This window comes from Streptopelia decaocto (assembly GCF_964273445.1).
Source record: "Streptopelia decaocto genome assembly, chromosome: 4".
NCBI lineage: Eukaryota > Metazoa > Chordata > Aves > Columbiformes > Columbidae > Streptopelia > Streptopelia decaocto.
Genome location: NC_138658.1, coordinates 54,428,985 through 54,551,437, shown reverse-complemented (window position 1 = coordinate 54,551,437; position 122,453 = coordinate 54,428,985). Strand labels below are relative to the sequence as shown.

The 122,453-nt window shown below is 40.3% G+C and overlaps 1 protein-coding gene across 8 annotated transcripts; it reads left to right on the top strand.

The window, feature by feature from the left end:
* Nucleotides 1–7,752: 7,752 nt before the first annotated feature.
* On the top strand, nt 7,753–116,261 carry TBC1D1 (TBC1 domain family member 1). 8 transcript variants are annotated; one of them, XM_082051918.1, is made up of 22 exons: nt 7,753–8,085; nt 15,550–16,058; nt 58,684–59,217; nt 62,288–62,377; nt 66,085–66,189; nt 66,790–66,922; nt 68,341–68,432; nt 70,427–70,537; nt 73,020–73,148; nt 74,069–74,155; nt 76,873–77,162; nt 78,884–79,012; nt 81,012–81,131; nt 82,313–82,452; nt 93,475–93,660; nt 97,474–97,635; nt 100,524–100,682; nt 103,960–104,204; nt 104,656–104,815; nt 108,665–108,834; nt 111,645–111,815; nt 115,260–116,261. In XM_082051918.1, exons 2-22 carry the CDS (start codon nt 15,642–15,644, stop codon nt 115,452–115,454), a joined length of 3,825 nt encoding a protein of 1,274 aa, XP_081908044.1. In that variant the 5' UTR covers nt 7,753–8,085; nt 15,550–15,641; the 3' UTR covers nt 115,455–116,261. The 8 variants fall into 8 exon arrangements, with proteins under 8 accessions (XP_081908044.1, XP_081908043.1, XP_081908045.1 ...); XM_082051917.1 differs by lacking the exon at nt 7,753–8,085 and adding an exon at nt 8,228–8,425; XM_082051919.1 differs by lacking the exon at nt 7,753–8,085 and adding an exon at nt 8,229–8,425 and having other exon boundaries at nt 76,873–77,123.
* Nucleotides 116,262–122,453: the final 6,192 nt, after the last annotated feature.

Here is a 122,453-nt window from a genome sequence, read left to right as displayed (position 1 = left end):
CCACCCAGCAGCAGCACCTTTGCCAGAAGATACAGCAGTAGGGGACGTGCCATGCTGGGGTGCGCATCATCTTCCAGCCTGCTAAAGACAAAAGCTTCTTAAAAGAAAAACACTGAAGCAAGAGCTGTGGTATACATACAATAAGTGTAAAATGCTCCCCCAGAAGGTAAGTAGGCAGAGAACAAGTAGTGCTTCAAACCTGTGGCACGTGGGGTGGACTGTGCAGCCTCCGCCCATGGTCCTGGTTGTATTTGACCTTAAGGGCAGTGTGGATGGATGGTCTGCAGCTGGCTGGGCCAGCTGGGTACTCAGCTGCTGAGATCCCCAGGTGTGTCGGGTCCCAAGCTGGAGAGCACAGACAGAGAAACAGTTCTGCAGGAGACAGGCTGAGGCAGAGTCTTCAGTTTGGATGCTGATGAGCTGTACCCAGGGCAGGGGAAGCTTTATGGCTCTGTACAAGCCTGCAGCCCTGGATCTGGATTTTGTTAATGTTCCCTCTCTCTAGGAAAGTCATCTGTGTTCTGCCTTGGCCAGAATCTGTCAAGGTGCTTCACTCCTCAGGAATGCTAAGGAGAACCGGATGGCCAGGTCTGTCCCTCAGGTTCCTGTGACAGGCTGGGTTTCTGCTGAGCTGTTGCTGCTATTTGTGGATCATCTACATGCATTACTTACTACTTCTGTCCTGCCTGGAGATCTCCTAGTTAGATCATCTCTCCTAGCACTACCAGGGACTGCCTGCTCCTGAGGTGGTAGTGGCAGCCTGGCTGGTTCTGCTGACATGCTGATGGTAGGACCATGGTGATGTTGCTGCTGCTATTGTCAATGTCTGCACCGTTCTCCTATTTTAGACCTTTAGAGGGAACTTCCTCATCCCTCTCTCATCTTCTACCTAACTGATCCCCTAAACTAGTTACCTCTACCAGCTACAGTGAGACTGATTTATTGTCATCAGGCTCAGAACCCCTTTTTTTAGGTTACACAGAAGATCTTAGGGAACAGGTGAATAAGGCAAGACAGAAGGGCCTTTACAGCCATCCCACAAAGGCCTACAAGGGCTTGCATGCCGTACACTGAGTGGATGCACTTGGAGAACTCTGCAAGTGTCTTAGAAGTCTGGCAGTGAGACCAGCAATGAGTGGATGTATACGGAGACATCCTTAAGATGGCTTTAGAGCATCCTCAGAAACAGTACAGGTATGGTCAAGATGATGACCCAATCTGTATCATCGTGTCTTCCCAGGAACAAGGAATTTACTTACTCCATCCCCTGCTCTGTTCCAAACAGGAGTTCATAACTTTGGCTGGGGCGAACAAAAAAAAAGCCCCCACAGTGTTTTATCAAGCTGATAGAACAATTATGACAAGCTAGAGAATTACAAGATGAAACTTGTTGCTAGAGTCTTTGCTAACCTTGTCTTGCATCAGAGGAAGAGGATCTAGAACTGAAATAAAGAACTGAAACAAAGGTAGTTCGAGTATACCAAAGAGAGCTTAGTATTGCCAGTTAGACCAGCTGTAAAGAAGCTTAACACCCATTCCAACTCCTCCATCAAAGTGTTGTGTAAGATAGCAAAGCTAATTTAGAGATGATTAGTTCCAGGATAGACATTTAATTTGTGAATAGCTGGCCTTCAACCGGGAGCAGAGGCACTAATATTTAATCCAGAAATGGAAATTGCCATGACTAGAATAAAGAATGCTTGCAACCGCGACTGAACTCAAGTGTAATGGAATCACTGGCTACACCTAGAGAACACATCCCTAAGTTACCCAAACCATGTCAAATAAGCTTGTTTTTTATAACTTCCAATGAAAGTTGTAAACAATTGATCCTATAGCAAATCAAGCCTATGGGGCCAGGGGGGAAATGCCTCTAGACTGAGAAGAAATTAGCATAGTACTAAGAACTCTGCCAAAAAACCCCAAAACACAGGCATGCTGTAAGAGTAGACTGATGGACTTCACTTGAAGATTATTAGTTTGTTTACTAGTCACAAATCCACCTCTGAATTTTTTTTCAGTAAGCTTTGTGAAGCAGTTTGGATGGAAGTAAATACATTTAATCTTCCTTACAGGCTGTGAACTTAGACCACAGCATATTATGAAAAACAGAAATATTGTACTTGAGTTGGAGAAGGATTTATTTGAGACTTTTGTTATATGACAACACTTCACACAAGGATAACTGGAATTCACTACAAAGGAATATTTAATATATAAGCAATTATTTTCATATTTTACAATTATGTGCTTAAATCTGTAACTAATTCACCTAAAAAGTTTCTGTAAATGAAGTTTCCTGCTCGCCATTGCTTTTCAAAGTTCTGGTGTCTGTGGGTTTCATTTTGACACAACAACAATAAGCAAACCTTATATTCTTGTTTAACAGTCACTGTGTATAGCAGCATTAAAAGGAAATTAACCTTTGTTAAGCAACACCATAAGTCCTTGCAAGATTGGGGACTTTTAGGCTTCTGTGGCTGAAGGCACCTGGATGCCATACATAAATCTAAAAATTAATTATAAATAAAAATAATCACAACAAAACTGCCCATAAGTACAAAAGTACAAATCAAAGGCCTGGATGAAAAGACTGAATGCACCCTCAGCAAGTTTGCTGATGATATGAAACTGTGAAAAATGGCTGACACACCAGAAGGCTGCGCTGCCATTCAGCGAGACCTGGACAGGCTGGAGGACTGGGCAGAGAAGAGCCTGATGAAGTTCAACAAGGGCAGGTGTAGGGTCCTGCACCTGGGGAGGGATAACCCCAGACAGCAGTACAGGTTAGGGGTTGACCTGCTGGAAAGCACCACTGCAAAGAAGGACTTGGGAGTTCTGGTTGACAACAGGTTGACCATGAGTCAACAATGTGCCTTTGTGGCCAAGAAGGCCAACGGTATCCTGGGGTGCATTAAGAAGAGTGTGACCAGCAGGTCTAGGGAGGTTATCCTCTCCCTCTACTCTGCCCTGGTGAGGCCGCATCTGGAGTACTGTGTCCAGTTCCGGGCTCTCCAGTTTAAGAAGGATAAGGAATTACTGGAGGGAGTCCAGTGGAAGGCTACAAAGATGATGAGGTGTCTGGATCATCTTTGTGAGGAAAGACTGAGAGAGCTGGGTCTGTTCAGCCTGGAGAAGAGAAAGCTGAGAGTGAATCTTATCAATGTTTATAAATATCTCAATGGTGGGTGTCAAGAAGGTGGGACCAGACTCCTTTAAGTGGTGCCCAATGATAGGATGAGAGGCAACGGGCACAGCCTGAAGCACAGGAGGTTCCATCTGAATATGAAGAGAAACTTCTTCACACTGAGGGTGACAGAGCACTGGAACAGGCTGCCCAGGGAGGTTGTGGAGTCTCCTTCTCTGGAGACATTCAAGACCCACCTGGACGCATTCCTGTGCAATCTGGTCTGGGTTTAGCAGGTTTAGCAGGTGGGTTGCACTAGGTGACCTCCAGAGGTCCGTTCTAACCCCAACCATTCTGTGATTCTGTATATTAAACTAAGCTGAGTTGCTTTCCTTCACAGTATTTCTTTGCACTATATAAGCACACAAATTCATCAAGGGTAGTATTTCTGCTGAACTTCCAAGTGGAAGCCAACATTTCTCTTTTGTATAGCAATTGCCAAGTAACTGAAATGAGGTCATGCACCATCAGAACACCATGCATAACAGGATAAGCCTATTAAACTGGCCAATCATATCCTAACGCCCACCTAAATAAAATGTAACATAAATGAAGGCATAGCAACAGCAGCTTCCAAACAAGAGGAAAAGCTTAAAATACTCACACAATCACTGCTAAGTAATTTTCAAATGTATTTATGGGAATGAAGGGGAGGGAGGATTAATCATGACATCTCAAATGCACAAAAACACAGAGACGGCAGCAGGCAGGATCTGTAACAGTAGCTCAACTCTTTCTTGATTCTTCACTCACAATCAGTGATAACAGAAAGCCTCTTGTCTATGAAGATAATTACTAATGTCACTGGCGTGCATTCCTACAGCATTTGAAGTAGGCAAACATGCTATAATAACAGTTATTGAAATTTTGTTTATGAAATGTCTGGAACTATATATAAATAGCATCTGGAGATACAGTGTCATTGGATAAGAATGTAGTACTCCATCCAGAGCTCACTTAAGTCAAAGGACTGCGAAACAATTAGTATCATGCCCTTAATAAGGTACTAGACAGATTTACATGAAACACATCACAAAGACTGTTTTATATAATAGTACTAGAAATTCATCATTATGGGTAATCCAGAAAAAAAAAAGCAGAGAGGCTTATAATGCAACTGAAGCACAATGTAAGTACCCATACTCACATTCATAATCCAAAATGTTACTGCTCAACTGCTGCCCAACTATGGAGCAACTTGAACTCCGAAAGCATCTTGGGGGGGAACTTAAAACTTCCCGTTTGCCTCATGTTACTTCAACGGGTGAATCCACAGTCACGGCAGCCACAAGTTCGTCACTTGCCCATGGCTAGGAACATTCACCCTAAATTTCTACTGGTGGGATCAAGTGAGTAGATGCTTCTCCTCCTCAGCCTGCAAGAGAGGCTTCATTGCCTCCATGTTCTCAAAGTGTGCTTCATACAAGCCTGTATATTCAGGTTCTGTACAAAAGGCAGTGGTGGGATTTTCTTTGCATTTTTTAAAGTGTGACTGGACATATGAGATAAAGGTTAAACTGCTGTTGTTTTATAGATCATGTTTGCAGGATACAGAAAGCCCAGGATGATTTTCCTCCTCAGTCTGAAGAAGTTAATTTGATAGTAGTATGTTTTAGCTAATAGGCTGCTGTAAAGAAAAACTAGCCTGTGAAAGAAAAAAGAACAGAGGTTTACTGTTTCAGAAAACTGAACATTATTAAGAAGTCTGGTGCTCAGGGCTTTCACCTGAATACAGGAGTTCCAGCCCCTGGAAATCAGGAAAGTGTTTACATTTTAGGGACTGAAACATATGACGCTTGTTCTGGTTTTCTTCTTGTTTTCACAAATGAAACTTTTTTTTTTTTTAATTATTTTTTTTCACCTACATAAGTGACAGTTTCATCAGGAAGCAGAGAGAAGGAACGCTGTCCAATGCAGCCTTGGAGGCTGATGATTGGGAAACCTTCCTGGGAGGCAGGCTGACAAACTCTTCTTCCTGCATCCTGGATAAGCAGACATAAAAGACAGAGCAACCTTTTGTTCTTCAAATAAAGCACCTAAATACCTATCTTCAGGGAATCGCAGATGTTGAATCATGAGCACAGGAGACCACATCTTGGAGACCAGATAGGTGGTAAAATGAGAAAAAGAAGGTGACTTTACCTGCAGTCCCATCTTATACATATCCAAATGACCTTATGTAGCTCATAAGCTACGTAACACCAAAATGCCCTTCTACTGCAAGGATGGACCATAAAGAACAGTTGGAGCTCTACCGCATGGTACTCTTTGGTCCCATCAGAGTTGTTTTTTTCCCTTGTTATCATCAGTCACACCAAAGTATGTTCATATCTAAATACTCTTTATTTCATCTGATGCAGCTTTAAACTCTTTCTTGTGCACTGTTTCTAAACCCTCTCTGCAAACAATTTGCTGCCCTAGCAGTGTTTCAAGTCTGTATTGGTCACTTACATGCACACTACTGAATGTGGTGGAGTTTGCTCCAGATGCTTACAGTGATCTGTGTGTTTCTCATTAATAATTTGTTGTTCTTATTACTACATTTTAATCTGTTGCTGAGCTGGTGACAGACATCAGACTAATACCTTCTAAAACCATTGACAGATCTTGTATTTTTATTACTTGGATTTTTAGTTAGTTTTAATAAAAAAGGAAAATACTCTAAAATAAAATTATCATAAAATGTTGCAAATATTATAGTAAAATTTCCTTTCTTTCTGAGGAACTCACATATGATATTTTTACTACACCTTATCAATGAGCATCATAGAAACTGGCTGGATTAAACAGATGAGTGACTGTTCCTGAATAGTTTTTCAAGGTGTTTGCCAAATATAAACACTTCAGGTCCCATTAACTGTAAGAAAATATTTTATGTCTACTTAAATGAAAAAACGGGACTTTTTTCAAAATTAGAGCAAATGGAACTATTAAACCAATGTAAATATAGCTCTTATCAAAGGCATTTCACTTTGCTTATAAAATATTGTATCAGAACATGAGTAATTTGAACTGAAACATATGAGCCAGAGATAACAGGAAAAATAATAGAGGGCCCTGTGAATGAGTTCAAGCACAGCCTGCCTTCTTTCCCAGCCATCAAAGAGGAGAAGGAAGAAAGGATATGTATTTGTGATGCTCTAGTATTGACTTCTCTTGTTCAAGGATTTTCCAAGCAGCAATAAGTAGTCTTTTGTGATCTTGATCTGTTTCAGTATCACCTTCTGAATGGCAACAGTAAAGCAGTAAAGTCTTCGGAAGATAATTGGTTGGTAATTTGGGAATGCATAAGACTTGGCTGAAGTGCTGGAGCTGTCTGGGTGGGGACTGCAGTTCGCCATCTTCTAGAACATGATGACCAGGGATATGTGATGCTTGGGCAGCAGGCTTAAAAAGCACAAAAGGACACACTTGTCTCAGATACTGAGGCTGGTGGGTGATAACTGGAATAAGAGAGTTGTCCTTAGCTGTGATGGTTTAGAAACTTAAGACAGGCACGGTTTACAGAGAGGTGGCATCACTATTCCCAAGGAATGTAAAGGGTGTTACTGAAAAACAAGAACTCGTATCTATTCCCATGTCTGAACGAGAAGCAGCAAGCCATGAACTGACTGGGACCAAGGAACTCCTACTTTCATACTTACACGTAGCAAACAAAAGCCATGTAGATACAACCACCACAAACTTTGCAAGTAGGGGATGTAATGTGACTTATTTCTCACAATTGGGCAACATTGTGCTTGCATTTGACAGTTTACTTGACTGGTTCCCTCTCAGCATAGCACACGTGCAGCAGCAGAGCAAACTTCCTTGAGAAAGCTCTGGTTCTACATATGTGCACAGGCTTAAAAGTAAGCAAGTCAGTGGCCTTAGCTGCCAAGAAGACTTGAAGTTAATTGAGTGCAAAAGTGGTTTGCAGAATGGGAATGCAGGGTGCCTTGATAGTCTGGAAAGAGCACTTGCTGAGGAGTATAATTAAGTCTCTGAATCCATTCATTACTTATCCTCTCTGGCAACTGAAAGGCCAACTCATGCCAACTTTTACAGTGATTTTATATATATATATACACATATATATATGCATGTGTAGCATCTGGTGCAGGGAAGCAGAGAGAGGAAGGTGCACAGGTGCGTGGGAGCAGGTGAGCCCGCGGAGGCCGCCCCAGGGCCGGGCCCAGACCGGACCGGGCCTCAGCCCCTCGGGACTGCAGGTGCAGGGCTGGCTCCAGGTCTGCGAGCAAACTCCCCTCTGAAGGCGGTTCCCGCCTCGCCTGCCGGCCTTGCGGTCCGCCCGCGCTCCGCACGGCCCGGCGGCAGCGACGTTTTCCCGCGGGAGATGGGAGGTTGTGACAGACACAACGGCAGCCCCGATGAAACGCTCCCCAAGAGGGACTCAGCAGGCCGGGAGAACGGGCCTCAGCTGCCCGCTGTCGCGACATGGGCGCCCGCCTGTTGCCGGCTGCCCGCCGCCTCAGACAGGCGCCTGTCCCTCTGCGTCCCCGCCGGGCCGGGGACCCGCCGCCTGTTGCTATTCCTGTCCGCGCTGCCGGGCGGGAGGCGGGGGGGCAGCGAACCGCAGCCGTTGGGTGTATGGTCTCGGACTCGGCCTCCCCCGCCTCTTCCCGCCCGGACCGCCGGCAGGTAGGGGCGGGGCGGACCGTCCTGACCCGGCGGGCAGCAACGGGAGCCGGCGAGGAGCTCCCCCGGCCCGGCCGGGGAGCCCGCGCTGCCGGTGCCCTGAGGGGCCTCCCCTCCCCCGGCCCGGCGGCCGTTAGCAGCTCCCTGCACCTCTCCCTCCCCTCAGCGGGAGCTGGGCAGGCGGCGCCTGACAGCCCGCGGCCGCTGCCCGCCAAAGGCGCTTCCTCGCAGCGAGCACATCCTGCGGCAGCCGGGCGGCGGTAAGCGGCGGCCGGTCAGCCCCGACCCCAGCTCCGGGCCTGGCGGGGGGCGGCTGCGGGTGGGGGCCTCCGTTCTCTCGCCGGGGGCCGGCCCGGGGGAGCGGCGCTGGCGGAGCCAAGCTGCGTTTTCGGAGAGGGGAAGGAGGAAGGTCGGGTTTTAGCGTTGAGGAAGTGAAAGAGTCGAGGCGAGAAATGGGGCACCCCGCGGCGGGCGCGGCTGCGGGCTGGCGGGGCTGGTGCGGCGGCTGGGTCCGGACTCTGAGGGGCAGAAACCCCCGGCCGGACGAAAGGAAGCGGCTGTGAGGCGGGTGGCGAGTTCGGCCCGGGCCCCCGCTCCGGGGTAGGTTGGGCTGCTGCCCTCCCATCTCGCGGGCAGGGTCGCGCCGTCGGTCGTAGCGGAGCCCTGGGGAGGCGGCAGCACTTGCTCTGAGGACGATATCTCTGCGGGACGGGGCGGGCGGCAGCGGGGACGGCGGGGCGGTGGTGCCGCGGTTCTCAGCTCGCGGGGTCCGGGGGGGGATGGCTTCTTGTCAGAATAACCAAAAGACACGCTTGAATTTAATCTGCGATTGACCTCATGTGCCACGCTCTGCTTTTAGTTCTTCTCACTCTTGCCTGCACCTTCCTCACCCATCAACGCAAAACCGCTCGGTGTAACTCCCAGGACCTACTGCTTCTTGGAGCAACACAGCGGCTCTTCCCACAGGGGTGAAACGAACCTTTCCTTCAGCAGCACCGTTGAGTTTAACCTCACAATCCCCACACACTAGCCCTGTGTTTTTATGGCCCTTTAAATTCACGTACTAAATTAACAAGGGAACGATCTCTTGAAAGCACGTTCATGAGAGGTATGAAACAAATGTGGTTATTTATAGTGCAGTTTGAAAAAGATTGAGACCTTTGTGTGCTCAGTTGTGTTTGGGAGAGAGGCTGATGTGGCAGATCTGCTGGAGGAACCGTCAGTGGTGCAGATGGTGGGATTTGTGCCTGCCGTTAAGCCCGGTGATTGAATCGTGGGTCAAAATTAATAAAAACATACATCTCCTGAACAGCAAATACCTCTGAGCTGAGGAATATGATTATACTTTTAGCACTTGTAAATGCTGAAATAGAAATTCGCCACAGCTTGTTTTAAAGAAATGCTGAAAGTCATAGGTAATGTGCAAAAGTAGAAATGCTTGCAGGTGAGAAAAGTGACAGGCTGGAAGGAATTCACTGATATATGGATGACTTGACACTTCTTTCACTTTATAATTTGGTTAACTGAAAAGTTGGATGCAAGTTTTTTGGCTGTGGATATGCAATTGAATAAAAAGAAATGGCATTCAGAATGAAATTTACCTAGCGAGCTTTCTTTAGATTTTTTTAGTGCATTGCGGTGGTAGAACAGCCCAATATTTTGTTCAGGTACATAAGAGGCTGACTAAGAAGTATCCAAGCTCTAGCTTCAGTCATCAGCAAACTCATTTCTGTGGACTCTGTTAAGGAAATAGCAACAGGGGTCAAGGGCAGGAACAGTGAGCCATTTTCTTAATTTGATAGTTGATTATAATAAACTTGTATGTTTATAATAAAGAAAATATTACAATTTTCGTGGGATTTTTAAATTAATCATCTATTTTTTATCTTATTTGAGGAGCAATATAAATGCTGGCTGCATTGATAAATATTTCAGGTGTGATCATTACCATAAAACCAAATTGTTTGCTTAGAGTACATGGTGGAACGTTGTTCAGGGCCATATCTGAAACTGCTCAGGGCATTGAAAAGAATCCTTTAAAAGTCAGCATTTAATGCATGTGTATGAAAAAAATGAAAAGAAATTAAAAATTATGTCTGAGGTGAATTGACTTCTGGACTTGCACATACTGTTGCCCACAGCATGCTATTGCTCCAGAAGGTAACAGCAGATAATAAGTAGCTATGAAACAAAAAGAACATCCTTGTAACAGAAGGGCACATTGCCACTTCAAGTTAAATTAGAACTATTTGAAAAATGAGAGCAACCTGTGGTATGATATCTAAACAATCTTATTTAACCATAGAAAACAGACAAAAAATCTTGTTTGAAGTTTTAAGAAAAAAGCAGCTTGCAACTGGCGGCCCTGTGGAAAAGTCTAATGGATACTGTGTTGTGATACCAAAGAGAGTCTTTTCATGCATATTGATGGAAACATAAAAAGACCTCTTGTCAGCAGTGACCATATCGTGACATACCTTACACATATTCTCGTTTGTGTTTTTTTGTATATCCTACTATGTGGATAGAGAAATCTGTCAGCGTGAGTGAAGACAATGTAAATCTCAGTCTGGGATCAGAGAGAGAGGGAGAGGAGTGGTATTTAGTTCTGGCTTGTGTTCCAGAGCTCTGGCTGCAGGCCAGGGCTCCTCATAATCCTTAAGTAGTATGATATTTCTGCTAAAATAATCAGCGCTGAAGTGTAGTCAGTACTAGTGCCTCTGGTTCCATTTGTCACCAGGGTTCAGCACTAATGATGTGCAAGGAAGAGCTGAGCAAATTTGTGCTCTTTAAGATGAGCTGTTTTTCACAAGACCTTGCTACATGGTTGGAAGTTTTCCTTGGTTTCTTGGAGTGCAAAAGGAACACGGACTTAGAAAAAGCTGCTGTCATGTCAGCAGCCTGATGTGGTGTAATTGCACATTTCTCTCTCAGATGAACTGCAGAAGTTGAGGAAGCTGGACTTTTTCTGTTCAGCAACTCATCAGTCAAGCTCCTAGTTTAATCATTGATGTGTAGAAGCTCTGACTGCTTTCTTGCTTGATGTATCTTCTAAACTCACCAGTTTTGCTGTGGGTCCCAGCACCCCAGCTGCTACGAAACCAGGGGTTGAGCTGGAGGAGAGGGAAGGATTACTTAGGTCAAGAGTCTGAAGCTTTTGGCTGCATCTCTTTATTGAATTCAGTCCAGTCCAAAAGAAACAGCAGAAGAAGGATAACTCTTCACCACTGTTGTAGTTTTTGCCTTTTGTGTGTGTTTGTTCCTTTGGTTTAAAACAATCTCTCTCCCTTCTTTAGCTTTTTATTCCTGTATTAGTTTGAGTCCATTCCAAATCTGTCTGGTTTTCTGCCAGTTGCCAACATGTGATTTCCAGTGTCCTGTCCTCCTAGGTTAACACCGTTTTCTGTACACCACAAGGTTTTCCTTCCTAATCTCAAAGCTGACCTGGGCTCATCCAACCCAATGGCACCCAGAGCCTGTACCTTGTCCTCGTGATAAAGTCTTTGCTCTCTTGAGAGAAAGTGAGTTTTGAGGGATGGTGTCCTGCATGATGCCGCTGCTTAGACATGTCCATTCATGCAGGGAGAACCTGGGGCCCAGGATGGCGGAGGTACCGATTTTTGTATCTATTCCCTTCACGCTGTCCTGCCTTCACCCTGAGTTCTCTCTACAGGTGTCCCTTTTAGTTTCTGGTGACATAAAAAGATGAGAATACAACTTGATTTGGGAGAACAAGAGCCTGATATGTGTATTTCATTTAAAACACAGTATCAAATTTGGCTAGAACCCGACTATCTGTGTAGTGTTCCATGCTTTCTAAGCAAGCCTGCTCCCTGCTTGTGAGAAGCAGCTGGGTTGATCACAGTGAAAGTGGAGTTGAAGACAAAGAGCACACATCTGTTCCCATGTGTATCTTTCACATTGGTGAGTCAGTCTGGTGTCTCCTAGTAGAGAAGGTGGGGTTAGATTTATTGGTGTGGTTTGTGTAAATATCATGTGTGCTACAGTTGGCCTGGCTGTTCTTTATGCTGATGGAGCAAGTACAGCTAAATCAAAGTAGGTTAAGCAGTGGCAACTTTAAGATACAGTCTGGAGAATATTATAATTTCTCAGGCAGTAGCAAAGCTGTTAGCTGAGAAGTGCCACTCAGGCTTTTCTCAGCTGAGTGCAAGGGCAGCGGTGATCCTTCAGAAGGTGCTGATGGAGGGGAGAAAGAGGAGCTGTCCCAGTTACGTCCGTGAGCACTGGGAGAGCAACTGGAGCCATTCAGCCTTTGTGCAGAGCAAAGCCTGGCAGTCTTCTGCCAGCCCAGAGTAATGGACTTGAATGCACTCAGAGCTGTCATCAGAAGATCCAAGTTTCGGTGGAAGGAAACAAGTAGGCGGCTTTATTTTTGTACTTTTTCTATTCTATCTTGCATTAAAGGTAAAACAAGCATTTGCTTTGAAGAAGCTGTGAGTAAATCAGACACTTGGGAGAAAGAGGAAGCTCATTTGAGCCTACTGTACTATTAAGGATGGTAAACCAGTACAGCGCCTGCAGAGCCAAGTTTCAGAGGAGATTAACTGAGTGGTGGCAACCAGAAGTGAGTGAAGGTGCCAAAATTCCAGGTGGTGGAGTCAGGGCAGATGGAGACGGGCTCAGAGCACGGACACTCTTTGGTCATAATGTGTGCTTAATTTTATGGCTGAGAATAGGCCTGTTGAGATAAATAGAACTATCTTAAAGTCTAAATTAAGCACGTACACAAATACTTCATGGTCTTGAAGTAAAACCTAGTCCTTGGTGTAGACTTAAAGGACATTAATGCCGGCAGCATGAAATTCGTATAATTTCTGCTGGGATTTGCATGTAGATTAACGTAAGGATGACAGGAGGAGGAAACAAAGAAAGAATGGCTGGAAGATGGACATGCAGCATGCAGAACAGTAACATACTGAATGACATGGGTTAGATAAGGAGACCTGATGTGGCTAAATTTGTGCTCTGAGAAACTGCACTTTTAGCCCCTCTTAATGTTAGGAAAAAAAAAAAAAAGAAGCAGCATTCTGACTTCTAGTTAACTGTTTTCTTTAGAAATAACAAATGCAGACATCGGAGTATTTATGCTGTTGACTTTTCAAGGTGTTTATTTTATTAGAGAAGAATGCCAAGAAGCTTTGCATTTATGTTAAACACATTCCAGTCGTACAGTGTTTGTTGAAGTATGACAGAGTATCAACCTATTGTTGTTATTTTTTTTTTAAATACTGTTCAGTCCTTACAGTTAGCATGCAAAATGTATTATATTGCGGTATTTATTCCTATTTGAGGCTGCAGTGCCTTGTAGGTCAGGGGTAGAAGAGCGTGGTAGATGGCAGTACTCCAAATAAAACTTCTCTTCCTTGAAAAGCTGATTTAAATGAGGATGATGTTGTTGTATTTTTACATGCATTTTATTTAAATAGTTTTTTAAAAAGTGTTCTGAGAAAACACAGTTGAGAAATATGGTTACAAAAAGTATGTGGCTAATAGGTTATCATCTGTGCAGTAGCTCAGTTCTTCTGTTTTCAACTAAGAACAGAGTTTTCATAGGCTTTCTTAACCTGAGACTATTGTGTGTGACACTAAATAATGAGAACACTAAAAGCTAAAAACTAATTTTTATGTGTTTCAGATTACACACCACTATAGTTGTAAATGAATCCCATCTTCCCTTCAGTTGCTGAACTGTTTTTCATTGTTATAGTTAAGGAGAAAGCATTCATAATAACGTGTCAAAGAAGAAGAGACAGTTTGATTCCTGACAGGTGCAAAACTGTAATGCTAATTGTATTTAGCAGTCCGTGTTGATAAGGTGAAAAAATGCTTCCTGAAGCTGCTATCCCATGCAAAGCAATGCATTTATATTAATCTTAAAGATGTTTGTTTTCTTGCTTGTTTGTGAAACAAACAAACACAAAAAAAGTGTTGTAGTATAATTGAAATGACACATACAAGTTCTGGATTTTTATGGCCTTTTTTTTCCCACACCTTCCATGCACAGACACACAGAGAGATTTGTAAAAAGGCTTTTAAAAAAATTGTTCTACACATCTGTAATGCTACTTAGGATGATTTCTTCAAAAAGTGTATTTAAAACTTGCACTATTGTATGCTTTTGCTAAATTGGACATCCTTGGGACTGGTAATGTTGCCACAGAGTTCATTTGTCAAAAGATGCAAAAGTGCCAAAAAAAGTAAATGTGCCCAAACACATGATGCCTGCAGTTCTCTTGTTTTCATGCTTTGCCAGCTACTGCAGAAACATTTTTCCCCACTCAGACATTTGGAGATTGGTTACATTTTCATTACTCGTTTAGTTCAAAATTAATTTCCATCTTGACTTTTTTTTAAGAAGATTTTTTTAATCCTAAAATTTCCTTTGATTTTCAACAAGGTGGAGCACTGTCAGAAACTCGGTTTGAAAATATTTTTACAAGGACAAATAAAGGACAAAGTTTAACGCAAGCTCATGAGAAAAATACTGCTGGTTTTGATCATGTTTGTAGATTAACAGAGACAAGAAATACTGTTGCCACAGTAAATAGCTGCCATGAATTAAATTCTTGTTCAAATATAATTAAAAATGTTTTGTAAGGAGTTCTTGGGACTGCTCATGTTGTTTTAATAGGTCTTTTCTTGGGAAACTCTCAGAAGGCCGAGGATAAACTAGTGTCACGGTATTTAAACATAGGCAATTATAGGCCTGTCAGCTTCTCATCAGCCTCGCACAAAATAATGCAACAGCTGAAAGCAGGTTCCATTAATGAGGAGTTAAGACATGGTGGTACAGCAAATGCCAATCTATGTGTTTTCATAGACTATATTTTGCAAAATGAAATGGATAGATGAATGCAATTATTGGATTTTGTTACTAAAACTACAGATATATAATAACAGTAGTAGTAGTAGAAACTGGGTATAACAGGATTATAACGGGGTTGTATGTAACTTGGTTCCATCTGATATTGTAAGAAATGAAAATAATACAATATCGATGTGGTAAACATTAAGTAGTGCTGTCTGGCTGACAGGCCTTGAAATGCAATCATGAATTGTGAATCATCATCTGTTTTTAGTGGGATGCTGTAAAGATTGTTGCTCATCTCTGCTATCTGCCAGGTTTATCAGGATCTGTCAAGTGCTGTTAACTTCTTCAGATAATAGTGATTTCTGGGTGTTATTTAATGAAAAAGTCTGGTTGGTAACAGCCTATGATCACTTGACAAACTGTACCCAAGGAAACAACTCCATGTTAATAGCCAAATTCAAAATCATCTACCTATGAACACAAAATATGACCTTTTCTTTCTTTTTTTTTTTTTTTCAAAGGCAAAGGTGTCTTAGCATGTGCTGACTTCAACACGTCAGCTGAGTTCTTTCTGTGATAATAGGGTTGAAATAGGCCAGTGTGATCCACATGCGCCTGCCCATGAGACAGACAGAGGCTAGAAAATATGTGCATTTTTGAGTTTAGTTACTGATTAGATAGTTTAGCAAGGGTCATAAAGCAACTTTTAAGTCAAGATGGACTTTTTTGCAAGCAAGGTACTATTATGTTTGTTAGACCTGAAATTGTAAGTCTTGATGTAGGGGTAATGTGCTAGTTATGGCTCTTCTGATGTTAAGCTATGAAGTATTTGTGTTACTGACTGTTTTTAATAGGGTTCCAGCACGTACATAACTATTTCTTTTACTTTCAGAACTCTTCTGTTCCTTAATCAAAGGAACCATCCAGAATTGTCATTCCATGGAACTGAAATATTGGTGAATTAGTTCCTTAAACAACTGTAAAATGGAGCCGATAACATTCAAAGTTAAAAAGTGTCAAACACCTAGTGATTTCTCAGCAAGTTTCAGTCTCCAGCTCATTGGTTCTCTGCCAGTGCATTCCCTAACCACCATGTCCATGCTGCCTTGGATTGTGTCAGAGATCCGGATGCTCAGTACAAAGTCTTCCAAAGAAGAACCTAGCATCAGCCAAATCCGACTGTATATTTCACCAGCGAGTTTGCGATGTGAACCAGACACAGGGAAAATCCAGCAGTGGGATCCTTTGATTTGTTCGAGTTTGTTTGAATACAAGCCACAGCAAGTCCACAAACTGATTCACAACAGCCACGATCCAAGTTACTTTGCTTGTCTGATAAAGGATGGAGCAGCAAAACACCAAAGTATCTGCTATGTATTTAAAGCTGATGATCAGACAAAAGTAAGTAAAAAGAAAAAAAAAAGAAGCAACCCTCAGTATCATACTGCAGAATTTGCTATCTACTATCATGTGTTTTATAGAGTATGATGTCAGTGTGGGAGAGTTGATGCTACTTCTTTTAAGATGGAATTGCCTTTGTGATGTTTGAATCTTTTCGCTACAGTGTAAGATCTTTTAGTTGCATTTACAATTGGAGACTGTATCTTACTAAAACTTAGTGACAAGTGTCACTTTACTTGATGTTAATGGTTCAGTTGAATTTGAACTGCTCAGTTTGTGATGTGCAAGGCGTATAACTCTCCTTCAGGATCAAAGCCTGAATTTAATTGGCTTAAAAAACACTTCAGTTTGGGATATGGGCAGAAATCTTGGCCCTCAAGTTAGTGAGAGTTTTTCTGTTGATGTCACTAGGGCTAGGATTTCACCCTTGAGTCACTGTGAACTTTATCTAATCCTGTGGTCAGACCTCTCAGATTTCTATTTTCCTGAGTTGAGGCCTGTTTGACTGGGAAATAGAGAGAACTCCTTTCTCAGAAGGAGGAGGGGGTAGTGTGGAGCCTCCATATGTTGCATACCTCCAACCACAGGACACGGTGGAAACCTCTTCCCAGCTCTGTAATGCACAGAGGCTGGCTCGTGGTGTTGGAGAATGGGGGACAGGCCACAGCACAGTGCTGCGGCTCTGTGACATGCAGGCTCGCTGCTGCATGGCATGAGGTGGGAATTGGGCTGCATGCATGCACCAGGGCTGAAGTTTGGCTCAATCTGCATTTCCCCGGAGCAAGTTGTGTCCTTGCCGAAAAGGCAGAAGCATTAAAAATAGTCAATCTCGTCTTTTGTTTGCAAGTAATGCAAGACAATAATGCTCGTGAATGAGTAAGGTGAGTAGGATTTGGCACAAAGCTATTGTGATCTACTGGGGGCAAAGTAGTGACATACCCTTCACTACTCTAGATATAATGTTGGAAAACAGAGTCGTGCTACATGCTGCTTGCTTGACTCGTAGGAGATGTCCTGCTGAAGCACCTTGGAGGTATTATATGAATGTACACCGCACATGAGATCTATGTCAACCTGCCCAATAGCAAAACATTGTACAGTTCCAAATCCGTGGTCTCAAGCTTAGAGCTCAAAACATATGGAAACAGCTTTAGTTAAATCCCCTCCCAATAAAAAGGCAGTTCTGATGAATTAGAAGGAGAATACATTGTAAATCATAATGTGTTCAAGTGAGAAATCCTGTAAAGTTAAAATGTAAAAATTTGTATAAGTAAGGGAGCAGAAATAGAGAATAGATGTTTTGAGACTTGGCGTTGAGTAGAAGCTGGTAAATGTATTTTGCTGTCTGCTTGTGCACTTACTTTTCTGGCTTGTGATTTACAGGATTATGGCTAGTATGTAACACTGATCACTTCTAGTACATTTTCTTTTGCAACAAAAGATTGAAGTACTTTTTCCTCATGTTTGATAAAATTCTTAGACATGTTTGAAATTAAAGAAAACAAAGTAGGTCTCTAGTCAAATTTGAAGCTGTGTCTACAGGTTTTTGGAGACAACACCCAGAATTTTTGCATTTGCTACTTGTTTTAGCTGCTTAGCCCCAGATTGATGCAGCTAGCTGTCCTTTCAAAAACTACCTCAAAAGGAAATTGGATTCTTGTCTCTTCACTTGCTTTGATTGCAATGGTTGTTTCTCTTGACTTTTTTGCAAGCTAGGCTCTCAATTAGGAAGTAGACATGAAATCAGCATTTGTGGACCTTTGTTTTAACAAAAGAGTAATGGAAATACCAAGAGTTCTTCTAAAGTGAAGAGCTACCTGTTCTACTGAAATTCAGTGTGATTGCTAATTAATTTACCTTTTAAGTAAGTCCTTTATGCTTTATAGGGTGTTGTTACTCTGCCCTGGATGTTGTCATACAGTGCCTTGTAGCTAATTGGTATTTGTGTATTTATCAAGAGGAGTGAACTATTACCTACTTTACCCAGCTTGAAAGCATAGGAGTGTACTGTACTGTACAAATTGAGGGAGCTGTTTGTTAAAAGCCAGTGAGTTGCAATTAAGAATTACTATGTTGCCATAGCTTATGTTCAACTTCAGAAGAAATTAATTTTAGAATCATAGAGTCATTTAGGTTGGAAAAGACCTTTAAGATCACTGAGTTTATGTGTTTGTAACAACTCTTTACGTAGCAATCTTGGACATCCAAACTTTTGTGATAATTGCACTTTATCTATTTTTATTTGAAAATAAAACCAAACAAACCCAAAACCAAACAAACAAACAAACTGTTACTAATTACAATAATATTGTAAACTTCAAGAGCCACAGTTCTTTATATCTGCATAGATATATCTGTACTAGGGCTATATTTGACAGTTCTCAGATTAGGTCAGGTCTGACTGAGGATTTGAAGTAGAAAGTACTTTGTGGCTTTGCAGTAAGTTCTGAGTATATCCTCACCTTAGGATAAGTAGAATAAAAGAGGGCAGAAGGATGTCTGTGAGAGAAGTAGACTAGGAAGATTAGTATGTTAGGACTAAAGCAGATGAGTAGAAGATTAAACAGTGAAGATCCTTGAAGAGGAGGACAAGAAATTTGGACTTCATGCAGACAGAGAAATAGTACTGGAGGTGTTAGGAAGCGCAGAAACCCAGGAATGGTTAGGCTTGTAGCATCAGCATTACAGATAGACTGTAGTCTGTTAACTGTAGTTGTGCTCCTCCATATACGCAAATTGAGTGAGAACATATACTTGATTAGTGAAGGATTACCTTTGTATTTAATACAAAAGCATTTTGTTAATGAGAGATGATTTTTTTTTTCTGGGTAATGCTTAACTAAAATCTAGAATTGATGGGGGTGTGGGAATGCGTGCCGTGTTTTTCCTGGATACAAATACAGCGCTGGTTTGTTGTTCCTCCATTACCAACATATCCACTTCAGAGAATGAATTAGTAGACAAGCAAATAATACTGAATAATGTCAGGATTCATTGCAAGGAACTCTTTGTTCTGTTTTTCTTTAGAGCTGAAAGAAAAGGCAGTGCCCTGTTGTGGTCTTTGTCTTCACTCTGTAGGATCTTGTATAATTATTTCCATTGCATCATCATGGCAGTACATGGCTCATTTTCCCTGCTGGTCTAGCAGTACGTAGGGAAGGATGAAAGAAGCTTTCCTAGCAACTGCTCCTTGGCACATTACTTGAAAACAAGCACATGCATATAGAGATCATTTCACTCCAGTTAGTACAAAAAGGATGGGTTTACACTGCCTACGGAGAGCGTCTCTTATGGATTAGAGTTCCCTTTGTAAGCAGATCTGTCAGATATGGGATCTGGAGCCTGCCTTCCTTTTTGATGTTTAACCTCAGTAAGTTTCCTCTAGTTATGGATACTGGAGTTTCTCATCCCTTCACCCTCATTCTGTAGAGGTTCTGATGGGGCTTCATGACTGGATAATTTCTGCCAGAAGATGGGGCTGAAGCATTAATGCCTCTTCTTTGCAGGTGCTCAGGATTGGATTCTATTATATTGCCCACAGGGAGTTCATGAAGACAAATGATAAGTGGGGGATTATGCACACTGTGTACCACACTGTTGTTGTTGTTGGAAGCTGAGGAAAAATTCACTCTCCAGAAAATCTATGCTTGCAGGGTAGTACCTTTGTCATAAGAATGCAGCCTTGTTGAGCAGCTTGGCCAAAGTGCTTGGGTATTGTGGGAGTGCAATGGCTTAAATGAATATATACGTGCTACCAGCCTACCTGTCTTCCCAGTGGCATCTGGTCTGACATCTGATTACATTCTACAGCAATGTGATGTTATGGACATCATTGTTGCTGTTGAAAACTATAGATATGGAAAATTATTGGCATTTTTATCCTGCACTTGAAAGGTGGTGTTTGGACCTGTAGGTGACGTGTGCTGCTTCCTTCATGAGCTCATTCTCCACAAACACAGCACCACTCTCCTGTAGGACACCTTGCTTTTGTCCATAATGGCATGCTGTCACGGGCTGTCCCTCTCCAGCAGATACAAAGTAGCCAAAACATTACAAAGGAAGAGTAATTTCTGTTCTTATTCTCAGTTTGGAAAAGTAATTCCACATGCCATTATGTTGATCTTTCTTTTATGTGTCAAATGATTAGTTTTACTTAGGTATGTTTAATCTTATTTGATGGATGTTTTGGCTGGCTAATGGAATACTGGTCACTAGTTGATCTGATAATGCCATGGGCTAGTTTAGATTTAAGGCAGGTTAAGGTTGTACTGTCCTTTATTATGCTTTTATATTTATTGTAAATTAAAGATAACAATTCTAAACTTAATGGTTTCAAAGAAGTCTGAGTCAAAGAGGATATTCAGTATCTCAGCCTTTTCTACCTCCTGTGCTCCATTCAGCAGCAGGCCCATGTTTTCCTTAGTCTTCCTTTTGTCATCTGTATAGGTATAGAAGCTCTTGTTGCCTTTGACATCCTTTGCCAGATATCTTGTAAGGATAAATATTTCTGTGATGTTATTGATGATGGATGCAGAACAGCAGCATGAAGAAATGTAAAAAGTTCGGTTCATATTTTGAAAAGGTTAAGTTTAGTTCTTTTTTTTTTCCCAAGAGTCTGGACAGAAGTTGTCATAACAGCCTGTAATATATACTTGCGTTTACCAGAGCCATTAAAGCTATAATGGCAAAACACTGGATAGAACTGTTCTTTTCTATTTTATAGAGAAATATTGCTCGTGGTTTAAGCAAGATCACAGCTGCACAAGACATGCACAGGTCTGCTTGCTGCTTCTAAATCTTCATTCTGTAGTGTCATACATCAGGGACAGCTTTTGGCCCAGGAACTGGGTTTCTGGTGGTTGCAGGTGTGTGGCCATGAGGGTTGCAGTGCCTGGGTGGTTGTAGTGGACCGGGGCACCTGCTCCAGACCTGAGCCTGCTCGTTGTCTTCGCTTGTGCCAGTTCTCCCACACAGCAGACACAGATAAGCCACATCTCCTTATGCTGATGCACTTTTAAAAATGTAGCATTTGCCCTGTTGTTGAGCTGTTTGGTTACAACAGTGATCTCTCCTTTTGTCAGAGCTCTTTATTTCTTCGGTTGACCAATTGCATTAGCGTTACTATGTTTTTAAATAACCTTCACCTACTTTCATGAGTTACAATAGCTTATGCACTTAAGTAGATCGTGCTGTATTACCTGGAATGCAGTACGCTCTGTTACATGCTGTTTGTGATCTGATTATGTGCTGGAGAAGCTGGTTTCAGATAATCAACACTTAGCTCTCTGTGAGGCTGCACAGAGCTGATGTTGTGAGTGAACTTCACATTATTCATCTATAAAAGGAATGGCAGAGGCCCAGTGAACTCCGAAGCAGTTGTTGTGAGGCTTAGCTTCGTGACTGAGGATTCTTACACAACTTGTTTTCACATTAGACTCTAAGATATGGCCTCACTAAGTATCTCATTTTTAATTGCACCGTTTCCTTTTCTTAAAAGAATTCAGGCAAGATAATTTTAAAGGTGATCTTTTTCTACTGTATTTCACTGCTTGATGAGTCTAAGGAGATTAAAACATGGTTCTTTTGCAAAAGGCATAAAACACTCAAAATGAAGTAACTGGACTTAATTCAGTGCAACTGGGGGCCTTTTTTGGCTGTTACTGCCATCTATTCATATGCACCTTTGTTTGTTTGTTTGTTTGTTTTTATGGAATCTATGTAGTTTCAAACTGCTAGCACTGCTTTTTGGTTTAGGAAGTCTCTCCTGCCTCACTAATGCTAACTGGAGAAATTAATGTAAAAACCAGGAGGAAAAAAAAAAGCCAACAGAACAAATGAAAAATCAAATACATATTTGTGCACATACTTACTCCAGTATATAAAGTAGGTCAAAGTTTAGCTGTGTAAATCTTCCTAGAGTGTCCTGTGTAATGCAGACAGACAGCTGTGTCTTGGACACTCTCGCCATTAATCAGGCTTTATGCTCGTCCTGAGCCCAGTGCATAACTGTGACTACACCAGCTCTGTCTTGGGATCTGTTCAAAGGATTCATGTATGTGAACTCTTCTTTCAGGGGGCTTTAGTGGCCAAGGACCCTGTCCCTAGCAGCATTATCCCAAGTTTTTATGGGGCTCTTGTCAGACCCTAGAGTGACTTTATGACACCCTGACTCAGCTCAGTGCTCCTCTGTTCACCCTCATTTTATAAGAAATACTGCATGATTTTCCTCAACCTCGTGTGTAATTGCCACATGGAGGAACTCATTTGTGCAATTTCAATGCCATGTCCTGAGTCAGAGATAATGTATTACCAAGGAAGATGAAATTAATCACATGGTTTGTAAAAAGAGATGCCTATTCCCATTTTCACATTGGCAGCAACATAAAAAGTTAGATTTTATTGTGATTTCTTCAATCTCCTAAGTCATACAGAAATTTCTGCTACAGGATGACTAAAAAGAACTCTTACAGTGACTTCAACAGTATAGTTTTCTGTATCAGATGACATTGTTAGCATACTTTTCAAGTTCAGTAATATTGAAAGTAGCTATGTGTTGCTTGTGCTGTCATGTGTGCTTTACTTTAGAGCCAGAGTTCATGCCAAGTTTATTTATTGTTCCCTTGCTTTTTCTGTTGGGGATTGTAGCAAAAATGCACAACAGTGGAAATGAGGCTAAAATGTAATTAGCAGATTTGTGATGGCTTCTCATCTGACTACTGCCAATTCCTTTTGTATTACAAGGTCTGATGCTTGTGGCCTGTGCAGTCCAGTACAGGTAACTGGAGCCATAATATCCAAGCGTCCTCCAGAGTTACAGTAGAGTTTCCTTCAGAAACTTGCTTTTCACATAGAGAAGAGCTTCCTTACATATCTGCAGAGAGAAGCTCGTTCTTAACATCTTAACCTAGTCTGAGTCCAGCTTTTGGTGGCCTTGCAGACCCTTGGTTGCTGACTTGCACTTTCCCACCTTTTCCCCTAATCTCGTATTATACCATGGTATCACTCAGTGAGGCAGTTCAGAGCAATTTAAATATTCCAAAGGGAAAAGTGATACAGTTTCAATTCAATTAGCATCCTAACCTGATCAGACAATGGTTTCCTGAGCACCCTTGTGAGAATCAGGGACAAGCAAGGCCACGCTTTCCAGCTGGTTCCCCAGTTTGGTCAGTCTTAAACTGCCGTGGGATTTTAGTTCAAGTGTAATATCTGATGATATACTGAGGTTTAGTAGCTGTCCCATGTTAAAAGAGGCAGTTCTGTTATTCTTTTCTCTTCTGATCCATCCCCTGGTGTACACTCTCAGTGTTTTCCCTTGTGCTGGTGTTGGTGTTTCTCCAGTTCCATGTTGAGCTGCTTTAGGGGAAAAGGTAAAAAAACTGAACTGCATTCTGCTCCAAACTAGCTCAGTGCACCGTGCTAGATCAGCTTAGGTGTTCTGACAGACTCCAAGTTGACACAAATTTGGAAACTAAAGTGAGAATGTGAAGTAATTTGACAGTTTTTTTCCTGGTACTTTGACAAGCAGATGATAGAAGCACCAGAGATGCTGCAAAAGGATTGGGCTGTGCGGCAGGAAACCTGATGTTGTTTCTTCGTATGTGACACTAATCCTGAAAGTACGGCTATGGGGATGGAGGTGCACAGGGAGACTTGCAGGTTTACTTGGCCTCTATGGAGGTAACACAGGGCCACCTAGACACTCAGTGTCACAGACCAAAGTCTGTGTCTGTCCCACTGGCATTGTGTGGGAAGAAATCACTGTATGTGCCCAGTGAGTCCAAGATGGAGTAGCCCTGCTCTGAGAAGACAAAACCAGCATGGGAACAATCTGCGAGCTGATAAATATCTTCTTGTAGTCTTGTGCCTGTGGCTGTTATGTGGATGGGAATGGAAGGCTTTTAGTACATTTCCATGATTTACATCTAATGGTCTTAAAATGACTAGCGAACCTCCCTTGGAGAGGTTGAATGTGTTGTGAAATACGGTCGTGTGGCAATTTTATTTTTGTGGTTTCGACATCATTCTGGCACTAACTTTCGGGTACTCATCCCGTGCCTTATGACCCAGCACGTTATTTCATTTTCTCAGCTGGAATAATTTCTTTCTTCTTTGCTGAGCAATATCCTCACAGAGAAAAAAGTTAACTCTCTGTGACCAACTGCCTAAACTTTGCAAAACTTTGGTGATGCTGCAGTCTTCAAATTTGAGTGAAAAGCTTGAAGATAATTTAGTGTGGAAGATAAATATGAAAATGTAAGAATTTTTTGAATCCACACAGTTCTCAAGGTACAGTGTAGGTCTTCAGTTGAGAGGCTGTGTCATACACTGCCTCAGCACTAAACATGTTATTTCCCCAGCTTCAAAAGGGGTAACAATAACAAAATAAGTAACAGTAAAGTTATTCAGCTCACCTTGCTGTAGCAGCAAAGTCTGCCTTCTGCACAGGTGTTGAATGCAATACACACAAATTGAATGGGTCTCCTCATTGCCTTGCAACCCAGTCAGACATACAGCTTCAAACCAACTCACAGCAGAAAATTATGTGCAAATTAAAAAAAAAAAGAGTTCCACCTCTGGAAAAGTCTAGAGTGAGAAAGAGAATGAATATAGACACCCAGGTTCCGTATACAGAATTGAGAGTTCAGAAAATACTGTTTGGTATATAGCAATGTTGAATATTAAGCTGAATGTATGATACTACAAAGAGGAAAAATTAATGATAAAAGAACTCCAGTGAATTTCCTGCAGTTACCCACTGCTGTGGCTGACTGAAGTTAATTTAAGACTAGAGGATGTGTGGATGAACTCTGCCTTACTGAGCTCCAAACACAAGTCACAAAGTCTAATTTAGATTCAGTAGAGGGTTTTATTTTGCATTTAATTAATAAATGATCTTAAGAAATATAAAATATGCACAGTTGTGATGTTTTAAAATTAGTTTTGTGGGTACATGGAACAGTGCAACAGTGCAACTTAGAGCTAGAACGTATATGTTAGAGGCAAAAACCCCTGCTTTGGCAAACAACAGTTCTGAAAAAAAACAGTCTTACCTAATATAGTGTTAGATTTTGTGGCACACACTACAATAACATATTGAGGACAGTATAATGTCGTTAGTGAAAGCGAACATTCAAAGCGTGTACAATCTGTTTTTAAACATGTGGGAAGATAGCTTTTGTCAAATATATGAATAAACAAAGGCCATATTTGTCGTGTAGGTTGGTACAATCTCTCCAGACAGACTCAAGGGTTGTTCTGGCATGAGTCAGATTGTGCGACTGGGTTCTGTATCAGTGATCTTTCCGCAAGACTAGTAAAAACCAAATCTTTCTGTTTTCTCTGCTTATGAGTTTCTCTTAAAAGCTTGGGCTTTAGCTCACTTGGAGCTGCTACTTAAACATGTACATTCATGTTTAGGCAATTGTATTTTTTTTGGTTTGTTTTTTTTTTTTTCCGGTTCTAAAATGTCCCTAATGGACAAATTCAAGCCATCTACTTAAAATATGAAGATGCCAATTAATAAATTATGGTACTGAGTAAATCACCTTCCTGAAATACCTCCTTATTTTTCCAAGCAATCAGCTTTTCATTTAGAGTTTTGCCTGCATTGGGCTGACATTTGTGCTGTGCCCTCAAGGTCATCAGATCTGGGCTCTTTGGCTGTAGTGGAGCAGAAAACTAAAGCAGGGGAGGCATATATAACTGCTGTATTTACTTTAGCAGCACAATCTCCCATCCTGTTTTATGTCAAAGTGAATAATGGGAACAAATCACCATCATAAAATCAGTGCTTTCCCTTGCCCAGTGTAGACACAGTTGTTCTGTATTTCTGTTTTTTTACCCTCTCTGTGGACATCAAGTTATGGGAAGGGCTGTGGGAAATATTTTCTTAAAGAATGATTTGTATGACTGGACAAATACAGGCTTAAATGGATATGTATGTATGCCCTAAAGGTTGATCATTGAGGATCTGATACAAGGATTGAGTGGATAATGCCAGTTTATACTTGGTTTGTCCTTTGTATGAAACTACTGGTTGACGTGGATTTCTCTTTTCTTTCCCACCCTCCCCCCGCTTTTCCCAGAATGACGGTGACTGAGATCTATTGCTGGTCATAAAACCAGCTTCACTGCTGGTCATTCCTCATGCATTAAGTTTGATCCCTCTGTGTAACTGATTAAATGCTTTTCATCTCCAAGCTTCTTGTTTCAGCCTCTAAAAGAACCCCACTAAACTAGTTTCACACATGCAGAATGTGCTTTAAAATTGTATTCTTAGTAATCATGGTATACTTGTCTTCTTGAGTTGCTTCATTGCTTGTATCCAGGGCTTCTGATCATAACATAACGAACTTTCACAGGAAGAGAGAATAAAAGATGAAGTTTGTAACTCACTTAATCTGAGATTTCTCGAGGCCACATTCAGCACAAAGGTGAAAAAACAGAGCTTGCAGCTAATATCTGGTGTTGTGTTTTATATCTAAATCTGTGGCTAATTGAAATGGAAGTGTTTCTTTCAGAGTCTAAAATAAAATTGTACATAAATCTTACTTCTGGGTCTTGCTGAAAACCTGTATGCACTTTATGTTTAGGCTAGTTCAATTGAAGACAACAGAAATACTTGCAATAACGACGTTGAACACATTTGAACTTGCTTGGTTAGCACCTAGAGTACCTGATATATTTTTCTGTTTGGTTTTATCTTTGGATTTTTTCAAGTGACAGTTATGTTGTTCATATAGGGAAAAAATGGTTTCCAGTTTCGGTAGGCAATTCATTTAGAAATTTTTAATGAAGCAATCACTTAAAAACAGATGAAAAGAAAAATGGTAACTGTAATTCATTAGAGTAATCAGGGTGATTAATGTATTTGATTCAACACCACTATTATGAAAATTGTGTTTCTTTCTTTGATTAAAAATGCATCTGAAAGTGTGGCATATGTCTAGGAAGCAATAATTACTAAAGAAGAGCTTCATTCATCACTTTTGATTCTCTGCTGACTACTAAAACCCTGTTCTAATGTGTGTCTGCAAGTACAAGTAGTGTTGGTCCCTGCAGAGACCTCTGACTGAGCTCAGAGGCATTGATAGAAGGTGTGTTAAGACCTTAGGGCTGCTTTAGTTTGACCTGTAGTCCAGCAGGGATGAGGCACTTCCATTTTCCTGGTTTAAGTGCATATTTCAAAATGGCACAAAAGTGGGTAATGATTTATTGGGAAGAGGCACTCTGATTCCCAGAGCAGGACTGGGGTTTAGGAGAGGAAGCAGCTGCTTCTGCAGAGCTCTGCACAGTATTTCTGCTTCCACAGAGCCCTGTACAGTATTTCTGCCAGTGACATTTTCATCCACAGTCAGGCCCTTAGAAAGTTTCTCTAATTGCAGGAAGTGAACTTCATTGTTCTTAAAGGGATTAGTCGCCAGAGGGCTTGACTCCTTTTTTCCCCCCACTCCGTGCAGAACAGTGTGTAGATTCACCATGGTTTAAGACGAGGTGTTTAAGTGCCACTTAGTGGCTGTCCGAAGCAAATGTAGGATACTGCGGTGGGATACTGTGAGAGTTCTCACCTCTCCTGCTGTTCCCAACCAGCAGGGGAATTCCTCGCCTTATCGTGTTGAAGGCTTAATCTAGGCCTGGTTGAAATCAATCAGAAGACCCTGGGTGGGCTTTCGATAAGACTTTCAGTACCACCATTCCCAATTTACCGGTTTGTTTGTTTGTTTTTTTTACTCTGCATGTAGGTTGCATACTGCACAAGTTTTTCTTTAAAATGAAGTCTTTCTCCCCATACCTCCCCCCCAACTCTGTTTCAGTTTTCATATTTTAATATACTGTCCATATGCCACAAAGGATTGAAAGAGTCAGAAAAGTAGTTCTCAGGAATCTCAAAGAAACAAAACATGGTTTCCTGATTTATAGGTTGATTTGTTATCAAAGTTACACCATGCAAACTGTCAAAGTTACAGAATATGAACTGTCAAGGTATTTGGGATAGATCCTTTCAAGCACCTTGAGACTGCGCACTTGCAATAAGCAATATAAAAACTAGGTATGGGATAAATTTTCCTTACCCGGATGACACTCACTGACCTGACTTTTGCACACACACACAGGGGAACATCAGTCTGTTCTGTTACACAAGTCTTGGTAGCAGTTTGAGACAGCTCAGCTGTACCTGGATTAGTCCTGAGTTAGTCTCAACTGAAGTTCAGTCCTGACTGGATTGTGAGTGAAATCAAAGCATGTGTATGGGGACGGTATTATGGATCTACAACAAGAGAATGCAATACTTTTTTAAAAATTCTTTCTTCTTCTTTTTTTTTTTTTTTTTTTTTTTTTTTAGTTCTTGCTGTTTGGCTGTATATTACAGCTTTTTGCATGTTAGAAACAAGCTGGAAAAATGAATTAAAGCTGGCGTACATTCTACTCATGAATTATGATTGAAACCAAGAGGAGGCTTGAGGATTTATTACATCCTGGGGTAAAAGACCCTGCTCAGCAAATTTCTGAGGTTTACTTATTGATTTGGGTCTTTGTGCCTGTGAACACATTCAAATCTGTGAGCTCAGACTCACAAGTTGCAGTGGTATCTGAACTTACCAGATTGTCTGAGAGAAGAGTTCAGCTGCCCAGCCCATCCATCCAGCTGTCTGCAGGATTCTCCTGGAATGCCAGAATTCCCTGTTGGTGCGGGAATACCCAGGAGGGAGGAAATGACAGAATCGGTGCTTGATTATTTTATTGTAACTTTATTTATTTATCTATTTATTTCAGGAGTGTACCACAAGTCAAGAAATATTTTGGGCTTTATTCCAGAAACTATGCACACATTTCCCAAACTTTACATACTCTGAGTCTGACATGAAATGACACAGCTATCTAGCATTCTCAGTGACAAGACATGGTTAAAGAAACCTGTAGTGAGGGAATGCGTGTGTGGATCCATGGTTGTGGGAGAGCTGACTCGGCGCGAAGGTTTCCATTGTTCTGGCAGCAGAGCGGAAGCGCTGTCAGCACATGTGGCCCAAACATGCAGTGATGTCTTACAGTAACATATCCTGAGCTGTTTGAAGTGACACAGCTTTATCAAAACCAGAAAAAAGACGTAAGGACAAATCCTCTTGCTATATTTTAAAAGTCTCTGTATGGTGTATTATATTTCACAAATGTTTCCAGTGTGTTTTCAGGGGTCAAATGGAATTGGCTGAAATAACTAAATGTGGAATGCTGTTTGTAATTAAACCAGGGGCTACAGACTTGTGAACAGAAAGCTAACTGAATTGTGGGGAAAACGGTTTTTAAGATCAGTAGAGATGGTGTTTGAATCTTGCTTTCACAGACGTTTTATTGCCATTTTCTGGCTTTTGCTGTTACTGAAAGACAGTATGACTTAGCCAAAAATATGTAGAATCACAAGAGCAAAGAATCCACAAGACTGCTAAAGATACACTTGATGGGTTAATAAGCCCTGAGAAGAAGTTAGGAAGGGGAGAGATAAGAAACACTAAGTTAAAAGGGTGTGCAAGGGAACATTGCTGATAAAATTTTCCACTTATAACACAGCTGAGAAGGAACATAATCAACATCACAACATAGCAAAATAAAAATTGAAGGTAATTTAATAGAAAGCCAGATGTGTATGCCCCAGGCAAAATTACCATACATGTAAATCATTATTTTGGTGTGTTCTCAGCAGCATTCTCAGTCCCACACTACACAGGAAATACCTTGGGAAGGGCTGTGCTGCAGCCTGGATCAAATCAAAGGCTGGTGATGAGCAGCGGTGCTGAGCAAGGGCCGGGCGAGCTGCTTGCATGCGCTCCTTCATCACTCCTTCATCGGCTGCGAGGGGCTGCTGGACTTCCCATCAGGCTGCTCTAGTTCTCCCACCGGGGTTTTGTCCAAGAGCACCAGAGCAGGAAGGGTTATGATATGAAGGCAACATTACAGAAGTTAAAATTTCTTCAGCTTGATTGTGGAAAAGAACAAGACAATATGGTATTTGTTTCCTCTTTTTGTTATCTACATATAAGATGCATAAGGATATAGCAGCAACTTGGTCTGTGATTTCAGTGGGGGCACGACTGGATCCTTCTCAGATGAATAGCTTTTACACCCACGTGCTCATCATGTATAATTGCAATACAGCTTCATTACCCGTGGGTAATTTCTGAACCCTACACCTGCTGAGAGGTAAACCTGAACTGATAGTTTTTATTGTTAAGCTCTTTTCAGCAAAACTGAGAATATTATGAGTTGGGAGTGGAATGGTTAACACTTTAAGGTTTTTTTTTATTCGAACTGTTGTGGTTTTTTTCAGTTTAGTGAAATGAATGTTGCTTTAGAGTATCTGAACTACAGTAAAAGTCCAGTAGAATCTGTGTACTGTCTGTGGGGATTGCGGCTGAATTTAGTTATCAGGAATCAATGTACTTTTGGCATGTATCAGTGCTGTTAGAAATTAATTTATTAAGTAAGTCGTAGAGAACTGAGAAGACTGGCTACTTTTCATGGCACTTCATACTGTGGAACTCAATGTAGTTTTGTAGTTTCCTCCCATTGCACACAAAATAATATTCTTAGGGCGGTGGGACTATTTTTGTGCTTATAGTTAATTATGTGAACAAAGAGCTAGGCTATAACTCCATAAAATTATGCATACAAGATTGCTTATTTTATATTATTTATTACTGGGGCATACTAATCGGATGAAGGGAACATGGACATCTTAACTAATGTAAAGTCCCATGTAATGGTAATAGACATTCATAGTATATGTATCTCCCATATCACATGGGGAATCGATGAATTTTATAGTTATGTTCTGATTTTAACCAGTCAAGTGAGAGTTGTCATTTTCTGTTCACAGTCTGGTTTTCCTCAACACTTTCTAGACTTATATATAACTTATCCATTATTGGAAGTAGAAGTGCTTAGTATTTAAATTTTTTAGCCAGTGTGACACAGTGCTTCTCCACCAAGGAAATGAGACATATTTTCAAATGAAGGATCTTTTTTCCCATCTGAGTAACTTAGATCAACCATATAAGTTTCAAGATCAAGGAACATTTTAAGTATAAACTTTAATTAATTGCATTTCAGAAAATGCTCCTTAAACTTTGAGAGTTTTGTTTGTTTTTTTCTGCTGAGACCTTTCAGTGCTAACTGCAAGGAAGCAGTGGGAGGCTGGAGGAAAAGGGTGTAAAGTCCTTCCACGGCCATGCATCTGGTGCCAGTGGACATTAATCCCTATTTGTCACATCCTTCACTTCACATTGTCGGGGGGATTTTTAAAATAAGCAGTCTTACATCATTAATATTTTATGGTTTACCCAGTAGTGTCAGAGTGTGTGTGCAGGTGTGTGTCATCCCTGTGGTGGCTGCTGCTCCCTACCCCAAAGCCACCCGGAGAGCTCAGCTAGATGTCCCTTAGCTTGGTGACACTGAGAAGAGCAAGAAATATTGTCCTGGAGGGAGAAAAATAGGATGTTTCTAACTGTCTCAATGACAGTCAAGACCTAGTTGATGATCTCAAGGGCTTGACCTGTGTCTTTGTCAGTGCACACTGGGAGCATCTCCATTTGTTTTGAGCTCTGTGATCTGCTTCTGCAGTTTGCTCTGCTTGTGCTCCACTCTGCCTGCTCCAATTCCACAGCTGCCAGAAAACCCATCATTGCAAAACAGAATAAATGCGTGGAACCTCTGTATGGCGATTCCCCACTATGTGCTGAGTTTCCCCTGTTGTTCATTTGCCACATTGTCCTTGTAGGTTTTTTGCATCCATCCATCCATTCAGATCGAAGTGACCTCTTCACAAGTCTGCCTGGATTTACCTGCAAATTCAGGCTGTGGTCTTTTGCTCATTTACAGAGATCTGATCAGTTGATCACAACTGGATCAATCAGCAGTGCTCATTAGATCTTGGTTAAACGCAGACATATGACCATGCTAGAGGGGAATTAGTCAGAACCCATGGCAGAGTTCCTGACAGCTTTAAGCTTTTTTTCACCCAGTGTGGGAAGACAAAAAATACTCAATCCAGCATAAAGTTTGCCAATCCAAAGTTTACTCATAAATGTTTTCGAAAGTGTTTGAAGTGGCAGGTTGTTTTTACTCCCGACAAGCGTTTTGCATCAGGTGGCCTTAATGTTTATGAATGAGCACCGAGACCCTAAAGCTAGATTGTGTTTATTGTTCACTGATGATATATAGCCTTGGTTACCTCTCTTACTCTACATCTACAAGTGTCCTCTTAACAGCTTTACATCCTGTAGCCATCTTCAGCTGTTGAAGGTAAAGCTACTTTTTTTCTGGTTTTAAATTCTCTGTAGCGATCATCCTTATGCAAAGAGAGATCCCTTACAGGATGATGGTATTTGCTTTCCATGAGTAGTGTTTTCTCCACTCCCTTGTTTGGTCAAGGACTTCACCAAGACCTTTCTACTCTGAACTTTCTGAATCAAATGCTGAGATGATCCATTCCACTCAAGATATCTGACTGGTCAGCCCAGCATCTGCTTCTGCCCAGAACTGCCTTACGATAGGGGGGGAAAAAAAAAAAAAAAAAAAAAGAAACAATCTGTACACATTTTCCAAGAAAAAAAGAAAATCTGAATACTTCTTTGTCCAAAACAGGCCCACAGGGAAGAATCTTTAGATAATGGTAGCAGCTAGGAAAGCTACTTCAGCCTCATGGTGCCTTTTGTCATCATTTATTGTCATTATCATTTTACTCTCATGACCTCATTCTAGTTGATCTAACCTTGCCTGCAGGACAGCATTTGGCCAAGTAGGACTTTGTTCTACTGTCAGCTGAGCAACATGGCCTGTGGGCTCTTGTGCCTCTCTCCTATATGGTGTAGGATCAACTTTCCCTTCACAGATCCCTCCTTCCCTCAGTCCTTCACTGAGATCCAGGATCCCAAGTGAGCCTCAGCACATGATAACCCTCTTATGGATGGATACTGCTGGTAGGGAAGAGGACAGATAACGCATCACCAACACTGCTTTTTGTTTCTAAGTGGGAAATGCTAATACCACTTGAATCAAAGCATTTTAGCAGTTACAAATTTTGTGGCCGAAAAGACAATTGTATAAAAACTAAAACCTACAGGAGAGCTTGGAAGGGCTCCACTGCTGAGTCAGTGCCCAGCACTCTGGTGAGGAATTGTTCTTTTCTGTCTGCCACACAGGGAGCGAATTGCATGTTATCACTGGGCACCAGCCCGATGTCTTGTGTGTTTCATATCTGCTACTGGTTAGCTGATAGCCAAATACTTCAGTTTATGCTTTTAATTCACTAACAGCATGAAAAAGATTACCCAAAACATTATCATTTCCATTTCCATTGAGTATCTGGAAACCATCAAGAAAACCATCCCGTTTTCTTTGATGATAGCTGAATTTCATCTTCAGCGTGGATGTGCAGCCCGGGGCAGTGGGCTCCTCTGCGCTTTGCATTAAGGGGACAGTGGTCAGCCAGCAGGTCTTGCTGTTGTCTCTCATCAGGGGGCTGATGCAGATCTTGTTTGGTAAGGTGGTTTGGTTTTGTGATTAATTTTTTATTTTGTATTGAGAAAAAAGGAGATTGTTTATAATTTAGCCAAAAGAAGCAACAAAACTCATTCTTTTCGCCACTACAGTATCTTTTCAGAAGCCAGCTAGTCAGGCTTGATGAAGTCTTTGGATAGGATGAAATCCAGAGGTTTTCATTATTCTTTTCCTTCAGTGGAACCAGATGAACCATTTATCTCATCATGCATCATACAGAGGTGCCATAAATATGTGGGGTTTTCAAAATAGACACCTTTGTTTTGGTATCTTTTAATACAGCTGTAGCTAAGAATTGAAATGTTGTTATATTCTGAATCCACATGACAAACAATACTCTCACAGTAGTTACTTTCTATCTTTTGACTCTAATAAAGGAGAAGCTATCTAGCCTACTACTTGGAATGGGAAGGGATGAGACAAGACTCAAGGAAATCCTAATGAACAGTGAAAACTAAGTAATAAAGGATAAAAATTGTGTGTGTTTTTATACAAAGGCCAAATAATAGATACTGATAATTACTGGCAGGCATATTATTTTGCGTTTTTTCATCTGAATTTACAAAGACCTTCTTGTGTACAGGAAAGAAAGATGGAAATGAAACTTGTAACAGGGAATATGGGCAGAGGGGATAATTTGTGAGAATAGCTGCCAAAACATGTTTAAGTACAACTCAGAGGAAAAAGCTTCGAGAGGGAATTAGTTCTGCTGTAAAACCACCACTAGAGTTAACACAAAAGCAACAGGACAAGCCAGTTCTTGGGTAATTCACTTGCAGCTATACCCTGCTGCAACTTCTTGTGAGGCTTCATTCACCAGTGACATATTGTGAAGACTCTCAAAACTATTTAAAGCCATTAAACATAAAGAAACTTGAAATCAGAGAATGAGTCAGAAAATGGTCCTCTTTTGAGTTAAAAGTTCAACTGTAGTTTCCTTTCGTCTTAATATTTCCTTACATCTCACATCCCTCTCTTTATCTACAAGTGGTTTCTTTTAATACAGAGCTGCTTTGGAGGACAAATGATAAGGGTATTTGTGTATGTGTTAATTTACGAAGGGCATGTGTAAAACTGAAAGATCATCCTTCCGATGATGTAAGCTTTAAGTTGTGGCTTCGAACTATTTTAATTTCTACTATTTTATAAACAGCCACAACTGTCTTGCTAATATTTTCCATGATAACATGGAGCTGTTCATAGGAATGAGGGGTTTGCTTTGTTTTTTAAAAGATCATACACTTAGATAAGGTTGTGTCAAGTGCTACTTACTGTTTATGCAATACAGATGTCATTCCCTGGCCTTGAATTTTTCCATTTATTCAAAATGGATATATAATGGTTTTGGAGAGACAGTTATTTGCACAAGCCAAACTTAAAATAGAAAAATACAGAGGTTCAGTTTTTAGAAAGTTGAACATCCTGAAAAATGAGTGCAGTTATTGTTCTTACTACATTGCTAAATCTGTCTTTTTTTGGAAGGTGAACAACACAGTGACCTTTTAGTTTACACTGAAGAATTTCATGCATTACTAAACATTTTTATATCTGAACACTTAAGCCTCGCTGCCAGCTGTTTCCCAAATGCCAGTGTGTGCCCACTCCTTCCTTCAAGGCTGGCAGATATCATCTCTACTTAAGAGATGAACTAAAGCAGAGCGAGCGGTGAAGTGGCATGCCTGAAAGTCCTGTTAACAGCAGAGGTTGGAATTCATTTGCTGTTACTTTATCTCTTAATTCAGTGTCTTTACCACAAGACCAATCTTTCTCCCAGTCCTAAAGAACCATGTAGAAGGTTTCAGAGGGTGTTTAAAATCCTACAGACATCACTAGAACAATTGCATGCAACAGGTTTAGAAGCTAAATAGTGTGAAGTAACATAGTGAGGATGGCTTTTTGAGCCAGTTGCAGTCAGGGCGAGAAGCCAGATCTCCTGACTGACATCAGCATTTAATGTGGACTCGGAGGAGATATATGTACGGTTAGTTTAAAACTTTGGAAGGGTGCCAGTCAGGAAGGGAGAGCTGGAAAAACTCCCAAGCAAGCATGATCTTCTCAAAGAAAGGGAAGAAATAATTATGTAGAAATACTATTGTTCACAGTCAGTGTTAGAGAAATGCAACTCTAATGCTACCACTGAATAGTGCAACTCTAAGCAGCCTATAGAATCATAGAATGGTTTGGGCTGGAAGGGACCTTAGAGATCATCTCTTTTCAACCCCCCTGCTATGGACAGGGACACCTTCCACTAGACCAGGTTGCTCAAAGCCCCATCCAGCCTGGCCTTGAACACTTCAAGGGATGGGGCATCCACAGCTTCTCTGGGAGCCTGTTCCAGTGCCTCACCACATAATGAGAAACATTCAGCCTTGCTCTTGCTCTCAGTTGCTCTATGAAATAAATGCAGATCCAATTCCATACTTCAAGTGGTAATACTTCTAGTGTTCTTGTAACTTGCCTAGTTTAAAGCCCTGAGAACAGATGTTGTTTATTCATGCATGTGCTCTATACATCATGAACAGTAGCAGTAGTGAAAATTTCTTCCCTCTATCATGTCAATAAATCTTTAGAGACCACCACCAGACTGAGTGTAGGTCATATTAACTCGTTATTTGGCTTATTGCATCCATGCAATCAAACTGCCCATGGCCACTATTGTAATGATAGAGTGAGCCCTTGGCCACCCTTGTGAATCACCTCTACTTTAACCTATAGAACTTTTAGAAAATGGATCTCTAGTCTCATTTTATGAAAATATGCAATGTATTTGTTGTGGTTTTAGTTCCAGGAACTGTAGTGTAGGTTCTAAGTTGATTAAAAACCAGGTCCAGACAGGCTTTGGGTCACCATAAGTAAGTTGTAAGTGGTAAGTTTTAAGTTGTGGTAAGTAAGTAAGTTGTATACTGATTTATTGGTTATATTGGTTAGTATTTTGTGGCTCCCTGGCAAATGTTGCTCAGGAAACAGATTTCAAATTGCTACATCAAATTTCTTCCCCTGATGATCTGGGTGTCTTTGAGCAAGCCAACAAAAAAGGTCAAGACTTAATTTATCAGATGAGTAAGCTAGTATTTAGCTAGAGTGCTTCCATCCAGTGGTAGCAGATTTCCCCAGTCCCTCTACCACCAGCTCAGCTGGGTCACAGTGCTGCAAGGACTGTTTGTGCACCGCTGTGCACCAGCTCTCACACCCACCACAGTCCAATACCTCCATTCTTGGACTGTCAGCGATGTGTTGGTCATGACAGAGGCATCACGCTTCACTGGCGCAATCCTTTGTTTTGTGAGAAATGATCATGTGCCGCTGTACTCGGCACTGGTGAGGCCCCACCTTGAATACTGTGTTCAGTTTTGGGCCTCTCATCATAAGAAAGACACCGAGGTACTAGAGAAAGTTCAGAGCTGCTGAGTGGCCTGGAGCACAAGCCTGATGAGGAGCATTTGAGGGAACTGGGGCTGTTTAGCCTGGAGAAAAGGAGGCTGAGAGGAAACCTTATCCTCTGTCTATAACTACCTGAAAGGAGGTTGTAGCATGGAGGGTGTTGGTCTCTTCTCCCAAGTAGCAAGTGATAGGACAAGAAGAAATGGCCTCAAGTTGTCCCAGGGGAGGTTTAGATTGAATATTAGGGAAAAATTCTTCACAGAAAGGGTTGTTAGGCATTGGAACAGACTGTCCAGGGAAGTGGTGGAGTCATCATCCCTGGAGGTGTTTAAAAAGCATTTAAACAAGGTTCTTAGGGACATGGTTTAGTGCTGGAGTTAGGTTATGGCTAATGATGACTCAATGATCCTGAGGGTCTCTTCCAACTGAAATGATTCTATGATTCTGCTTTTTCTAGGTAGGTGTTACTGTTCTGCATCAGCATTCTGCTTTGCTGGTTTGTGATTCTCTGTTCTTCAGGAGGAAGTCAATGGAAGTGTCATGCTTGAGTACCACAGATGCTGCAGGTAGAACCCGAGAAGAACTTCTTTTGTGTTACCACTTCAGCCCACTGTGGCCCATTATCACACACACAGCTCGTGCTACAACACTCGCCAGCACAGCATTAGGAGGTGATACAGCTCTGTCGGCAGCTGCCTTGTCTGCTTTGTGTGAACCAAACCCAGGGCTGAAGGATCGTGCAGTCTGGGAAAGGGGCCAAAACAGCCCCTTTTCTGCTTCCATGAGCTGTGAGATTGGCTCTGATTCTTCCCAGCCCATGTGCGTGGGTGTCACTTTTGTGCTCCAGTGGACATTTAAGAACTTAGACCAGTGGGAAGGTGTCTGCTTTAAACCCGTAAATCATTTCTTCAGCCCTGAGTGTGCAAATGTGAGCTCATGCAGGACACCATCCCACTGGGGTGACTGTCTAGGTGAGAGTGTCTTTGGGCAAAGAGCTGAATTTGTCACTTCAACATCCAGCTTTGAGCAGAACAGCCCCCTATGCTTTCCTGTTATGATTTTGCAAATTGAATTCTTTACTTTGTTTCTGTGAAGTGATGGAAAATAAAAGGCTTGGGGTTGGGCCCAATGTGTCTCCTGTGAAAACCCAGCCTTTTTTGGCTAGTTCTGTGCCCCCCTGAGGAAAATTTTCAGGCAACCCTACAGCAGCTGAGTAGAGGTGTGTGTTCACTGGCAGTCCAGCTGGAGTGACAAAAGGAATAAACACCTTTCCTGTCTGGGTGGCAGGTAACATAGCTTGACCTGACAGAAACATGCATACTATTGACTTGTGCCATGCTGTTTTTTAAATGATCTTATTTGAGAGCGTATTTCTGGATGTAGAGCTGCTAGTGTTTGATGTCAAATGCCATTAGCTAACATGAATGGTGAGCCTGACTGGAAATGCAACATTTCACAGTGGCTTCAAAGAGATGATTTTTTGCTTGATCTTTTAATGTTAAGCGTGAGTTCGATGCCAGCATGTTCCCAGAAAGTTACATGGACCGCGTGGGATTTTTTTTTTTTTTTTAATACTTGAGAATCCTGTCTTCTGCGTTGAATTACGTAAAAGGGCAACGCGATGAGGTAGCAGGCGGTCGTCTGCGTTTTCGGGCGGGTTGCTGGAGGGCGAGCCCGCTCCCTTCCCGCCTTCCCGGGATGAGCGGCCGCAGCGCGGCCCGCGGAGGCGGAGCGCGGCGGGGGCGGGACACGGCCCCGGCCCGGCCCGGCCCTGCATTTCTCTTGCCGCACGGCAGCAGCAGCCGGCGCCGCCGCCGGGAGCCTCCCCAGCGCGGCGAGCTCACGGTGCCGCCGGCCAGCGCCCGGAGGCGGTCGCGGGGAAACTTTGTGCGGCCGGGCGAGCTGGCTCCGCTCCCGGCAGGCGGCGGGGAGAGGCGGAGAGGAGTGGTCGGAGCCGGGGATCGCCGCCGGCCGCCGCGCCGGAGCTCGTAGGATGTCACCATTGTTCAGCTGGGTGGCTAAGGTAGGCGGCACCGCGCCCGCCGTCCTCCGCTCTCGGGAAATAAAGTCCAGCCTAAGAGTTTGCGGATGTTCGCGTTTCATTTCAAGGCAAGTCAAACACCCCTGGGAAGGGAGCAGAGCCCTGCTGTATTGTTCAGCCAGGGAAAGGGAGGAGGACTCAAAGTGAAAAGTAAAGGCAGATTGAAATAACTCACGGCTTGGGCTGCAGGGTTCAAAATGAAGCTGCCTTTCTGGACGGCTGTTGTGCCTTTCTGCGGATCTGTGGAAGGGGAGAGCTGTAGTTCAGACTGCACAGAAGGTGTGGTCTGCTCAACTCTTAACGTTTCTTGTGTGCTCTGGAGAATGTGTAACAGCACTCCCACTGTTTGTTTTGGACTTTTTTTACAGTTTTTTTGTCGTACTCTGGATTTATGAAGAGCAGTAAGTTAGCTTTTAGTGAGTTATTTGTCTAAGTATGACAATGCGTGTGTTGTGCTGGCTTCTACATCTGTGTGTCTTGGGCCTCAGAAGGATTTTCCACTGTAGTTGTGAAACTGTCTATAGATGCAAAGCGGTAGAGGTGGTTAAAGAAATCTAGAATATAGTTCTTAGCTCACGTTTCAAAAAAAATTGTTCTTCCAAAGTAACAGTCATTCTGAATTTAAAATGATATTATGTTGTGAGGCACAGTAGAAAGTGTAGAAGAGGACAAATGGGTGAAACAGCTGTATGAGAGGCAAGAATCGGGGGCTCCTTGGAGGAATTATCTGGAGAAACAAAAAGACTTTATCTTGAAGTTTAACAGGCAGCCTTGCTACCAGTCAGGCTATATAAAACCTGGTTCTCCCTTCTGTTTTGCCAGGTGTAAATGGTCAGTTGCTTAATCAGTGTTAGGCATCCCTCTCCCTGAATATGTAATAGGTGAAATATCTAACCTGGGAAGATAGTAAGAGGGCAGTGCTTGATATATTATTCTCCTTCAGATTTTCAGATAGAAGGATGTGCTCTATTCTGTCTTAAAATGATCCTGCTTGATTTTAGTCATGCCCTGAGAAATAGAAATGCATACTTTCTTCTTCTCACTTAGTTTTTCTTCCTTTGTTTATAGAGCTACCAGGTGGAAGGCTTTTTAAAGGGGTTCCCTCTCCTGTTATCACTGTGGCCCTGTGTCGTGGGTGATGTAAGGCCTGATTTGCCTTGTTATCCAAGCGAATGATACCGGCCAATTTCCATGCTGACTTTTACAAGCGTGCCAGTCTCCAATACAGGTGGCTGCTCTCAAAAATGAGTGATGCTGTCGAGTTAATACTTTAGGGATGCTGCCAAGGGGTGGCCAATTTCCCCTCTCGTTCACTTGTTAGCTGGACAAAGCAGCTACTCAGAGAGCAAGTTAGTCTTGGAGGAGGTACAAGGCAGAACTTGCAGCGTGCATACTTGGCCGTGTTTTTAGAGAGAGTAACAGAAGCTCTTGCAGAAATGCACTTCAAACTCTACTTTCAGGAGTGCTTTCTGGGCTTTCAGAACTAATTATTGCAATGCTGGTTCCTCACAAGTGTTTAGTTTTATTCTTTTAATGGCTGTTAATCATCACTGCTAATTTGGGATGGAAAGCAAAGAAGTGTATTTAGAAATATAAAATGAGGCTTGTTAATGGAGAAAGCTTTCCTGCCTGCCAAAATATCATCAGTAAAAATGTAGGAACTACTGCTGTAGGCTTTCAATACAAATGCAAGCCTTTCCAGTTTTTGTAAGATGGTGGACCATTCCAGAACAAGGGAAAACTGCAGGGCATGGCAGGGAGGAAACTGTGCTCCTTGAAATGAAGCTGTCCCCTTGCACCTATTTCTTAAAAATGGGTAATCCCCCATCCAGTAACGAGTGCTTAGTGTCACCATGCAAGTCCCCAGGTCTGCAGGTACTTACAAGTGAAGTAATTTGCTCCCACATGCTATAAAATCGGTTCCTAGTGTTTATATAAACATAACCTTTTAATACGTCTTCATTACAGCTTTTAATGTGCTGTTTTACCCAGCTCATCTCTGACCTACACGCAGGCTCCTTGGGGATGAGTTTTGTGGTGCTGCCAGGCCAGGTTGTGGGGCCCGTTCTGGGCTGGAGGATAAAGCCTTGCTTGAGTCTTACGTGGGTTGATGTTGCCTGCATTGGCCCTATGGATGCTGGCTAAGCCACTTGAATGATGACTTGGTGGATAATGAATTCTCCTGTTCTAGTCTCCTAAAATTATTTAAATAAAAAAATAACAGTTATATCTGTTTTTTCCTGTATGGTTTTATACGAAGTCACACAACAGATTCAGGGGAAACCTCTGACTAACCACCTTGAAACATAGTTTGTTGGAGGTATAAACTAACTTTGCACTTTTGTGAGTAGACAACACAGTCACTTTTGTAGATAAACAGAGATATTTTAATCTATGTGCAATTTAGTTCTCAGCAATAGCTGTTACTAAAAGTAAAGAAATCATTTTGGAGTTGAAAAACATCAAAACTTTCAGTCTGCAAATAAAATATAGAAATGCAGATTTTTACTGATTTATGGTGTACTTGCACAGCATTAATTCATTAGTAGGAGATAATAGTGCAGTGGTAGTTGTTAAGAGTAATTTTATTTCTGTTTCAATCATATCTAATTCAGCTTTAGTTTAAAAAATAGTGTTAGTTCTCTATAATTTATTTCATTTTATAATGCAAGCTTCTATTCAGAAGCAACTTGACAGAAACAAGAACTAAAGAATTAATTGCTGAAGAAATAGAAAGTAAAAAACAGTTCTTAGTGTAATAAATTGTATAAATAGAAAATTTGAGTAAATGTGTCCTTAGATTCTCAGCTAATTAAGCAATTTATGCCTAGTGTGTCTTTCTAGATAAATAAAGGAGTACCGTGTATAACATAAAAGCTGTGTTTAGCTTCAGCTTGTTTTGTCTAAAGGATTATAAACTAACAAGGAACCAGTAAAGAAAATAACTAAGATTAAAAATGCAAAGCAAGGTTACATTATAGAAGAAACTTTGATTTAAAATAATGGTTTTGCTGGTGTAGATCAATCAGCCCTGGTCAGCTGCCTCCAAGCTGCAGAAGAGCAGGTTGTCCTGAGGGGGGCTGAGAGCAGCGAGGTGTCTGGCTGCAGATGAGGAACCTCTGAGAATGGGCCATCAGCACTGGCAGCAAAGCTGTCCCCAGCAGGCTTGGCTCATCTGGGATCTTGCACTGAGAAGCTGATCATTTGGATTTCTTCTGCTCTCAAGGTCAAATTTTTATGATATTCACAATAAGTACTCTGAAATTCCCAATAGCAAAGCGAGAAGTGGGTTGGGTTTGTTTGTTTTTCCCCAAGGACTGCTGAGTCAGAATTGCTTGTGAGCTGAAGACAGTTTGGGAAGCTCTCAAGGCATCAAAAAAGAAAGTTGCTATGCTATTCAGTGCAGCAAGACCTAGTTGCTTGGTTTGTGCCATGAAACGTTACTGGAGTAGTAATTACAATAATATTGGAAATATCACTTATTTTTCTTGGAATCCTGATATAACTTAATATGCTGCATTCAAACTGATCTTCCTGATGTTTTGCTATTATTTTTACTATTCTCTAAATAATAGAGTGCCTAATAGACCTCTGGGGGGATAATGTGGGAGTAATGATCTACTTCTTAGTTTAGGTCAGAAGCTACAAATGAAATTAATTTGACTTCTGGAAGAGACTGAGAAGGAATGAGAGACTGAAAATCAGGAAGCCAGAGAAATCTCCCTCCATCTTTTTTTTTTTTTTCTTCTCGTTTTTAAGAGTGTTCTGAGAGGGCGGTCTTGGCTTTTTTCCTGGTCTGTTTTAGGGTATATCACACTCATTCATGTGGATTTTTTGTTCTAGGTGTACTGACTTGCCTCTTTCATTTATTCCTCACAGCTTCCAGCAAAGTTGAGCACCTTTGGGTGTCTTTAATCCCTAAGTGAAGGACTTGCATTTTAGCAAAATTAATTGGGATTTGGTCTCTTAAGGAATCCTCTTATCCAGGCATTTTAATGCTAACGTCCAGTATACCCTGAAGTTAATTAAACTTGTCTTACTTTTAAGCCCACCTTACTTCTAAGATGGTAAATTATTTGGGGAGGTGAATAGACAGTAGTGGTATCCTATGATGTACAACCCTTGCTTGTGCTAGTGCATTTACTCCCAATTACCCTTTTTGTAAAATGGATTTGGATACTGTATCAAGAATCAGACAGTTAATAGAGAACTAGTGTTGGGGAAGAATGAGGAATCATTGGGGAGGGGAGGCTCTAATGTCGCGATTTTGCTTGTAGACAAATGTGTGCGAAGGCCTTGAGGCTGCGAGTGGAGGGACAGACCCTCGCTTGTCCCCAGGGCCGGATGTCGGCAGCGCTGCAAAGAGCAAGTTCAGCTTTGTGCCAGAGCTGGGCTTCGGTGCCCCCGAGTGCACACAAGGGCCCTGTCAGAGGACACTAGGTTTCTGCTCAGTGTGTTTCTCCAGGTCAGTATTTGTTTGGGGAAAAAATGTTACCAACTGACAGCTTTCAGGTAAGCATGGATTGTTGCAGAATGCCGAGAGGTTGAAACACCCTGTTTTCTGTATGCCAGTCACTCCCCACCTCCCCCTGCGGGGGTCTGGGCGATGACCGAGGAATATGTGCTCAGCATTTGAAATGAAGCCAGTCCTATGGTGAAACCCCTCTGTTACTCAGCAGTTATGTTACCATTGGAGCTGTTTGGTTCTATTTTTTGCCTTTCCGTTTCTTTTTCTGCACGCCAGGCCTGAATTCCACCTGGCTGCTTAGACATCCTCAGTTTGATGGGAGAGGGCCGGAACACAGTCTGGCTTGCATGGCTTTTATGTGGCTGGGCAGACATCATGGGCAGTGTCCTCTGCATTTGTAAGGTATATCACAGGTGCTCAGTAAGGACTAGGGCTTTCCATAGTGAAATTCCTGGCCATGCATGTAGGTTGCAGCTTACCAAGGCTTTTCTTTTGAATCATTTATGCCTTTCAGAATTAATTTCTTATGAGTATCTACTTTAGGGTTCACGTTGACCTTCAGATTTAATAACAAGCCAAACCTGTCAAGGTAGCTGAGCTTGCTGTTTTGTATAGGTCCTCCTCCACAACTCAAAACAGAACTTTTAGGCTTCTTGTCAAAACCTGTTTGCTTTCCTTTGCTGAAAAGCACTCTGGAAGTTGCTGCTATTAGCTATTATCTTGTGGACATGTTTTGGGCCAAACCAAAAGCAAAAATATTAGTAAATCCTGCAGGATCAGTGAAAGCTCCAGGTCCCATCAGAGTCAGACAGTACAGCTAACGGTTTGTTTGGGGTTTTGCCATATGTATATGTAGCACCACAGTTTAACTTGATTTGCTTTACATTTGGTGATCCAAAATACCGTTTCACATAATTGCCTTCTTTTTTGGAAGGCTACTATAATAGAACAGTCCTTTATGTGTGCTAGAGATGTTTCTGAGAACACAAAAGCGGCAATTTGGCTCTGGGTTCCCCAAGTATAAATACCTTTAAGAGAAAGAGGTGCTTTGCCCAACTTTTCTTCAGAGATGAGCTCACAGAGCTGCAGGACAGTTCTGGTTTGTAATTTCCCATCATCCTGAATATAGAAGCTGCAGCATTTCTGAAAATCCTCGGCTTCAGAGGGATGTTGGAACTTTTTTACTGTGCCAACTAATAAATACTGAAGATTTTAGGATGAAGTGGTTTAAAAGACTTCTTAAAGCTGAAGGAGCTGAGGCTGTATGTGGTGTGCAGAGGCTGACTGGTGACTTATTAAGTCTTCAATAGAAACACTGTTAATTGAGTTACAGCTTGGCTATTTGTTTGTTTGTTTTAATTAAAAGCCTTTACAGCTTAACTGTTTGAACTGAAATATTCATGGATGGCAATGACTGAGGAAAAAAAAACGCTCAGCCTTGATTTTGTTAGTATTTTACATATCAGTAAAGATATACAAATTATGTCCAAATAGGAGCTTGCTTACTAATTTCTATGGGAAGGTAAGGCAGTAGAGCTGGGGAGAGCAGCTGGAACTCAGAGAGCAGAAGCCAAGGCATGGAATGACATTAACTACTATGTATTGGTTTTATCACCGAGTTATTTGTACTGAGTTATATCTGAATTGGTTTTAGTTATTCTTACTTTTTAACCAAGTTACAATAACAAATCCTGAGATTAATTAATGCATAAGGTTTTAATAGGAGAGATTTAAAGTAAAATCTTCCTGAAAAACATGGTTTGTTTACTGAGAAGCAAGAGAGAGGTTCAAGTCCCTGGTGGACTACAACTTAACAACTGGGTTTGTGCTTCCTCTCTTCTCTTTGTGTCTGCAAGTTCCTGACAGGCCAGGTTCGTATTCCTGGGACTGGCTGGCCAGGTGTGGGAAAGCTGCAGTTACTAGACTAGATGAAATCACCTGCAGGTTCCATCTACACTAGTGAGCAGGGCACAGCAGCATGTTGTTCAAGGGAATCTTCTGGTCCTGAGGACAAGTTGTGTTCCTGGTTCAGAGAAGTGGGTTTTACTTTGGACTAGCCCAAATTTGGTGCTGTGAACCAAACACCTGTTTGCAGTGAAAAGCGTCGCAAAATGAATGTTTAGTTCTATTTAAATGGGGGTTGGTTCAGGTACTTTGAAACAGCTCCACAATGCAATCCGTCACACAAGGAGTGGATTGGGAAAATCCCATCTCAAACACATTCCTGGGCCAAATTAAAATAGTGGAGTCGTCACAGTTATATGGTACTTGAGAATCCAGCTAGAGAAGCTGAACAGCACATGCATGGCTTTCCAGTAGATGGCCGTGATTCAAGGAATGGGAGACCATCAGGGAATTTATGTTTTATTGGGATGTTGACCTTTTGGCTACTGCTTTATGAGAATTTTAGGCCTGAGGGGGTTGTCCAGAGTTTGTGTGAGCTAGATTTCTCTCTGCCACTAACTGAAGCACTGGGAAAAGAGAGTACAAACAAGTATTGCCTTCCATTCTCAGGACAGTGTGCGTGTAAGTGGTCACATTTGAAAAAAACAAACCAAAAATGAATCTTGACTGAAATATCTGAAAGCTTCTTCCCAGCTCAGAAGTTGCTGGGTTTGGGCATGTGAATGCTTTTCTTTGTGTGTTTACACCATCATCACTGTAATCAAAAACATGTTTTTTCCAAGGGGAACCTTTGATACGCAGTAACCAAGCAGGATTTTCAGGTACAGATATCCTGTGAAATGGCAGGTTTGGGGAGAAGAGACTATTTGTGCTTAGTTGTGCAGGCACGCTTCCAGCTACTCAAAGCGGCAAAGCTGAGCTAAACTAAACAGCCCCTTACTTTTTCAATCAAAGGTTTTGGGGGTTTTGTGTTTTTATTTCAGGGAACTCTGTAACCAAATATCTTACTTATATTAGATCATAACAGTTGCCTCTGTGCATTTACTGGACCATTGGTCTGCTGCTGTAGTACCAATGAGGTGAGCTCATTGAAGCCGTTGTCATGGAAATTTGGATGGTTAACACTAAATGTTTCATGCTGGTTTTGTTTCTTTGGACCTATTTATAGCTTCCAATCTCCTCAAATGCAAGCCATGGAAAAAGGGGATTTGTAGAAGTTCTTTGGAGTTTTAGACGATTATGTACAAGAGGCCCGTCTTTAAAACTCTGGTGGTAGTTATCCAGAACCCGAACCAAAAAAAAGTGCTGGAATTTTGTATTTGGGGTAAGTCCCACTGGAATATAACCTGTAGGAGTTAGCATTCTGTGGAAGTGATTGACATTTCCATTTGACATACAGTCATTGGAGGCTGACTTTTGTAGACTTAAGAAAAATGTTCTTTTTCTATGTGAACACTGTTCATGAAGCTGATGCTATGGGTTTTTTTATAAAGTACAGAATCATATACAAAATGATTTATTGTAGATTGTTATAATTCAGGCAGCTTTTTTTTTCCTGTGGTATTTCTAAATATTTGATAATGGTTTCATGTATGCTTAAAAAACAACACAAAAAGGCCCAGTCCACTTGTATATTAGTTGTGGCTGAAATACTGGCAGTCCCTGTTGCTGACATAGTTTTGGAGGTGAAGAAGTTGGCATTACAAGGAATCTTTCCTTGAAATCTTTTTTTCCTTCAGCTAGTCTGTTATTGTATCCCATAGAGCATCATCCTTGTATCACCCTCCACCTTGTTTTGGAGATCCTGTAAGTCTGTGATATCTGCATTTTAGAAATGTTGAATACACACCACTCCCTTTTGGGTTTCCTCAGCAAGTAAGTGTTTAAGTATGGAATACTTTGGAAATATTGTGAAGGTCAGAAATCAGTCACTCTGGAAGGGAAGGGGTGTGACAGCATGAACTGTACAGCTTAGCTGCAATTCAGTGTTTGATGCTTGTCTGTCTGATTTACCATTTTCTAAAAGAAACCAGGCCTTAACTTGTGGGGAAGCGTGGAAGAACAAAAAGGAATAATAGAAAATTTACTGTAGGAAGAGATGGGGTAGGCTTAAAGTAGCAATTTCCTAACCTTGAAAAGAGAACAGATTTTGAGTTTTTGGGGTGTATTGTTATAATTTGCAACTGAATAAAGTATGATGTGGATCAAATTGGATTTTTATCAAATGGTAATACAAATAAATGGTAGGAGGTCCAGGAATGCTCATGATCATGGGCCAACATGTATTATCAAGAGTCTTTGTGTATACTCTTACAGGTACCTTTTCTTATTGATTACAGTTCTCCATATATTGCACTAATATGCAGACACTGTTTGGAAAGACACTGAGGCTAGGTCTGTTTGGTGATTTCTAATTTTTTGTTTCCTATTGGTACAGCCAGCTTGCTTTCACTGTAGTAGTGGAAGAACTAGCAAGAATCTTGAGAATATCTTCCATTTTCAATCAGTCTGGTGCTGTGTCTTTTCAATGCTGTGATTTTTTTTTTTTTTAATTTTTATTTTTTTCCTGCATTGCTTTCTTATATAGGAATAAGAAGAATTTTGAGACTGAGACTCAAATTAATGAAATTCCTTTAATTTCTTCTTTTGTTGTTCGTCAATTGCGTCATTAGTATTTCCAAACTCCTGTCAGGCATCATGTAAGACTTTGGTTCTGGTTGCTGTTATGACATATAAATAAATAAACCAGATGATGCAGGTAAATGATCTGACTGCTGCTTGAGAGGAGTGTTGGTAATACTGTAGTATGGCTAATGGAGAAGGAACAGAAGGATGAATTTTGGCTGTTACTCCTTGGTTACTAGTGTTTTCCTAGATGATCACTGCTGCTCAGCTCAATCAGCAGCTCCTGCATAGGCCAGGTAATAGTGCCAAAAGTTTGTTGGCCCAGGCTGCACATCTAGAGATCTACCATTGTAGGTCTGTAGTGAGTTTGGTAAAGGACATAAACATAAGAATTTTTGTCAGCAGGGAGAACCATCACACAATTTTTACAATCTGGAAACACTGCTAAAACTTATGGCTTCTTGTTCTTAGGTATTTCTGGGGTGGCACCTTGGCTTGGCTCTGGGATGGCTTTCAGGACTGATCCCATAGCTCCATTTGTCTTGATGATGGTGCTTTTTATATATGTTTTGACAACTCTTCTCCATGTAGGAATGAATCTGCAGCTCTATCTAAAAAGGATAGTGGCATCTTGGTTTTTATGTCAGGACATGCCAATTCACTATTGACCATCAACACAAGGAGCACGCTTGCCTGCCCTGGAGCAGCTAAAGTGACAAGAGAACAGCTGATGAAGATGCCAATGTTTAAATGAAGAAATGAGATCTGGTTAAGATGACCCAAAGCACAAACAAGTGACATGAGGTGTGAAGTGGTGCAGTGTGGGATGGTACTGCAGGGCTGCTGGGGGCGAGACAGTGAGTCTGGAACCTGCTCTGCAGCTGATGTGTTCCTATAGCCCGTGATGGCATTTGCAATGAAACGCTGTTTCGCAGGCAGTCTGTGAGTTAATGGTGTGTTTTCCACACTGAATACATTCCTTTGAATATGTTGTTAGATAACTCGGATACCTATTGTCCCATCTGTTTTTCTGTTCTCTTCGCTTTTCTAGCACAGTTATGTATTAATACTTAGTGAAGGTGTATTGGGTCTCTTACAGTGACTTTCAAAAGCACATGATCAAAGAATTTATCAAATGACCACTCCATAAAAACATGTTTTTCCAAGCTTTTTCTTACTTCTTGCAAGATTTTTGTCAAATCTGGATCTGAGAGGAAGAATACAATGCTGAGATGTTGATCTTTTTACCTGCTGTAAAATTTTAAGACAGCTTTATCTTTTAACAGGAGGGAAGCAGAGTCTAATTTATCTGTTATCAGCGGGAACTGGAAACACTGAAGTTTTAGGACAATGATACTTGGCTCTTTGGGAGAAAAATTGGCAATTCCCCTAATGTGATCTGGCTATATCTTAATGGAGGGGATCTTGAGTAAACAGCTTGCTCTTCCTTTCTCTGCCTAACAACATCGCGTTGATAGCTTCCAGTAAATGCAAAATATTCTGAGGAAAACAATGTGGTTTGCACTGTCCTGTTAGTACTATAAAATGAGTATATATTCCTAAGACAACTATTCATGTAGGAATCAAAGGCTGGCAAACACCTGATGTTCAAAGGAAGCTAATTTTCAGAAATAACTATGTTGTTATTTGGGTCATTTACAATGTATTTTAAGAGAGAAAAAAAAGGACTACGAGCTAGTATCAACTACAAGTGTGGATTTCATAGAAGTATGTTGTTAATTGACAAGTTTGAATAATCCCATTAGACCTTCTGATGAGAAGCCATCACTAGAAGGCATACCTTAGGAAAAAAGCCACCATGAGTCAAAAAAAACCCCAGACATGAATCATAGAATCGTTTAGGTTGGGAAAGAGCTTTAAGATAAGTCCAACCATTAACCTAACACTGCCAAGTCCACCACTAAACCATGTCCCCAGGTGCCATGTCTACACACTTACCTTTCAAGTACCTCCAGGGAAGGTGGTTCAGTTGTCTCCTTGGGCAGCCTGTTCCAATGCCTGGTAACCCTTTGAGTAAATAAATTTTTCCTAATATCCAATCTAAATTTCTCCTGGAAAAAACTTGAGGCCATTTCCTTTTGTCCTGTCATTTGCTGCTTGGGAGAAGAGACCAGCACCCTCCATGCTACAACCTCCTTTCAGGTAGTTGTAGACAGCGATAAGGTTTCCCCTCAGCCTCCTTTTCTCCAGGCTAAACAGCCCCAGCTCCCTCGGCCACTCCTTACAAGACTTGTGCTCCAGATCCGTCACCAGCTTCATTGCTCTTCTTTGGACATATTTCAGCACTTCAATGTCTTTCTTGTAGTGACGGGCCCAAAACTGAACAGAGTATTTGAGGTGCAGCCTCACCAGTGCTGAGTACAGGGGACTGAGAAACCATTTGCTTTACATCCGGAAAGGACTAAAACTGGTGAACTAAATAACTGCTTTTCTTAAGTGGAAGTCAGTGTAGATGGGCTGAGAACCTGTCTTGTATTGTACAACTGGAATTTAAGCAGATAAAAGCCTTTCTTTCCCCAAAATTATCTTAGTACCTAAATTCCTGTTTTAAATCCTGCTATTGCCTTTCAGTTAAAAAAAAATCCCCCCCCAACCACACAAACAAAAAAACCCCCAAAGAAACCCAAACCCAAAACAAAGACAAAAAAAACCAAAACCAAAATCCCAACCAAACAAAAAACCAAACAACAACACAAAACCTGGTCCTCATCCTGAAAGCTTTCGAATGCCATGACTGTCTTTTTGCATTATCCTTCTGTTTCCCCCACTATAGCCTCCAACTCAGTCCCAGGCCTGTCTCAACCCTGTGAAGGGAGCTGCTTGCAATTCCACTCCCTTCTCCCAAAAAGAAGAATTTAATCTCTGTTGATAATGGATGAGCACAGATACTTCTAGCTATTTCTTTACAACAGTTATTGCCTCCTTGCGTGATAGTCATCTTGTAAATATGAGCCAGGAATCTTGTAGGTATGACCAGCAACCACTGTTACATCTTCAGGTGTTCCTTTCATTTCTGAAATTGTGTGAAAAGAAAACTTTGAAACAAAAGATGGACAAGATAACACTATGAAGATGTTATTGTGCTTTTTAAATATTTGTTGGATTGCTTCGTTTCACATTTGTTGCTTGAAAGTTTATGGTACTGAATGGAGGAGCTGATGAAGCAAGATGAAAAGAAATGGTTTTGATTGCTGGGACAGGAGGGAGCTGGGGAAAAATGAATTAATGCACTCCATATAAGCCTTCCAGGTGCAGCGCAGAGTACACTAATAGCCTTCCCAATAGTAGATTGTGTAGGAATACCCGCTTCAGAGACAGTCGGGTGCTGCTGCATTTAGAGCTGCACTAAAAGCCCACAGACGCCATCCATCAGCTCCAGTTTGGTTTTGGATGATGCATTTTCATGGGGAGGGGTCCAAATGTAAGCAGCAATCTGGGACATGGCAGTTTATTTATGGAGAGTAGCCAGGTATTGTTGTATTTTGGACTTCAAGTAAGGTATGTCTTGAGAGCATGTGAAAGAAAATCTTAAAGTACATCAGTAGCATGATGTGTCTCTCTTGGGGCGGAAACACCACCGCAGAATAGAGCAGTTCAATTTCACTAGAACACCGAGTACAATTATGTTCTATTTCTGAGCTTGTTTACAATAATCTATAAACAGATTCTGCAAATATTTTTTTTTTTTTTTTCAGAAAGGAAAGAAAACCTTTTTGTGCCTCTTGAAATTGCATGGAGTGCTCTTCAACTTGCATGACTTTGCAAAAAGTGCAGCCTTTTCCATCTAGCTGAGGAGTCATGAGGAAGGTTCTTGAGCTGAGATCTGTCTGTAATATTAAAATAATGTGATACTGTGAAAGTGGCACACAGTACACATGGCATCAGTCTGCATTGCTTTGCAATCTTCTGGAGGCAGAACTTGGTCTGTGTGGGAAGTCTAGTCACCTTTATGGCTTTTTATCATAACGTGTAAACTGTAGAAGTATATGTTGGCTATGCGGAGCTCTGCTCTCAGTACTTATTGTGTACACTCATGCACCATGTTCCAGGTCAAAAAGCACTGGATTTAAACAGATGGCTTTCTTCTGCCCCACACAGAATATCCTTTGAATTTTAGCGCCCTCTTGTTCATCAGCTTCTTACATACATCCCTGCAAAATTTAAGTCATAGGCCCATTACCCTCACTTATCCCATTCTCTGCATAATGCCTGTTCAAACCTAGCTAAACAAACTGTGCCCAGAAGTAGACACACGTACGATTGCTTTTCCTTTCATAGGTCTGTGGTGATATTGTTCAGCCATTTAGCTTTCCCTTATCAAGGTTGACACGACATCTGTGTTGTCTGGTTTGCCAGTGCTTCCCAAGCAGTGCATCTGCGGTGTGGTTAGCCCCGCTGGCTGCCGGCCTGGCCACCCCTCCCAGCCCTCTGGCTCTGCTTGGACTTGTTCTCCTTCCCCAAAACATACCCACAAGTTCTCCAGTTAAACCAGACACCTAGTACATTTTAGCTACTGGAGAGAGAAATGAGCTAGACCAACATGCATGGATGGTGAAGCTGCTGAGAGTGGCACAGTTCATAGTTTTTTCATGAGCAGCAAAGTTTTGGGTCATATGCATAGAGGCATGAAGTGATGGAGCAAAGGTGAACTGTCTCTCCATGCACCCACTGATCTCAGGTACTTAGGGAGCTGGTGGTAAGAATCTCTCTTTGGCTCTACCTGTGGTGTGTTTCTTAAGCAAAGAAAAACAGAAACTGCTGGGAGGTTGCAAAAGGTGGTTGTCATCCAGGGACTGGAGGAACTATAAACTTTCTGCCTCTCTTTCTGAATTAAATATTTGTTTGAAAGTGGCATTGTAGGAAGAATAAAAGTCAACAAATAGGAAAGGAAGAAAGTTAATAATAAAAGTACTCCAAAGAACTGTTGATTTAGAGTCAAGGGATGAAAATTTGGAAAATGAGAATTGAAGTTAATGACTAGAAAAAGTGAGGCGTAGGAGGCTGTAGAGCAGTCTCCAAGGAAGATAATAGAAGAAAAAAACCTGTGAAGATACTTGAGATAGGACTTGAATATAAAAAAAGGTCTTTCACTGAAATGAAAATGAACTTTAGAAGTTTGTTACTCTTTTCTACCTTGAATTTCTACTGATGTCAAAGTATAAGGAAATTCCATAGCTTTTAAAACTACCTTCTTTTTTTTTTTTTTTTTTTTTTTACTTCAGTGAGAGACTAAAGACTGGTTTTGTGCTCTAAGTTTTTAGTTCATTCTTTGGTTAAACTAGTGGGCAAAACTTCTCACAAAAATCTCTGGTGGTTGTGTCTTGCCCATCTTTTCCTGGCAACTGTAGGTTTCCTGTTGGGCAGAGGAGGCTGAGGGATCTCCGTCACTGGGGTTGCTTGGAACTCAGCTGGATGTGACACCCAGTGTCTCATCTAAGTTTGAAGTTGGATCTAACTTGAAAGTTTGCCTTACTTTATGCAGGGGGCTGTACCATCAGGGGTAATTTCCAAATGAAAGTATTCCGTCATTCTTAAAGGAGAAATTATACAGTGTCTCAATTAAACAAACAAACAAAACCTCACTGAAATCCATAAATTAAAATCCATTAAATCAAAAAATGCCAGACTTGGAATCCATAGAGTGGAGAAAACCATTCAAAAAAGGTAGTTGACCACTAGTATGGATTTAGGGAGTGATAAGGACAGGAAGCATTGGTCTCTCCGTTATTACTGCACAGCTCAAAAATTATTTTGCCGCTTTTCTACTACTTTTACAAAGTGTTCTGTGATCATAAATACTGTATTAGTGACAAAAATATTGTTGTCTGTTCTGATACAACTTGATGGCCTCTCCAAAAATATGTAGTTGTGGACCCTATTTTTTCTGCGGCAGCACTGCCTAGTAAAATTGAGAAGGAAAGATATTAATAGCAAACAATACTTTAGACTTCTTGACATATTTTACTGAGCCTGCTATGGTCAGGAAAAAAAGGACAAGTCAATACAGTTAAAAAGAATTCAAATAATGTGTCCTATGATACTTGAGTTAGGCAGGAAAAGCTCACTTAATCAAAACATCTGCTTGTTTGAAGAGCTGTGTAAAGATTGTTAAAGCTCTATTCCAGCCAGGGTGCTGTGGGATCTTCTAAGGTTCAAGTCAAGATCTTATCCTAATTGTTTCCAGTTTCCAAGCATTTATGTAGTCTGTTGTGTAGGATCTGTTATACATAGGCCTGTGTTATGTTAAAAAAACCCACCTGCTGCCTACTGCCTAGAAATAGTTAAGCCTGTGCTCAAGCCCTTCACTGACCCAAAGCCTTATGAAGGGACTGATACCTTTGTAGGTATGAAGACTGCGTAGCATCGAAAATCATCCTACTTTTTTTCTCTCTCTTTTTTGTTTTTGTTTTTCTCATCGTGGCCAGTCAATGTGTTAGCAGTTCCTCTCCTGTGACACACTTTGCTTTCCTACCTACTGTGTATTGCAGAAAGAGGGAATCTTTTTTTTAGTCTGGTGTTATTTACCAAAAGGCAGCTGTTACATTCAACTGTTACTGGGCTTTCTTCATTAAAATAGTTTCTCACTCTTTCTCAGATCCACTGACAAGCTGAAGACATTTGACATCTTATTGCATGCTTGTATGTAAACTTATAGGGTGACTTAGTTGCATGGGGAAGAAAGGGAACTGCGGTTTCTCTTTCTGTGAAGGCAAAGAGCCATTACTGTTCCTCAGATGCAGCAAACCTGTGTATGCTTAAAAATTATTGCCTTCTCGTTATTTGGTGCACAGTGTAGAACCTGTAGCTGTTTATCTAGTAACAGATTAATGTGCATTAGGAAGTTCTAGGTTTGTGTTTCTGCTTGGTTATTTGAGAGTCAAGTCGCAAGAATACTCCGCATTTCAGTTCCCTGCTTTGTCTCTGCAAAAACTTTTCCTAATACTTTTCAGTTGTATCTTTTGTTCACCAGTCCTGTTTGGCCCAGAGTGAGTGATGAGAAGGTAATGTTCTGTGTTTAGTAGCTTCATCACTGCTTATGCTGCTGTTCTATACTTAGTTTTGTGGGTTTTAGGGAAATAATTTTAGATCATCAGCAGTTGTTTTTCTGATTACAGAAATAATCTTTATCCACTAATTACATGTTTATTCTGAGAAATAAGTTGTAAAACACTTCAGAATAGAAGTATGCTAGAAAAGAGAATTTTTGCAACAGGAAGAAATCATACATGTGTGCAATAGTCTTTCCCCACTTAGCCAGTTCAGATTAGTAAACACAATTACCTGTGGGTCCATTTAGGAGATGTTAGTGTCTAAGTCACCAGGCTGAGATAGAATGGACCTCTGGAGGTCATCTAGTTCCAGCTCCCTGCTGGAGCAGGTTGCTCAGGGCTATATCCACTCAGAGTTTGCATATCAGCAAGGGTAGAGACTCTATAACCTGTGACAATAAGAAAGACTTTTTCTTATATTCAGAAGGAACCGCAAAACCTTTAAAAAACTTCAAGCAGCATTGACTCAATTCAGGAGCAACTTGATCCTTGCTGCTTTTTGATACAATATGAAGAGCCATAAAACCTGATTCATTTTACATCTTAATTGCTGGAGGTTTGCGAGCGCTGTGGTTACTGTTTGCGCACTGGCCTGCTTCTTAATCTGGAAAAATTCCAGCCATGGTTAATAAACAATTGCTAGGATGGAGCCTACATTGTTTGTTTTAATAATTTGAAATAATTATAATAAATTGATTTACATTTAATGGATTTTGTTTGCTTTCTCTCTTTTTTTAAAACTAATGTTTACTTGATCTCCATGGTACTCAGCATCCAGGTCTGTTTGCTGAGGGAGCCAGGGTCAGAGGACACATGGAGACTGTGGGTTCTTTGTTTCTAGATACCTGCATAAAAGGCCTGGAATAGTACAGGTAGATGAAAAGATCACAAGTCTTGATCAAGCCAAGAATGGTTCCAGGGAAATATGTATTTTATTTTTTTCTCAATTGTCATGGCATCTTGTCTTTACTAATGAAAAGAGATTAATGTTTAACATAGGCAAGGGTCACAAGAAACTGAGGTGGTGATTTGCCGCTTCTGCTAGAGCAATATTGTATCAAATGCCTGATCAGAAGTAATAAAATGGTTTTAACAGGCTATGAATTTTTTTTAGGTTAACAAGCAGGAACAGAGGAGTCAGTGTTTTTCAGTAAGTGAAGCATGGAAGCCAGCTGTTATTTTAAATAACATAATTCAAGCCTTAGCATGTGTGAAAATAAATAAGTAAATACTCCCTTTGGTTTTCATCAGCAAGCCCACTAGTTCTCCTCAAACATTAAGTTTATTAACTGTTGCAAAGTCCTGTGAGATGTAGTGTCTTTCTCCAACTACTTTCTATATGTGAAGTCCAGGCACTGCTTAGCAGCTCTTTTGTCAATTCCCAAGGTGTTTGATAACTAAAAACGTTGAAGAGATCAAATTCAATAACCATACATCTGTGATGGATCCCAAATAACCCTTGCAGCACCTGCACTGCTGGAAACTCTGCCTGTAGCTGTCAGTAAGGGTGGTGCGAGGGGACCTTATCCCCAGCTGGGGGTGGTGCTCCTTGCCTGGGTGAGGGCTCATGTTCCCAGCTGTGAGGACATGAGCGTTTTCTGGGAAATAACCTCATTTCTGTGCTGTCACCTCTGCAGCCTCAGCAAAAGCGGACGTGGGATCACAGGTCTCCGCGTGTGTTCTGGGCAACTCAGAAGTAAAATTGCCTGTGGCTGGTGAATCCAGACACTCCCACAAGAGTAAGATGTATTTATTAGAAAATGTTAAAGCAGTTGCAGCTTGAAATATGGGTAAAATAAAGGTTTATATGTCACTGTTATCCTGATATGTTGTGAAACTAGAAATTGGTTCTTTGAAGGACTATTAGATAAAAAAACCTGAAGTGAACCTTGAGCTCCCTGTGGAGCAAATGTGTATCATTTGATGTAATAAAGATTCATTGTACCCTTACGTTCTTCTTGTATATGATTAAAAAGTTAGGCACAACGTTGGCCAAGCCCAAGGCTTTCTGGCTGATTCATGACACAGCTGAGATCAGGCTTCTGAAGTCATGACCTTGCTTTTCTTACCTCCTCCCCATTGTCTTTGTGGGTGATGACTCGTGCTTTGCGCTCGAGGGTGAAGTAATGCTTCCTGAGTCATCTCATTTATTTATTTTGTAATCTGTTACTTATTATTTTAAGCCCACTAGCTATATGTGTGTGTGTATCTATCTACCTGTCTATCCATATCTATATATCTGTGTTTTCTTGTTTATAAAAAGAATCCTACTGAGATCTTTATGAGCACCCAGAATAGTGAAATTCAGTTTTCACTGTTCGGCCTTTTTTTTTTTCCTCGAAGTCCTTTGCTGTTTTCTGCGTTAGTTTATGTATATTACTGCATTATGCTTAAGCATTAGGTGACCATAGAAATGTCTGGAAAAGACAGAGGTCATGTCTCTGAAGCATTCTTTAGGTTTAGGGAAGCCTTTTCTCATAGGTGAGATGGTTCTTCTGGGCTGCTGTTTGTCTGCTGCTCCCAGACTCCTTTCTATGCTATCTGCAACCAAGGACTTGTAAGTAAGCTCACTCCAACTGATGCTTGACAGAGGAAGTTTATTTTGTCAGGAAACTGGCACTCTTAGCATTGGTTTTTCTCAAAATAATTTGGAGGAATTAAAAAGTTGGCAGAATTATCTTTTTTAATCACAGATGATGGCCCCACATTTGTTGTTATGGCAGCAGCACATGCTGCAGAGGAACCTTAATCTCTGAGGGCAGTCAAAGCAGTGGCCTCACAGCATATGCATGTTCCTACCTTATAACCATATCAGAAACTGTGGGTATTTAGTGTTACTGAAAATATGTCAGACGACAGTTTGGGCTTTCTTTAGAATACCAGCACCTGTGGGCTGGAGCAGACTGCTCTCTCATACAGATGTCCTGCAAGTGATACTGTGTATGGAAGTAGTATTATTTGAGAATGTCATCTAGGATAGTAGATTAAAAATGAACGTATAAAAGCATTAATATGTTTCTTTTAAAAGCACAGCTACATACAGTTTAAAAAACAAAACACCAAACTGCCATAACAATCACGCTATTATGAAGGTGAAAGCAAATTTGCAAGACTCATTAATCTACATGGCATGAATGCTTGAATAAGAGAAGGGATTGAAAAATAACAGATTAAATAACTTTCCCTATTAGTCTGTGGTTTCTGTTATGCTTTCTGAAGTATTTTTATCTTTCATTTTGAGTTTGGATTTGTCATGTTACAATTGTTGCTTCAGGTGCAGAAGTTTTACTGAGAACACATGGCATTACAGGAGATGAAGCTCTTTTGACAAAGTGTTGATGATGGTGAACTCCTGGCAGGGAGACAAATGAGCAATTCATCTAGTCTGTGTTTAAGTTCTATAATGTGTCTGTTGGACAAATACAAGATCACTTCAACTGGTCTTTCAGAAAACAAAACCAAACCAGCTATTCCAGAAAAATAACAGCAGGGAGCACCTCTTAGTATTGCAACTTGTTTGTCATAAAACACTAGATGCTCATATTGTGGTTTTGTTTGTGTTCTTTTTTTTCCCCCTTCCTGTAGGTGCCTGAGATTATAAGCTCTATTCGACAAGCTGGAAAAATTGCTCGTCAAGAAGAGTTTCAGAATAACCTCTCGGATGTTGAAGACCCTTTTGCCAAAAAGTTTGAGGTGCTGTTTTGTGGACGAGTGACAGTGGCACATAAAAACGCACCTCCAGCACTCATAGATGAATGCATCGAGAAATTCAATCACGCAAGTTGTAAAAAAAAATCTGATTTCAACTCATCATCCCAACAACATGAAACTGCCAATAACTTCGGAGGCTTCTCTTTCAGCAACAAATTTCGGTCTGTCTTCCAGCCCTTGGTCAGCGAAGAGGAGGAGAAAAGGCCGATTAGGAAATCTTTTTCTCAGCCTGGGCTTCGTTCCTTTGCTTTTAAGAAGGATTATCAAGAGGGAAGCCATAGGAGTAACAGCTTTGTCAGGTCTTTTGAAGAAGATGCAATTTCACTGAACCTGAAAAGTCAACTGATCTGTGGACACAGTGTTGTGCAGCCAACAGACATTGCAGAAAACCGGACGATGTTGTTTATGGTAAAGCAAGATTTGCAGCTTTTGGTGACCTTTTCAGATCTTGGAGTTTGGAGTGGCAAACACCAAAAGAGATGTCTGACAGATGGCAGTTACTCTTTAATAACTTAATTGCAATTACCAGACCTTTATTTAAACTCACCTGTTTCTCTAAGAAGCATTACCAGTCAGTGTAAATTTTTGTACATAGTCAAAATAAGATTATATTAAATAGCTTAAAACTACCTGAAACACTGGGCTGCTAAAGACAGCTTTTAGAAAGCTACAGCAAGTTAGTAGGTAGTTATACAATTGCAAAATGATATATACAATTACACTAGCTAGTAACAGCAGAAATAAATTTCCAGGTGAATGAGTTACCTGTAACTAGAGCTGAAGGACCAAATGATGACTGGGGGCAAGTAGACTTTATCTCCTATGCTGAGCAGCACAGTTTGTGGAGGTGTTCCTGCTGCCAACATATCTGTGTAATGATGGAGTAGTGCAGTAAGCTACCCTACACCTGCCTCCACCTCTGTCCTGCTTTTGCATGGCTGTCTGTTGTGGTTTAACCCGTCAGGCAGCCAAACACTATCCCAGCCCAAACCAGGACACTAGGATGGCCTTTGCCTTGGTAGGAGAGCAGCAAAAGTAATTTTCAAGACCTGAGAAACAAGTAAGGAATGTGTTATGTGCTCCTCTTATAATCCTCATGATGGTTAAGTTATAAAACATATTTTATATATCTGGTATTTTATGAACATAATGCAAACCTGGAGCTGCTGTTACGATAGCTGGCTGTCATAACGTCATCTTGGATCTGTCAGCTGCTGTTGGGGTGGGAGTTTTTAAGGACAGTAACAGAGTGGAGTGAGTGCAGTTACAGCAGGTTTTTTGGAGGAGGGAAAGAGAAATGCTGCTTTAAGAAGGATTGCCAAAGTGTTATGTTTGTAAAAGGTAGCACACAGAAAAAGGTGTTGTTAGCTGTACCTGATTTAAGACTTCTGGTTTAGTTGTGACAGGCTGGCATCAGAGACAGAAGTGGAAGGTGGAGAGAAATTTTGTGCTCCATTAAAAACAATTCCATGTTTACCTTCTTCCCTTGAGCACATTTCACACAGAAAATATAGACTCCCTTTATAATAATGTCTAATTTTTAAACAAATCCTGACTCCATTATTAGAGATCTGGAGATTATAGATGGACTGCTTAGGTCTAGTTCCTCTTACTCCGGTGACTGCATTTTTAATTTCTATTAAATAGATGCAGCAGTTCTCAAAGATACAAGTAGTTTCAGCCTGGATATATCAGTCACCTGCTGACAGGCTCATTTCCAAGTTGTGGGACTCTGCTGATCTGGCTTTCTGTCTTGTGTTCCTTTTTGCCTGGGAAAATACTGTTTAGTTTGCACAGTTGTATTATTTTGCCATTCAGCTGAATATAAGGGAGTGAAGTAACAGTGGTTTGTGCCTCCAGTATTATACACAAGCTGGAAGCTCGTGGCAGAGCCAAGGTTGTTGTTTGTCCATCCCCCACATTCAGCAGGTCTGGGGTGTGCACAGCTTTGCACTTGGCCCATCAGTTTGTGTGTGGCTACATAGGAAGTGCTAAAAAGGAACTTTATATCCACAGGAAAAAAAATGTTTGTATTTTCTTAATTAAAGTTCTTACTGGATTTTCTCCAGGACTGCAGCAGAGGTTGGTTGGTTTATGAGATGTGAACAGTGTTCAGATGAATTATCTGCTGACTCTCCTCATCTGGGTCAGACAGTCCTGGTTTTGGTGTATCTTCCTGAAGAGCTGCTTTCCTAGCAGTTTCTTGGGATTTTATTTTTTTTTATTTTTTAGGCTTTTTTCATGACTGTATTTCATGGTGAGGGGAGGGGTGTGTATTTGCCACCTCTCTTGTTCAGTTGCCTTCAGATGATCCCTCCTGCCTTAGGACCATGTGTGGAAGGAGTGTGTGGGGCTGAGCTAAGAAGGAGCCTCTTGCTGCAGGGAGGGGAAGGCAGCAGTGAGCAGGAGGCAGCTGCCGAGTAGGTGTTGGAAGGAATAACTCCATGAACTGTGGGAGGTCAGCCCCAGCACAAAGAAACTAGCAGAGAGTTGGGGAAAATCATTGTGACCAGTTGGAGTGAAAGAAGATGTGAAAGGTGAAATGACAGGACCTTTTTTAGACACACAGATGTGGCACATCTCACTTGACCCATTTACACAGAGGATTGCCCTCTTCCCCCTTCCTTAAGAAATTACAGGTAGATTGGTGCTGCTGATGTTTTTATGTGCATCTTATTGGATTTGGTAGTGGCTGAAGCTTCAGTCGATGTGTCTAAGTCATGCTCATAAATGTACCCAGATTCTACTCATCTTCCCTAAAATCTGATATGAAACTTGTCCTAAGCAGACTTTCTGATGTGCTAGAAACTATGAGGAATTTAAAATTTAACTGTTAAAATGTTACAAAGAGATTGCCAGAAGCTGAAAAATTGAAAGCAAGACTTTCATTTAAAAAATGCCCGTTGTCCATCAAAAGCTAGAGCAGCAGCTTTGGTCACTGCAGATTAAATTAAGTTAGAAGATAGACTCCAGTATAAGCCCCTTTTTATAGTTTGAGTTAAAGTCTTTAAATTAAATGCTCTGTGTGTCTTAAATAAATAAATAAACCCCTAAAAAATAATCAGGTGGAATAGAGGTAGAGGCACACACTTGGTTTTAAATTTTAGGACAATTTAATTAAGTAGCTTTTGGGAATGTGGTATGTGTCCAGTTCAGCAGAAAACAAGAAGAGGGAGTGTGAGTATATTTTCTCAGTGCAAAGTTACTTGTGGTAAAACATTGCTCTTATCTAGTTAAATGCTATTCTCAGTCTCTTGTGTCAAATATGAAACTAAATCTCAGTGCAGTAATGTGCAACACACTGAATACCAAAACAATGTTGTTTCAGTATTTTCTTCTGGTAATAATATAGTAATTGGTCTAAAAATGCAGGTAGAAAAAAAAATTGAGATTTATGTCCAGGAGACATTTTTATAATGAGACAAAGGCAGTGTAATGTTACTTGTTATCATCTTTCTATTTATTTTGCTCTTTTTAGATTGGCCAGTCTGAAGTTTACCTTATCAGTCCTGACACAAAAAAAGTAGCAATTGAAAAAAGCTTTAAAGAAATATCCTTTTGTTCTCAGGTAAGATCACAGTGTTCTCTTTCTCTCCTTTTTTTTTTTTTTGTTTAAATCTTGTCCAGTTGAGAATGTTCATGTATTCCTCTCTCCAAGCATTTCATGTGGATTCTCACTTCAGTGATTTCAGTAATTGCTATTGACAAGTTGCTAGTTAATCAGTAATTTTGTAAAACCATCATTATTTTCTCATGTTTTGCACTGTAATTCCTGAGATAGAGACTTGCTTCTGTGTGCAGTGGATGAATAAACACGAGCTAGAAGCAACTCCCTGGTCAGCTCTGGTTTGAGATTTCAGTAGGCAAGATTCACAGCAAGTCTGGGATTATCTGAGCCATATTTTTCAAGAAGTGATAATGAAAGGAGATAAACAATATGTAAGACTTCTCTAAAAATACTTCAAAAATACATTTTTTTCGAGAGTGTAAGTTGCATGTGTGTGAAAGAGGACAACCCTCTGCCACACTGAGGCAGTGTGTGTGATGCACTGAGAGCAAGCACGCTTCAGAACCACCTCATTCCCTATTAATCCCTGTTTCTTATGCTGCAGACTTTCCTTCCCTGTCCTTCTGCATCTCATTTGCATGGTTCTGACTTTGCTTGGGTTATGTGAGGGTGGGATTTATCTAATGACTCAACTTTGAGTGGTGATGTTTTGAAAGAGATGCAGTTTACACACGTGAAGATGAAGAATGGCACTGAGCAGGTGACACAGGCATGTGATTCATACTCAGCTACTGCCGCAGCTCAGTGGTGCGGGGACAGAAGTGTCACGGTCACAGCAAGGCCATGGGACAGCTCTGGCAGCTGCAGCACTCTGCACCAGCAGCTGCACCAACTGCTGGTGGGTCCTCGAGCAGGAGCAGAGAACTCTCCTTGGAGTGTTGCTCAAATATCAACCTGCAGACTCAAACAGCTGCTGGTAAAGACATTTCATAGACCAGTTGCTTTCATTATGTCATGACATAGGGATTTGTCTTTCCCTACCTATTTTCTGTTGTATTTAGTTTGTCTGTGTACCAGATTTGATTCAGTTTGAGTGAATGAGGAAATTTAATTTAATTCATTAAACTGGAATAGAGTCCTTAGAGAACACTTAATTCCTTTAAAGCCTGTTATAGATCATTTTAGTTTAACTCTCTGAGAAATTAACTTGAACTAAGATTATATAAATAAACTTGTATTTATTGAGGAATGGATGATCCTGCTAGTTTAACTAGAAATTCACCTCGAATTAAACCAGTGCAATGCTTGTTTGTACTGTGAGGCTTGGGTGGGAGTAAGATATAGTATAGCAGGATGTGAATTTTGTCATTCTTTCTTGCACTAGGAACTGTTCTGCACTTGCCTTATCTTGCATACTGCAGGTCTACTCAGTGCATCACAGGCTCTTAATGATATTGGGGCAAAACTTTTTTTGTTTATAGTAGGTCCATTTACCCACTTTTAAATACAGGGAATATGATTTGCTGTGATTTGCTTCTAGCTTTTTGGATTTTTATTTATTTTTCATAAATGACTTTGGTTTTTAATTTGATGTGAATAGCTTTCATCACCAAGTATACAGGTAGCTGTTCTGAAAATTTCGGAGTAAACCTAAGTATTATAGTTTGTGTGCTGTCACATCAAGAGCTTCGAAGAGAACTTCCAAATTGAAGAGAAATCTTTATCCCCATGTTTCCTTAGACCATCTTCTTAGCCAGGAGCGAGCTAGCTGTAGACTTGGTGACGTGCCCTGAAGATCAGCAGATGGTTGTGCTCTTCAGAGCAGCGGGAGTGAGATTCTCCCCTCTTGTCTGAAGAATGTGTTGCTGGGCAGATGTTGCATCAGTTGGGCAGATGTTGGTATTGGGATACTGAGGGCTTTTCCCTCAAGTTTGAACATTTGAGAAGACTTGACAGAATGATCTTATGGACCCATCTTGATCATACAAGAATTTTAATAATATTTTCTTGAGGGCACTAGGATTAGATTATAAGGGAGAACAGAATCAATACCCAGTTTCCAGAATGCCTGATCCATCACCGAGGTAGAAATGGTAGAAAGAAGTGTGTAGCCCAGGGGCGCACATCTGCATTAGCTAATCTGAAACAGCTGAGAGCATTTGCCACCTCCTGGTACCTCCCAGTTTTGTGGCAGGGCCATCATCCCAGCTGGGCTCCCTCCACCATCGCAGCTGGGTTTTCAGGAAAAAAAATGAGCTTTCAGAAGAAGAAGAATGGGCTGTGGGGCTAGAAAGGGGGCCTGGTGTGTTCTGTACATGTCTGTGATGTGGGTGATGGTGGTAGAGAGTCTGCAGGTTGTGTCAGCCTGTTATTGCTTTATTACCTACCTGCCTCCTAAAATGCATAACCTGGACACAGCGGAGCTGGAGTTGGAGAAGCTGCAGGCTTTACTTCATGTGAATGTGCTTCTGATCTTTTTGTTCTCATGTCATATTAGTCCCTGATGTTTGTGTAATAAACCCTTTGTGCCTCTATTTAGTTGTCACACTCCTACAAACCAGGTATCTCCATACACATTAATGTATTTTCCTTCATTCAGCTGGCATGCTCTGAAGGTTTATTGTTAGTATTTTGAACTAAGACAACATTGTTCAGATTGCTTCAGGATATCTAATGCTATAAAGTGTTCTTTTTTGGGACACCTGGCCATTCTGTTTTATGGAAGTGTTTGCATTTTATGGTGAAGTGCTTTTTAAACTTTTTTCTTCATGATAAAAAGACAAAGAGAATATTCAGTGATTCTTCCTTTGTTATCAAGGAAAAGGAAAAAACAAACAAGTCCTGCTTCGCATCTTTGGCTTGTTTAAATTTTGCTGGATTTTCTCTTTTACTGTGGTTCAGCATTATGATTTTAGATACAGCAGTTTATTGCGTCTCTTTACTTGTGCCATGACAGCTACAAGGCAGTAAAATGGTGCTGAGTGTAAACAGGCTCTACTACTGTGCATGTAATTCATCATCATAACTTTGGGGTTTTTTACCAAGAAGGGTGCACTGAGAAGATGTGCACTGGGGTCACCAGACTCCACTCATCTGAAAGCCTTTTCATAAAATCAAAAAATTCCCAACAGTTAAAAAGCCTTCTTGGGATTTTACCAGGATGTACTGTTTATCTACTGTTGCAAGTAGATTGTGCTTCCTGAATTTGCCCCTTTTAGGAGAAATAAATGCTTCCATAAGTGATCTGCAAGTAATATATTTAACCACTTTCATTTTTTAACTACCCAAGCTTTTCTTTAGATGAAAAAAGAAAAAAAAAGGTTTATCCATTTTTCACGATTGCTTTGATTTGCTCTTCACAAATGTAAAGCAATTGTTGATCGCTTAAGCAACCAAGAAGAAAAACAGAGTGAGCTTTTTATACTGCTATTTCAAATATTGAGTAAAATACATTTTGAATACTATTTCTTCATCCCTGTAAGTGTTGGATCTAGTATAATTCGGTTATTAAAAAAACAAACCCAACAACAACAAAACCCACAACCAACAACCTCTCACTTAAGTGAAATTTAAAAGATTCATGAAGTAATAGGTTCTAAAACAAAATAGATTTTTAATACCCAAATGACTTTAATGTAGCGGAACAGGGATATGTGACCTAAATGTAATGCTTCTGGGAGTTTCATGCTTTTGTTATTGGAAAAAATGCAGGTACAAAACACTGAAAGTAAATATGACTGCTTTGTTACTGTTTTTTTTTGTGCTAGGGAATTAGACATGTGGATCACTTTGGGTTCATCTGCAGAGAGTCTTCAGAAAGCGGAGGCTTCCACTTTGTTTGCTACGTGTTTCAGTGTACAGATGAAGCACTGGTACGTGAAAGAAAACAAGAGCCTAATAGAATCTTAGGCCCTAAAAGTCTTCTATTCCTTCATGTTCTTTATTTTGATGAATGTCTTCAAATCCTGCTCCACTCAGAAACATCTTTATTTTAAAAATGTAACTAACATAGATAGCAGTCTGCATTTGTTCTGAAAGCAGAAGTTAAAATCCAATATAACTTCTTTTCATTGCACGAACTAAGTTAGACTGCATGTCTCTTTTTTTTGGAAGAAGGTTTTTTTGTATTGTACCCATTAAGACAATGAGGACTGCACTACTGTGCTCTAGGTCAGGCTAGTGCATCGCAATGGCAGTAAGCTCTTTTTATTACACACAAGAAAGCATTTCTAGATAGAGGTAGTATCTCTTATTAGACCACAGTAATAAAATTGGGTGGCCTGGAAGAGATAGGGCTTTGCAAAGAGTTTTGTCTTATTTGTGTGCAGAAATTGCACGGGAAGATATTTTCTTTTTAATCCGAACCACATTCCCAAACAAGTGGCACCATCATTCTGTTGTGTCTGTGTTAAGAAAAACCGACAGTCAGTGGAGGAGTGAAAATCTGTTCTTTTGCACTCTCTTCTTTTCAGGTTGATGAAATCATGATGACACTGAAACAGGCTTTCACCGCAGCTGCTGTGCAACAGACTTCCAAGGCACAGCCCCAGCTCTGTGAAGGGTGTCCTATACAAAGCTTGCACAAACTCTGTGAAAAGATAGAAGGTGGAGTTTAAAGAACTTCTGGTCAAATATTTTTTTTAACAGTTTTATTAGGGAACAGTCTTACATGTAGAACTCATAAGGGAATAAATGCTTAAAAAGAGCTTGGGACTTGGGATGAAGGGTTGGAATCCCGTTTATTTAAAGTTTTATTTAGAGGACTGCAATGTAAACTTATCTGTAAGGTAATAAGAATTTTTTATCAAAAGTTAAACTCCTTTCTTGTATTTGAGTCGACTTTTTGAAAACCAATTAAAAGTCTAAATATTACTGAATTGCAACTAGCTTGGCTCTATTAGCCTTATAAATGCAGACAATTGTAGATGGGGAACTTGTGAAGAATATATGCTGCAATAGCTGTGATCTGCTGTCCTACTGAATCCACTTAGATACTGGCACTATGTTACCACTAAACATGAACTGAACACTGAGCTTTTCATATGCATGTTTGTGATGTTGATTTATGCTCCTTCATGAAAATGCAGCAGTTAGAATTGTAGTCGTTTAACAGAAAACAAGTTCAAGACACAAAAACTTCCTTGCATTTCAGCAAATTTCACAGTTGTCTTTTGTTCATTTAAGCGATGTCTGGGGTGAATAAAGGGCAACAACAGCTTGTCGGAGCATGTGACAGTAGCTTATTGGACTAAAACCTATCTAGTATTAATTTGATGAAACTGGAGAACTTCCAAAACTACTTTTCATTCTGTTTTGGACTTCAGCTAGCTATGATTTTTGAGAAATTCTTAATGCCTTTAATCATGCCATATGGTTAATCATAGCGTCTGCATCTGAAGAAGTGCCATGATCAGAAACTGAAGTACAAAATACTGTTGATGGTTTGCTGTTTTTCCACAGAAAATAGAGGAAAGGAATTTAATCCAGGATAAGAGCAGAAAAAAATAATCTGAACGAGAGGGTTGTCTGCTTTAGACTGTCAGTGAATGCTTTCAGTAAGAGGCAAAGCAAGAACTTCACTAACATGCAATAATTTTACTTTCTTTCAGAAGAGGCCCAGACATACAAATTGGAAAAAAATCAATGGAAATTATATTTACACCATAAGCAAAATCCAAGCAGTACTGCGTAAAACACGAGCAATGCAGTCTGCTAAAATGCTGTAGATTGTGGGTTTATTTTATCTTGTGTGATAATGGAATCGTCAGCTAAGAGTATAATCCTGGTCTGTGCTCAGTAAATCTCCTCGTCGTAGAGTTCATGTCCCTCATTTTAAAGACATGAGTTCAGTAGTAGCTTTAAATTAACCTAGAGTTCTTTCTAGTGCCCTGTTATGCAATCAATGCAAAGGGTCAGCTCAAATAACTGACGAGCTTTGGCTTAAATTGTGTGCATATTTATGTGATTGATTAATTCTGACAAATTTGACCCTGGGATTTGTTCTTTTTTGTTCCTCTTGGTAGGATTACACCCCTCTAAGACCAAACTAGAACTACAAAAGCATCTAACAACACTAAATAGCCAGGAGCAGGCCTCTGTTTTTGAGGAGGTTAAGGTAAGCTCTTTGTTCCGTCCAAGATTTTAAAGCGATTTATGGATTTTGCTAACATTAGTGTGAAGCACCAAAATAATTTTCATTTTTTTGTGAATTATTCGTTATCTTTATTTAGTGGACTGTTAATCATCTTGTGCTTTAATTTCAATATCATCATTTTTCTAGGGCAGTTTAAAACTTTGTCTTTTGATGAGTATGGCTTATTATACTATTTTTTCTTTCCCTAATACTAATTGTTTTCTGTGAAAATGTTGACTTCTCCCTTAGTAAAACTGCACACATTTTTTGTGGAGGAAGCCAGTAACTTGTCCTGTGAGAACAATTCAACATTCAACATTTTGACCAAAACAAATTACTATAACATTCTCAGATCAGAAAATGTCCCGCCTAAAATTTATCCTATAACTGAATACTTGTCAAACTGACTAAAAAAGCTCAACTTTCTGTCTTCTGACTGAAATCTATTTTAGCATGGAGGAAAACACAGCTGGATTTCAGACAGATGATGAACATTGTAGGAAATGTTATTGTGCTTGGCACACTACTGAAGATTAGGAAATTTCAGACTTTTAAAAAAATCATGTTTCCTTCCTCTCTTGAGTCATTTCAGTCTCTTTGTGCGTTTCCATGTGCCAGTTTATCATCCAGTACCAAATTTGGAAGTTGTTCTGTGAGAGCGATTCCATGAGCTAAGTAATATCTTAGTGTACAGCAGCTAGCTGGCACTGTTGCCTTTTAGTATTCTGCACACATTTTAACAGTCTAAAGCTTGTAGTAGTCACAGGAAACTGTTAATTGCTTCTGGTGAGAGTCTGCAAACAAATAACTTGGTAAAACCAAGGGTAAAGTACATCTCTCCTGCCCATCTTTATCAGCTGATTTGTTGAGTGGGACTGCCTGAAGCTTTAGTTGTCACATTTTTACAGCTCCATATGTTGTAACCATGATCTGCATTTTTAGATAACTTTCTTTCTAAGTATATTTTGATTAATCTGATATGCTACCCTGGCATTAGCTAATTCATACTGTATCCTCTGCATTGCATCAGTAGGCTTAAGGCAGCATATCCTTTTCAAAAGTTTGGTTTCTGGGATTAAATTCTATGATAAATTGTTTCACAAACATTTTCTCTTATAATAATTCAGATCTAAATAGAATGCAGCAGAGACAAATATGTTCACCTTGTGCACTAATTTTTAAAAGACCTGTGTCATTTTCCAAAAACGAAGTGTCCAGTGAGAAGGATTTCTAGGAGAAGGGTTGTACATCATCCAGGGATACCTTATAGCAGCCTTCCAGCACCTGAAGGGGACCTACTAGGAAGCTGGAGAGGGACTTTTAACAAGGGCTTGTAGTGACAGGACAAGGGGTAATGGCTTTGAACTGAAAGAGGGTAGTTTGAGATTAGATATAAGAAAGAAATTCTTCACCGTGAGAGTGGTGAGGCACTGGAACAGGTTGCCCAGAGAAGCTGTGGATGCCCCATCCCTGGAAGTGTTCAAGGCCAGGCTGGATGGGGCTTTGAGCAACCTGGTCTGGTGGAAGGTGGACCTGCCTGTGGCAGAATTGGAACTAGAGGGTCTCTTAAGGTCCCTTCCAACCCAAACCACTTTATGATCGTAACTGCAAGACAGTGCTTCATGTATGCTACAAACTCACAACTACGGTATTTTGGGGTTTGTTACATCAGAGGCAAATTGGCAAAAATATTTTTTGAAGTCTCTATTTGCTTGTGGCAATTTGATACCTCTACAGTTGTCCTTTGTCTTTCATGTGAATTCTGTCAGGGATGAAGTGAGGTCGTTTCTCTGGCGGTGCTGCTGCTTTGCCTGGGACACTGGTGTCCTCTGGTGGACTGGAGTGGTAGCATTAACTACGTTACAACTTGTTCTTACACTAACAATGTATTGACACTGACAAAATGAGAAAAGTAAATATTTGCTAATTGTTCTACAAATGTATAATTACTGTGCTTGTGGTGTTTTCAATTAAAGAAACTAAGACCAAGAAATGATCAAAAAGAGAATGAGTTGGTTATCTCTGTTTTGAGAAACATGTATGAAGAAAAACAGAAGGATCATGTTCATGTTGGCGAAGCAAAACAGGTAAGTAGTCATTCAGTTCTAGTTCATGTAAAGAGGATGCAGGAAACCGTCTTCCATTGCATTTTTATATCTTTTCAACGGCAGATTTCCATCCCTGGTATTTTAGAACTTCACACTGTAGAACCAGGTGAACACTGGTTTTGCTTACGACTCATAGGCTGTCATGCACCAAAACAGACATATCTCAGATTTTGAGGTGTTCGGTACAGTCTGATTTGAGGCCTAGGACACAGAGATGCAGACAAGGTAGACCACTAATTTGGTTGTTTCTTTCTTCTCACTACAATGACAATTCAACGTATTGCGCTCTGCCAACCTGTGACATTTGCTATCCTGCTGTCTGTGTGAGTCAGTGTCGTGACAACACGTTGGATTTGGTCCTTGATAAAGATGATTGCATTTATTCAATAGCTGGAAGTTATTTCTTGTGTGCAAACCACCATTTGAAATGGCGTCAAGGAGGAGTAGCTGAGGAGGATTGCTGCCGAAACAGCAGCAGAGACTGTCACCCCCTTCCAAAGAGCTGAGCTGCCTTTCATTCTGCATCAGGTTGCATCAGTGCTGTTTAACTGGCTATTTTCACAGCACAGTTAAAAACAGGATTAATGATTTTGGATGTCTTGGTGAGTGAGACACCTTGAGGAGGTCTGTATTTAAAAGATGATCAGCACCCATTCTTTGGAAACTTCCAGTTCCAATTACTTGACCCTTTTAAAAATCTTGGCCGTCACACCGCTGCTGGCCAGTAGTTCCGTTGTGATGACTGCTGTTGGCCATTTGTGATATTAACTAGCAAATGAATACATGGAGAGTGATCAGACCTTTGAAGAAACTGGGGAAATAGCAGCAGGACTTCATGTACTATTTGTTCACTCTGTTAATCTCTTCTCCTTTATGGTTTACTGGCTGATTATTGAACTCTCTGAGGAAGCAGAAAGAAAACTTTGCATATTTCATTCTCTGATTTCTTGTCTTGGGCATCTCACTAGAAATGTGTTTGCAAGAAAAAAAGCATTGTTGTTATATCATGACAGGAAGAAACGCTGCCTGATGTCCTCCGTCATCATACCTGAAATGTTTTATTTGATCTAATGCCAGCTGATTATCAAATAGTTGTCAGTCACAAATGGCTTGGAAATAGGAATATACAAAACTGGATAATATCTTAATATGTCTTCAGTGTGATTTGAAAATTCCTAAGGCCAGCTGCAGTCTGTTAGTTCAGTTCCTGGAACTAAAATTGGTTAATCTGACATTTGCAAAGATGCCAGTCCTTTGAGAACAGAGTTGACTTGCCCGAAGTCCTTCATTTGTCTTATCATAACATTTTATATTTACTCTGATAATTTATCTCCAAAGCTGTGTAATAGCACATACCTTTGAACATGTACTCTGGCAGTGTTATTTGTCTTGGCAATCATTAACCCATGACATCCTGATGTGCCTGCTCCCTTCTTTTCTGCATAGGTATTCACTTCCTTGTTTTTCATCACTTTAAAAAAAAATATTTAAATTGGGAAAGGAAAAAATGAAATTTGATACTAGTACATGGGTCTTATTTAACAAAAATAACATTCAAAATAAGTGTATTTTCTTAAGAACATAATAGCATGTAGCATCTGGTTTGCCCTTTGAGGATGAGTGAAGGTAAAAAGAAAATACAGAAGCCTGTAACTTTGTTATACTGGAAATAGGATGCTTTAAAATCTACACAGGACTATTTGGTGATGATGTGCTGTTTGGCTTCCCACATACTAACAGTTACATAGATTAAGCGTTCAGAACTCCAAAAGCAGGGCCAAGTAGAGTGGGCTACGGTGCCTAGCAGCCTTAAGATGAACCCCCAAAAATAACACTGAAAACCATGCTCTGGTTTCTACTGCAGGTGTTAGGTTTGGATGGTAATCTTTGTATTGTAGTGTCATTTTTGTATTCAATACATTAGTCTCACAAGCACTAAATATGGACTGAAGTATTTCTTTACAAAGCAAAACTCTCAATAGACTGTTAGCTTTAAGTTGGAAGTGTTTCTACTAGTGAATATATTTCTGGCCCTTAGCCCCATTTGAATGGAGACACTTGAGAGTTCTTGTTGATTATGAGCTTCACCGATTTTGATTAATGTCTTGGCTGGAGAAATAAATCCATGAGAAATCTCCGATCTGTTACACTTAAACATTTAGAATTTGTACAATTGTACTTTGGCATTAAAGAAAATTTGTCCACATAGCCAAAAATCCCTATCAAAATGGCAATTCTTCTGAAGGATGCTACTATACTCAACATGTTTCCTCTAAGAGATTTCCTGGTCTTAGGATAGTTTGTTAAACTTCAGTATAAGTGTCAGTAGAGAAAAAGGCATGAAAAGCCAAGGACACCAGGAGAAAGTATTAATTCAGGTTACAGAAGTGTTCAGACAGTTCCCTGAGATTCTGCTCCAGGATGTTGAGTATTTCACGTTAATGTTTTTAAACACTTTCAGACTTCACAGCCCCCTGCTGAGAATGCCGTCAATGAGGTGCCCAGCAGTGCTCCCAGATTCAGATTAGATATGTTAAAGAACAAAGCAAAAAGATCTCTGACAGAATCATTTGAAAGTATTTTATCACGTGTAAGTATCTTCATGTTTATTGCTTCTGAACATAATTTAATTGTTATATTTATTGGAATGATAGAAAGGTCATATTTGTTATGCTTCCAGGTTGTAGCCAAGTGGTTATTAAAGGCACAGTGACAAAAATATTTGAGTGTACATGGTAGAAGGAGACAAAAGAAAGCATGCCTTTGGTAGAGAGAATGCCAAGTCCTGGAAGAAGTGAACTAATTGCTTGGTAGAAAATAGTGTATATAGGCATTTCAAAAAACTAATATGAAGTTGAACATGAGAACTTATGAAAAGTGACCATTGTTTTATTTCTCTTTCAGATTTAGAAAATTTAAAAAGTAATTATAGTTGTTCACTTCTCTTTATTTAGAAGGAAATTATTAGGGAACTGACTAAGGATTCCTAATGAGATAGTATTATTAGTGGCACAGAACTGATGAATCTGAACTTCTGAACACTAGAGATTCTGTGAAGGCAAGGAGTGTAAAGAACTTTAGAAGACACTAAGAATGTGAAGGCATTTATGCAATATGACGTCAGTCAAAATTCTTTGTAATAGACAGCCTTTTCCTTTCTTTGTATCTTGGAAAGAAGAACCTAGTGTGAAAATTTTGTGTTTGGAATACAGAAGGTACTTTAATAGTAGTTATAGTACATGTGTGCAATATGTGATTATGTACATGTCATGGAAAGCACATAATTGTCAATGAGAATTCTTTAATTCCATAGGATCCTTTAAAATGTCAGTGACTGTCCTGAATTAAACCTCTGTTTCTCACAGGGGCTGAGGCTATTCTTAGGCATTTTGGGAAATTAAATGTGAAACTGTCTTTGAAAATTACAGATTCTCACTATTGTATATAAATCTCTTTTTGGTATGCCTCATATATTATAATCTTGACTGCAGGTGTGCTTTATCTCTACAGGGCAGTAAAGCCAGAGGTCCTCTGGACAGTGCTGGTGCTGGGGATTTGGAGACCTCCATGTCCAGTACTGTAAGCACCACAAGTAAAGTGAGTAAAGCCTGGGGTGAATGGACATATTTAGAAACTTCAGATAATATTCCCTGAAACAACTAGTCAGATGTGAAATGCAGTTACCAGTTGCTCATACTGTTCCAACATCTTGCATTTTGTTTTGATTATTTTTTGGGAGTAGACAAACTAACTGATTGTGTATGAAAAGAAAGAAACCACAGAACAGCCAAACAGTTTGATAAGAACCAGAGTAGAAGGGGTAGTTGTGTCCTTTTCTTCCTGCCTGTAAGAGTCCTGCTGCCACTTGCTGATCCGTAGGATATGTCTTTATCCCTGTGCCAAGTCCCTCTGAGGATGACAGGGCTGCGTTCATTGCAGGTGCTCTACTGGATCAGCCACTGCCTTCCTTTTTTTTTTTTTTTTTTTTTTTTTTTCTTTCTTCCTTCCAGCTTTAAGCAATATTTAAGTTTTTTAGAATTAGCAAGTTGGTTACCCAAATCGTTTTTTCTATATATAGCATGTTAGAATATATGTGAGTCCTCTGAGGGACAACTTGAACAAAGTCATTTCCCAGTTTACTCTGGTAATAGAGATTCAGACTAAGAAGTAGCAGTCACACGTCAGTACAATGGTGATATGTAAGATGCTGTTATCTGTGGAGTTTCACTGGAGGTTTCTATACTTTTTGACGAGACACACAGTAAATTCGTGTTACTCTTCTCCAGATGTTTGAAGTTGCTTTCAGGCCTTTAATTCTGTTCCCTGTCTTATAAATAAAGAGCAGTGTGATTTGGGCTCCATTTAGAATCACAGAATCATTTCAGTTGGAAGAGACGCTCAGGATCATCGAGTCCAACTGTAACCTAACTCTAGCACTAAACCATGTCCCTAAGAACCTCGTCTAAACGCCTTTTAAACACCTCCAGGGATGGTTACTCCACCACTTCCCTGAGCAGCCTGTTCCAACGCCTGACAACCCTATCTGTGAAGAATTTTTTCCTAATATCCAGTCTATGCTACAACCTCCTTTCAGGTAGTTATAGACAGCGATAAGGTCTCCCCTCAGCCTCCTTTTCTCCAGTCTAAACAGCCCCAGTTCCCTCAATCGCTTCTCACAAGACTCCAGGCCCCTCACCAGCTTCGTCACCTCCTCTGCACTCTCTCTAATACCTCAGTGTCCTTATGATGAGTGGCCCAAAACTGAACACAGGATTCAAAGTGGGGCCTCATCAGCACCGAGTATGGTGGCACAATCACTTCTCTAGTCCTGCTGGCCACACTGTTCCTCATACAAGCCAGGATGCTGTTGGCCTTTCTGGCCACCTGGGCACACTGCTGGCTCATGTTCAGCTGGCTGTCAGTCAGCACCCCCAGATTCCTCTCTGCCAGGCAGCTTTCCAGCCACTCTTCCCCAAGCCTGTAGCGCTGCCTGGGGTTGTTGTGACCCAAGTGCAGGACCCGGCACTTGGTCTCGTTGAACGTCATGCAATTGGCCTCAGCCCAATGATCCAGCCAGTCCAGATCCCTCTGTATGGCCATCCTACCCTCCAGCAGATCAACACTACCACCCAATTTGGTGTCGTTTGCAGATTTACTAAGGGTGCACTCAATCCCCTCATCCAGATCATTGATAAAGAGATTAAACAGAACTGGACCCAATACTGAGCCCTGGGGAACACCACTAGTGACCGGCCGCCAGCTGGATTTGGCTCCGTTCACCACAACTCTTTGGGCCCGGCCCTCCAGCCAGTTCTTTACCCAGCGAATTGGCTGGAGAGCCGGGCCCAAAGAGTTTTGAATTGTACTGTATATAAACATACAGTTTGTAATTATGTATCTTATTGTGTGTATCTTATTATGTAATTATGTATCTTATCTATATATGTGAAATAAAATATTATACAACATAATGTGAATCTTGCAACAATGTGCAGCAAAACAAATGCAATCATTACCACCAATCCTAATCTGGTTGGTTTAGCCCTGCAAGTATGTACTGTGAATGCAGGATTGTATTAAAAAGAAACATAAAAACTAAAACGAGAGGTGGAATAATTTCCCCTTTTGTGTGGTTAGAAAGCTTTTAGTCTTAGATATAAACAATATAAATAATGAGCACAAAAGAAGCCAATCTTCTTCCCTGGAGGCAGCCTAGCACTCTGCGGGTTTGGATACAGATATGGATTCTGCTCTAGTGCCTGGTCACCTACGGACTTGTAGTAATCAGGAGTCTGCTCTTTCTGCATATGTTTTTGAAAGAATGGCCGACTCTGCAGGAAACACATAAGGTAGGGAGTGGAGAAAAATGCATGGTTTGGGACTGAAAGAGACATCTAGTCGTAGGATTGAAGTCCTTTATGTGAATCTCAGGTAGACAAGAGGAATATTTTCTTGTTGGATGAGGTGCTAAATATACAGTAATCTGAAGTGCCACCCTTTTCGTTGCTGTCACCGTTACCTAAACCTGACCTATCTGTTCTGTTCTGACCCCATTTCTTATGAGTTGTATTCAACATACTATAAAATACAATTGCTCTAAAAATTACTTTTTCTCTGTAAAATGGAGATTGTGATTTGTTGACCTAAATGATTAATAACAAAGAAATAAAACATTAAAGAGTCTTTCTTTGAGCTGGTAAATATGTGCAAGTTCGAAGCAGGTCTCTGTGGGTTGTGAATAATGGCATGGGACTGCAACCTCAAAGGTTGATTTTAAACCCACATGTTGATAACCTTCTCTTTTGTGCTGCTAGGAACCACCATTGTGTGAAAAGGAAAAAGACAGACTTCCTACGCTTCCTGCAGAAAACGCTGTCAAGACCAGTGGATCAGCGGGTGATCTCTCCAGCAATGCAGATGATTCTTTTATTGAACAGTCTGTTATGTTACCTCAGCAAAGCTTTCGGAGGCGAGCAAACACACTCAGTCACTTGCCAACAGAAAGCCAGGAATCTCTGGTACCTGTTGAGACGTCGCCATCTGTTCCCCAGAGGAAACTTATGAGGTATCACTCAGTGAGCACAGAGACTCCTCACAGAAGAAAGTAAGACTTATTAAAAGCAGGCTATGATTTAGTTTTTTGAGGGCATATTTGGGAGTGATAATTGCCTACCATGTATGTCCTCTTAATGGATAAGAAATGTATCATAGAAGTGTGTCACTCTTTGGAGGCTTGTAGGTATTCTGTTTAAAAACACTTTTAGCTCTGTGTGTTCCACAGGGAAGATGAAAGATGACATGTAGTTCCACAGTATATGTCATAAAACTAAGTGCAATCACAATGCAAGATTGCTTCTAGGGGTTCAATTATATTTTTGCAAACAATATTCATTAATTTTTCTTTTTTTGATCTGCAAGCAATATAAATAAATGCTACTTCTTTTCGTTTGTTTATAGAGAAAAACCCAGTAGCATTTTTGATGCTGAAAACCTTGCTAGTTGGTGAATTCATGTGTGACTGTAAAATAACACACAAAACTGACATAAATTGCCTAATTGTTGATAGAGATGTGGCTCCTGTCTAGCTTTTCAATGAGCCTGTGTAGATTTTACTTGCAAAACTAAGGTACTACTTGTCTTTATGCTAACATTCTTCAAGCTATCCTCCTTCAGAAGCCTGCCTCTACATCTCTAAAATCTCCTCTTAACTTTATGGCAGTTTCCTTTCCTCCCTCTGTCTGGCTTTTTCCAATTACTATGGCAGCATTTCTGTCTGTAGGCCTCTGTTTTACTGCCAAAACTACTCGTTTACACAAGTTAGACAGTGGGAAATCTGTATGTGTTCCAGCTCATTTTCGCTGCAGGAGGCAGGGCAGTAACCGAACATGCCTGAAATAGGTGATGACAGTGAAAAGAAAGAGAATTACAGTATTTGAAAGGAAACATAACCTGAGTTGCCTTTTTGTCCCTTTTTTGAACCTTTTTAACTCTAAAACACTAGAATGGTTTTGTAGTGCAGTTTAGGACTTGTGTTGTTGGTCTGTTATCCTCATGAGAGTTGCCTTGATGCTTGTAGCTGCTTGTTCAAGCAGTTCTTATCTTACTACAGGAATGCAGGTAGAAATTACGCATGTTTTTCATTTCCTCAGTTACTTCTGTTTGGGTTCGATCATGTAGTTTTTAGTAAGATCTGAGTGTCCCTGCTCACATAATTCAAACCAAAAAGAAATCACTGTTGCTTCCCTTTCATAGCAAATGTGCAGAACCAGGGGAAATGGAAAACATAGAAGAAAAGTATGCTTTTATCAAAAATGACTGGAATGATAGACTTATCTTGTATGTTTTATGAGTGTTTTTGAACAGCTTACCTCGATTCATAAATAGTTTCCAAAGTGTTAATAAATGGAATTCTTCATATAGCATTTCACTTCTCATCCATTAAAACCCTTGATCATATGCCTGACTTTATCATAGAAACCAAGGGAAGCACATAAGAGGGAGAAGAAAGGGGTGCGTTAGTGACGTTTTTTTGGGAGTTTAAGTTTAGTCATACACTGAAATGCTTTGCTGAAGCCTGTAAATGGGACTTTGCTGATGGGGTTAAAATGTTCAACCCCTTACAGTTGCTTTATTAACTGTGAAAAACATGGGAAGTAGCTCGTTTGTATGTGCCAGGTCCCTTTTAAAGATTAGAGATTTCACTTTTTTCCCACCCCCCCAGCTTTCCTTTCTTACTGTGTTTTGTTCTTTGTGCTACCTCAACTCCATCACTCTGGTTGGAATCCCGCTATATGGTTTGAATGCATCTCTCGGCGAATCTAAAAGTTCTTCTGGTCAACTTGCACGTTCTCCTGCTCTAGCTCGTCTTAATCCCTCGGCCTCTTCGCCCAACTTTTTAAAGTATCTAAGGCATAATTCAAGTGGAGAACAAAGTGGGCATTTTGCGCAAAAGAGGTGAGCTAGCACCTGTACGTAGTTTGGGATAGAGTTTGTTTTACCTTGTTATAAATATGAGGTTCTATAGTGCAAATAATTGAAACAATTTAATGTAGACCAAAGGTGGTAGATTTTTACAGGAGAGGGAACTCTTTAACTGCTCTGTTACTGAATGTAGAGCTGCTAATTACATAATTTTGTTTTAATGAATAAAATAATTTCAGACACATGGCTTTGTTTAAAGCCAGTTGCTCCAAAGCAGCTTGTTGTTACGCAGCAGACAGCAGCACTGCTTAAATTGTGTGAGGGGTAAGTTGCCAAGAACCTGTGATCCAGCTCATTCTGTCCCTCCTGAATAATTCAGTTCTGTCCTGGTTTGTTCATGGTAACACAGAAACATATTATTTTTTGCCTGACCTTAAAGGGAAATTGACTAAGTTAATTAAATGGGGCAAGAAATAGCAGGACTGTGGAAAGCCAATGCCAAGAAACCCACAAACAACCAAAAAGCACTAACAAACAATCAAACCCACCCCCAGTTCCCCCAAAACCAAACAAAAAAACCCCACCCCACCAGTTCATGTATTTGTCTTGGTTACTTTGAGCAATATCAAATTATCCTTTTCTGTGCCTCCTTTCTTAGAACAAAAGCATGTGTAGAGAACATTGAGAAAAGGACATTAACTCATCATTTCCACGAGAACCTGACACAAGTACCTCCCTAAAATTCTTAACCATGAAACCCCTCCTTAAGCTCCTGAGCTAGAACTGCTTACTTGAGCTCAAAAAGCTAATGAGACCAGATGTCCTTGGAAGCGCTGTCAACAGTCACTGCACACTGACAAGCAAATTTTTTTTTGCTGGTTATTGTTTGGTTTTGTTCTCTTGGGTGAAGGTTTATTGTTTCCCCAAGGTGCTGATTCTCCTGGTCCTTAAAAAATACTCAACTGAGAACCTTGTTTCAGCAGTTCCTTCAGTTGTATTTGCTGCGTACTAACCAGCAGTTAATTTAGTTTTACCTCAGAACTAGCACTCAATTGAGATTCACCCCAGAAGTATGGTATAGCTCAGAAATGGCCTCTTTACTTTTCATTTTAATAAGACTTACTTGAATCCTGAAGGTTAATTTCTCAAAAGTAGATTTTTCCAATTAGATTTGGTAATGATTCTGCACGCACAACAGCAACTGCTCCTTTCCTTTCCCTGTCATTTAAGGGTATGCCATATTACACCTCTAACCAACAAGGCTGAAAATGGAAATCAATAGGGATATCAAATAGGTTAATGAGTTTAAATCAATAAAGTCAAACTGCCCAAGTTAATTGTATTCTGTAAGATAACTTGCCGTTATCTGAGTTGTTCTCCCTTCTATTAACCTTCTTCGAAGTATGTTGGGGGCTTGTTATTTGAAAAGAAAGAGCAGAATTATGTCAGCCAGAAGACTTGATGAAATTTGATTAGTGCTCCTGTCTGTCACATAAATAGAGCCATAATCCTAAATGATCAGTCAGAAGGCTCAGCTTTTAACTTAAAAGTTTCAAGCTTGTCTGAATGAAACCCTGTTAATGCTTTACAAAATGCTTTTTGCCAAAGTCTTATTTTTCATTTGCCAACACAATTATTATTAGTGTCAGCTTTTCCTAACCTTTTGCTACAAACTTATTCAGTCATTGAAACTGATATTTAAGTAAATGTGCAATGATAAAGCCTTCATCAGTTCTTACTTGATTGAAGGAATTTACTTTAAACATGCACTAAAAATCTTGGGATATACCAAAGACTAATAACTTTACTGGAAGTACATTTATTTATTTTGGAACATTTGAGTTTGCCCAAACAAATTCATAGTTCAATGTAGCACTTTGTTAGCAGTTTCCGTTTTGACTTTGGTTTCCTTGGTACTCAGGCTTTCAGGATTTAGCTGCTCTTTGTTTGAACTTAGCAGTATGTGTTATTTTTATTCTGTGAGTTTATACTTCTGTGTTCTAAACTATACTTTTCCCAACTGCACTCTCAGCATCTCCTACCGTACTGCCTTAAGGAAAAAGCTTCATTCTTCCTCTTCTGTGCCAAATTTCTTAAAATTTCTGGCTCCTGTAGATGAAAATAACACCTCTGACTTTAGGAGCACAACAAGGTAGGGTTCTCTCTTAAAGCCTGGAGGTAAAACTGTATTTTCAAAGGTTGCTTTGTCTGAAATATTTCAAATGCTTCTCACACTTGCAAAACCTGATTTGTGCAACAGTTCACTTGCATGTACTCTGCATGTTATTGCTGTCAAAAGGATGGAGCTATCCCAGACTCCTCCCCCATTAAGACTGCAGAACTTAGCCATTTTTATGTTGTAATGGTCATGCAGCTTCCATCTATGTACTTCTGTGATTATTCGTGCCAAAGGACTATATTAGCAGTTTTCAGGTAAGAGAATAAACATGGTTCATCCTGAGCAATGGCACTGTTGTCAAATGAGGATGGCCTGCAAAATGCTCCTCCCAGTTGCTGCCAGAGCTATTTGAAGTTCACTTATCCCTTTCAGCTTCAACAAAGACTTGTGCAACCATTCAGCCAATGGCTGGAATAAAGCAATGAGTAGTTTAAAGATGTAACGGGTGGAAGTTATAAGTAGGATTTTTAACAGGAAAACAGCATTGCTGTTCATTATTTCATTTAATATTCTGAATAAAAACCTCTGTATGTAGTTGTGGATTACATCAGAGCAGGTAACATTCAAGGTTCCTGGACACTGTTCCCAAGTTCGTTGCTTACTTCAGGTGGTGACTTGTGAACACAAAGGTTTAAAGTTTTGCTCCAAGTCTGTGTTGTGAAGGAATACACTATGGACCCAGTTCACAGAAGGCTGTAAGTTTATTTGGTGTTTATAAAGCTCCTTGATGTGTGCTAATAAAAGAAATCAGCAGAGTTCTTTGTGTCTCCTATAAGTAATTGCTGGATTTTGTGGATGGCATTTAAATAGCACAATTGTAAAGATACATTATGGTGTGTGTGTGTGTCATTAATGTGTTATGTTTAATACACTGCTGCAAAGAAAGCTAAAAATTAATTAAAACTGGAGAAAGAAGATTGCACAGAGCTCCCAACCCGTCTTGGCAAACCTAAGTGGTGGTTGCAGCCTTGGGTAATCTTGCTGCCACAACGCAAACTTCCCCCAACTCACGCTAAGTGCTTGACCCAGCATGTACACAGCACACCACTCCTTAGGTGATGCTTCATGTTGTTATATGCACTGAAGACTGTGTCACGGTTGCGAGCAGATTTGGGTAACCCACTTACAAGCCATTCTGTGTTCTGCAATTTTAGTGACTACGAATCCAAGCACAGCCAGCAGGCTGCTGGTGCGGACAGCCCTGTACGGACTCGGCGGCATTCATGGAGGCAACAGATATTCCTGCGAGTTGCAACCCCTCAGAAAGCATGTGATTCTCCCAGCCGATATGATGGTAAAGTCTATGTTTGCTTGCTCCCATGAGCATTTTTAGTGGATGTGGTCTGTGAAGTGTGGATCGTTTTGTCTGCTGAGTGCACATATTTGCCTGGTGCTCTCTTTGTACTGTCTTTGCGGTTTCCCATGTACTTTTTGGTCACGTTAAGGTCATCGGCTGTTGAGTTTTTGTTTTTCAGCTTCATATGTAACATAGTTCCGATTGTGTCAAATTAACTAACCAGAGGATAAATTATTTTCATGGGTACTATTTTAGTGAGTTCTGTGGAAAAAATATATCACCAAGTGTTGCTCTGAAGAAAAGGCGGATGCTTCTGTTTCATCTTTCCATGCTGGAGTATAGAACTATAGACTAGAAAAATCCAGGCCTAGCAGAAGGAATTAAGTTTATGACCTCTGAGTTCTGTAGCATGTTCTTCCTACCAGACTGAATTTGACCTCAAGAACTCTGCTTCAGCCTGTGATTCTTTGCCACCTGAGCCATAGTTATCCACTGTTCTCCTATTTATTTCCTGAAATTCTGTAGAGCTAAAGAACCACAGAATTGAAAGAAAAACACTGCACGTGAGCATGTAGACGCATCATTTTCTGCATCTCACTTTATGTGACCCAGGTAGCACAGCACACACTGAAGTCAAGAATGCCTCAGAGAAGCTCGTGTCTTGTAGATAATGGTCTCTGGCTCACTAACGTTTGCATTTCACAGCTTGAACTCTGCAAGCTCTGCCTGCTAACTGATCTCTAAAGCCATTGTGTAAGAAATAAGGAAAAAGTTTAAGGGAGAGTAGTACATTATAGCAAACGTAGTAAGAAGTAACCATCTTAATGTCACTGAGACATTTTTCTTACATCTTAAAGAGATACCTTGATTAACGGGGCACAGCGAATAACAAAAGTGTTTCTGTCATTAATGTATTGCTCGCAACATAATTTGACTGACGATGAGGTACGCTGTATACGGGCATAGATGCCTCTCAAATTTGGTGTACTTCAAAATGAAGTGATCTCAAGAGCATGTTGAGTAAATATAAGCGTGAAATACTTCAAGGCATATGAAGGAGCTGTTCAACCTCACCTGTTCTGTGAAGCTACTGTTTTTGCGGGTCTTACTTGTTTTTGAAAGCCACAAAACCTTCCCATATTAAATAGGAAAAAAAAAAAAAACACACCTCTAAATTGCCTATCCAAGCATTTCCTCTAAGACATAATATCTGCAAGATACCATCATAACAATCTACAGTTGGATAAGCAAAATAGTTGGAGAAACAAGGATGGCCAAAATGGAAAACAGAAGTGCTATTAACAGGAGGAGAGATTTGAAATATCTGGCCTTTGTATTCACTCTTCTTTTTCTATTTTTGTTCCAATGTACGTATTCCATTTATGATCAGAGGAAGAATACTCAGAGGTGTTTTTATTATTACTATTATTATTTAAAATAAATATTAGGTTTTTCCATTTGGATTTTCATGCATCTCCTGTAACATTTCAGGCAGTAAAGGATGCTCCCTCATGGTCCAGTCTCTGTAGCCTTTCAGGAGCTGCTGTACAGATGATCTTACATTGGTCTCACCACCACAGTTAGCTTAGTAACCTCTGTAGTTCCAAAGTAAATATAACTAGCTATCATTCATCATCTTGTACCTCTTTCTTTCATCTTCTCTTGAGGAGAAGCAGCACATGCAGTGGGGCTTGTTGATTGGATAAGTTACCTGTACTTGCCTCCTTTCTTGCTCTTTTTAAACTCATTTCCTTTGGAAACAGAATTTATGCAAACAGATGATGTATCACCAAAAGATCAATTTCAGCCAAACTGAATAGAGGGCAAGGAAGGTTTTAAAGATAACATGTTTTATCGTGTTCTGCAAAAGTAAGCATGAAGGCAGGGAAACAAATGAACATTTCATGAGTTTCCCTTTATAGATTGTGACTCCACTTGACCAGTTTCTCCATTCAAATGCAATAGCCAACACACCACTCCAGGGTACTCTGCAGAAGAGCAGTCAGAAAAAAGGCTAGGGATTTTTTAGAAGCTAGTAAGTTAGCCAACTGAGAGCCAGATCTCTGTGAGTCAGAGATGATGAAGTTTTTCAAGCTTAGCATAGGCTGCTTCACTAAACTTTGTATTATGCATAGAATCATAGATTCATTTTGGTTGTAAGAGACCCTCAGAATCATCAAGTCCAACCATAACCTAACTCTAGCACTAAACCATGTCCCTAAGAACCTTGTCTAAATGCCTTTTAAAAGCCTCTAGGAATGGTGACTTCCCTGGGCAGCCTGTTCCAATGTCTGACAACCCTTTCTGTGAATAATTTTTTCCTAGTATCCAATCTGAACCTCCCCTGGCACAACTTGCCACCATTTCCTCTTGTCCTGTCACTTACTACTCGGGAGAAGAAAATCCACCAGTATGCTTGAGCTGTGCATTGCTTTGACCACATGTGGGCAGGCACTGTCAACAAAATGAAACTGCTCTGTGGCTTTAACTTCTTTTGGTTGTAATCAGTAAACATGCATGTGTAAGACGTCACAGGGAACAGAGAGACAACTTTAGGCTTTATTCACACAGAAAGATCTAGATCCTGACATTTGTGATTCTCTTTCTATAGGAGAGTGGTAAGCTGAATCTCAAGATGCTTCGTGTTCATTACCATCCTCTGTGTGGTTAACACAGGAGGATGTGAAGGTGCATTTACTAAACGTTAAACAAACAAAAAAACCTCACACACAAAAAACCCACCCAGATAACTGGTGTATAGCTTTTGCAGAAATTGAGCTTAATCTTAGGAGGTTCTGAACAGGAGGGATGTCTGGTGTCCTGAGTTCCCACATGAAAATGACAGCACTTTGAGTCCCACAGTCTTGCACTTCTGGATCCTTTACTTCTTCAGGAAGTGCTCCTAAGTATAATAGTTTGAGCTTAAACTTCATTTGCTGTAGCTCAGCTGGAGAGAAAGACTGCTGGCTGTGCTTTGGTGGTTGCATTGTGTATTACCAGGCAGAGAGCACACTTTGTTTTGCAGACACCATTATTCAAAAGGATGGTTTTATTATACGTGATGGAGGGTGTTCATTTCTTATTAGTTCAGGAGTAAAATGAAAAATCAGTAGAGGAAAAAAAAAAATTACAAATAGATACACTGGAAAGCTGTTTTTTCTTGTCAGATGAGATTCCTGTCTTCCCTGACAACTGGACTCAACCTAGCCATGCTCAGGCAAGGCGAGTGCTCTGAGACAACAGAAAGCCTGGACTACAGGAAGCTGTGACCATTACATTGCTATGGGAGCCGCGTCCCATGTGCAGGCCCTCTCCAGCCACCTCCTGCTGTGGATGCTGCCACTTTCCCCTTTCTCTGCCATTTTGCCTTGCTTCTGTACATAACTAAAGGATGAAGCACATCATAGAAGTGTTATGCAGTTTGCTGCCTGACAGATCAGCCGGGTGGTCTCTGGTGAGCCTGAAGATGAGGCTGATTTCCAGTTTAGGGACCTAGAAAGGATTTTCTGCATGGGTGAAATGATCTATAGAGATTTTTGTTGCTTTTCAGCTAATGGCTGGAGGTTTGCAGGGTTGAATTGTGCTAGTTCTGTTGCAGCAAGCTGTGGTTCAAGTATCCAACCTCATCTCCAGCTGTTTGCCACATCCCACGGAGCAATTGTGCTGCTGTGGGTGGTGTGGGGCACTGGGGGACGGCGTTTCTCTCACTGCCACCTTGAGACATACTCTGTGTCTTATCCTCTGATTTTTTATTTATTTGTGGGGCTGGAATGAGTGTTGTATCTGCAAAGTGGAGAGACAGAAAATGAGGAGCACAGGTCTCTTAGAAAATGGATTGTATTTTTATGTGGTACAAAACTATATTTCTTTTAAAAAAGGTTTTTGTTAATCTCTTCTTCTAATGCTTTTTTTTGTCTTATTTTCTATGTATGAGTACACAAAATTCGCTCTCCTTCTCCTACTCACTATCTTAAACATTCTAAGTAATAAAAGTGTTTCTTCAGTTCTTTGTTTTTATCTTTATACTTGCCCACCTTACTCGCAGCCAGATCTTCACACTTCTGTAGAGTCTTAACAAGAGCCACATTCTGTGGCTGTGCAAGTGGTTTAGGACTTCCTAGTTCTTTGTCTTCACTGGTAAAACGGTGAAGGCAACAACTCAAATGATCGTTTTAAACCAGCTCAAGTGTGGGCTCACTCAAAAAAAGGTGATTATTTCTCAGTGGGATCAGTTTTGTGGTCACACTCACAGCATTTGTTGCACAGGAGCAGGCACAGGCAGGGACACGTGTCTGGAGGCCGAGGGTGGGTGCTCGTGCTCTGCTCAGGAGCAGGACGCAGATCAGCGCAGAGTGATCGTGAAACTGCACCTCGCACTGCATTGCCGCAGGATATTTGCATGCTTTTATTCAGCATCTACAAACCTCTGTGCAGGGGACTATTTTCACTACAGTTTTCTCATACTGACTGTTCAGAATTGGTCATAGTGGGAGAACTGTTGTGCAGATTGTCAGAAACTCCAAGCAGTGAAAAGTGCTAGATTTAGAGGGGGTGTAAATAGTTTTCTGAAGTAAATGGTGGGAAAGTGATGGTGCTTGTCATGAGCTTTCTTGCTACAGGAGGTGTGTTAGCAGTAGACCACAAGATTTTTATAACAGCTGTGTCTGTCTTAGGTTGGAGTGATTTGTTTCAAGGTGAGGTGGAGTTACATGTTGAACAGTGAAAGAAATTGTAATTTGGTGGAATGAGATGCTTGATATTGCTTAGCAGTACTCAGAAAATAGATTTAGATGAAAAAAAAGGAACTTTAGCCAGAACAACTACATAGGATTTTACAACTTGACTTGGATAAAAAAATTCCTTTTTTTAGAAAGTACAAGTATCTCCTCTCCGTACAGGAAAAAAAAGCACAACAAAAACCAAACTTGATTCGTTCATTAAAAAGAGTTGAGTTTCAGTCTCTGGCAGACAGGGGTAACAAGCTATTAAATCCTAAGTACGGAAGAAAAGCTAGGGGTTGAAGAACTGTTATTAAAACTAGTTGTAGTTAGCACCTACCTAGCTGTTTATGTGCTTTGTGGTGAGAGTTATATCTCTTTCATTATTGAGAAAAAATATTTTTAAATCTTTTTGTAGTAGTATTGCAAATACTGTGAACAGATGCTCTAGCATTCCATGCTTAAAATGTTTATGTAGTGTAAATTATTTGTAATGTGTCCTCCAATACTGTTTTCATCGTTCATATTTAGCAACAAAATGGTTATTTATTAACAAATTACTAGCTTTGTAAATGCTGTAATAAAGCCAGAATTTTTGAATGGATTACTCAGGTCTGTCCCTCTCAGAGCAAATACACGCTCATAATTGTGATGTGCAGCACAGGAGCTTGGCTGTAAGCAGTAAGTACCATGTCGAATATGTGACAGTTTCTGTGCCCATTGAAGTATCAGGGCATTCGTTTCTCAGGGCTTGAAAATATTAGTTAATGGGGCGAATTTGCAGGTAGTGATTAAGAAGCATTTGGCTTTAAAAGAAAAATCAAACTCTAAAGCATCTCTCACAACTGATTTTAATTGATTGTATTGAAATACACAGTTTTTCAAGAATTCCTTGTTTAGCCATTGCCTTAAGTTGTATGTCAGACTAGAACTTGTTGCTTCCTGTGGTTCCATATCTGAAGCTTTCTGGTAACAGAGGGCTCCTGGTCATGTTACCACATTCGGTTATGAAGTCAAATACTTTAGACTTCTGTGTAAATTAATAGCAATATGATATCCTTGGTTATAGAAGTTTGCAGTTCCTCTTTAATTTTGCATCATGTGTGAAATAAGGAGTTGCACTACCTGAATGGAAGATCTGCAGAGAACTAAGGATGTGGTGGAAGTCCGTTCTTTTGGGCAATTTAATCTTGTATAACTGTGAAGATTCTTGTTTGTTTGCTAAGATGAATTTTGTAATGTTTAAAATGAAGTAAGGAAAAAAAAGTGTAATGCAGAAAATAATATGCTTAATGGAATTCTTCCATCCACATTCTTATCATATCTTGTCTGATTTCTTTACCCTGGAGAGCAGATGTGGCTGGTAAACTGCATTTAGAGAGAGCCATGTGTAAACAACTCTGTAGTGAGGATGGCAATAATGCATTGTATTTGAGCCTCCTCCCTATTAGCTTCCTATAAAAATAAACCAAGCCCTTCTTTTTTACATGAAGCATTGCAGCTTCTAGTCAAACATGAATCTTATTCTCTTGTTTTTTGTATTTGAGGCTGGTTAGACTATGTGCTTCTGAAAGAATGTTTTTAAAATTTAGGCTTTTAGGTGGGTTTGTCACTTCTGTTTTTTTTTTACCTTGTGTGTGTGTTTTTTCTGAGTGGGTTTCCTTTTTTTTGTCTCGTTTGTGGAAAGCCTTGTTTAATACTGAGATTGGTTGAATATGAAGCTGTTGTTTTGGGGTTTTTTTTCTGGTCAGTTAAAGATGAAATTTCCTAAACCATAAGGTTTAAAGCAACGTTTTTATAACTCACTGTTGGAGTACTTTAATGTCCCCCCACAGGTCCCAGCAAATGCTCTATATTCATTGCAGCTTCTTCTGGAGCTAATGAAATTTCCTGTTTATATCATTACCAGTCAAATATTGTCTGTTTTAATTACTATGGCAGTCATTTGCCAGCTTTTATTTTACAAACCTTATTTAGTGTGGACCCTAGTAACAATATACCATGATACTTTGCTTTGTTTGTCATCTTTGCACGTGAGAGTTTTGTGTAATGCATTTGTTGATCCTTTTGGAGTGTAGGGATACTCTGCATTTTAGGCTTGAAGCACTGCCATGTGCAGGCAAAGAGCTCACGATAAATGAATGCATCTGCTCTGCCAATTCCATCTCAGTCCATTGTTCCTATTGGCCTTGTCCTTTCTTGGGGTGTATAAGTGGTGGAAACATCAGTTCAGCGCTTTTGAGGTATATATGGATACCCTAGTACATTTGTGCGACATTTCTACCTGCTTCATGAGCAGTTTTATCTGCAGGTCGTTACCTTGCACAAGTTCTCACACACACAGCAATCTGGTGGCTTTCCCCAGGAATTACACTGTTTCTCAGGGAATACTTAGTTTGCACCCACAGACTTGTAGAAGAGTATTGCGTAGAAGAAGAATTCTGAAGGGTAGTCCAAGTATGAACTTCAAATGGAAAATAAGCGGTGTGTTGATAAAATATAATAATAGTTACTGACTCAACTTACCCAGTCCTGAAATTTAAAGAATGGAAGTGTGGTAGGCCTGTAGAAGTACCAGGTATGGAGGCATAATTTTATATAGAAGGGAGCAAAATATTGGAAAGGAGTACAGGTCAAACATGGAAAAAGAATCAGCAAAAGCCGATGGTGTCAGCAGATGAACAGGGAAGCAGTCTTTCAGTGTGTGCTGAAGTGTTCAGATCCTGCTTAAGTGTGCATACTAATATCATAAAAGTTTTGAAGGCTGCACATTACCTGGATTTTAACACACAGCATATTGATTCAGTGGAATGTGAGCTCCCAGTTATGTTCAGTTGAATTGTTCTACTCATTGTCTCTGCTTTCTCTGCTGTCCTTCAGATTGTTTGTGCATAATAGTGAAATACTCAGTTTCTTGTTACAGTATTTTATGTTGTGGATCTGGAAGCTGGATGGCATGTCTGTTGACCACTCTGTTGTATGTTCATGGACGTGGCCTAGTGCTGACTTACCAAATGTCTGGTTTTTTACTTTGCTTTGAGGGATTACCTGCACATACCATCTCCCCCACCTTCTTTAACAGCCAGACAGCTGATGCAACTCTGCAAACTTTAGACAAGCCACCTGAGCAGTTAAACAGGTTAATTTTGTTTTCTGTACATCCTGCTACATGCCAGCATGGAGATGGGAGGGAAGGCAGGTTGTGAATGTGTTGCACTTTATCAGTGTAGACTTTAGACTTTCTGTTAAATGTCCACAAGTGATAAGACGAAAGAAGGGACAGAGAAGGAGCTGCCATTTGGAAGGCAAAATCGAGCCTAGAACTCTTGCACAGAAGAATTAGAGGTAGGGTCAATAATCATAATTGTTCAGCCTATAGCATTTTGTAACCTTTCTGTTTCTCTTATATCCTTAACCATTGTGAGTTAAATTTCTTTTAGTGAATACTGATCAGGTTAGTCAGTAACAGAGAAAATTTTTAGCCTAGACGGAAACAGTTTGATTACTGGAGGAGGAGAAATAAGCAACATCTCCAATAAATAAGAGGGTGATATTTTGTTAAGATGACACTTGAAGACCAAGCCACAAAATTTGCACTGAGAAAGTAAAACATCCATGTTAAAAATAGGATTATTTTAGGTCTTGGATGTGTTCATTCTTGCTTTTGGAATTCAAGGTGTTTAATCCATTTCCTTGCATGTGTTTTTGCAACCTGGTTTGTTTTGTTTCTTTGTTTGTTTTCAGGTAAAACTGCAAATAAACTCTGTAGATAGTCTGATATTTTCTGACACATACATTCATGTATACATGCACAAAACCACAACACATATCTGACTCTAAAGGAGATCACAAACCATGGAGAGGATATAAAGGATAAGAAGAGATTTATTTCCCCCAAGATGTAAATATATCCTATATGGGATGCCCTAAGAATGTAGTAAGAAGTGAAAAGACTATAGGTAGCATGCAGTGGGTAATGGTGCACCTATCTGGATGACTTTTACTTTTTGCATTAATCTTTGGTGACCATTTCTGTTAATTCCTCATTCTTTTGGCGATGTTACTTTGTGCATGTAATGCAGCCTTAGAGAAAATTATGGTATTTTTTTTAAGTTTTGTATTTTATTCAAGCAAATTAAGGCAGTTTTACCAGCATTATCCTTAAGAGCATGTCCCTTATAATGTTCTTTAATATGCACTAAGAAAAATTGGCATGAAAACTACTATTTGTACAGAATATTTTGACAGTTTAGTGTGTGCATCTAAACCAACAATGAGATAAAAATTATTTTCCTTTAATTGTCAACAGAAGTTGAGGATTATCCAGTGTGTCTTCCTTCTCTCCTGATGGCATTTAACTAAACCTCTTTTATAATTGCAGTCTTACCGTTTACCTGTAAAGAAAAAAAATAAGTGAAGGTTTCCTGTTTTCTTTTAAGGGATATAATATAATCATTGTATTGATATTTTTTTATACAGCCGTGGTTTTGACTGCTTCTGTCAGTATTTCCTATTTCTCTTTGCAACAAACAGTGATTGCCATTGAAGTGACAAATATTCATCCTTTGTCTAATTCACATTCTGATGAAGTTCATTGTTTTCTGAAATGCTGTAGATACCCAAAGTGTGGATACCCAAACTTAGACCCGGAGTGCAAGTTTGTAGAAGTTTAATTTGTGCTGCTAGCTGAAATGTTGCATTTATTTTTATACGTGTATTTTAGCCCTTGAATTTAACTGTGGTAACAAACAAATGTTGTATAAGGAAACAGGTGGTATTGGACACACCCTACTTGTCTCTGACTCTCTGAGAGGAAAAGATTGACAGTGGCAAAACTTAGAAAAGGAGAAGCCAACAGCTGTGAACGTTTCCACTCTTATTTAGTCATCTGAGCTTAGTTGTGCGAGTGCCTTTCAACAAACAAGAAGAGAATAGCTGCGTATGAACTGTGTGAGTCAATGTATGGTGGCTTTCTGAGCAGATTCTGAAGAGGTGAAAACCTTCCTATTTTGTTAGTTTGTAGAGATGAGATGATTTGTGTGTGTTTAATTCAAAATCACTAGGCTAGCCAATGATAAAGAAATGAACCGCTGAGCTACCATGCAGAGTAGTTGTTTCAGGAGTGTCCCTTCTCCAGGAGCTGTTTGAAATAGCATGCGCGGATGTACTTGTCCTTGGCTGGAGAGGCCCAGGAATGGTTTTTGTTGCACAGATTTTAAACCATTTTCTTGCATGCATAACTGGTCAGCTGGTCCTCAGGGAGCAGTTTCACAGCCGTTCTGTTTGGCTGAAGAAGTGCTGTTGTGATGGCTTTCCATTTGGGATTTGGTAGGAAGAGATGGGTTGTTTTGACCATTCATTTCACAGATGGTGAACTGAGTAATTTATTGTCTAGATACAGATTATATCAAAGATTATTGAGCCTTCAGAGAAGCTCTAAAAAACAATAAAATTAAGTGATACTGCAGCAGTCATTAAGAAAACAAAGCATACCAACTTATGCTTCTTATGTTGAGAATTTATTTAAAACCGATGTTATTTGCCCTTTCCCTGAAAAGAAAAGCATTTTCAATTTGCCTGACATTTATTTAATGTTTGCTTTCTTTTGTAGTGTTTTCAGTTGTCTTAGAATTACCTTGCATGCTTGACAAAAGATATATGTGGTAGACTGGGCAAAGCCAAAAGAAAAATTCAGGCGGTTATGACATGGTCAAAAATTAGAAGTGAGAGCAAATATGTCGTAGGTGCCTGTCTCCCTTTCTGTGTGCTTACTTTAAGAACTGGTAATCATCCCATTGTATGGCCTTAGGTGGTGGTGTGTTTGTGCAGCTAAGGGTGTGTGTTTTCTTTGTTAAACACAGTTTAAAGACAATTCTTTTAAATCATGTGGGCGCTATATGTGATTTGATCTACCATTTGAATCATGCCAGGTTTCAGCTGTAGGTTGTGTTTTTGCAATTTCCCAGACGTGCCTTTTCCTTTTTAGTTCTGTCCTTGTAGAGCTGTGATTAGCGAGCCATGCTCCTGGTGTATGGTACAATGTTTTTATCAGGTTACAGAAAAAAAATGTTCCAGACTTTGGCCCATGTGATTCTTATTCAGAAGCAGCTTGTAAATCTGCTTGAAACTGTCATTTGGGAAACCTTGCGTGGTATTGCTACCTTCTATATACGTATTGTGTACGTGTGTGTGTGTGTATATGTAGATATGTGTATATATCTACCTCTCCCATCTTTGAAAGTGTGTCCATTCACCTATTCATGAAATCTAAATAGTTCACAACAACTTCTTTCTTTTAAAGATTACTCCGAACTGGGAGAACTTCCACCCAGGTCCCCATTGGAACCAGTGTGTGAAGATGGCCCCTTTGGGCCAGTGAAAGAAGAAAGGAAGCGGACACCCCGTGAGCTTCGCGAGTTGTGGAAGAAAGCCATTATTCAGCAGATACTGCTCCTCAGAATGGAGAAGGAAAACCAGAAGTTACAAGGTTGGTGAAGTTCTTGATTACATGCTACTGCAATAGAAGGTCAAGTTTTGATTTGTGCTGCGGCTTTGGCTGTGTATTGGGCCAAGTCTCAATGAAACATGTTAGGAACAGACAGGTAAATCAGTTTAGCAGCAGCTCCCCCAGGTCTCGTTAGTGTAGGTTACAGTTTACGCTTTTCTTTTTTAATCACTTCACATTATTTGTCTACTCAGTGTTAATTTGCACTCTTTTAGTTGTACCGTGGCTGGGGTTCTTTAGTTAGGTATCTAGAAGCTCGTTTATTCATCTGAATTCAGCACAATCGCTATCATGAACTGCATTCTTTGGTACATTTGCATTGATTGGTCATTGTCTAAGTACTGATCATTGCAATGTTCAGTGTAGCCAGTCTTGAAGTCCATAGTGAGCTGGTTATGGATTTCAGTGGGTGCCTGCCTGCGTACACACACTGTGCAAGTGCAAGCAAAGCTTTGTATGGAGTAGTAGTGACTTAGCTCAGAATGGTGAGGAGAAGGAGCTTGAAAAACTGGAATTTGCAGTTGTTCTTCACCAAATTTTTTCTGTGGCTGAATGCATAGCTGCAACAAATCCATTGTGGTGGCAATTTTTACACATAAAATGCAGCTGATTAAGAATACACATTTTATTGTAGCAGTTGCATACAGAATTACAAGTGATTGCCCTTGAGAGCTGCTGCTTTGATGATATGAATGATGAGGACAGAAATGTTTATGTGACTGATTTTAGATCTTCATGAAGGCAGTAGGCACCTGGATCCTCGAGGGGTGAGGTACCTGTCAATAAAATGGCAATTCCTCTTTGCCTTTGTGCGAACTTGAGGAAGGATTGTCTTCCAGGAAGAACTGTGTAGAGATAAGGCCCAGCCATGTAAAAAGGTCACTATACCAAACACAAAATCCTTCTTTACACTTGGGTGGAGACTCCTGCCTGGAAGGAGGAAACGCTTCTCTCCAACATTGCATCTGGCCTCCCACAACACTGGGCCCACCTGTGTGCTGTTTGATCCTAGGAATGTGGGTCTCCTATTTCACCCTGATATCTGAAGAACACCTGATACCTGAATTTCCTAAGAACCCACAGGTGAAAGGCATGTTCCCAGCAAATGTACTTGCTAATCCAGTAAAATAAAATGCAGCAATGGACACCAAATAAACAATGCCTTGGCTAAGGGGACAAGACTATCTGGAGAAAGAGGGAGCAAGGGCAATGATTTATACAGTCTCTTCAGCTTAGAGCAGTGCTGTTGTAAATGAGCTTCTGTCAAGTTGTCCTTCAACTTGGAATTTTTATGGGACCTACTGTTTAGAAATATATTTTCTCTGGTTTATATATTTATACTCCTGATTTTTTTTTTTTATTCTCTTCTATTCATGTTATCTGAATATGCAACCTGCAGGCAAGTTTTTGGCAACTACGGGACATTAATGTCAATTAAAATTTTAACAAGTTTAATTAGATGCTCCAATTTTATCTGCCCAAAATAAACACATGCAAGCCTGTTACCAGGAGCTAGTTAGTGAATGAATGAGACGGGTGTCGGCCTGGCTGAAGACCCAGGCTGTGCCATACGCACCGGGGAATGAGGAGGTTGTCTGAGGTAGCTGCTGCGTGAAGAGCTCAGGTGGTAAGACCTTGAAAAAACAGGTGACCCTGCTGCAGTGAGCACAGTTTGTAATGTAATGCCACATGTCATGATGCTTTTGTCTCTGGGAAGTAAAAATAAATATTTTATGTGCAGTGATAATTCTCAGAGTACTACCGTATGATACTGATGTCTTAAAATTCAATGTACAGTATGTTCTATCTTTACTGATATTGCTTAAGTGTGATATCAGGAATTGAGTAGTGTCAGTATGTAAAATAAGCTTCTTGATAAAGGCATGTTCTCTCCTCAGTCCTTGCATGTCACTCCCACTGTCACATTTTTGCATGTGGCATAAGAAGACCAAATAAAGCAGAAGAGTCTGAAAAGACTGAAGGGTTGTCAAGTGCCAGAAAATATTTGTTTGCAAAAGGTGGAATATTGAAAGATTTCTCCAAGTTTGTTTTCATATAAGCTGAAACTTAAATGCCATTTTTAAGTTATCTTCATGCAATACCACCTGTGGTTTAAGGTTTTTTTTTTTAATATTCTTGTATTTGACCTGAAGAAAATGTGAAGAAGTTGACAGTTTAGATACACAGAATCACTTTCAGTGTGGACACACAGCTATGATAAAACCATCAGTGCTTGTAATTACATGGTTCTATGGTTAAACACTGAATATAATCTACAGCAAAAAATCAAAAGCAACAAGAAACCAGGAATAAAAAAGCGTAGGGAGTAAAATTAAGCTGCAGCTGTCTGTATCAGGATGGGTAAAGCACGTGTCAGTACAGGTGCAGCCAAAGTCAGGTTTTAAACTGAAATATACTACTTCGAAGTGAAAAGTCAAAAACCAAATTAGAAAATGTCAAAATGAAATACTATGAGGTCCTAATCTTGCAAACACTTAGGTAACATCATAACTCACATGAATAGCTGAATGAAATCGTTCACCTGTGGAAGATCTACAGGATGAGGTGGTACATGGGACACTCCCCAAATGTAAACAGCTCTTTTCTTTTTCAGTTTATTAAATCTATACTCTTGTTTTAGCCAGTGGAAGTACAGGACAAGCTAACCCTTTGTGACTCTCAGAATTTGATAATCTAAAAAACATAATTGCAGATACAGATCTCAGAACAAGAAGAGCTTAGGGTATTGGCTGTTTTAGTGTCACTGTGGGCCATGAACATTTCAGGTGATTTTTAAGTGTTTAGTAAATTTAGTGTTTAGTAAAGTGTTTAGTAAATTTAGTAAACAAGTTGACCATACAAACAATGAAGAGTTAAATTAACAAAAGGTAACATCATTTTAATATAGATTGTCTGAAGACTGTAATGTGTAGAAGTGTGATTTTTGTGAGTTCGTACTGTGAAATAACCAAAAGCAGCAGTAGGTTTATGATGTATGGCAGAATGTCTTCAACATGAGAGAGTCCTGTTAGTGTTTCAGTAATGCAGCATCACAACAATGAACTATTTTGAATGCATCATGGCAACTTAATTAAAAATCATTGTCACTTCATGATACACTGTTTCATTTAAGGGGAAACCTTATTGCTGTCTACAGCTACTGGAAAGGAGGTTGTAGCATGGAGGGTGTTGGTCTCTTCTCCCAAGTAGCAAGTGACAGGACAAGAGGAAATGGCCTCAAGTTGTGCCGGGGAGGGTTAGATTGGATATTAGGAAAAAATTCTTCACAGAAAGGGTTGTCAGGCATTGGCACAGGCTGCCCAGGGAAGTGGTGGAGTCACCATCTCTGGAGGTGTTTAAAAGGCATTTAGACGAGGTTCTTAGGGACATAGTTTAGTGCTAGAGTTAGGTTATGGTTGAACTTGATGATCCTGAGGGTCTCTTCCAACCAAAATGATTCTGTGACTCTATAAACACTGTTCCTAATCATGGTATGTGTAATTTGTTTGATGGGTGTTATTTCATTAGTCATCATCTCTCATGTTTCTTCAGATTTAAGAGTTGACTAGCACTAAGGAACTTAATTTAAGGGGCCAAACACAGTTAATATTGCAGATGATATCTTAAATCAAAACAAAACAAAACACCTACAGTCACAAAAATTTAGACATGTAATGTTTCAAAGTTATGAGGTTTAATTTTAGGTGGATTGCATGATGAAGTTCTAAGTTAAGTTAATCAGTTTTATAAATAGTAAACAATATTGACTGGTGCATTCATGATATTGCTTCCTAGCTTCAGAAAACAATTTGCAGAACAGACGTCTGAAACTTGACTACGAAGAAATCACACCATGCTTGAAAGATGTAACTTTGATTTGGGAAAAGATGTTGAGTACACCTGGAAGGTCAAAGATTAAATTTGATGTGGAAAAAATACATTCTGCTGTTGCACAAGGTAAGCAGAGTTTGTTTTTTTTTTTTCATTTGTTGAAATGCATATAAGTTGTATGAGAAAAGAAACAGGATGGCCTCTTAACCACTCCTTAAAACCAGATTCTCACTAGAGCCGTTCCTCAGGTTGCCAACTAAATGAGTAACAACATTCAGTATCCTCATGGTTGTGCGTATGTAAGTGACATTCCCTTTCAGCTGAAGCTGTGATTGTGTTACTGGAGTTATAGTACTTGGTATTAATTTTTCAATAACATTTGTCATTACAGGAGAGTTGTGCAGTAAATCAATGTATTACAGTTGTTGCAATCTGATTTTATAAATTAAAAGTTATAATTAAAGAAGAAAGCCTCAGTAATGCCAAAGACTGTGTAAAGAACTGAAGAAACTGCACTATTATTTGGAAATTCTCTGTTCCAGCCTGGGTAGTATGTGTATTTACGAACAGTATCCATGGATATCTCTGCAGAACTGCCTTTTTTTCCTGAGTTTAACAACATATTGTACCTGCAGATGTCACTTACAGTCTTCCTCACAGGCTCAGCAACCAGCCCCTCTCTCTGCTACATCAGAAGTAATAAAACCTAAGGATGTTTTTTAAATCTTCTAAGAAATTAGGTTATTACTCAGTGTTATTTGCATCATGGTTCGACCTAAAGGCCTCATACATGGTGTTGTACGTAGCCAATGGTGAAGATGGCTACTCCAGGGAGCTTTTTATAGTTCTGTACTCGGCTTTCCAATGTGTAAAGGAAGGCTCAAGAACTCACCACTAACAGATATTTAGTATTTTAAGTATGCCTATATGTAATTATTCAAACAAGTTAAACCAAATTGTCCATTTAAGGTGACTAGGTAAGTCTAGATTTCTAACAATATCAAACACCCCAGGCACAAATCTCTGCAGAGTAAGGAAAGTTCAATATTACAGATTTCCTTCTGTTCACGCAGGGAAAGGTCTCTGTCACATCAGTATTTAGGCATGAGAAAACCTTGGTTTCTGTTTATAGTCTAGAGATACTGACCTGTGTTAGAGTTCAAAATAGAACTTGAAAAACTTGGAGTGATGCAAAATAAGTAAATAAATAAATAAAACCCTGCTTAGTGGATTGCTAATAAGAAGCACATCCAAGTAGCCAGTAGGTGGGGAAATAATACGTAGCTCTTGGTGCCATTATTCTGCTCTGTTCTTTAGAGCCCAATTATGTCAAAGCAGACTTAGAGTGAAGTGATGCCCAATTTCATATATGTGCAGAAATGAAAAATGCATTTGAGTTTAGCAAGTTCTAGTTAAGACTGAAACCATTAAAATAACTTGAGTAAGCATGGGAAACAGGTAAGAAACACAGGTTTCAATAAGCATGGGGCTTTAATTAGGATAACAAATTTATAGTTTTCACCTCTAATCACTGTAGTAGATACTTAAATGTCGTGCATCTTTCATTAAGCAAGTAGTAAACTAAATACTTTGTGTTTGATGTATACAGAGGTAAACTTAGTATCAGGCTACTTCCTTAAAGGGAGTTTTAATTCATTTGTCATTTTGAAGCTGTATATGTGCACTATTAAGCCAGTTCTTCCCTATGCAACATTATCAACCTCACTGAAGCTAATGGGAATTAGATGTGTATCTGAAGAGTAGAACCTGGCTCGGTGTCTGAAGCAGCACTTTCCCTCACTGTTTCATATTGGAGACTTTTCAATAATAGGGTTTAAGTTCCCTAAAGTAATTTAAAGAAATATTTTCTAAATGCACTTGTGATGTGGATTCACATATTACACATTTCTACTAGCATTTCATTTTCAAGCAATTGTCTCTGGATTATGGATAGTGTAGTAAAAATAAATATTGCAGAGATTAATTTATATCCTTTTGTGCTTATATTAGAGAAGTCAGTGAAATTGTTCAAATATATTTTATTGTTTTTCCATATCAGTGGTATGGTTGGGTCAGTTTTGATTTCTCCTGTTGCTATTGTCCATATATTACATAGATACTAAAAGGAAAAAGTAGTCCAAAAATCTTCAAGTCATAAGTTACTTCGAACTGTAATATCTGTTTCCTGTACATCATGGATTAGTCAGAATATTTTCCCAATAACAGTATATTCATTACTTGTGTAGATAATGTAACAGTGCCAGTCTTGTGGTGAATAAAGTATGTGTGTAACAATTACCTTTCTGTTACTTTGAGAGCTTTGCATATAGGTACAAATGAAACTACCATTACCTATGTGAAATAGTGAAGTAGCGCCATCCCTTCTTATAAAGAAAGAAATTCAAGCTTTGAAACATTTTTACATGTACCAGTCATTCAGCAAATCAGCAGCAAAACTAGAAATACAGTACTGGCTTTCTGATTATCTGCCTTCTGTTATAGTCTCTACATCACATCTTATTTGTACTTGTGTATACTTTCGGTATGTGTGCATCCTGCCTTCCTAAAACTTACTCCTAACAATGGTATCAGTGGTATATTAGTGAAAAATGTTAATTAGTTCTGTTGAGGTGCTTTATTGTGTTCTTTACATGGAAAAAAGGGAGATAAGCATGTAACTTTTCAGAGACGAGTATTGCAATTTTTGCTGCCTCTTCCAGTACTTCTCAGACTGGATCGAAGTGGCAACCTTAGACTCAGACAGCTCACCCTGTTTCTACTTTATATCTCTCCTATTAAGATGCTGATGTCTTTCACTGATTGAGGAAGTAAGAGCACTGTAGTTTGATCTGCTTCTGTGGTCTACTGGAGATAGCAGATATGAATCTAGCAGATAGGGATCTGCTTGCATATCTAGCAGATACAGATCTTCATTTCCTCAGTCCTGTAGCTCAACTATAGCTGAACTCTCAGTACGAATACAAATTACTGTTTTAATGACTTTCTTTTGTCAGGAGTACCACGTCACCACCGTGGGGAGATCTGGAAGTTTCTAGCAGAGCAATACCATCTTAAACATCAGTTTCCGAGTAAACAACAACCAAAGGACACACCTTATAAAGAACTCCTGAAACAACTAACTTCCCAGCAACATGCGATACTTATTGACCTAGGTAAGTACAGTAGCGGTCTGAAATTAAATAAGGAGTTTATGATCTCTGGAATCCGCTGGATGGCACAGCACCAGAAGTGGTACTTTGTTTTTGAGAGATATATTTATTTGCAACCAGAGACAATTTTTTAGCAAGTACCCATCAGTCAAGTCAGCGTACCTGGTGCTGATACCCCTCGCAGTGAACACTGTGGTTCTGTTGCAGTTGTGTGCCTCAGTAAGGGGTGAGTAGTTTGGGGCTGGGTTAGTGAATTGAACACCTTCAGCAGAGGGCAGGGGGTGGGACAGCTCCTGGACAGCCCGGAGCACAATCAGGCCGAGTTTGGGTGGCTCACCCAGCAGATTGGGGCTTGCCGGCTCAGCAAACAGTTCATGTTTTCTGCCTGGTTCTGCACACAAATACTTTCTTGTCTTAGCCGTGTGCTCTGCTTGCAGAAACAAATGACTGCGTGTGTTGGCAAATTGGTAAGTTCATGGTGGTTTTCATGCACAGTGTTGGTTGTGCGGGGAGTGATTTGCTAGCCCAGTAGCTGAGGGAAGGATTGGGCCCTGTTGTTTCAGTAAGATGAAACTAGGAAGCTTGAAGACTTTGGGGATTCACGTGGAGATAGAGTAGTGCAGCACAGTGACAGACAGCATAACTGGATAGGCAGCTAGAAGGGATTTGCATGTTCTGACTTGTGTTCCTTCAGGCTATCGGAAGTGTTTCTCTTAAGCAGATCTTTAAGAATCCTTCTGAAAGCGTGAACTTTTCCCTTGAGAGAAAAACCTGTGTTCTTGCAAAATATGGTTGTAATATTTTTTAAAAAAAATCCTGAATTAAGCTAAAGAAGTCTTGCTAACACAGTATGAGCCAATGCAATAATAGTATTGCTCACGCTCAGTTGAATTTGTGCAGCCTCAGCTGTGTATAGTGGTTCCTGAGGATGAGGACAGCAGAGTGTGTCTGGATGCAGAGGTAGGGTATTGCAGCTGCTTTCCTGGACCAGTTTCCTTGTCACAGTGCTATTTCATTACATGGACAAGAACAAAGCCACAATTCCCTGATGGCTTTTTGTGTGTATTTTGTTTTGTGGCCCCACCTACACAATCACTGCAGGCTCTGGTGTTTTCAGGTCCTGAACACCAAAGTCATGTTCAGTAGATGATTTCTTCTCTCAGTAAGGTAAGGTAAACTGATTTCCAGATGCTGTCAGTGTAGGAAACCTCTGTAATCGTCATTATTTGTGAACACAGTAGAAAATTATGTTTTGTTTTACCTACCTTTCAAAAATAAAGTAGTAGGTACTTACTTTCTCATTCTGATGGTCTTGAGGTATCACAGTTCATTTAGAGTCTCTTTCCAGCAGGGCCAGGAGTTGTTTGCTCCAAAGTAAAAGCTAAAATTCTTAGTTAAGTCATCACCAGGGTCCCCAGAAGCAAATAAGCTTGTGAGTTTAGCAGTTCTGCGCCTCCCCCATTTACTATTTTTTGGATCTTCTTTGCATTTTTATACTTGCTCAGTTTTTAACTTTTCTTCATGACCTATATGAAAGGAGCCTTGCTGCGTGCAAATACTGATTCTGTAAGGTTCAGCTCTGTGACAGCCTGGCTGGAGGAGACCTGTTCAGGAACTGAATGCTGGTGTCCCATGTCACAGGCTAGAGCAGCTACCATATGGCAGGACTCTGCCCCCAGCTTTGTCCTCTTGAAACAGGAGCTCTGATACTATCTGGCAGCACAGCAGCATTCCAGGAGCTAGAGGGTGGGGCAGTATTTAACAAGTGGGCAACCGAAAAACAAGCTCCGCTTAATACTAGAACAAAAGAGGTATTCACATTTCTTCTTTGTTGAGGTATTTCACAGGGGAAATCTGATAGGGGGAGGGTTTTTTCCTTAGAAATGAAAATATTCCCTTTTGGAAAAGTTTTGTGAGAAAATCTGTAAACATGAAGCCTTTGATGTCTCTCTTCACAGAAGCATAGGGTGGTTGAGGTTGGAAGGGAGCTCTTGAGATCATCTAGTCCAACCCCCATGCTCAAAGCAGGGTCATCTAAAGCAGGTTGCCCAGGACCATGTTCTCTCAGGTTTTGAGTATGTCCACAGATAGAGACTCCATAACTTCTCTGGGCAGCCTGTGCCTGGCCACCCTTACAATAAAGATTTTTTTCTTACGTTAGGTGGAATTCCCTGTATTTGAATTTGTGTCCATAGCATATATCATATTATATATATGTAGCTACACAATTCTTGATATTGTATGGGCTGCAGAAAAAAAAAGACATATTGAGTTTTTACTCACTGAGTAAATATTGTTAGTGAAACTGATTGTGTAAGTTACCTAGCTGGATTGTGGGTCCTAGCTCTGTGTGAAAATTCACACACAGATAAGCCAGTCTGGGGTAGAAGCCATCATCTTGCTCTAGAACTGAAGGACTGGAAGTAGCTCAATTGTGTTCCTACAGCTCTGCACTTAGCATAGTTTCTCTTAGGCTGGGATTTAAAGAGATGTGGGGAATAGATCCAAAGCCCATTGCTATCAACAGGAAGTTTTGCTCCAACAACTGACTCCCGTTCTCCAAGCACTTGTCACTTGTGCTGGTGTTCATGGGACGCCTCTTGGAGCTGACACAGCTGAGTGACAGGGCTCAAGGACTAACTCCATGTAAAAGGGGATTTTTCTCCCAGATTAGTGAACTGGATCAGCTCATGGAAGAGCCTGAGCTTCTTGCTGCAGGGAAGGAGGAAGGACCCATGAGACTGGGAGGGACCAAGGCAAGGAGGGAGGTGACGAGACACATTTACTGGGAAGAAGAAAAGAGAAAGGGAAGGGGCTCAAAGCCAGAGAGCTCAGATGTTCTGTGTCTGGATCCTGATAGTTGCCTAAACCCCAACACTTTTTAATTGAAAAAAGAGGACTGGGTGAGTCATTGAGACACTGAAAAGAGTCTCTCACTATTGTGGGCATCCACCCCCTGTAAGCCCTTTAACAAACTGATCAAGGGCCAGTCTTAAGAACCAGTTACTTAGCTGTTCCAAATAACAGACCGTCCCAGAGCCTGTCTTCTCTGACAATTTCTAAATTAATTTTGCAGCTACTGTAACAAAACTAATCGGAGAAGTCTTTATCTGTTGAGAGTCAGTAGTTCTGTGTTGTTAGCTTCCTTATGGTCTTCCTGAAGATTGACAAAGAATCTACCTTTCAGAATAATCTACCTTTTGAAAGACTGTTTAATTTGATAATGTGGCAAGTATTTTTTTTTTATCTTTTAAGTCATTAACTTCAGCTGTTTTCACAGGGCGCACGTTTCCAACTCATCCGTACTTCTCAGCACAGCTTGGAGCTGGGCAGCTGTCACTCTACAATATTTTGAAGGCCTATTCACTTCTGGACCAGGAAGTAGGATATTGCCAGGGCCTCAGTTTTGTAGCAGGAGTTTTACTGCTTCATATGAGCGAGGAAGATGCTTTTAAAATGCTGAAGTTTCTCATGTTTGACATTGGCCTGAGAAAACAGTATCGTCCTGATATGACAATTCTACAGGTATTATTTCAATTTTTCTAATTAAGGGGTGCTAATGATAAGTCATAATAATGCAATATCAGTAGCATTGTCAAAATCTGGACTTGCAATTAAAGTCAGTTCACAAAAATGGAGAAGGATAATGTGGAAAAAGAATGCATCAGCTTAAATGCAGTAGTTTCAAATAAAAAGGCAACTGGGGAAACTGTGAAAACCATGAATAGGAAGAACTCTGTTATATGTTTTCTGAGGTTCAAACAACCCTGTAAATGAGTCTGTCTTAGGCTCGCAGTTGACCCATCTTTAGACTTCTCGGTGGCTTCGGACTATTTCTTTTCGTCACATAATTCTGTAGAGACAGCAATTGACAAATATATTTCACTGTTTGTAGTAAGAGTGTGAAGTATGGACTTTGCTACTATGAGTGTTAAAACATGTTTATCTTTAGTCTCTTTGTTCTTATTTCATGCAGATCCAGATGTATCAACTGTCTCGACTGCTTCATGACTACCATCGAGACCTCTATAACCACCTAGAGGAGCATGAGATTGGCCCCAGCCTTTATGCTGCTCCTTGGTTTCTCACCATGTTTGCATCCCAGTTTCCCCTCGGATTTGTAGCCAGAGTATTTGGTAATTCTTCATAAATCTTCTGGGGTTTTTTTAAGTCTTATATTTGAGTCCTTTCATTAGCAACAGCGTTATTATACAACCTGTTTCAGACATCCAGAGAAACATTATACTTACTATTGATGAACAGAAGAACAACAGAGGTTATCTTATGGAGCAAGTGGTATTTAGAATAAAATGGAAAGAGAGGAGGAAAGCTTATGACAGTCCCAAACTCTCCTGTGTTTTCATCCTCCTTGTTACCTTTTCCCACCTTGTAACCACTTGTAGCGAAGATGTGAAACTTGAAGCTGTGAAGGAATGGTGTTAAGATAATGGCACTTCAACAATTAGTTAGTTTCAAGCTGAAGAGATGTAACAAAGGCATCATGTGAGAACTATATCCATTTACTCTATTATCATTATCTCCAACAGTGTCAGTGGAAAATTGTTTTGAGGGTTGTTTTCAAAACAGAGATGGCCCTTGCAGTTTAATCACAGATTTCCTCTGCAAAAACATAGGACTTTTAAACTAGTGTTTCTTATCCTTAAAATTTGTAGCCTGACTGATAATCTCACTTTCTGAAGATGTTTGGAAGCATAGGGGGTTTAGATTCTAAAGTTACTTCTGTTACCTATTTTTGGAATCTACAGAAGTTATCTTTTTTTAAAAATTAAGCTCCCATTAAGAATTCACCTTGATACTGTCTCATGGATGTGTATTACATAGATTAATTGTTTGGTATTTGAGAAGATGCTTTATTTCCTTTTCAGTTGTTTGATTTTCAGTTTCATTATGTTTTACTGGATCTTCCAGGATGAGCAGGGTGGATTGGAGCTTTCTCCCTGATTCCTCTCATCTAATGAGAAGCTATTTTCTTTTTGCTTAGTCAATTGCATTTAAGAGATTTAATGAAGTAATTACTTATTAGACTATTAAAATTGACACTTTCCTGACTTAAAAAAGTCTCATTTACCACAATAACAAATAATGAATATAGATTCTGAGAAGAGTCAACAAGAATCAAATCCTGCTTCTGTTTAAGGACGTGCCAAAAGTAGTGCTAAAAAGAAATGGCGGTGAAAAGGTTGGTGTGATTAGCATTTTAACTCCAGGAAAAGCGGCTTTTTTTTTTTTTTTCTTGGAACAGTTCAAAGTTTGGCTAAGGTACATTGACAAGTATCTAGCTGACAGTAATAATCTGTAGGAATTAAATTAAGCGCTGTATGTGGGTGTCATATACTGAGTTTATAATCAGTTAATCTTTCAGTTATTCTTAATCATTCATAGTATTCTGCATGATAAGAAAAATATTTGAATTGGCCAAGTGACAGCAGTGAGAGTAAAAAAGTGTCTTGTGTATTCAGTATATTTGGATTTCTGCCTTAATACACGGATTAGTATTTTATCTCTCATTGGAGGACTGCAGGGCTTTAAAAAGCAAGGATTGACATTAGAGTAGAAGGCATAGATACATGATCTTCAGAGGAATAAAGTTCTGACCCATGCGCCCACACGCTTTTGCAGAACATAGGTACATTTTCCATCATTCACTTATTATAGAGCCCTTGGGATGAAAGAATGTTGCCTTTTAATGTTGAAGTAACTCACCTGTAGGTTACTAAGACTGTAAAATTCCACTGCCATTTTCTAATGTGATGTCTCTGAACCCTTGATATTTGAATCCCCACCGCTATTTAACAATATAATTGTTACAGACCCCTCCTTTAGACTTCCGTAGTGTACTTTTTGCAGGTGTCTTACAAGCAATATGTAAAAGAAGTGAGCTAGAAAGAGGTTAACCCAAAGACTGCTTTATAAGTCAAATAGCAAAACTCCTTTTTACTTTTTAATTATCTGTCCAAACTTTCAACACTTCTCCTGAGTAGGATGTAATGAAAGTTCAGTGTTAACAAAGTTGTGTTCTTTTATACCCCTATTTACTTTTTAATGGGGGAAACTTGGTAGAATAATGTTTATTTTGTTTCACGATTGTAGATAAAAATTGATTTTTTTTCAATCTTTTATTTTAAAATCCTGTAGGCTGCCAGTCACACTGACATTAATTTGGTACCTTTACTGTACTGTCGTTGGCTGGCAGCCCACTTAACGGGAAGCGCGAGGAGTGGGTAACAAACAGGTCTCTGTTAAGTACTTGCTCTTTTAAATGAGAGAGGGATTTCAGCCCTATATTACCAGCTCAGCTCATATAGACATTTATTAACAACTTGCAGGTCACCTTGAGTTCATCTGCATGTCTTTATGGGACAGGTTCTGAATCATAAATATGCATCATTTTAATCTTTTTTTTTTTTCACTTTGTGTTTCCTAGCTATTCTTTAGCATTCCCTGTCCTAATACAGAGCATCCCCTATAAAGCATTTTTCCATAGTTTTAAGTTTCAGTAGAGGATTGAGACAGATACCTGCTCTTTTGCCACTTTTCAATCATTCCTGCCTTTGAACTTCACATGGAGTCAGAGTTGAAAAATGTTACACCACTTGCACAAAGTGCAAGATTTGTGGTTGGTTATTACTTGTGTTTTTCTTTCTCATAGAGAAAGAGGTGAAATGAGTTATGATTTCAACATTACAGGTGAAAGAACTCAAGCGGGAATTTCATTCTGATACAAATTACTAAGAAAGGCCATTAGCCAGTGTTTTCATATATTCTTTACTACATCAGAGATACCTGTGGTTTTGCTAGGAGTTGTTTCCCTTATTATGTGGTTGGTTTTTTCCTCTACTTTTTTTTGATCAAGACATACTGTTTATTTGGTGTCATTGTGCCACTTTGTAAGTGACCATGACTTCATTCACAGCTTCAAGTACAAGGAAGGAAAAGAGCAAGAAATAATCTGTTTAAAAATAAAAAGATATTTAGGAAATATGGAATAAAACCACAGTATCTTCTCCTTTTCCACCTCTACCAGTATCATTTCACATGTTAGATGCTTTTGCCTGTAGTGAGTCCGTCAGTAAAACCAGGAGCAGATTCTGAGTTACGGTAGCAGGAAAGTCAGATGCAGGGCAATGCTGTTTATGCTGTGGACAGATGGGTTTGTGAAGATGGGTTTCTTGTCTGATGCTTTCATTGCAGTCCTCTGTTTCTTTCTTTTATAAAGACATAGACAGCTTGTAAAGGAAAAGAAAATAAAAGAAAGGAAGCTGCACTGAAAGGTCACTGTACACTGTGGTTTCAGTGTGCTTGAATGTACATCAGGCGCTGTCACTGCAGAGCCACCTGCAATATTAACTCTTAAGCTGTATTATTAAGATTTCAGGGTACTTATTAGTGTAGCTATTAGAATATTAACGTAAGTAGTTGATACACATACTATAAGTAAGCACATGAAACTTGGAGCTGCTGGAAAGTGTGCATTTAGCCTCATGTTCAGTGTTGTATTACAGAGAATTTTGTAGCTTTCTGCACCAGGTGAGAAAATAACAGAACTTCACATATTTGGTTCTGTCTTCACGTGTAGTTTTCTATTCAAATTCAGATTCCCATGAGCATCTCAAAAGAAAAAAACCCACAAAATATAGACAAAAAGTGGCAACACTGAGAAACTCGACTACCTGATTTATTGTGCACTTAGCTTTAATTCGAATTGGATTTTTTGGATGAAAACTCACTAAACAAATTAATAATTTATTGTATTAGTTGAATGTGCTATTTACAGTAATAATTTTGATCCTATAAGATTTCCAAAGCCATAACCACAGTGATAAAAGCACGCGTCTGGCAGCATATATCTAGCCTTCACATCACCCTTATGAGAAATTGTTGTCCTTGGACATTTTACTGGTTTAATATTCTTGTCAAAAAATGTGCTTGCTTGAATGTACCCTGTTTTTATTTTGTTTTCACAGACATGCTCTTTCTTCAAGGATCAGAGGCCATATTTAAAGTGGCTTTAAGCCTTTTGGGAAGCCACAAGCCCTTGATTCTGCAGCATGAGAACCTAGAAACTATTGTTGATTTTATTAAAAGCACTCTCCCCAACTTAGGCTTGGTACAGATGGAAAAGACCATTAGTCAGGTATGAAATAATCTGAATATATAAGTAGTATGCAAATAAATGCTCTTTCCCGGGAGAAAAGCCACAACTTTGTATCCCATTACAAGCTGAGAATTCTGTTATTGTAGTTCTGAGGATGTTGAAAACTTTTGGAAGCATGTGACTTGTATAGTACCTTTGTATTCATACATCTACATGTTGATTATGGTCACTTTATGAAGTCTTTCATGAAAATGAACTTACTGTTATTTTAAGTGTGCGTAAAGCCTATTATTGGCAGTAATAGTATAGCCCATACGCAGTGCATTTCACAAAAACAGCAACAAGAGGGGCTAAAAGCTGTCTGAGTCTTTCTGTCCCCAAAGAATCTTGCTCTCCAAGTCTCATTTCAGAAGCAAAAATTGACTCACAAGAGCCTCACAAATGCTGACCTTCCTTACTGAAGTCAGAAGCCTGCCTAAGTTGACTTTGCCTGTACTGGTTCATTACAACACTGCCCTTGTGTTTCTGCCAGGAGTTCAGGGGCCAGTGCAGGCCCTCGCAGTGAGCAGTGCCACCAAACACTGGCCATCCTTGATAGACTTTTTTAAATGGCAGGCAAGGAAAATAATGCAATATTGCTAATCTAGCAGAAGGCTCCAGACTATAGCTATAGGATTTGAAAAAAATCACAAATGATTGCTGTTAAGGCTTGCCTGTTTAGAAACCCTGACTGTTACGCTTGACATCTAATTTGCAGCAGGTTTTTCTGAAGGCCTTTTGTGGTCCGAACCATGGGGGGAGTGCTGCAGAGAACTGCAAATGCCTGGCAGGCACCCCGGGCCAAAGGAGATCTGCAAGGCCTGTGGGTTGATGAAGCCAGCCGGCAGCAGCACAGGGCACTGCGGGATGCTTGCGAGGGGTCCCTTCTGCTCAGAAGAGAACATGCGCTCAGATTAGGATCAGGAGCGTTGCTTCTGGTGCTTTCTATCAAAGGAAGGAGGGGGAGAACTAGAAAGCCTGTGCGAAGGGAGGGAAAGCAAGGGACTTCTAGTGGGCAGAGGGGATGGATGTCATCTGTCAGGCTGAAAGCCTGGGGTACACAGCTCTGCAGAGACCTGCAGTGCTTGGGCAACCTGCAGAAAGGCATTGGCTTTGAGCAGAAGCAGGGAGAGATACTCTGTTGAGGCGGCTTGAACTGCTCTAGATTTAAAGTGGGCAGGTAGTGTGAGCTGAAGGGAGAGGGAGCAGTTTCCCCACTTTGATCAGGGCTTCCTTTGAAGAGAGCCGCTGTTTGACCAGCCCTAGAGTCCATACACAGCTCCTGGGCTAATCCACATCCTCCTCATGCCTTCTGCACCATGGCCTGTGGTTTACATGCCCTAACATGCCTTCAGTTAGCTGGCTTTCAAGTCAAGCTTTTGATTTGCTTCATGCTTCCCCACTTTCAGATTTGATATGCTGGGTATGACAGCAGGGATTTCTCTCCCTTCTCAAGAGCACAGAGGCTAGAAGTGGCAGAGGTCATGAGAGGAGCCAGCATTCTGCTCTGCTGGGTGGCACCGTTTGTTTTATTGAAATTTCAACAGTGTGTGTTCTCCAGCGATGCTCAGATTTACAGAAAGTGGAAGTTCCATATGTGTAGCCAAACTGAAATGAAAATTGTATTTGAGCTTTCTGTACTTAGATGCTTAGTGTGTGTGTTTCTGCTGCCATACAACTATTTGAGAGACTTTTTATATTATATGTAACAGGTGTCAGACATTTAATAAACTGATGTTTTCATTAACTTTGTCCAACAGCTAATATTTTGTAGATAAAGTAGATAAAATATGAAATAATTCTTGTTATTTCAACAGGTATTTAAGATAAGATTTGATTTTTGACTAATTTCCAAAAGGAATAAAGTACAAGAGGTTTAAAAATAAAGAATAACCCTCAAACTTCTATTCTTGGGCTATTTTCCAGATACATTTTTAAATCAGCTTTTGTTTCTACTGTGTTCTATGATTGGCACACTTGTCCTTTTCATTTGTCAGCCCCTTCACTGCTTTCAGAGGCGAAAACTAACTCAAGGATATTAGAGTCATATTTCCTGAGCAATTTGAAAGCAGATGTTTGCCAAAACCCAGAAAAAGGAAAATACTATAGCATTTTTTATTCCTTTGTGTCACTTTCTGCACCTGAATTTATTTATGTACTTTTCAAGTAAATGGTTTTGTTAATATTCATGTGTAAGGCTGAGCACTCGTTTTGGTGATTCATAGTTAACAATAATAGAAATCTGCTTTGACATTACATAATGTTTCCATTAACTGTATTAGTGTAAGGATAGATTATTTCATTTTCTTTCAATCTCTAAGAGTACTGTAGAATCATAAATAAACCTAGCAAGGTTTACTGGTTTTCATTTAAAGTTTTCATTCTGCTTAGCCTTACACTTGTACTTGTGGCACATGTGCTTGGACCACACTTTTCTAAGAAAAATGATATCAAAATCCAAGTGTGACTAGGAGGGTTTCTGCCAAACTGAGATGCATTAATTTTGAAATCCCAAAAGGGGATTGCCCTACAAAGTCTACACTTGTTGAAAACTTTACTGTAAGTGCTTTTACTGAAGTAATCGGCAAATCAGTAGCAAAGGTTTTCAGTAGATCCAATGCCAACATATTGCACTCCACTGCCTCAGTCTTGCCATTCCCAGAGTAGGAAATGTGAATGCCAAAAATTAAGTCCTTTATTTTTTGTATGCAGTGATTAAATATCCTCGTCTAGATCCACAGATTTTAAAGAATAGAATGAGCTGTATTTTTTATCTGCACAGCACCTAATAATATTTTTATATACAACAGGTGTTTGAAATGGATATTGCCAAGCAGTTGCAAGCTTATGAAGTTGAATACCATGTGCTTCAGGATGAGCTTATAGATTCATCTTTAAATGACAATCAGAGACTGGATAAATTAGAAAAGGCAAACAGTAGCTTGCGCAAACAAAACTTTGATCTTCTGGAAGAACTGCAGGTACAATTTATAATTCATATTTAATTAACATTCTAATTTATCTACCTTTTCAGAAGAGACAAAGGCACAGGAGAGATTGGTGTTTGGTCTAGTGACTTTAAAGCGTAGCCACTTGCAATTCTATTTACATTAGCCTTTAATGTTTAAATGCAGAAGAAATTCTGAGAGGGGGTAGATAAAGTATATTCTTGCCATTAGTGAAAAGGTGGTTCATCACACTCTCTCTTCTCTTGTAATTAAACTCATAGCTGTAGAAGACTAAAATACTCAAAGTGCTTTCTCAACTTCATTTTTACATTTTCAGTCACTGCTTTATTATAGCAAGGATACTAGGCTATCAGTAATGGGAGAGCCAAGAGCAGTGTTACAATTTAGAGATACATCAGATATGGATTACATTGTCTGTAAAGACATACTCTTTAGTGGAAGATTTTTTTAAACTGTTATCCAGATTGTTTAGACAATATGTGAAATAATAATTTATAATACATGCTTGGTACCTGCTTGGTTTGCAGCATTTTCAAAGGCAGCACACCTGGTCTCTGTAGGGGTTATTCTTTGCTTAAGTCTTCAAGAAGTCAGATTTCTGGCTGCTGTATAACAGAACATTTGTTGTAAAACTTTTGACTGTGCATTTAGTTTGATGGAGAAAGAGACGTCAAGGGTAGGAAGCAGATATTTCAAGCCTCTCAATTACTGTTACAGACATAGACTTTGTAAGATAATAGGCAAGGGAAGGAGTTCAGGTTTCTCATCCATCGGTCCTGTATCATGACTAAAGCTAGCTAACTGTGCAGGTTTAAGCTGTGCTTAAGCTGTAAGTTCTGACCCTGTGAGATCTGAAGCTGTTTCACGTTCTAAGATGAGCCTTAGCCAAGTCAGAAGAAGAGATACTTCTCTGCAAGATATTTTCGTAGCGCTTCAGGCACATGGGCAGTGACATTGTTGAATGAAGTGGGCTTTCTGGGCTGAGATTCAAGATGTGATGTTCTATAGATACCTGCATAAGGGGGTTTTCCACCCCCTCCTGCCCCTGAAGACTTTGCAGCCCTGAATAGGTTTTTACAAAGCTCATCTCCACCTGGGTGCCGGCAAGTCAGCACCTAACATGTGGTGGGGAACTTATTAATAGCTGTCTGTGGTGCTGGAGGAATCCCTTTGTCTTGGAGGTGGGCTTCATCAGCCGCTGTTTCCTATGGTCAACGGTGACCTATTGCTGATGAGAGGAAAATGCATCACCAAACAATGTGGGTCATGGTTTGTCAATATTTTGCCCCCAAAGGCTGAACTTTATAACCCACCATAACTGCATGAAGGGCAGCAGGCTCATCGGAAAGGCAAATAATTCCCTGAAAGCGAAGACCATCCAGTGCTCTTTTCTCCAAATGTTACCCAGTTCTGAAACTCCCAAAGAGATCTCTGCTTCTTTACCTCAGCTACAGATCTCATGTGATGAGTTTGAATGATCTGATGCTTGTTTCATCATGAAGTAGAATGCCCATGTGTGCAGCCTTTCAAAGGAGCATTTTGGAATTTTTCAAGATGTGTTGTCTATTTGCATATTGCACTAAAGCCCTTCCTTCCACTTTGCCTCCATATCTGGCATTTCTTGGACTCAATGTAGAGGTGAAATAAGGATGCAGCTCACAGGCTGGCTTGTCTTTGCTTTGCAAAGCATGTGGAATTCAAGAAATATGACTGGCCAGAAGTGTCTCCCAGCTGACCCATGGCTTATCTTATCTGCAGTTCTTTGTTATATAATTTGCAAACTTCATAACTTTCTAAGTCATTACTTTAATTAATTACTTTGCGTTATATTCTGAGTTTAATTGTGAACCAATCCAAGCAATCAAGTTGGGAGAGGTAAATTTCTTGTTACAGGCAGCAGCATAGTTGTAGTCTGAAGTACAGAGATTTAATAACATTCATACTTGCATACTTGCTGACCCTGGCAACTACAGGCCTGTCAGCCTGACCTCGGTGCCTGGCAGGGTTATGGAGCAGATCATCCTGAATGGAATCACACAGCACCTTCAGGATGGACAAGGGATCAGACCCAGCCAGCATAGGTTTAGGAGAGGCAGGTCCTGTCTGACCAACCTGATCTCCTTTTATGATCAGGTAACTCACCTGGTGGATGAGGGGAAAGCCGTGGATGTGGTCTATCTGGACTTCAGCAAGGCCTTTGACACTGTCTCCCATAATATACTCCTGCAAAAGCTGGTAGCCCATGGCTTGGACAAGTGTACTCTACGCTGGGTTAAGAACTGGCTGGAGGGCCGGGCCCAGAGAGTGCTGGTGAATGGGGCTGCATCCAGCTGGCGGCCAGTCACTAGTGGTGTTCCCCAGGGGTCGGTGTTGGGTCCAGTCCTATTTAACATCTTTATTGACGATTTAGATGAGGGAATTGAGACCATCATCAGCAAATTTGCTGATGACACCAAGTTGGGAGGGAGTGTCGACCTGCTGGAAGGCAGGAGGGCTCTGCAGAGGGATCTGGACAGACTGGAAAAATGGGCTGATTCCAATGGGATGAAGTTCAACAAGGCCAAGTGCCGGGTGCTGCACTTTGGTCACAACAACCCCCTGCAGCGCTACAGGCTGGGTGCAGAGTGGCTGGAGAGCAGTCAGACAGAAAGGGACCTGGGGGTACTAATTGACAGGAAGCTCAACATGAGCCATCAGTGTGCCCAGGTGGCCAAAAAGGCCAATGGTATCCTGTCCTGTATCAAAAATAGCGTGGTCAGCAGGACAAGGGAAGTGATCCTTCCCCTGTACTCTGCATTGGTGAGGCCACACCTGGAGTATTGTGTTCAGTTCTGGGCCCCTCAGTTCAGGAAAGACATTGAAGTGCTGGAGCGAGTCCAGAGAAGAGCAACAAGACTGGTGAAGGGACTTGAGCATAAGACCTATGGGGAGAGGCTGAGGGAGCTGGGGTTGTTTAGTCTAGAGAAGAGGAGGCTTAGAGGTGACCTCATCACTCTCTATAACTACCTGAAGGGAAGTTATAGCCAGGTGGGGATTGGTCTCTTCTCCCAGGCAGTTAGCAATAGGACAAGGGGGCATGGGCTTAAACTCTGCCAGGGGAAATTTAGGCTGGATATTAGAAAGAAATTCTTTACAGAGAGAGTGGTCAGGCATTGGAATGGCTGCCCAGGGAGGTGGTGGACTCGCCGTCCCTGGAGGTTTTTAAACGGAGATTGGACATGGCACTTAGTGCCATGATCTAATAAACAGACTAGAGTTGGACCAAGGGTTGGACTCGATGATCTCTGAGGTCTTTTCCAACCCAGTCGATTCTGTGATTCTGTGATTTTACCTTTGCAATTTTTTATTTGGAAAGTATTTTATATGTATTAATGTATCTCATAAAATAGTGTAAAGTTGGTTTCATTTTTTTTTCTTCCCCTCTTCCCTCCTCCTCATTTCTTTTTGTTTTGAAAGGTGGCTAATGGAAAGATCCAAAACCTTGAAGCCACAGTAGAGCTTTTATTGACCAATGAAGGCAAACTGAAGCAGTCCATTCTCACTCTTGAGCAGGAGCGAGCGGCTTTGCTGAAAGCAGTGGAAGAGATGCGGAAAAAGATTGGTGATACGGACGGGAAGCCTCTGCTTACTAAACACACGGATGCTGACTGACATTCACAGTTGTAATGTCAGAGCAGAGAAGCTGAGCAAAGAAACAAAGGGAAGAACTGGGTCTTTTTGTCATGATCCATGGGAATTTGACATTGTCACATTCATTGTACATGCCTTACTGTAGCAAAGCAAGATACAGGCATGGTGGCTTCCCGCATCAGAGAAGCTGGTTTCTCGGGGAGAAGGCTCTTTCTTCTTAGTATGTAGAAATACTATGAACAGTAAGATGCCACGTAATAACAAGCTGGAGAAACTTAATAGTGCGTGCAGTCATACACAGTACACTGTAAAGATGTCGTGGATACTTCCATAAGTGCTTCTAAACCTAAGTGCTTTGTGTCTGTTCCATATTTTGTGTGTATATCACCACCACATTAAATAGCACATCCTTTAGAAGGTGCATTGAAGAAATACAGCAATGTAAAAACTTTGAATGGGTGACTGCCCCATTGCAGCTATGCCATGGTGACATTTACAGAGAGTTTTGTGATTGGACTCGAGATATTTATGACAGTCTAATTCCCCTGCAGCTTGACTGGGTTCTGATAATGATGTTGTTTACACTTCAGAAAACTGCTTCCTGATGCTTGAAGGTGTCAAATCTATTGGACTCCAGGGAGCTGGACTTCGTCATATGTAACTATGCATAATTGTGGGGTTGTCATTTGTTTTTATAAGTACATTGTTTTAATATTTTTTTGTTTAGCAACCGTTAATTTAGTGTATCGTTAGTTGGCATTATCTGATATACTGTATATAGTAACTGCATTGTACTTAACAAAATACACTGACATACCTGTAACTCTCGCAACATCATCCCAGAATTTATATTCAGATTCTTCAGGTTTCATCTTATTTATTTCTGATGTGCTGTGTGATGTAAGACATCCTTTTGCTGAGAAACTAATGCCCGCTGTCATTTTTTCCCCCCTTTATTTAGTACTCTGTGCCCACCCATCCTCTGGGAGATGTTATTCTTTAAGACTCTTTCTGAAGTAGTGGAGGCATTTCAAGAGCTTCATGTTGTGCCAGATATGCTTAAACTGCTTTATAAAGGGCAGAGCAGTTTGAATTAGGATACCATTATTTTTACAATGCATCTGTCGAGTAAGATTACACATGTAAGCAAAAAAAAAAAACCACTGAACACCTCATTTTCCTTAATGCAATGAAAGTAGTTTTCAGGCCAGTGAACATACCACTGCTGTAAGTGCAATAATATCCATGTATATCAGGTGATTTGGGTTTGCTTCAGAATTAAGCATAGTACCATAGCTCTATTCAGTCCTCAAGCACAGAGTTAATAGGCATCAGTGTTTTGTTGTGGTGGAGACTGACCCAGGAAATGTGACTTTTCTTTTTTCTTAAATGGATGTTTTTATTTTCAGACTTTCAAAGCCCACAGTTCTTTTTCTCTGACTAGCAATGTAGAAAAGGTTTTGGTTTGCTTTTGCTTTTTCTCATGCTATTTCCCCCAACACATCATGGTTGTAGTTTAATAGGAGAGCTGCACCTTTCATCTACTGTGCAGAACAAATATGTCTATGTAGGTGAAAATAAGAGAGAATTTACTTTTCAATTTCTAGAAGCTTTGTTTGACTTTGTCTTAAATTTGTTTGGTTCTTGCAAATTCACTCCATATTCACTTAGTATTCAAAGTCCACATAAATCACTTATTAATTCATTTACCTCTTAGGCTCATTTTTTTATTTGGAAATCCATATTGAAGCTCATGCTTCATGTTTAAAATCTTGTCATAATGGATCTCATACTGTTAGAGCACTCAGTAATACTGCATTTTTACAGCACAGTGCCATAATTCATACACTGACTTTTTAACAAGAGCAATAAAAATAATAACAATAATCTATGCCTACATCTATGTTTGTACATTTTTTGACTTTTAAAAACAAAAACATAGTTGGCGGGATGACAGTTCAGAACCATGTAAGAAGACAATTTCCCTGAAAGTACAATCTGCAGTGGTTATTCATGAAAACTCTAAGTCCTCAGACTCATCTAAATGTGCAAAGTATCCAGTTCTGATCTTGGAACCTGCATCTGGGTGTGTTGACTAAGGCCAAGTACATTCCACATGACTCCAGGGTTGCATTCTTTTTTGTCATGTTTGCTTCTCTGCCAGTGTGAGTGGAGGACTGCTTCTAGTCTGAAGCCTTTTATTGTGAATTTGTGTAATTTCAGAAGCAAGTGCACTTAGATGGTCCCTGTTGCACCCACACTTGTGTCTGGCCAGATGTCCTCATTGATCCTGACCTACAGACTTGGCTTCCTAGCTTGACCTTAGACCTGCCTCACCACCACGGCCTTGCCTGGTGACCTGGGCTGTTGATGTGCCTTGCTTGCCCTTTTTGGGTATTGTGGGACAGCCCCCCAGTCAGTAAGTTGCTCCCCTTGCCTGTGACCCTCAGCTCCTGGCACACATTCCCCTTCAGAGCGGCGCCTGCCCTTGCTGCTCCCCAGCACACAGCCCCACTGCACAGCTCAGGTTACACGGCTCCATTGCTTCTGATGCCAGTGCTGGGCCAGTCAGAGCTTGCTGAGGTGTCTCTGCGTGCCCCCACTCTTCACTGAGCAGGCAAGCCCGTTCTCTCAGAGCTCGCGTAGGCTCCTCCAACACAATGGTTGCACTGTGTAAAAGGTCCTTTACGGGTCTCCCATCTATTTCAAAATACTGTGATCATGTTCTTTTCCACTTCAAACAGTGCACCATATTTGCACACTATGTTGATGACACCAAAAAAGCGCCTAAAACAAAAAGAATGCATTTGGGCTACAGCTGGATGAATGCCATGGTTGCTTGAGGCTCCTTAGATCATTGCACAGTATTTACACTGTGTCACACCCTGTGATGTGAAGTAATTGTTCTTTAACAGAGCTTGACTAGAAGAGGTACGTGGGAGGGAGACGAGCGCTGGCAGCCGAGCCAAGCGTCGGGAGCACAACCCAGGCCTTGCCTTGGGGAGGCACATGTGTGGCTCACACCCACGCGGTTTTACATAACCTGAATGAGGGTGGATCACTGGGTACTCATTTGCTCATGCAGCTGCCAGAAAACGTTCCTTTCATCTAAATGAACTTGAGGCTGCAAGAATTCAGCGCCTCAAAGTAGGTCTTTTCAGCATAACCCAAAGCAAGTCAATAAGTACTTCATTATGGAGAAGACTCCACTTATTCCTTTGTATAAATGGATTTTTAATTCTGTCTAATTGTATCATATATTTCCATGGTGTTAGAAAAGCTTTGGGGCTATAGACACTAAAAGATGATGAAATTCCTTTAACAGAGAGAAGAGAGATGATTACAACAGGCACTCTGGAGAAGCTTGTACTAGCTCCCCATTGCTGACTTTTCAGGACTCCAAAGAGATTTTAAGAAATTTTCCTGACATTTCTAATGTGTTATATTTCACAAGTAGGAATTGCTGCAACAGAAGGAGAAGGAAGCAGGACTCTGCTTTCGATTAGGAATAAAGTGTCCAAAAAAATGTTCTGACAATGGTCATACTGATCCAAGGCTCAACTGGATGCCGCCTTCTTTCTGTTGCTCTCTACTACTCTTCTGTAATACCTTTCTATTTGTTAACATTTCACACTAGACTGCTTGTCTACAAAGGAGATATAAATGCATTTTTCATTTTCCAGATAAAAGCAGAATATAATAATTACCTTTTGTATCTGTCCTGTTACTAATGAGATGGTGAGTTTCCATTTCTCACTAGTTATTCACAAGTCAGTCTAATCAAGATGGTCCTCAGGAAAAACATCCTCTTGCTGCAGCTTGATTTGCTCTACTTCTCTTGAAAGCTGGTGGGATTTTTTGTTGTTTGGGTTTTTGTTGTGTTTTTGGTTAGTTTGGTTTTTTTGCTGTTCAGCTACCATTTAAGAAGTTCCCAAGTTCTGTTTTCTCAGATTTTTTTTTCATAAGCTGTTACAGGTTGAATGAACACTCGTATATAGTCTTTTTCCATGTTTCCAACATCTGATGCTTAGGAAGTTGTTGTCTCTGTAGACAGTGAAATGTCTTGCATTGTCAGGGATTTGGACTTGCCAAGGCAACAGGTGAATCAAAGAGCGTGTTTCTTCCCTGTAATAGTTAAGGTGAGCTGAGTAGTTTGAAGACTTGGCCACCGATTGGGACTTTGAGCTCATGAAGCCATAGATTCTTGATGGGATTAGTGGTGCAGGTATATCTCCCCAGCTCATTATTTGCTGTTTTCTCTTAGGGCATATCACAAAAATATCCAATCCCAAGATAAACTAAACCAAACCTGAAATGTGGTTGCGATTACCTATCTAATGGCCTGCTACTCTGTGTCTAGTATTTTTTCGTAAGGAATCTCAAATAGTGGTTTCGGAGGTTAGATGCCGAGGTAACAGGCAGATACACTGGAACAGTGAACTTTGCAATTGGCAAAGTAGCAGTACAAGTAACAGTATGTAAGTAAGGAATAATTATAAAGCATTTGGAGTGCATTCTATACAGTAAACTTGTTGAGAAGATTGTTAAATAAGCATTGTGCTTATTTTGAGAGAAGGAAAATCTAAGATGCTTATAAAAAATGGAAAGAGATGGGCTGTTGAGAAGGGAATATGTAGGGCCAGCCATGATGCTGTCAGGACCTGCAGTAGGATGTCAACATATCATAAAGAAGTATGAGTGCAAATACCCATTGAGCTGAGAGGTAATACAAGTCTCAGCATAGGGAAATAATCTGGATAAGCCTCAGAAAAACCTTTGAGGTTTTTTGCAGTTCCTGATGGAGTTCATAGAGGGAGGCCTCAATGCAAGCAAGGTTTCTCAGATGAAGAAAATGTGCTGTTCTTCTCAAAAAGTGGAGAAAGTCGAATAAGACCTGATCACATAGCCCAGTCATCTGGTCAGGAAAGGTAGCTTCCTGCTAGAGTGGAAAATAAAAGAAGACTTCTAAAAATGAGAATATCCTCCAGTAGCCTCTGGCATATCTCTGAGATACACTGATGTCTTCATGAGAACAAGCTTCAGTTTCAATAATAAACAACACTTAATAGCAATTTAAGTAGCAACTTTCCAGCCATGTTCACTTTTAGAACATGTAACCTCGCTGGGGCTGAAATGAAGACAGTCCATGATGCAGGTCTATTACCATAAGGTGTCTGTTTGAAACTCCTCTCAGTGACATCTTCCACCTACCTCAGCTTTGACAGCAAGAAAAAAGTATTTATTCACAACATTTGGATTCTACTGTTTGACTGCCAAATTTGTGGCCTTACCTGCCCTGTTTCGTGTTAAGCTGCTAAACTACGACGGAGTAGAAAGTTTGCTTTAATGCACTGACTTTGTAGGAAGGCAATAAAAGAAAATAGGGATGGTAAGACAGAATGTAAGTAGGCATTTTATCCTACCTGTACAGAAATTATAGCTGCAGAAACTACAGGCGGCTCACTCAGCTCCTGCAGCATTTAATTGGGATGGAGTTGTGTATAATGACTGACTTCAGTGCTCCTGTATGCTGGTTTAGGTATGCTGGCTGGCATGAAAGGTGCCATAGCAGCCCATTATCCCTGCTCTGGTAGCTGCCAAGCTGTCTGTGGGGTAGGAAAAATAAGTCTATGTTAGCCTAAATCAAGTATGTATAAACAACATGTTCCATCCTCTGAACATCTTTAGGCATCCAAAATGGTTAGCTCTTTTTTTTTTTTTTTTTTTTAAAGCAACATTTCAGATTCTCTCATAATTTATTGCAAGCATTTCCGTTCCAGAAAGGAGGATAGGAGTACTATTTTAACTGTGGCGGATGTTTACAGGACATTAATAAATAGGTTCAGATTAAGGCAACAATTGCTTAGAATTGTGGACTAACTAAAGAATATATATTTGGATATTTGAGGAGATCTGCGCTAATTTTTGTTTGCTGAGTGTCTGTCCCAAGCACAGTAAATTTTTGTTTCCCCTTTTTAAAACTTTATGCCTCAACAACGGATAAAAACTTCCATTGTCAGCTTTTGCTTAAAAAAGAAGTAGGAAGTTCTGTGATTAAAAGAACATGAGTGTATGTGAGCGAAGGAGGAAATGAGAGTTTCAGAAGCAAAGAGCTGACAGCGGGGATTTACCCACACCCTTTGTGTGACCTCTGGAGAGATCTCAGCAAACAACAAGGAACATCTCACTGCTGTGGCTTACAAATTTCAGGAATATTTAGTCCCTGCAATGTGATCTCAGATGAAAGGTTATCATACACTTTCCTGTGAAAGCCCCTTCTGTATTCCCCTCCCAGCAGCTACTCTGTCTTGCAACACAAAGCTGAGCCATGCGTATAACACAGACAAAGGGCACAACACTGTGTTGCGTGTCACTTAACCACTCTGCCACGATGAGCCAACCAGACAAGAGGAAAACTCACAGCGCTGGGGACTAAGGTACTTGCCTCAGCTTGTGTGGTCCATGCGGGTCACCTGCTCTGCACTGACTCCAATCCTGTGCATTTTGGTGAAGTGCATCTTCTGGAGAATCAGCAGGATGTGATCCAGCAGGTGTCAAGAGATGACGAAAATTTGATCTAGGAGAGAAGGTCAAACAAGAATGAAAGGCTGACAGCTCTATAGAGCTAACAGACATGGGTTTTTTTGATCCAGCAGATCAACCATTGGAATAAAGGTTTCTTAAAATAGTTTATATTTTCTCCCTTATTGCCTTTGTTACCAAGTGTGGTTTCTGCTCAGCAGTTGTTAGCACTAAGAAAACCAAGAGCATGAGAAGTCTGAAAGCTTTTATGCTTGTCAGGATCTTGCTTTTTCAAGCACCGACTGAGGGGCGTATGCTATGCCACATCTCATTCCCCATGCATGGTTTCAAATCTAGTTCCTTCCTTCCGTTCCTGATCCCTGGCTGCTTTCTTGAGGCAAGTCTCCACGATTCTCTACAGGTAGATTTTAAAAACGTTGTCTGTGATCTGAGGTATACTGTGGTATACTGAACCTACCAAATGGAGCAGTTCCTTTC

Excerpts from the sequence above, each read along its gene's own strand:
- TBC1D1 (XM_082051918.1), top strand. The coding sequence starts at position 15,642 with ATGGAGCCGATAACATTCAAAGTTAAAAAGTGTCAAACACCTAGTGAT. Across the intron at positions 79,013-81,011 it reads GGGCATTTTGCGCAAAAGAG|CATCTCCTACCGTACTGCCT; the intron begins GTGAGCTAGCAC and ends CTGCACTCTCAG. Across the intron at positions 104,816-108,664 it reads ATTTGTAGCCAGAGTATTTG|ACATGCTCTTTCTTCAAGGA; the intron begins GTAATTCTTCAT and ends TTGTTTTCACAG.